At 44.8% G+C, this 144,179-nt stretch overlaps 1 protein-coding gene, 1 non-coding gene and 1 pseudogene across 3 annotated transcripts; all 3 read right to left on the bottom strand.

The window, feature by feature from the left end:
• Window positions 1-91,298: 91,298 nt before the first annotated feature.
• PDP1 (pyruvate dehydrogenase phosphatase catalytic subunit 1) lies at window positions 91,299-104,249 on the bottom strand. Of its 2 annotated transcripts, none has more exons than XM_077270955.1 (2): window positions 103,507-104,249; window positions 91,299-98,221 (listed from the first exon to the last, which is right to left on the bottom strand). In XM_077270955.1, the coding sequence occupies exons 1-2, from the start codon at window positions 103,559-103,561 to the stop codon at window positions 96,576-96,578; spliced, it is 1,701 nt and encodes a 566-aa protein (XP_077127070.1). In that variant the 5' UTR covers window positions 103,562-104,249; the 3' UTR covers window positions 91,299-96,575. The 2 variants fall into 2 exon arrangements, with proteins under 2 accessions (XP_077127070.1, XP_077127071.1); XM_077270956.1 differs by having other exon boundaries at window positions 103,701-104,249.
• A 17,004-nt stretch (window positions 104,250-121,253) lies between these two features.
• LOC143783825 (5S ribosomal RNA) lies at window positions 121,254-121,373 on the bottom strand. The gene has a single exon (XR_013217491.1). It is a non-coding gene; the product is annotated as a 5S ribosomal RNA (ribosomal RNA).
• Window positions 121,374-122,014: 641 nt separating this feature from the next.
• On the bottom strand, window positions 122,015-122,143 carry LOC143784039 (5S ribosomal RNA; annotated as a pseudogene).
• Window positions 122,144-144,179: the final 22,036 nt, after the last annotated feature.

The following is a 144,179-nucleotide window of genomic DNA, read 5'->3' as shown; positions in this document are numbered from 1 at the left end:
CAGCCTAAGAACTAACTACCCCTGAAGATGGAAACTGAAAACTATCTCGCCTCAGAGAAAACCCCCAAAGGAAAGATAGCCCCCCACAAGTAATGACGGCAAGTGGAGAGGGAAATGACAAACTCAGAAATGAAACTAGATTTTAGCAAAGGAGGCCATTACTATCTAAATAGACAGGGATAGAAAAGGCTACTGTGCGGTCAGTATAAAACTAAATGTCCACGCAGAGTTTACAAAAAATAACCTCCACACCGACTCACGGTGTGGAGGGGCACATCTGCTACCCCAGAGCTTCCAACTAGCCGGAATAATTCATAATGGCAAGCTGGACAAAAGAGACATAACATAAACTTGAACAGAAGGTCATAAGCAGGGAAACACCCAAAAAACTAGCAGAACTTATATTAAGCTGAAATGAACTGGCCAACAGAGAACTTCCAGGAAAGGACGGAGTCCACAGGAAACACATTGACAGCTGGCACTGACTAACGACTAGAGCTGTTATGGACCTGGTGGTTAGGAGCACCCGGAATGACCTGATGGTTAAACTAGAAATCTGGGACAAGCTCTGGGGAAGTGGGAACTCTACTGACCGCAAACCCTACTCCTATCACACACACTAGAAATAGCCGTGGAGCGTTCCTAACTCTCCCTAGACACCTCTTCACAGCCTAAGAGCTAACTACCCCTAAAGATAGAAATAGAAGCCTTACCTTGCCTCAGAGAAATTCCCCAAAGGAAAAGGCAGCCCCCCACAAATATTGACGGTGAGTTAAGAGGAAAGTACAAACATAGGAATGAAACAGGTTTTAGCAAAGGAGGCCCAATCTTCAAAGGAAATATCATGATAGCAAGCTGGACTAGAACATAGCATGTACAGAGAAATATTTTCAAAAAGCAATGATCAACAAATGCACTAGCATGGACTTAGCTTCTGCTGGAGCACACAGGTCATCAGAGAAATCCAAGAGAGATCTGAACCAGTACTGAGACATTGACAGCTGGCATGAAGTAACGATCTGAGTGGAGTTAAATAGGGAAGCCAGGAGAGCAATAAACGAGGGCAGCTGGGAAAGCCAACCTCAAGGACCAGCAGTTCCACTCAAAGCCATCAGAGGGAGTCCAAGGACAGAACTCACCAAAGTACCATTCATGACCACAGGAGGGAGCCCGAGAACGGAATTCACAACAGTGCCCCCCCCTGAGGAGGGGTCACCGAACCCTCACCAGAGCCCCCAGGCCGATCAGGATGAGCCAAATGAAAGGCACGAACTAAATCGGCAGCATGGACATCGGAGGTAACAACCCAGGAATTATCCTCCTGACCATAGCCCTTCCATTTAACCAGGTACTGAAGCTTCCGTCTCGAAATACGAGAATCCAAAATCTTCTCCACCACGTACTCCAACTCCCCCTCGACCAACACCGGAGCAGGAGGATCAACGGAAGAAACCATAGGCGCCACATATCTCCGCAACAACGACCTATGGAACACATTATGGATGGCAAAAGAAGCTGGAAGGACCAAACGAAATGACACAGGATTGAGAATTTCAGAAATCTTATAAGGACCAATGAAATGAGGCTTAAACTTAGGAGAAGAAACCTTCATAGGAACATGACGAGAAGACAACCAAACCAAATCCCCAACACGAAGTCGGGGACCAACACAGCGACGGCGGTTAGCGAAATGTTGCACCTTCTCCTGGGACAACGTCAAATTGTCCACCACGTGGGTCCAAATTTGCTGCAACCTGTCCATCACAGAATCCACACCAGGACAGTCAGAAGGCTCAACCTGCCCTGAAGAAAAACGAGGATGAAAACCAGAATTACAAAAAAAAGGCAAAACCAAAGTAGCCGAACTAGCCCGATTATTAAGGGCGAACTCAGCCAATGGCAAGAAGGTCACCCAATCATCCTGATCAGCAGAAACAAAGCATCTCAGATAGGTCTCCAAGGTCTGATTGGTTCGTTCGGTTTGGCCATTTGTCTGAGGATGGAAAGCCGAAGAAAAAGACAAATCAATGCCCATCTTAGCACAAAAGGACCGCCAAAAGCTAGAAACAAACTGGGAACCTCTGTCCGACACAATGTTCTCCGGAATGCCATGCAAACGAACCACATGCTGAAAAAATAATGAAACCAAATCAGAGGAGGAAGGCAACTTAGGCAAGGGCACCAAATGGACCATTTTAGAAAAACGATCACAAACTACCCAGATGACAGACATTCTCTGAGAGACAAGAAGATCCGAATTAAAATCCATGGAAATATGCATCCAAGGCCTCTTCGGAACAGGCAACGGCAAAAGCAATCCACTGGCACGAGAACAGCAAGGCTTAGCCTGAGCACAAATCCCACAGGACTGCACAAAGGAACGCACATCCCGCGACAAAGAAGGCCACCAGAAGGACCTAGCCACCAAATCTCTGGTACCAAAAATCCCTGGATGACCCGCCAACACCGAAGAATGAACCTCGGAAATAACTCTGCTGGTCCATCTATCCGGGACAAACAGTCTCTCTGGTGGACAACGGTCAGGTCTATCCGCCTGAAACTCCTGTAGCACCCGTCGCAAATCTGGGGAAATGGCAGACAAAATCACCCCCTCTCTGAGGATACCAGTCGGTTCTGAAACTCCAGGAGAGTCAGGCACAAAACTCCTAGAAAGAGCATCAGCCTTCACGTTCTTCGAACCAGGAAGGTACGAGACCACAAAATCGAAGCGGGAGAAAAACAGCGACCAACGAGCCTGTCTAGGATTCAACTGTTTGGCAGACTCGAGATAAATCAAATTTTTGTGATCAGTCAAGACCACCACACGATGCTTGGCTCCCTCAAGCCAATGTCGCCACTCCTCAAATGCCCACTTTATTGCCAACAACTCCCGATTACCAACATCATAATTCCGCTCGGCAGGCGAAAATTTCCTTGAAAAGAAGGCACATGGCTTCATCACAGAACCATCAGAGCTTCTCTGCGACAAGACAGCCCCTGCTCCAATCTCAGAAGCATCAACCTCAACCTGGAAGGGAAGAGAGACATCTGGCTGACACAAGACCGGAGCCGAAGAAAACCGGCGCTTAAGCTCCCGAAAGGTCTCCACGGCCGCAGGAGACCAATTAGTAACATCAGAACCCTTCTTGGTCAAATCCGTCAAAGGCTTTACCACACCAGAAAAATTAGCGATGAAACGACGGTAAAAATTAGCAAAACCCAAGAACTTCTGAAGACTCTTAACCAATGTAGGTTGAGTCCATTCATGAATAGCCTGGACCTTGACTGGATCCATCTCAATAGTAGAAGGAGAAAAAATAAAGCCCAAAAAGGAAACTTTCTGGACTCCAAAGAGACACTTTGAGCCCTTCACAAATAAAGCATTGGCACGCAGGACTTGAAATACCATCCTGACCTGCTTCACATGGGACTCCCAATCATCAGAGAAGACCAAAATATCATCTAGATACACAATCATAAATTTATCCAGATATTCTCGGAAGATGTCGTGCATGAAGGACTGAAACACAGAAGGGGCATTAGAAAGTCCAAAAGGCATCACCAAGTACTCAAAATGGCCTTCGGGCGTATTAAATGCTGTTTTCCATTCATCGCCCTGCTTTATACGCACAAGATTATACGCACCACGAAGATCTATCTTGGTGAACCAACTGGACCCCCTAATCCGAGCAAACAGATCGGATAACAATGGCAAAGGATACTGAAATTTGACCGTGATTTTATTTAGAAGGCGATAATCAATACAGGGTCTCAAAGAACCATCCTTCTTGGCCACAAAAAAGAATCCCGCACCCAGAGGTGACGAGGACGGGCGAATATGCCCCTTCTCCAAAGACTCCTTGATATAACTCCGCATAGCGGCATGTTCTGGTACAGACAAATTAAACAGTCGTCCCTTAGGGAACTTACTACCAGGAATCAAATTTATAGCACAGTCACAATCCCTATGAGGAGGTAGGGTACTGGATTTGGGCTCATCAAATACATCCTGGTAGTCCGACAAAAACTCAGGGACTTCAGAAGGAGTAGAGGAAGCAATCGACACCAAAGGAGCATCGCCGTGAATTCCCTGGCAACCCCAACTTAACACAGACATTGCTTTCCAATCCAAGACTGGATTATGAGCCTGCAACCATGGCAGACCTAACACGACAACGTCATGCAAATTATATAGTACCAGAAAGCGAATCACCTCCTGATGTGTAGGAGTCATACACATGGTCACTTTAGTCCAGTACTGAGGTTTATTCTTGGCCAATGGCGTAGCATCAATTCCCTTCAATGGAATAGGGAACTGCAAAGGCTCTAAGACAAAACCACAGCGCCTGGCAAATGACAAATCCATAAGATTCAGGGCAGCACCTGAATCTACAAAAGCCATAACCGAGTAGGATGACAGAGAGCAAATCAAAGTGACAGACAAAATGAATTTAGGCTGTACAGTACCAATGGTGACAGATTTAGCTAACTTTTTTGTGTGCTTAGAACAATCTGAGATGACATGAGCAGAATCACCACAGTAAAAGCACAACCCATTCTGACGTCTATGATTTTGCCGTTCAATTCTGGTCAGAATCCTGTCACATTGCATAGATTCAGGTTTCTGTTCAGAAAATACCGCCAGATGGTGCACAGGTTTGCACTCCCGCAAACGCCGATCAATCTGAATGGCCAAAGCCATTGACTCATTCAGACTCGCAGGCGTGGGGAATCCCACCATAACATTCTTAAGGGCTTCAGAAAGACCTTTTCTGAAAATAGCTGCCAGGGCACACTCATTCCATTGAGTAAGCACCGACCACTTTCTAAATCTCTGACAATAAATCTCTGCTTCATCCTGGCCCTGAGAGAGGGCCAGCAAAGCTTTTTCTGCCTGGTCCACAAGATTAGGTTCCTCATAAAGCAATCCAAGCGCCAGAAAAAACGCATCCACATTCAGCAATGCAGGATCTCCTGGCACCAGGGAGAATGCCCAATCTTGAGGGTCACCACGTAACAAGGAAATAATAATTTTAACTTGTTAAGCAGGGTCACCTGAGGAACGAGGTCTCAAAGAAAGGAACAACTTGCAATTATTCTTAAAATTCAAAAACCTAGATCTATCTCCAGAAAACAACTCAGGAATAGGTATTTTAGGTTCTGACATAGGACTGTGAAGGACATAATCCTGAATGCTTTGTACCCTTGCAGTAAGATGATCCATACTAGAAGTCAAACTCTGAATATCCATGTCTGCAGCTGAACTCAGAGCCACCCAGAGATTAAGGGGAGGAGAGAAACTAGACAAACTGCAGCAAAGAAAAAAAAATGCACTCAGGACTTCTCTTATCCCGCTTCTGCGATGCATTTAACACTTTATGGCCTGCTGTACTGTTATGATCCTTAGTGGCTTAGGATCACAAATCTGACCAACTAAGTAGGAGAACAGGACGAGCTCTGGGGATGTGGGAACTGGACTGACCGCAAACCTGATCCTAACCGCACACACTATAGGTAGCCGTGGAACGTTCCTAACTCTCCCTAGACGCCTCTTCACAGCCTAAGAGCTAACTACCCCTAAAGATAGAAATAGAAGCCTTACCTTGCCTCAGAGAAATTCCCCAAAAGAAAAGGCAGCCCCCCACAAATATTGACGGTGAGTTAAGAGGAAAGTACAAACATAGGAATGAAACAGGTTTTAGCAAAGGAGGCCCAATCTTCACTAAATAGTCAGAGGATAGGAAAGGGAACTGTGCGGTCAGTACAAAAAACTACAAAAACCACGCAGAGTGTGCAAAAAGACCTCCACACCGACTCACGGAAAGGAAATATCATGATAGCAAGCTGGACTAGAACATAGCATGTACAGAGAAATATTTTCAAAAAGCAATGATCAACAAATGAACTAGCATGGACTTAGCTTCTGCTGGAGCAGACAGGTCATCAGAGAAATCCAAGAGAGATCTGAACCAGTACTGAGACATTGACAGCTGGCATGAAGTAATGATCTGAGTGGAGTTAAATAGGGAAGCCAGGAGAGCAATAAACGAGGGCAGCTGGGAAAGCCAACCTCAAGGACCAGCAGTTCCACTCAAAGCCACCAGAGGGAGTCCAAGGACAGAACTCACCAAAGTACCATTCATGACCACAGGAGGGAGCCCGAGAACGGAATTCACAACATAGAGCCCAGTTAAATAACAAGACCAGGGAACCGATTAGTAAATGCAGCTGCTAAGTTCCACTCGAAACCACCAGAGGGAGCCCAAGAGCAGAACTCCCAAAAATACCATTAATAACCACAGGATGGAGCCCAAGAACGGAATTCACAACAGTACCCCCCCCCTTGAGGAGGGGTCACCGAACCCTCACCAGAGCCCCCAGGCTGATCGGGACGAGCCAAATGAAAAGCACGTACCAAATCGGCAGCATGGACATCGGAGGCAAAAACCCAAGAATTATCCTCCTGGCCATAACCCTTCCACTTGACCAGATACTGAAGTTTCCGCCTCGAAAGACGAGAATCCAAAATCTTCTCCACCACATATTCCAATTCCCCCTCAACCAACACCGGAGCAGGAGGGTCAACGGAGGGGACCATGGGCACCACATATCTCTGCACAAAGATCTATGGAACACATTATGAATGGCAAAAGAAGCTGGAAGGGCCAAACGAAAAGACACGGAATTGATCATTTCCTAATAAGGAAATCCTATAAGGACCAATAAAATGAGGCTTGAACTTAGGAGAAGAGACCTTCATAGGAACATGACGAGAAGACAACCAGACCAAATCCCCAACCCGAAGCCGGGGACCAACGCACCGACGGCGGTTTGCAAAACGTTGAGCCTTTTCCTGAGACAATGTTAAATTGTCCACCACATGAGTCCAAATCCGCTGCAACCTGTCTACCACAGAATCTACCCCAGGACAGTCCGAAGGCTCAACCTGCCCTGAGGAAAAACGAGGATGAAAACCGAAGTTACAAAAAAAAGGCGAAACCAAAGTAGCCGAACTAGCCCGATTATTAAGGGCAAACTCGGCCAACGGCAAAAAGGTAACCCAATCATCCTGATCAGCAGACACAAAGCATCTCAAATAGGTTTCTAAGGTCTGATTGGTTCGCTCCGTCTGTCCATTTGTCTAAGGGTGAAATGCAGAAGAAAAAGACAAATGAATGCCCATTCTAACACAAAAGGACCGCCAAAACCTAGAAACAAACTGAGTACCTCTGTCAGACACAATATTCTCCAGAATACCATGCAAACGAACCACATGCTGAAAAAATAAAGGAACCAAATCAGAGGAGGAAGGCAACTTAGGCAAAGGTACCAGGTGGACCATTTTAGAAAACCGGTCACAAACCACCCAGATGACAGACATCTTCTGAGAGACAGGAAGATCAAAAATAAAATCCATGGAAATATGCGTCCAGGGCCTCTCAGGGATAGGCAAAGGCAAACGCAACCCACTGGCACGAGAACAGCAGGGCTTAGCCCGGGCACAGATCCCACAGGACTGCACGAAGGAACGCACATCCCGTGACAAAGAAGGCCACCAAAAGGACCTGGCAACCAAATCTCTGGTACCAAAGATCCCAGGATGACCAGCCAATACAGAACAATGAATCTCAGAAATCACCTTACTAGTCCATCTATCAGGAACAAACAATTTCCCCACAGGACAGCGGTCGGGTCTATCAGCCTGAAACTCCTGAAGCACCCGCCGCAAATCAGGGGAGATGGCAGAAAGAATCACCCCCTCCTTGAGAATACCAGCCGGCTCAAGGACTCCCGGAGAATCAGGCAAAAAACTCCTAGACAGGGCATCAGCCTTCACATTCTTAGATCCTGGAAGATACGAGACCACAAAATCGAAACGGGAGAAAAACAAAGACCACCGAGCCTGTCTAGGATTCAACCGCTTGGCAGACTCAAGGTAAATCAGATTCTTGTGATCGGTCAAGACCACAACACGATGCTTCGCTCCCTCAAGCCAATGTTGCCACTCCTCGAATGCCCACTTCATAGCCAACAACTCCCGATTGCCAACATCAAAATTACGCTCAGCAGGCGAAAACTTTCTAGAGAAGAAAGCACACGGTTTCAATACAGAGCCATCAGAACTTCTCTGAGACAGAACAGCTTCTGCCCCAATCTCAGAGGCGTCAACCTCAACCTGAAAAGGGAGAGAAACATCTGGCTGACGCAACACAGGGGCAGAAGTAAAACGACGCTTAAGCTCCTGAAAGGCATCCACAGCTGCAGAGGACCAATTCACCACATCAGCACCTTTCTTGGTCAAATCGGTCAGAGGTTTAACCACAGTAGAAAAATTAGCAATGAAGCGGCGATAAAAATTAGCAAAGCCCAAAAACTTCTGAAGGCTCTTCACAGATGTGGGTTGAGTCCAATCATAAATAGCCTGGACCTTAACAGGGTCCATCTCAATAGCTGAAGGGGAAAAAATGAACCCCAGAAAAGAAACCTTCTGAACTCCAAAAAGGCACTTAGACCCCTTCACAAACAGTGCATTAGCACGAAGAATCTGAAATACCATCCTGACCTGCTTCACATGAGACTCCCAATCATCGGAAAAAAACAAAATATCCAAATATACAATCATGAATTTATCCAGATACTCCCGGAAAATATCATGCATAAAGGACTGAAACACAGATGGAGCATTAGATAGCCCGAAAGGCATCACCAGATATTCAAAATGGCCTTCGGGCGTATTAAATGCTGTTTTCCATTCATCACCCTGTTTGATGCGGACAAGATTATATGCCCCTCGAAGGTCAATCTTGGTAAACCAGCTAGCCCCTTTAATCCGAGCAAACAAATCAGAGAGCAAAGGCAAAGGGTACTGGAATTTGACCGTGATCTTATTGAGAAGGCGATAATCTATACAGGGCCTCAAGGAGCCATCCTTCTTGGCAACAAAAAAGAACCCCGCTCCCAACGGTGACGAAGACGGGCGAATATGCCCCTTCTCCAAGGACTCCTTTACATAACTCTGCATAGCGGCATGCTCTGGCACAGACAGATTGAAAAGTCGGCCCTTAGGGAACTTACAGCCAGGAATCAAATTAATAGCGCAATCGCAGTCCCTATGAGGAGGCAGGGGACTGGATTTGGGCTCCTCAAATATATCCTGGAAATCCGACAAAAACTCAGGAACTTCAAAAGAAGGGGACGATGAAATTGACATCAGTGGTATATCACTATGTATCCCCTGACAACACCAACTAGTCACAGACATTGATTTCCAATCCAGCACTGGATTATGTACCTGTAACCATGGAAACCCCAGCACAACCACATCATGCAAATTATGCAACACCAAAAAGCGAATGTTTTCCTGATGTGCCGGAGCCATGTTCATGGCTAACTGTGTCCAGTACTGAGGTTTATTCCTGGCCAATGGCGTAGCATCAATCCCCCTCAAGGGAATAGGGCTCTGCAAAGGCTCCAAGAAAAAAACACAGCGCTTGGCAAATTCTAGGTCCATTAAGTTCAGGGCAGCGCCAGAATCCACAAATGCCATTACAGAAAAGGACGACAATGAGCAAATCAGGGTAATAGACAAGAGAAATTTAGGCTGTACAGTACTGATGGTAACCGACCCAGCGACCTTCTTAGTGCGCTTCGGGCAGTCAGAGATAGCATGAGTAGCGTCACCACAGTAAAAACACAGCCCCTTCTGACGTCTGAACTCCTGCCGTTCTGCTCTCGTCAAAATCCTATCACATTGCATAGGCTCAGAACTCTGCCCAGAGGACACCGCCAAATGGTGCACCACCTTACGTTCACGTAGGCGCCGATCAATCTGAATGGCCAGAGACGTTGATTCGTTCAAACCAGCAGGCGTGGGGAACCCCACCATAACATCTTTAAGGGCATCAGAAAGACCCTTTCTGAAAATAGCTGCCAGGGCATCCTCATTCCATTTTGTAAGCACAGACCACTTTCTAAATTTCTGACAATATATTTCTGCTGCTTCCTGCCCCTGACACAGGGCCAGCAAGATTTTTTCTGCCTGATCCACAGAATTAGGTTCATCATAAAGCAGTCCGAGTGCTTGAAAAAATGCATCTACATTAAGCAATGCAGGATTCCCTGGCTCAAGGGAGAATGCCCAGTCTTGCGGGTCTCCACGGAGCAGAGAAATAATAATCTTCACCTGCTGAACGGAGTCACCAGAGGAACGGGGGTCTCAGAGCAAAAAACAATCTGCAATTATTTTTGAAGTTCAAAAATTTAGATCTATCCCCAGAAAACAAATCAGGAATAGGAATTCTAGGCTCAGAAACCGGAGTCTGGACAACATAATCTTGGATACTCTGTACCCTTGCAGCGAGATGATCAACACGCGCAGACAGACCCTGAACCTCCATCTCAGTACCCAAATTCTGAACCATTCAAAGATCAAGGGGAAAAAAAAAAGACAAAAGAAGCAACAAGAAAAAAAAACACTGACTCAGAACTTTCTTTTCCCTCTTTTGAGATGCAGTTAACACATTGTGGGCCAGCTGTACTGTTATGACCTGGTGGTTACGGAGCAGTACTGAGATGACCTGGTGGGTAAAACCAAGCATGGACAAGCTCAGAGGAGGTGGCAGCTCCACCGATAGTAATCACTATGATGACCTGGTAATTACGGAGCAGCACTGAAATGACCTAGTGGGTAAAACAAATAATGTAAAAGCTCTGAGGAGGTGGTAGCTTTACTGACCGCAATCCCTACACCTAACACCAACACTAGAAATAGCCGTGGAGCGTTCCTATCTCTGCCTAGATGCCTCTTCACAGCCTAAGAACTAACTACCCCTGAAGATGGAAACGGAAAACTATCTCGCCTCAGAGAAAACCCCCAAAGGAAAGATAGCCCCCCACAAGTATTGACGGTGAGTGGAGAGGGAAATGACAAACTCAGAAATGAAACTAGGTTTTAGCAAAGGAGGCCATTACTATCTAAATAGACAGGGATAGAAAAGGCTACTGTGCGGTCAGTATAAAAACTAAATGTCCACGCAGAGTTTCCAAAAAATAACCTCCACACCGACTCACGGTGTGGAGGGGCAAATCTGCTACCCCAGAGCTTCCAACTAGCCGGAATAATTCATAATGGCAAGCTGGACAAAATAGACATAACATAAACTTGAACAGAAGGTCATAAGCAGGGAAACACCCAAAAAAACTAGCAGAACTTATATTAGGCTGAAATGAACTGGCCAACAGAGAACTTCCAGGAAAGGACTGAGTCCACAGGAAACACATTGACAGCTGGCATTGACTAACGACTAGAGCCCAGTTAAATAACAAGACCAGGGAACCGATTAGTAAATGCAGCTGCTAAGTTCCTCTCGAAACCACCAGAGGGAGCCCAAGAGCAGAACTCCCAAAAATACCATTAATAACCACAGGATGGAGCCCAAGAACGGAATTCACAACAGTCGCCCTTTTTTCTCAGCGATCTCCTCATCCTGACTAGTTTTCGGAGCTAGCCGCTCCGTTCTTTCAGACTTTTTTCCCTTATTATCATCAAGGCAAGGTTGCCCTCAGGTCAGGCCATCCCCGTCCCTTGTTACCAAGGTGGTATTGTATTCCCACAGTTATGAGGGCATCGTTCTTCCCTCATCTCTTTCGGCACCAGTCCACAAAACGTAATGGGTTCCCCATGTTCTGGACGAGGTGAGTGCTCTGAGTAGGTACGTCTCGAGGACAGCGTCCTTCCAAAGGTTGGACACTTTATTTGGATAACTTCACGGTAAGAGGACGGCTTCCTGACGGTTACAGGAAGGGTTTAGACGTTTCATCGGCCATGTTAGCCTGATGGATTCGTTACACCATCCAGGAGTCCATCCGTGTTAGATGTCAGCTTATCTCCCTGTCTATCGAGGTTTCTTGGGTTCTAGGCACCAGGCGTCGGCAAAGCACACCTGCAAGCTTGCAAGTTCGTCTAGGCCGCAAGCATTCTTGAAGCACTATTATTCCCAGACTTTCACAGATGTGAGTCTGCAGGACGCGGTGACGCACTTGTAAGTAGAAGTTTCACAAGGCCTGATCTGATGTTGTCTCCACCCAGGGACTGCTTTGGGACGTCCCACGGTCTGTGTCCCCCCAATGAGGCGTAGGAGAAATAGGGATTTTTGTGTACTCACCGTAAAATCCTTTTCTCCGAGCCATTCATTGGGGGACACAGCTCCCACCCTATTATTAGCTTGTGCTTGTTTTATAATTTGATGTGCTATACTCTCATATATAATGTGACATGCTATACGCTCATATATTGTTATTGATCTCCTACTACTTTTGCACCGAACTGGTTAGCTGAGAGCCAGCGGAGGGTGTATACTGCAGGGGAGGAGAGAACTTTCTTTGCATCACTTAGTGTCAGCCTCCTAGTGGCAGCAGCATACACCCACGGTCTGTCCCCCAATGAATGGCTCGGAGAAAAGGATTTTACGGTGAGTACACAAAAATCCCTATTTTCTAGGTCTCCTTTATCTTTTGGAATCATGATAATGGTAGTTTCAGGCATTTCTTTTGGAAAGGAGCCTTGCAAGGAAGCAAGATTATATATCTGTTTTAGATGAATGGCAAGAATTTTAGAAAAAGATTTAAAATATTCGTTAGTGAACCCATCAGGACCGGGCGATTTTTTTGAGGTTTTAATTTGTTAATTGCATTGATTATTTCTTCTTCAGAAAAGGGTTTATTAACAAAATCTAGATCCAATTGATCTATTTGAGGATGATTTAAACTTGCTAAAAAAGTCTATTGATTTGTCATCTGGAATAGAAATTGTGGGATCTTGTTTTATGTCATAGAGGTTCTGGAAGAAGTCTGCAAAGGTATTTGCAATATCTAAAGGATGAATTTTAATATCTCCTGATGCTGATTTAATTTTAACTATTGTTTTGTTCATACGTTCTCATTTTAGTCTCATCATATATCTAGTTGACTTGTTGATCGAGAAGTATAGTTTGAATTGTGAAGATCTGATAAGTGAATCATATTCAGAGATAATTTCCGTTTTAAGCTCTTGTCTTAATTTTAATATTTCTAGGTGAATATCAAAGGAAGGAGTAGATAAATTATTTTGGTAATCTTCTTTTCATTTTATTTAGGATTATAACTTAGTAATTTTTTCTCTTTTTTTCCTTTTGTATCTGGATGAAAGTTGGATAAGACACCCTCTTAGAAATGCTTTGTGTGCGTTCCATAAAATAAAAGGGTTTGTTTTGTCCAAGGCGTTTTCTTTAAAAAAAAAATTTCAATGGAGTTTACTATTATTGAATTAAATTCAGGGATTTTAAATAACGTAGAGTTAGATTTCCATAGAAATGTATTTTCTAAGTAAGGCCCCAATAAAGTAAGCAAGTAACCCATGTGTTCCTGTTTACATAATTGTTCTCTTGTGTCTACAAGACTAGGGAGTTACCCACCACTCCTTGTGGGCTATCTGCACAAAAGCTGTTCCACTCAGCGTGTCCACATGGACATTTCCTCTCTGAACCCTGTTCACACAGATAATATACAGATGATCAGGTTTTTAAATACATCAGATTGCATACATCAGTTAGGACTGCTCTATATGGGTATAACTTGATGTTTGGTGGAGCAGCTTAGTATACATTTTTTGCAAAAAACGTATCAACCAAATACCCTGTTATTTACATCTTTTTACTAGCACTTGCGGATTACTGTGATATTTTTAAACTGAGTGTTTTTGGTTTTACTATGCTCTTTTATGTCTTCTTAGTGTAATTTTGCATAATAGAAGAATTCAGCTGGAAAATAAACCTTCTTCTGGAATTTTCATATGTACTTCTGCAGTTGAGTCAAGCTATCTGATGAAATTTCTTCGTGTGAGTACTAGTACATAGAAACAGCCAAGAAACTATCTCAAGAGCCCACACTCGCAGTCTAGTTACAGAGTTAGAATACACATCAAACATCTGATCTATGTTTGTCTTGATATCCTTTATCGGGAGAGAGAAATGAGGCTCCCATACACATTAGATCGTCAGCTAGGTACAAGGCACAGCCAACTTTAATGTGTATGGGAACCTTTATTATAATTCTGTATGTCAGCGTTCACCAACTCTGGTCCTCAAGAGCCAATAACACATCATGTTTTCAGGATTTGCTTAGTATGACACAGGTGAAAGAATTATCACATGGACAATACTAAGGAGAACCTAAAAACATGATCTGTTGGTGGCTCTAGAGGAAAGGAGTTGACGAACACTGTTTTAGGTTATTGTCTCTAGAGTTTAGTCACTGGAAATTTGCCATCATAGGAGGACCTGACTCTTCTCACTTCCAGCCATTGCTGACTTCTGAAATATAGTAGTTTTTGCATTATGCATAGAAACTTATATCTTTACGTTTCATGTAGTGTAGAGTTACTCTTCATGCCAACAATGCCATCTTAGAAGAGTTTTTTTACTCGCTTTTTAGCACTATTAATTCCACAGCATTTTAAAAACATTATTATATCTTAATATAGACCAAAAACATATTTTTGGTGGAGGTGTGACTCTGCCTGACAGCGACCCAATTTCCAGTTAGTGAATCAGTCCTCTCTAGCACCACCCCTGTGTGCTTGATTGACATCTATTTAGCCCTGCTGATGACAATGGCATAACAGCACTGAACAGATATCAATCAAGTACATGGGGGTGGCACTAGTTGGGAAAAAAATTAAAATGGATAGATGTACTAGATGGGAATCGCCCCACCCTTGGTGAAATTGGAGAGTAATTTACACCAAGATTCAAAGTTAATTTTATCTGTGATGAAAACTTCATTTGCGAACATGAAGGTTTGCTTGATCTTCTGTTTTACTGCTCCAGCCAGCAGTGTAATCTATTTGTTGCCTTAAAGATTCTGGTCAGTTTCCTTTAGTTGCATATTTTATACCAAGGCAATCAACATTTCACTGACAGAAAAGCCCTTTGAAGTGAAGCTCTAGTAAGACTCCAAGTCTTCGGGGAATCAGCCAAGTATAGAAAAAAGTCTTCTCCTCTTCTGCTCGTCTTCTAAAAGGACAACAAAGAAAATGTAAATTACATAAACCTACAATGATATATGAGACTTCGGCTGGATAGTATTGGCCATCCATTCCCACATCAGTAGAGTGTCGCTTACTTTATGAAGGCATGCCGCATAATTTCCTTTATTCTACAAAGGGGCAAGTGGGTCATCCTGACGGCATGACGTATATTTTCCATCCCCATTTATTCTTTGATCTGAGGCCAAATTGCTCTTCGAACATCACTTTAATAGCCCGTTTCATCTCCAGTGGTGCATCTTATGCATTTTTCCATGCATTCTGTAACCACATAAAAGTATGTAACCCCTTTAATACAGAGGAAGTCTTCTACAATCTGTAAGTGTTCTGGAAGTAAATATTGAGTCTTGACTTGTCTTTTTACAGCTTTTCTCTGGCATATTTGTAATAATTGAATATTCCATAACAACCCTGTGACCTCTGGCCACCTTCAGGCCTGAGCCCACTGCATGTCACAAGGTTGCGTCATCATTGCAAAAAATATAATCACCAGTAAGCTCTGGCCTGGTTTTCCTAACCTACAGTGAAGAAGTCAGAGATACAGTGCGTCAGAAATAAAAAGGACCGGACAGTGAGCAGCGGGGGTGGCTGAAGAGGTGAGAAGAATAGTCAGACCAAGGTCAGAATGAGAATCACAGATGCTAGACAGGAGCAGAACAAAAGGAGTAAACCAGAAATAGTTTTACCTGTAACTGGCATCTCCCAGAAGTATGTTGAGAGTTTTAGTAGGGTGTGTCTCATCGGACACAGGAGACATCTGAATACTCCAGCAAAACAGCACACACACCCGTACTGCCAGACTGGACTTTCCATGCTACCCTTTGTGGCTGGACAGATTTTGCACCTCTAAGTGATTCCAAACTTGTGAAGTCTCATAACTCGTGTGCTGTGAGGATTCACTTGCTGTGACCGCAAGTATGTAATGCATATAGTAAATCCAGATGGTACTGGTAGAAAAAGAAAAAGTGCTCAGTGGATATGAAACGGTAAATATATGTGTTAATAAGTACCACAAAGTGCCAGAGTGCAAATAATGACCTATAATTTTCTCCATGAAAGGTAAAGATGAAGTAAATATACTAACCAGGATTCATCCTATACGTGGTGCCGCTGCTACCACCCGCTCCAACGCGCGTTTCGCACGTTGCTTCATCAGGGAGTGGTTAGTATATTTACTTCACTTTTTTCTACCAGTACCATCTGGATTAACTATATGCATAGCATTTTATTAATTAATGGCTTATTTTTGGCTGTGATATTCTCCTTCTTTACTATAGATCATGTTTGGATTGTATGTGGTGCCCTGCTCCCCTTGTTTTTTCGTTATCATTTGGTATAAGGTTTAGTTATCTACTTGAACTAAATTTGTATATTTATTAGGTTATTTATACTCCTACCTTTTGGTTTAAAGTGCATGGTCAAGTTGCCAGAAGAAAGCCCTTACTGCGCAAATGCCAGAAAGTATCTCGCCTACAATACACAAAACACCCCAGAGACAAGCCTCAAAACTTCAGGAACAATGTAATTTGGAAAGATGAGACCAAAATTGAACTTTTTGGCTACAACCATAAAGGTTACATTTGGAGAGAGGTCAACAAAGCCTATGATGAAAGGAACACCATTCCTACTGTAAAGCACGGAGGTGGATTGCTGATGTTTTGGGAATGTGTGAGCTACAAAGGGCACAGGAAACTTGGTCAAAGTTGAAGGAAAGATGAATGCAGCACGCTATCAGCAAATACTGGAGGCAGATCTGCACTCATCTGCCCGGAGGCTGCACATGGCACGTACTTAGAAGTTCCAAAGTGTTAACGATCTAACGATCCAAAATACTAGGCCAAGTTGACCTGTCATTGGCTACAGCAGAACAAAGTGAAGGTTCTGGAGTGTCCATCTCAGTCTCTAGACCTCAATATCATTGAGCCACTCTGGGGAGATCTCCAGCACGCAGTTCATGCTAGAGAGCCCAGGAATTTACAGAAACTGGAGGCTTTTTGGCCAAGAAGAGTGGGTAGCTTTACCATCTGAGAAAATCAAGAACCTCATCTACACCTATCACAAAATGCTTCATGCTGTCATTGATGTTAGAGGGGGCAATACACGGTATTAAGAAAAGGGGTATGTGAACTTTTGATCAGGGTCATTTGGATGTTTTAGTTGTCATTATGATTTAAAAAGAGAAAACACAGTAGTTTGACAATAAATGGCTTCACCCAACCACTAACCATGAGTGGAGAAAAAGTTTTGGTGTTATTCATATTCTCTGAAAAAAGGCCAAGAAAGCAAAAATCCTGCCAGGGTATGTAAACTTTTAAGCACTACTGTATACTGTATTTTTAAAATTACACCAAAAATTACAACATAAAACAGATTGTATATGTATATAATAGGCAAAGATAATAAATTACAAAAATGTGTGCTTTCTGTAAAAGTTCAAGGGATTTTCTCACGATTTAATGTCACATTGCCTGGTTAGAACTCACAAAACAATGACACATTTTCATTTCGAACCATCCATAATAAATGCTAATTTGTCTGTGCATTCATATACTGTTTATGGTGCCTTCTGGTGTTTCTGTGATTCTCTCTCAGAACTTCCAGTGCTGGTGACACAAAGTCACTTTTGGTTCCTATAGGGTGGTCTGTACAGAGGGAACCAAAAGAACACCAGTGGGCATTACAACAAAACACTTACCGTATATCCTTATCTAAACACAGAAGCATTGTTTTTTAAATGATTCCAAGAAAAATATGTTTTGCTTGTGGTATAACAGAGAAATCGAATGCCTAATAATAGGACAGCCCCTTTAAGAAAAATAAATGATAACATTTCAGTTACAGGTAAAAAATACAACAGCGCCAATTGTCTTTCTCCTGAAGGCACACCACTGAGACCCAACCTACCTCCTCCATACATCTGTGACATGATCTCCCGGTACCTACCAACACGCAACCTCCGATCCTCTCAAGACCTCCTTCTCTACTCCCCTCTCATCTCTTCTTCCCACAACCGCATCCAAGACTTCTCCGGTGCTTCCCCCATACTCTGGAACTCTCTACCCCAGCACATCAGACTCTCGCCTACCATAGAAACTTTCAAAAAGAACCTGAAGACTCACCTCTTCCGACAAGCCTACAGCCTGCCGTGATCCTGAACCTACTGAACCGCCACACAACCAGCTCTGCCCTCTCCTAGTGTATCATCACCCATCCCCTGCAGACTGTGAGCCCTCGCGGGCAGGGTCCTCCCTCCTTATGTACCCGTGTGCCTTGTTTTTGCTCATGTTTAATGTATTTGTCTATATTTTCCCCGTATTTTCACATGTAAAGCGCCATGGAATAAATGGCGCTATAAAAATGAATAATAATAATAATAACATAAACAATTAATGTGAAAGACCTTTTTTTTTTACTGGACATCTGCTTTTAATAATTTGTGAATTTTTCACAAGAAATACTAAAATACTTATTTTATATCCATCAATATAATGATATTATTTACTGTAGATGGAGAAATCCAAAGTCTTTGCAATTTTATCTTGAGGGACATTTTTCTGAAGTTGTTCCACAATTTTTAGACTAAGTTGTTCAAGGATTGTTGAACCTCTGACTATCTTTGCTTCTGAGAAACTCTGCCTTTCTAGCATACTCGAAAATTGACTATGAAGCTGTTTTTCATTAGTACCAATAACTTTTGTTAACCCTATCCCTACTTTTTTAGATTTGTTGCTGCCATCAAATTCGAAATGACTTAATTTTTTAAAATGTCCAACATTCATCTTCTGTTTTGTATTCTAGTTCTGTTGTGAATAAGATATGGCAATAAGAGATTTCAAAATCATTGCATTCTCATTTTCTTTACATTTTACCCAGTGTCCCTTTTTTTGGAATACAGGGTTATACCAACAACACCATCATTAACTTGACATTTTTTTGAACCCAAATTATTCAAGCTTTGCCAAAAAAGGCATAATAAAAAATGCTAGGATGGTAGATATGCATACAGTAAGAGTAATGTGGCAGCAGGTATCAGTAAAGATATGACATGAATGGTTGTCAAATTGGACATGTAAAAGAGGTGTGCAAAAACAGACATGCTCCTATCTTTCTCTTTGCCTATCAATTGAAACTCTTTAGTGTTCTCTCTCTTTCTATCTCTATTGCTGAGCTTTGATGCTGATCTTTGACTATTCTAAAAGAAAGCTGCTGCATTCCCTGCCTTGACTTTTATACAGGCTATCATAGTCCCTCTTGATTGGCTGTGGTTGTGTCTGAGGTCATGTCAATCCTTCTATGGCTTATGCAATGTGTAAAAAAATCAGTGGGCATTTCTTTATCGAATCATAAATTGTTGAAATTCATCAGGACCTACAAAACCATGAGATTCGATTCACATAAAATCGATTTGCTCATTTCTACTTTGCACTACTAAAGTCCTGATCAAATGTATAGCATTCTTCGTGTATTTGACATACTTTCCATAGTGCGTGGTTTGACTATTTTCAATGACATTTTTTACAAATGACCCCACTGTGCTTGTTGTCTGGGAAATTCACATTTTAAATTTCCCAACTCAAGTGGGAATTATTGTTGTAAATTTATTATTTATTCTCAAATTACCAATTGATTATTGTATAAGAGAACGGACTATCCAGACATATGAACATCCCTAGCTCTTGACACTTGCCCTGAGATAATTAAAAACAGCAATGTTCTATATGTCAGAATTGTCATCGGTCATTTATGGAAAAAGGCTATTTCTGTAAACATTTTCCTGCTTTTTTGGACACAGTTGGAAATTGAAAGCATACTCCCTGCAATGTGAGGTCAGATACAACTGCACATTTATCATTAAATGTTGTTCTTAACTCGTCCATAACTTTTGCATTTTTACATCGACATAGCCGTTTGACGACTTCTTTTTATGCTGGATGAGTTGTGGTTTTGAATGGCACCATTGACGTTGCCATAAAATTTAGTAAAAGACAGGAAAAAATTCCAAGAGGGGTGAAATTGTGAAAAAAGTGCAATTCCCCTATTGTTTTTTGGGGTAATGTTTTACAGCATTGTGCGGTAAAGATGACAATACGTCACTACCATATTTGTTTTTACTTGACTTTTTTTTTTTTTTAAGTTAAAAACAATCTGACCATTGTAAAAAAAAATTGTTTTGTTGAGACCTGTAATGTTTTCACTTTTCAGTCAATGGAGCTGTAGGAGGGATTGTTTTTTTTTTTGCATGGCGATACATATAACATATACATAAAACTGCATGTTTTAGAGGAGTGCAGGGACCGAAAATCTCTGGTGTTGCTTTTTTTTTATTTTTGGAATTTATTGTATGCATCAATTAATTTTACATATTCAAAAACTGTACTTTTTATGGCTGTGACAAATATGATTTTTTTTATTTTAAATTGGGAAAAATTAATGATTTAAACTTTTATCCTTTTTTAAAAAAAAATGGAATGTGTTTTTTTGTTTCAGTTCACTGAGCCTGTGAGCATTTGGTTGTATCCTTCAGTAATCGCTCAGAGCATAGAGCGCATAGGCTGTAACTTCATCCCTGGCACTGACTAACAGCTGGCTTAGCATTAGAGGTGGCTGTCAGTCAGTGCCAGGCCATGGTTACAGCCACTGCTCACTATGCACTGAGCAGTGACTGAAGCCGCTCCAGCCGCACCTCTATGACCTCCCGCCAGTGGGACTTTTTTGTACGGTGGCCGCACGGCTTCAGAACTCTATTAACCTGCAGATTTACCCTTATACCTGTAGGCCAATAGCGTTTTTTGCATGTCAGGTTCCCTTCAAGTCAGAATTGTCCTTTACACAAACAATTTCTAGTCAAACCTATGAAAGTTTATGTAATTTGGAGTAGTTCGGATCTGTAAGCTCCAGTGGTGAGCAAAATTTACATTTATATAATTGCCATGTTATAGGGTTTAGGGTGCTGGGGTCTGACAAGCAACAAGAAAACTAATGGCATCACCAATCCCCACAATATTATCACTGCTACGTCTTTGCAGGCCGCATGTAACCGATGATTTTCGTTGGCCAGGACCAGATTTGACAGCTCAATGAGGGAGGCCACCAGTCAGAAATAATCTTTTTACTCAACAATAACTTGCTGGGGATTATATACAGTAGATAGCAGGTACACAACTTTATGAATGTATCCTTCACAATACGAGGTGCATTTTCCACACACAGTTTCAATCTCTTACTCTTTACTCGCTTGTTACCTTTCTTCGTTCCTCTTAACTTCACCACAACCCAGCTCAGTAATACAGTCCAGTTAGCAAGAGTCCTATTCACAACCCACGGTTCTGCATCTTCTTTACCCACTAGGGAACTATATTTCCAGTATGGCTGGTACTTATCTTCTCTGTCCCAAATGCTCTGGAACTCCCACCTGAGGCATTCTCTTCCTCGTGTATTCTGTCTCTTCTTGGCCCGTTACCTCTCGGAGTTATAAACTCTGGGTCGTACTGCTAGGCTTCTTCTCCTGTGATCCATCTCCAATTGATGAGTCTGTCTGTCGGTCACTTCTCTCTTTCCTGCCACTAGGATCTCACTATCTTCTGTCACGGCCTCCTCTCACTTTAGGTTCACCCAATTCATGCGGCACTGCTAACTGATCAGACCTTAGGTCTGATTTCTATGCACACATCTATCTGACTTTCTGACAGGAAACTGTCTTTGTCCCTTCACCTTAGCCTCTTCCACTCTGGGCTAGTCCCAATCTTTAACTCTAACACTCTTCAAGCAACACACTATGCCAACATCATTAACGCATGTCACAATTCACATTACACAATTTAATATTACACTTAATCTTCAAGGGAGAACACGGACAGTGAGTCCATCTCTTTACACAACCTCACAATGGCCAACTCTTCCTTTTTCCGACTGATTGCTATAGACAACTGTTTTAACTGTTTTCTGAGCTAGTTTTAGTAAATGTCATCTCCCCCACTTCCAATGTTTGCATTCATGGAAATTTAGAAATCTCCTGCAGTGAAAAAAAAGTTTCCTTCTGTGTTTGTTTGGGACAGATCTCTTTATACACCAGATTAACAATGTTTTTACTGGGACGATTGAGTTTCAGTTTCCATGGAAAAGTAAATAAACACAAAGTTTTTACCGGATATTTTAAGTCTGTGATGCAGAATTACTCAATGAATTTAGATTTTTATAAAGCTGAGGATTTTACAAGAACATGAAAACATTAATAGACTATAGTATCAAAGATCATTCTGTATAGGAAATAAGTATTTTAACATGCGGACATTGCTGCAGATTTCACCAATTTCGATGTAATGGTAAAAATCCATGGTGTCCCCGTAGGACATTGTTTCCCAAACTTCAATCCTCACGGCCTCCAACATGTCTTGTTTTTTTCAGGATTTCCTTAGTATTGTACAGGTTGGAGAACAGATGGCAGCTTCTGATGCCTTAATGATAATTTCATCACCTGTGCAACATCAAGGAAATCCCGAAAACATGACGTGTTGGGGGCCGTGAGGACTGGAGTTTGGGAAACACTGCCATAGGGCATACACAACAGATCGTCCTTTTTGTAGCAAGGTGGCCTTCAGATTTATATGGGGAGTTTGGTCAAAAGAGTTGGTGTGGGCCAACCGTCTCAGCTTAACAAGGATCGACCAAGTTTTTCCAGAATGCCGCAGTTGGCTTTATTGACTGCCTATGTTTACCTATTGTTGACAGAATTTTTATACATCATGTAAAAAGGTTTTCGAGAAACTTGCATTGAACTCAAAATTCACAAGGCATAAATCACATGTAAACATGGCATTATTTAGTGTCCAAAGATCACCAAAGCTGGAAATCTGGAAGTCTTGTTCATAGCAACCAATCAGAGTTCAGCTTACATTTCTGAAACTGCCCTAAAAAAATGAAAGCTGCACTGTGATTGGTTGCTATGGGTGATAAGGTCAGTATTGTTGTTAAAGAAGTTCTGACGAGTGTGGCCCAATGTTTCCACCAATGGTTATTATCATGATGTCCTTGACATATAGCAAGGGGAAATGAATATTAATACACTGTACATAAAAGCCCCCAAAGATAGGTCATCGATATTAAAATCCTGGAAAACCCTTTCAGAAATTTTTATACGGAATTATGACATCGGGGGTTAATTGTTATATTAAAAATAAAAAAGGTGTTTTGTGTGATTTTATTTCATTTTTGTTAGTCTCTAACTAATCATATTTCTCCGAGTTAAATTTAGCGTTAAACTAAGTGTATCACAATCTTATCAGGCAGATTTCAAGGCCCTTGGAGAAGACTCCCCACTGAAAAAGAAGATTCTTAATTGGAGATGTCAACTGGAAAGAGCCCACCCTGCCGCCCAAGAATCTATTTTTGCTTAATTGACGCCTACTTTTTAGTCAACCAGATTAAGGCCAGGGCCATTGTTACATCGCAGAGCAATGTGAGTAAATGGGGTTCGCATTGTGACTTCTAAGGTAACAGCAGATCACGAAAAAAATTCAACTATGTCGGATTTTTGCAACTTGCTTAGGGTATGTGTCCACGGGCCGGATTAGCTGTGGATTGAACGCTGCGTACAACCGCAGCGTCCAGATGTTACAGCATAGTGGAGGGGATTTTATGAAATCCCATCTCCGCTATGCGTGCGAACATGCACCCGGCGGCCCTGCGTTTCCGGACATGCGGCGCGTCTTTTTAGAATGCAGCATGTCTGTTTACCTTGCGGCGATGCGCCGTCGCCGCAAGGTAAATAACAGGGTCCTATGTATGGGGTGCGGCGATTCCGGATGTGTGCAATGAACACATCTGGAATCATGGCGTGTACAGAAGGGGGCGGCGCTTTGGGCGGAGCGAGTTTTCCGCTCCGTCCAAAGCGCTGTCAATCTGGACAGTGGACACGCTCCCTTAGAGGTTATAATGCGACCCCATTCACTTGCATTGTGCTACACATTGCCATCTTTGGTGGTCAAAGTCACCGTGTAGCTCAAATCAAAATGACTGAGCCATTTACTGATTATTTATTAACTTATGGCATCCCTTAATAAACCACGGTGGCCAATTTCTTCAATCTTGATATCTTGTATTTGTTTAAAGGGGTTGGTCACTTCTAGACAACCCTTTGTTAACGAACCCAAGGAGGTGAAGAAAACAAACAAAAAAAAAAACTTTTCACCTTCCGGGCTGGGCTTCTCTGGGCTGGGTAGGTGCGTTTCATATGCGCTGTATCCAATCAGCGGCCACTGATCGGTGCAGCATTCACATTTCATCCAAGCGGAGTAAACAGACTCGGATAAAAAGTGAGCGCTGCCGCTGATCAGTAACCGGTGAGGGATGCAACACTGAGTACAGAAGAGCCTTGTTGGTCTGGGAGATAAGTAGGTTTTTTTTTCACTTCCCCCAACCAATTAATCAGGGGTTGTCCAGTTGCAGACAACCCCTTTAATTTGAATTAAGATAATTGTCATAACATGGCACAGATTTTCCCAAGATTTTTTTTTCATATAAGCGGTTGTCTAGGATTATAATTTGTTTAATGATACCTTTTAGGCCTGAGCATAGCCCCCACTGTACCCCTATATTGCTCAGGTTCCAAATAATCCTAACAGAAATAAAACTTCACCACTCTCTGCGTGTATGGAGATATTCTTTTATAGAAAATACTTCAGGATGTCGCATGCAGTGGATTTAACAGACCCACGGCACTGGTTATTTTCCCTGTGCTAGGACCCGTGGTTCCCTAAACAAGCAGTATACAGTTTCTGATGAAGGTCTGTATCCAGACCGAAAACGTTTAATTGATCACTGTATGCAAAATACATTGGAACCCTTTTCTTCAACACGATACATTTTGAGTGCCGAGTTTTTTACTCATATTTCCTAGAACTGGTTCTTTAAGACGCAAGAATGCAACAAAATAGCTATAAAACCACATAAAATAATATTATATTATCTCCTTAGTGGCGGAGCCAATTTTAACTTTCCCGACAAGGCCAATTTTTTTTTTTAAATCTGACCACTGTCACTTCATGTTGTAATAACCCTGGAATACTTCAATGTATCCAAGTGATTCTGAGATTATTTTTTCATGACACTTTCTACATTACGTTACTGGAAAATTTAGGTCGATATTTTTTGCGTTTATTTGTGAAATTATTGACATTTTTGCTAAAATTTTAAAATGTCGCAATTTTCAAACTTTCAATTTTTCTATCCTTAAACGAGTTAGTCATACGGTACAAAATAATTAATAAACAACATTTCCCAGCTATCTACTTTACATCTACATCATTTTTCAAACAACATTTTATTTTGTTAGGATGTTAGAAGGGTTAAAGGTTTAGCAGTAATTTCTATTTTTTTCCAAGAAATTTTCAAAACGTGTTTTTTTAGGGACCTATTCAGCTTTCAATGGACCTTGAGGGGCCTGTATATTGGAAACGCCCATAAAAAGTGATAGCATTTTACAAATCGCACCCCTCAAATACTTCAAAACTGCTGTCATTAAATTTTTTAACCCTTCAGGTGCTACACAGGAATTAATGCACAGTGGAATGAAAAAAAAATTTAATTTTTCCTCTAAAATGTTGCTGTGGCCCCAATTTCTTTAACTTTGTAGGAATAGCATGACAAAAGGGACCCCACAATTTGTTATCCAGTTTCTTCTGAGCGCGTTGGTAGCCCACCATGTGGCCAGAAACTTTTGTTTGTACAAACTGTTGGATCATTATTTGAATTTTGCAACACAGATTTGGCTGAAATAAATTGTGATCACCGTGTCACATTTGAAGGGCCCCTAAGGTGCCAAAACAGCGGAAACCCAAAAAAAGTGACACCATTTTCAAAGTTAGACCCCTCAAGGAGTTAGTCTGTTGGTGTACTGAGCATTTTTAACCTACACGTGATTCACAAAACGTTATATTTAGATGTGAAAACAAAACAATATTTTTTTTCCACTAAAATACTGTTTTAGCACCACATTTATAATTTTGACAAGGGGGCATAGGAGAAGATTGACCCCATAATTTGTTATTCAATTTTTATTGAATGTGGTAATACCCCATATGTGGTTGTACACTACTGTTTGAGCACATTGCAGGGATCGGATGGGAAGGAGCACTACTTGGCTTTTAGAATGGAGATGCTGTTTGATTAGAATGTGGGCTCCATTACCTGAGCCCCTGAGGTGCCAGAATAGAAGAACTTCCCCCAGGTGACCCCATATTGGAAACTTCACTGCTTAAGATTTCATCTGGGGGTGTTGTGAGTATTTGTGATGAATATATTGCATAAGTGTACAGGTGCGTCTCACAAAATTAGAATATCATCAAAAGTTCATTTATTTCAGTTCTTCAATACAAAAAGTGAAACTCATATATTATATTGTGTCATTACAAACAGAGCGATCTATTTCAAGTGTTTATTTCTGTTAATGTTGATGATTATGGCCTACAGCCAATGAAAACCCAAAAGTCATTATCTCAGTAAATTAGAATAATTAACAAAAAAACACCTATAAAGGCTTCCTAAGCTTTTAAAACGGTCCCTTATTCTATTTCAGTAGGCTCCACAATCATGCTGACTTGACAGATGTCCAGAAGGCAGTCATTGACACACTCCACAAGGAGGGTAAGCTACAAAAGGTCATTGCTAAAGAAGATGGCTGTTGGATCCAAGCGTATTAATGGGAAGTTGAGTGGAAGAAACAAATGTGGTAGAAAAAGGTGCACAAGCAACTGAGATAACCTTGAAAGGATAGCTAAGAAAAGGCCATTCAAACATTTGATGGCGATTCACAAGGAGTGGACTGCTGCTGGAGTCATTGCTTCAAGAGCCACCACACACAGACGTATCCAGGACATGGGCTACAAGTGTCGCATTCCTTGTGGTAGGCCACTCATAACCAATAGACAACGCCAGAAGCGTCTTACCTGGCCAAGGAGAAAAAGAACTGGACTGTTGCTCAATGGTCCAAGGTGTTGTTTTCAGATGAAAGTACATTTTTCATTTCATTTGGAAATCAAGGTCCCAGAGTCTGGAGGAAGAGTGGAGAGGCCACAATCCAAGCTGCTTCAGGTCTAGTGTGAAGTTTCCACAATCAGTGATGGTTTGGGGAGCCATGTCATCTGCTGGTGTAGGTCCACTGTGTTTTAACAAGACCAAAGTCAGCCCAGCCGTCTACCAGGACATTTTTTAGCACTTCATGTTTCCCTCTACCGACAAGCTTTATGGAGATGGAAATGTAATTCTCCAGCAGGACTTGGCACTTGTCCACACTGCCAAAAGTACCAAAACCTGGTTTACAAACAACAGTATCACTGTGCTTGATTGGCCAGCAGAGAATCTTTGGGGTATTGTCAAGAGGAAGATGAGAAATACCAGACCCAACAATGCAGAGGAGCTGAAGACTGCTATCAAAGCAACCTGGGCTTCCATATCATCTCAGCAGTGCCACATGCTGATCGTGTCCATGTCACACAGCACTGATGCAGTAATTGATGCAAAAGGAGCCCCGACCATGTATTGAGTGCATTTACTGAACATACATTTCAGTAGGCCAACATTTCGGATTGTAAAATCATTTTTCAAGCTGGTGTTATAAAGTATTCTAATTTACTGAGATAATGACTTTTGGGTTTTCATTGGCTGTAAGCCATAATCATCAACATTAACAGAAATAAACACGTGAAATAGATCACTCTGTCTGTAATGACTCTATATAATATATCAGTTTCACTTTTTGTATTGAAGAACTGAAAAAAATTAACTTTTTGATGATATTCTAATATTGTGAGAAGCACCTGTACACTTCTGCAATATATTTTTCACAAATTTCCTACTTGTGAAGACAAAAGCATAGGAAATTGTAAAACAAATCGGTGATGATTCCAGGGTCTGATCAGTTTTAATAATGCATTCAAATCTCAAAAGTGAAGTATTATGGCCTCACCTAGTGGACACGTTCTTAATAGCTCCAGAGCTTTATGTTGGAACTCAGAAATATTACCAGTTCTTGAATTGATCGTATCTGTCAAGGAATTTGAAAATTAATTTCATTATTAGATTTGTTAAAGCAAATGGCAACAGAGAAATCCCACAACTATGTTAAGGAACATTCAGAAGGCCGGGTTCATTTTTCAGAACACCAAGAACAGATCCTTCAATATAAAATGAAACCGTCTGTTCTTAGATGGAGCTTCATACACCGAATGATTCCGATCAGCAAAATTGGATCCGTTTAACAGAAAGGAGGCAAAAAACTAATTTAAAAAAAGCAAGTGTGACTAGCTCCATAGAAATCAATGGGTTATAAAAATGGACGGCACGTGGATGACAAATAGGTCCCAATGATTAGAATGCTGTTTGTGATGGTCAGTCGCTTTACCTAATGCAGACTGATGTGTACAAATGTAAAGTTTATGGCGCAGATATATTTCCCACAAAGGAGAAGAAGCCAAAGTTCAGCTGCTGCAGCCAATCCTCTGTCTTCATTTCAGGCACTTTTCACCTACTGTCCGCCTGTTAAAGAAACAGATCGTAAACTAGAAGAAAAATGGTGTACGGAATCACTATGAACTTAAACCTGTCTATGTTGAAAAACTTGTAATCCTGCAGTCAACAATTGTCACAAATCCACAACAGATTTGTATGTGCACAAGGACACCGGCAGATGTTTTCCTAGCCAAATCGCCAAAACTGCATTTATCCCCACCACTGATTGGCAGCTTTCTGTGTACACTGTGCATAGGCAGAAAGTTGACAGTGGTGTGGCAGGTGTATAAATGTGTATAAAGAGCTCAGCATTAGGACTCGCGCACATGACCAAATATGATCTGAAGAAACATCGGATCACCCCCGGTTATGCTTATGGGGTTGTGCACATGTAAGATTTTTTTTTTTCAGACTGAGCTGCTCCAAGGAAAAAAAAATAACATGCACAAGTTTGATCTGATGTTTGGATTGCACTTAGCCATACAAGTTAATGAGCGCATAGAAAACATGTACTCCGAGTGCAATCAGATTTCCACGGACTGACACAATGGAGAAGATGGAAACTTTTTTTTCTCCACCTTCTCAATTCTAGAGAATCTGAGCACACTGTGATCCCACTCTGATTAGAACTTGATCAGTGATTTGCATAATCGACCCGATTCCCTTGGATGAGAGGATTTAGGCTATGTGCACAAGTTGCGGATTTCCTGCGGATCCACAGCGTTTTTTTACTGTGCAGAAACGCTGCAGATCCGCAAGTGATTTACAGTAATATGTAAATCAATGGGAAAAAAAATGCTGTGCTAATGGTGCGGAAAACTCCGCACTAAAAACGCTGCAGGTTAAAAGAAGGAGCATGTCATTTATTTGTGTGGATCTGCAGTGTTTCTGCACCCATTGACTTGCATTGAGTCGGGCACATCCGCAGCAAAACCGCAGATCTAAAAAGATCTGCGGTTTTGCTGTGAGAAACGCTGCAGATCGGGAGCGGGGAAGAGTGTGTGGGCGGAGACTGTGTGCCGGGACGATGTGCGTGTCTGTGTGTAGGTGTTTGTGTGGGTCTGTGGGGTGATCGCGGGGCTGTCGGGTGTCTGTCGGGGGTTTGCGCGCGGCTGTCGGGGGTCTGCTGGGCTGTGGGGGGTCTGTGCCAGGCTGTGGGGGTCTGTGCCAGGCTCTGGGGGGGTCTGTGCCGGGCTGTGGGGGTCTGTGCCGGGCTCTGGGGGGGTCTGTGCCGGGCTCTGGGGGGTCTGTGCCAGGCTGCGGGAGGGTCTGTGCCAGGCTGCCGGAGGGTCTGTGCCGGGCTGTGGGGGGTCTGTGCCGAGCTGCGGGGGGTCTGTGCCGGGCTGCGGGGGGTCTGTGCCGGGCTGCGGGAGGGTCTGTGCTGGGCTGCGGGGGGTCTGTGCCGGGCTGCGGGAGGGTCTGTGCTGGGCTGTGCCAGGCTGCGGGGGGTCTGTGCCGGGCTTTCGGGGGTCCTTGGGGGTGTGTGCGCGTGTAGGCATCGTCTGATGGGACTACAAGTCCCATCGGGCGATGCCTGCTACAGTGACAGTGATTGACACATTAGCCAATGATGGGACAGTAGTAGTCCCATCATCCGGCTAATGTGTTGAATGTAAAAAAAAAAACAACAACATACATACAACATACTACATACATACATACTACATTCATACTACATACATACTACATACATACAACATACTACATGCATTCAACATACATACATACTACATACAATACATTCATACATTACATACAATACATACATATAGACATACAGTACATATAACATAGATTACATACTCACCATCACTTGTCACTTTGTACCCCGAAGCCAGTGTCATCTGTAAAAAATATTAAAATAACAACAAACAATATACTCCCTGATCCGCAGAAATCATTGAGTGTCCCACGACAATCTCCCGTGGAGATCAGCAGCATCAGCTGATGCGACTGCTCTCTAGGGGCTCCTGGAATACAATGACGGGAGGGAGGTATCCTTCCGCACTGTATTCCTCCGCCACTGTAAAAAAAATAGTCCCTAGTCTCACTTTTAGCATTGCTGTGTGAGAAAGTTCCCATGCAGCTTTTGCCATAAAGTGAGACCAGTGAACTAAGGTAACCTCAGTGATACACTGCAGGAGCCATTGTCTCCTGTCAGTGTGTCAATGAAGGTCCTATTGAGTAGTGACATCACCCGATGTCACTGTTCTATAGGGGAGATCGTCGTGGGACACTCGTTATTAATTGGACTGCGTCGGACAGGGAGTATTTTATTATTATTTATTTATAATAGGGTTTATTATTTTACATTTTTTGCAGGCGCTGAAGTATGGTAAGTATGGTGAAATTAAGAATAATAAAATAATTTTTTCTGGCTGTGTCTTTTTTTTAATGGTGAATGGTGCGGTGTGTGTTTGTGTGTAGGTGGAGGACAGGGCAATGATGGGGCAAAAGGCAATGATTGGGTTGACTGAGAGGGCAATGATGAGGTGATGGGGCAGAAGGCAATGATTGGGTTGACAGAGAGGGCATTGATGTGGGCGATGGGGCAGAAGGCAATGATTGGGTTGACGGAGAGGGCAATGGTAGGGGTGGTGGGGGAGAAAGCAATGGGGTGGAGGAGAGGGCAATAATGGGGGGGGTGGGGAGGAAATGGAGGTGGTGAATGGGCCATAATGGTGGTGCGGAGGAGGAAATGATGGAAGCGGTGTATTGGGCAATGATGGGGTGGTGGGGAAAAAGACAGTGATGGTGGCGGTGGAAAGGGCAATGATGGGGATGGTGGGGGAGGAGGAAATTATGGAGGTCTTGGAATGGGTAATGATGGGGTGGTGGAGAAGACAATGATGGCAGTAGAAAGGACAATGATGTGGTGGGGAGGAGGCAATGATGGAAGTGGTGGAATGGGTAATGATGGGGTGGTGGGGGAAAAGACAATGGTGATGGTGGAAAGAGCAATGATGGGGATGGTGGGGGAGGTTGTGGAATGGGTAATGATGGGGTGGGGGAGAAGACAATGATGATGGCGGTAGAAAGGACAATGATGGGGGTGGTGGGGGAGGAGGAAATGATGGAGGTGGTGGAATGGGTAATGATGGGGTAGTGGGGAGAAGGCAATGATGGTGGCAGTGGAAAGGACAATAATGGGGTGGTGGGGAGGAGATAATGATGGAGGTGGTAGAATGGGCAATAATGGGGTGGTGGGGAGAAAGCAATGATGGAGGTGGTAAAGAGGGGAATCATGGGGGTGGGGAAGAGGGCAATAATGGGATGTGGGGGAGGAGGACAATGAGGGGTGTGGGGGATTGGGATGGGAGGAAGGGGGATTTATAATGGATTTAGGAACAGGGAGGTGGAGGAAGACGTTATTGTTTATTATGTCTAACACAGTCCCTTATAATAAAGTGCTAATTACCTCGGTAACACACCTTCCTCAGGGGGCACACCCTGAGGAAGGTGCGTTTCCCTGAGGAAGGCGTGTTACCGAAACGCGCGTCGGGGTGAGCGCACGGACCCTAGAAGTCTCACATCCTACCAAGAGGTAATTAGCACTCTTTACATGTTATCACCATTTTTGAGATAGTGCATCCATCTTATATACAGTGGGGCAAAAAAGTATTTAGTCAGCAATAGTGCGCAAGTTCCACCACTTAAAAGGATGAGAGGCGTCTGTAATTTACATCATAGGTAGACCTCAACTATGGGAGACAAACTGAGAAAAAAAAATACAGAAAATCGCATTGTCTGTTTTTTTATCATTTTATTTGCATTTTATGGTGGAAAATAAGTATTTGGTCAGAAACAAAATTTCATCTCAATACTTTGTAATACATCCTTTGTTGGCAATGACAGAGGTCAAACGTTTTCTGTAAGTCTTCACAAGGTTGCCACACACTGTTGTTGGTATGTTGGCCCATTCCTCCATGCAGATCTCCTCTAGAGCAGTGATGTTTTTGGCTTTTCGCTTGGCAACACGGACTTTCAACTCCCTCCAAAGGTTTTCTATAGGGTTGAGATCTGGAGACTGGCTAGGCCACTCCAGGACCTTGAAATGCTTCTTACGAAGCCACTCCTTCGTTGCCCTGGCGGTGTGCTTTGGATCATTGTCATGTTGAAAGACCCAGCCACGTTTCATCTTCAGTGCCCTTGCTGATGGAAGGAGGTTTGCACTCAAAATCTCACGATACATGGCCCCATTCATTCTTTCATGTACCCGGATCAGTCGTCCTGGCCCCTTTGCAGAGAAACAGCCCCAAAGCATGATGTTTCCACCACCATGCTTTACAGTAGGTATGGTGTTGGATGGATGCAACTCAGTATTCTTTTTCCTCCAAACACGACAAGTTGTGTTTCTACCAAACAGTTCCAGTTTGGTTTCATCAGACCATAGGACATTCTCCCAAAACTCCTCTGGATCATCCAAATGCTCTCTAGCAAACTTCAGACGGGCCCGGACATGTACTGGCTTAAGCAGTGGGACACGTCTGGCACTGCAGGATCTGAGTCCATGGTGGCCTAGTGTGTTACTTATGGTAGGCCTTGTTACATTGGTCCCAGCTCTCTGCAGTTCATTCACTAGGTCCCCCCGCGTGGTTCTGGGATTTTTGCTCACCGTTCTTGTGATCATTCTGACCCCACGGGGTGGGATTTTGCGTGGAGCCCCAGATCGAGGGAGATTATCAGTGGTCTTGTATGTCTTCCATTTTCTAATTATTGCTCCCACTGTTGATTTCTTCACTCCAAGCTGGTTGGCTATTGCAGATTCAGTCTTCCCAGCCTGGTGCAGGGCTACAATTTTGTTTCTGGTGTCCTTTGACAGCTCTTTGGTCTTCACCATAGTGGAGTTTGGAGTCAGACTGTTTGAGGGTGTGCACAGGTGTCTTTTTATACTGATAACAAGTTTAAACAGGTGCCATTACTACAGGTAATGAGGGGAGGAAAGAGGAGACTCTTAAAGAAGAAGTTACAGGTCTGTGAGAGCCAGAAATCTTGATTGTTTGTTTCTGACCAAATACTTATTTTCCACCAGAATATGCAAATAAAATGATAAAGAAACAGACAATGTGATTTTTTGGATTTTTTTTTCTCAGTTTGTCTCCCATAGTTGAGGTCTACCTATGATGTAAATTACAGACGCCTCTCATCTTTTTAAGTGGTGGAACTTGCACTATTGCTGACTGACTAAATACTTTTTTGCCCCACTGTATATTTTATTGTATTTTACCCCCTATGTGGGGAATGTATGGTTCTCTGTTGATTTTTGTATTGGTTATGGGTGTTTGATTTCCTGGCTCCGTGCTCCCCTGGTATTTATACACGACTGTGCGGTGTCTCTGTGCGCCATGTGGCGCCATGCCCTTACCTGTTTGCTATTTTTCTACTGATAAAGATTATTTATATATTGCTATTTGTGAATCTTGGGTCGTCTTTGGGTCTTTTGACCCACTCCTCTTTGATAATAAAGGAGACTGTGTAATATATACATGTATGTGTGTGGCTATATGTATATATACATATATATATATATATATATATATATATATATATATATATATACAGTGGGGCAAAAAAGTATTTAGTCAGTCAGCAATAGTGCAAGTTCCACCACTTAAAAAGATGAGAGGCGTCTGTAATTTACATCATAGGTAGACCTCAACTATGGGAGACAAACTGAGAAAAAAAAATCCAGAAAATCACATTGTCTGTTTTTTTATCATTTTATTTGCATTTTATGGTGGAAAATAAGTATTTGGTCAGAAACAAACAATCAAGATTTCCGGCTCTCACAGACCTGTAACTTCTTCTTTAAGAGTCTCCTCTTTCCTCCACTCATTACCTGTAGTAATGGCACCTGTTTAAACTTGTTATCAGTATAAAAAGACACCTGTGCACACCCTCAAACAGTCTGACTCCAAACTCCACTATGGTGAAGACCAAAGAGCTGTCAAAGGACACCAGAAACAAAATTGTAGCCCTGCACCAGGCTGGGAAGACTGAATCTGCAATAGCCAACCAGCTTGGAGTGAAGAAATCAACAGTGGGAGCAATAATTAGAAAATGGAAGACATACAAGACCACTGATAATCTCCCTCGATCTGGGGCTCCACGCAAAATCCCACCCCGTGGGGTCAGAATGATCACAAGAACGGTGAGCAAAAATCCCAGAACCACGCGGGGGGACCTAGTGAATGAACTGCAGAGAGCTGGGACCAATGTAACAAGGCCTACCATAAGTAACACACTACGCCACCATGGACTCAGATCCTGCAGTGCCAGACGTGTCCCACTGCTTAAGCCAGTACATGTCCGGGCCCGTCTGAAGTTTGCTAGAGAGCATTTGGATGATCCAGAGGAGTTTTGGGAGAATGTCCTATGGTCTGATGAAACCAAACTGGAACTGTTTGGTAGAAACACAACTTGTCGTGTTTGGAGGAAAAAGAATACTGAGTTGCATCCATCAAACACCATACCTACTGTAAAGCATGGTGGTGGAAACATCATGCTTTGGGGCTGTTTCTCTGCAAAGGGGCCAGGACGACTGATCCGGGTACATGAAAGAATGAATGGGGCCATGTATCGTGAGATTTTGAGTGCAAACCTCCTTCCATCAGCAAGGGCATTGAAGTTGAAATGTGGCTGGGTCTTTCAACATGACAATGATCCAAAGCACACCTCCAGGGCAATGAAGGAGTGGCTTCGTAAGAAGCATTTAAAGGTCCTCGAGTGGCCTAGGCAGTCTCCAGATCTCAACCCTATAGAAAACCTTTGGAGGGAGTTGAAAGTCCGTGTTGCCAAGCGAAAAGCCAAAAACATTACTGCTCCAGAGGAGATCTGCATGGAGGAATGGGCCAAAATACCAACAACAGTGTGTGGCAACCTTGTGAAGACTTACAGAAAACGTTTGACCTCTGTCATTGCCAACAAAGGATATTTTACAAAGTATTGAGATGAAATTTTGTTTCTGACCAAATACTTATTTTCCACCATAAAATGCAAATAAAATGATAAAAAAACAGACAATGTGATTTTCTGGATTTTTTTTTCTCAGTTTGTCTCCCATAGTTGAGGTCTACCTATGATGTAAATTACAGACGCCTCTCATCTTTTTAAGTGGTGGAACTTGCACTATTGCTGACTGACTAAATACTTTTTTGCCCCACTGTATATACATATACTAAATGGTGGCCCGAATCTAAATCTAACGCGTCGGGTATTCTAGAATATGTATGTAGTATATTGCACAGCCCACGTACTATATTGCACAGCCACGTAGTACACTGTGTGCAGAATTATTAGGCAAGTTGTATTTTGATCACATGATACTTTTTATACGTGTTGTCCTACTCCAAGCTGTTCAGGCTTGAGAGCCAACTACCAATTATATAAATCAGGTGAGGTGCATCTCTGTAATGAGGAGCAGTGTTGTCTAATGAGATCAACACCCTATATAAGATGTGCTTAGTTATTAGGCAACTTCCTTTCCTTTGGCAAAATGGGTCAGAAGAGAGATTTGACGGGCTCTGAAAAGTCCAAAATTGTGAGATGTCTTGCAGAGGGATGCAGCAGTCTTGAAATTGCCAAACTTTTGAAGCGTGATCACCGAACAATCAAGCATTTCATGGCAAATAGCCAACAGGGTCGCAAAAAGCGTGTTGGGCAAAAAAGGCACAAAATAGCTGCTCACGAATTGAGGAAAATCAAGCGTGAAGCTGCCAAGATGCCATTTGCCACCAGTTTTGCCATATTTCAGAGCTGCAACGTTAGTGGAGTATCAAAAAGCACAAGGTGTGCGATGCTCAGGGACATGGCCAAGGTAAGGAAGGCTGAAAAACGACCACCTTTGAACAAGAAACATAAGATAAAACGTCAAGACTGGGCCAAGAAATATCTCAGATGCCAGCAAGGTGGAGGTGGGGTACTGGTATGGGCTGGTATCATCAAAGATGAACTTGTGTGACTTTTTCGGGTTGAGGATGGAGTGAGGCTCAACTCCCAGACCTACTGCCAGTTTCTGGAAGACAACTTATTCAAGCAGTGGTACAGGAAGAAGTCGGTATCGTTCAAGAAAAACATGATTTTCATGCAGGACAATGCTCCATCACATGCCTCCAACTACTCCACAGTGTGGCTGGCCAGTAAAGGTCTCAAAGAAGAAAAAATGACACCTGATCCGAACCCCATAGAGAGCCAGTGGTCCCTCATAAAATGTGAGATCTACAGGGAGGGAAAACAGTCCACCTCTCGTAACAATGTCTGGGAGGCTGTGGTGGCTGCTGTATACAATATTGATCGTAAACAGATCAAGCAACTGACAGAATCTATGGATGGAAGACTGCTGAGTGTCATCATAAAGAAAGGTGGCTATATTGGTCACTAATTTTGGGGAGTTTGGTTTTTGCATGTCAGAAATGTTTATTTCTAAATTTTGTGCAGTTAGGCTATGTGCACACGTAGGAAATGTGGTGCAGAATTTTCTGCACTGAATCTGCATCTCCTGGCAGAAAACGCAGGTGCAGATTTGATGCAGTTTTTGTGCGTTTTTGTTGCAGATTTTGTGCAGTTTCTGTGCAGTTTTTGTGCAGATTTTACCAGTGCGGATTTTTATCATGGAGGGGTGCAGAAACGCTGCAGAACTTCACAAAAGAAGCGACATGCACTTCTTTGAAATCTGCAGCGTTTCTGCGCATATTTTTCTGCACCATGTGCACAGTTTTTTTTTTTTCACATTGATTTACATTGTACTGTAAATCACAGTGCAGATCTGCAGAGTTTGTGCAGCAGAAAAAAACGCTGCATCTGCATTGTGTGCACAGGCCCTTATATTGGTTTACCTGGTGAAAATAAACAAGTGAGATGGGAATATATTTTGTTTTTATTAAGTTGCCTAATAATTCTGCACAGTAATAGTTACCTGCACAAACAGATATCCTACTAAGATAGCCAAATCTAAAAAAAAAACCACTCCAACTTCCAAAAATATTAAGCTTTGATACAGTTATATGAAAAAGTTTGGGCACCCCTATTAATCTTAAGCTTAATGTTTTATAAAAAAAAATTTTTTTTTTGCAACAGCTATTTCAGTTTCATATATCTAATAACTGTTCGACACAGTAATGTTTCTGCCTTGAAATGAGGTTTATTGTACTAACAGAAAATGTGCAATCTGCATTCAAACAAAATTTGACAGGTGCATAAGTATGGGCACCCTTATCATTTTCTTGTTTTAAATACTCCTACCTACTTTTTTCTGACTTACTAAAGCACTTTTTTTGGTTCTGTAACCTCATTGAGCTTTGAACTTCATAGCCAGGTGTATGCAATCATGAGAAAAGCTACTTAAAGTGGCCACTTGCAAGTTGTTCTCCTGTTTGAATCTCCTCTGAAGAGTGGCATCATGGGCTCCTCAAAACAACTGTCAAATGATCTGAAAACAAAGATTATTCAACATAGTTGTTCAGGGGAAGGATACAAAAAGCTGTCTCAGAGATTTAACCTGTCAATTTCCACTGTGAGGAACATAGTAAGGAAATGGAAGAACACAGGTACAGTTCTTGTTAAGGCCAGAAGTGGCAGGCCAAGAAAAACATCAGAAAGGCAGAGAAGAAGAATGGTGAGATCAGTCAAGGACAATCCTCAGACCACCTCCAGAGAGCTGCAGCATCAACTTGCTGCAGATGGTGTCACTGTGCATCGGTCAACTATACAACGCACTTTGCACAAGGAGAAGCTGTATGGGAGAGTGATGCGAAAGAAGCCGTTTCTGCAAGCACGCCACAAACAGAGTCAGCTGAGGTATGCAAAAGCACATTTGGAGAAGCCAATTTCTTTTTGGAAGAAGGTCCTGTGGACTCATGAAACCAAGATTGAGTTGTTTGGTCATACAAAAAGGCGTTATGCATGGCGGCAAAAAAAACACAGCATTCCAAGAAAAACACTTGCTACCCACAGTAAAATTTGGTGGAGGTTCCATCATGCTTTGGGGCTGTGTGGTCAATGCCGGCATCGGGAATCTTGTTAAAGTTGAGGGACACATGGATTCCTCTCAGTATCAGCAGATTCTTGACAATAATGTTCATGAATCAGTGACAAAGTTGAAGTTACGCAGGGGATGGATCTTTCAGCAAGACAATGATCCAAAACACTGCTCCAAATCTACTCAGGCATTCATGCAGAGGAACAATTACACTGTTCTGGAATGGCCATCCCAGTCCCCAGACCTGAATATCATTGAACATCTGTGGGATCATTTGAAGAGGGCTGTCCATGCTCGGCGACCATCAAACTTAACTGAACTGGAATTGTTTTGTAAAGAGGAATGGTCAAAAATACCTTCATCCAGGATCCAGGAACTCATTAAAAGCTACAGGAAGCGACTAGAGGCTGTTATTTTTGCAAAAGGAGGATCTACTAAATATTAATGTCACTTTTCTGGTGAGGTGCCCATACTTATGCACCTGTCAAATTTTGTTTGAATGCAGATTGCACATTTTCTGTTAGTACAATAAACCTCATTTCAAGGCAGAAACATTACTGTGTCCAACAGTTATTAGATATATGAAACTGAAATAGCTGTTGCAAAAAAAACAATTTTTATAAAACATTAAGCTTAAGATTAATAGGGGTGCCCAAACTTTTTCATATAAATGTATTTATGAGTCTTTTGGGTTGATTGAGAATATAGTTGTTGATCAATAATAAAAATAATCCTCTAAAACACAACTTGCCTAATAATTCTGCACACAGTGTATATAGCACAGCCCACGCAGTATATAACACAGCCCACGTAGTATATAACACAGCTCACGTAGTATATAGTACAGCCACGTAGTATATAGCACAGCGACGAAGTATATAGCACAGCGACGTAGTATATAACAGCCCACGTAGTATATAACACAGCTCACTTAGTATATAGCACTGCCACGTAGTATATAGCACAGCAACGTAGTAAATAACACAGCCCACATAGTATATAACACAGCCACATAGTATATAACATAGCCCACGTAGTATCTAACACAGCCCACGTAGTATATTACAATGTGGGCACCATATCCCTGTATAACAATTAAAATAAAAAATAGTTATATACTCACCTTCCGGCGGCCCCCGGATCCAGCCCAGGCCTTGAGCGATGCTCCTCGCGACGCTCCGTTCCCAGTAATGCCTTGCAGCAAAAACACGTGATGATGTAGAGGTCTTGCTAGACCGCTACATCATGTCCGGTCATTGCCGCAATGCATTCTTGGGACTGGAGCGTCGCGAGGACCGGGAAAGGCTGGCATGGATGGCGGAAGGTGAGAATATAATTTTTTATTATTATTATTTTTAACATATGTATTTACTATTGATGCTGCACAGGCAGCATCAATAGTAAAAAGTTGGTCACACAGGGTTAATGGCAGCGTCAACGGACTGCGTTACACCGTGTTATGCTGCAGTGTAACGCAGTCCTAAAACGCTATGTGGGCGCTGACTGGAGGGGAGTATGGAGGGGGCACTGACTGGACGGAAGTAGAGAGGGGCAATTCGCGGCCGGACTGTGCCTGTCGCTAATCAGCGGACCCGGGATTTCCATTAGGCTAAGTTCACACTGCGTTAACAGCAGCCCGCTCAACACATACGTTACCGGGCTGCTGTTAACGAAAGTGCCGACTTGTCACATCGCTAGCGCAGATAGAGCATCTGCTAGCTCTATCTGCGCTAGCAGTGATGGACCCGGAAACGCTGCCTGCCTGAGCCTGTGAGCATTTGGTTGTATCCTTCAGTAATCGCTCAGAGCATAGAGCGCATAGGCTGTAACTTCATCCCTGGCACTGACTAACAGCTGGCTCAGCATTAGAGGTGGCTGTCAGTCAGTGCCAGGCCATGGTTACAGCCACCGCTCACTATGCACTGAGCAGTGACTGAAGCCGCTCCAGCCGCACCTCTATGACCTCCCACCAGTGGGACTTTTTTGTACCGTGGCCGCACGGCTTCAGATCTCTATTAACCTGCAGATTTACCCTTATACCTGTAGGCCAATAGCAATTTTTGCATGTCAGGTTCCCTTCAAGTCAGAATTGTCCTTTACACAAACAATTTCTAGTCAAGCCTATGAAAGTTCATGTAATTTGGAGTAGTTCGGATCTGTAAGCTCCAGTGGTGAGAAAAATTTACATTTATATAATTGCCATGTTTTAGGGTTTAGGGTGCTGGGGTCTGACAAGCAACAAGAAAACTAATGGCATCACCAATCTCCAAAATATTATCACTGCTACGTCTTTGCAGGCCTCATGTAACCGATGATTTTGGTTGGCCAGGACCAGATTTGACAGCTCAATAAGGGAGGCCACCAGTCAGAAATAATCTTTTTACACAACAATAACTTGCTGGGGATTATATACAGTAGATAGAGGGTACACAACTTTATGAATGAATCCTTCACAATACGAGGTGCATTTTCCACACAGTTTCAATCTCTTACTCTTTACTCGCTTGTTACCTTTCTTCGTTCCTCTTAACTTCACCACAACCCAGCTCAGTATTACTGTCCAGTTAGCAAGAGTCCTTTTCACAACCCACGGTTCTGCATCTTCTTTACCCACTAGGGAACTATATTTCCAGTATGGCTGGTACTTATCTTCTCTGTCCCAAACGCTCTGGAATCCCTCCTGAGGCATTCTCTTCCTCTCATGTATTCTGTCTCCTCTTGGTCCGTTACCTCTCGGGAGTTATAAACTCTGGGTCGTGCTGCTAGGCTTCTTCTCCTGTGATCCATCTCCAATTGATGAGTCTGTCGGTCACTTCTCTCTTTCCTGCCACTAGGATCTCACTATCTTCTGTCACGGCCTCTTCTCACTTTAGGTTCACCCAAGTCATGCGGCACTGCTAACTGGTCAGACCTTAGGTCTGATTTCTATGCACACATCTATCTGACTTTCCGACAGGAAACTGTCTTTGTCCCTTCACCTTAGCCTCTTCCACTCTGGGCTAGTCCCAATCTTTAACTCTAACACTCGTCAGGTAACACACTGTACCAACATCATTAACGCATGTCACAATTCACATTACACAATATAATATTACACTTAATCTTCAAGGAAGAACATGGACAGTGAGTCCATCCCTTTACACAACCTCGCAATGGCCAACTCTTCCTTTTTCCGACTGATTGCTATAGACAACTGTTTTAACTGTTTTCTGAGCTAGTTTTAGTAAATGTCATCTCCTCCACTTCCAATGTTTGCATTCATGGAAATTTAGAAATCTCCTGCAGTGAAAAAAAAAGTTTCCTTCTGTGTTTGTTTGGGACAGATCTCTTTATACATCAGATTAACAATGTTTTTACTGGGACGATTGAGTTTCAGTTTCCATGGAAAAGTAAATAAACACAAAGTTTTCACCGGATATTTTAAGTCTGTGATGCAGAATTACTCAATGAATTTAGATTTTTATAAAGCTGAGGATTTTACAAGAACATGAAAACATTAATAGACTATAGTATCAAAGATCATTCTGTATAGGAAATAAGTATTTTAACATGCGGACATTGCTGGCGATTTCACCAATTTCGATGTAATGGTAAAAATCCATGGTGTCCCCGTAGGACATTGTTTCCCAAACTTCAATCCTCACGGCCTCCAACATGTCTTGTTTTTTTCAGGATTTCCTTAGTATTGTACAGGTTGGAGAACAGATGGCAGCTTCTGATGCCTTTATGATAATTTCCTCACCTGTGCAACATCAAGGAAATCCCGAAAACATGACGTGTTGGGGGCCGTGAGGACTGGAGTTTGGGAAACACTGCCATAGGGCATACACAACAGATCGTCCTTTTTGTAGCAAGGTGGCCTTTAGATTTATATGGGGAGTTTGGTCAAAAGAGTTGGTGTGGGCCAACCGTCTTAGTTTGATAAGGATCGACCAAGTTTTTCCAGAATGCGCCAGTTGGCTTTATTGACTGCCCATGTTTACCTATTGTTGACAGAATTTTTATACATCATGTAAAAAGGTTTTCGAGAAACTTGCATTGAACTCAAAATTCACAAGGCATAAATCACATGTAAACATGGCGTTATTTAGTGTCCAAAGATCACCAAAGCTGGAAATCTGGAAGTCTTGTTGTTCATAGCAACCAATTAGAGTTCAGCTTACATTTCTGAAACTGCCCTAAAAAAATGAAAGCTGCACTGTGATTGGTTGCTATGGGTGATAAGGTCAGTATTGTTGTTAAAGAAGTTCTGACGAGTGTGGCCCAATGTTTCCACCAATGGTTATTATCATGATGTCCTTGACATATAGCAAGGGGAAATTAATATTAATACACTGTACATAAAAGCCCCCAAAGATAGGTCATCGATATTAAAATCCTGGAAAACCCTTTCAGAAATTTTTATACGGAATTATGACATCGGGGGTTAGTTGTTATATTAAAAATAAAAAAGGTGTTTTGTGTGATTTTATTTTGTTTTTGTTAGTCTCTAACTAAACATATTTCTCCAAGTTAAATTAAGGGCTAAACTAAGTGTATCACAATGTTATCAGTCAGATTTCAAGGCCCTTGGAGAAGACTTCCCACTGTAAAAGAAGATTCTTAATTGGAGATGTCAACTGGAAAGAGCCCACCCTGCCGCCCAAGAATCTATTTTTGCTTAATTGACGCCTACTTTTTAGTCAACCAGATTAAGGCTAGGGCCATTGTTACATCGCAGAGCAATGTGAGTAAATGGGGTTCGCATTGTGACTTCTAAGGTAACAGCAGATCACGAAAAAAATTCAACTATGTCGGATTCTTGCAACTTGCTTAGGGTATGTGTCCACGGGCCGGATTAGCTGTGGATTGAACACTGCGTACAACTGCAGCGTCCAGATGTTACAGCATAGTGGAGGGGATTTTATGAAATCCCATCTCCGCTATGCGTGCGAACACGCACCCGGCGGCCCTGCGTTTCCGGACATGCTGTGCGTCTTTTTAGAATGCAGCATGTCTGTTTACCTTGCGGCGATGCGCCGTCGCCGCAAGGTAAATAACAGGGTCCTATGCATGGGGTGCGGCGATTCACCGCGCGTACAGAAGGGCAGCGCTTTGGGCGGAGCGGGTTTTCCGCTCCGTCCAAAGCGCTGTCAATCTGGACAGTGGACACGCTCCCTTAGAGGTTATAATGCGACCCCATTCACTTGCATTGTGCTACACATTGCCATCTTTGGTGGTCAAAGTCACCGTGTAGCTCAAATCAAAATGACTGAGCCATTTACTGATTATTTATTAACTTATGGCATCCCTTAATAAACCACGGTGGCCAATTTCTTCAATTTTGATATCTTGAGTTTGTTTAAAGGGGTTGTTCACTTCTAGACAACCCTTTGTTAACGAACCCAAGGAGGTGAAGAAAACAAACAAAAAAAAAAACTTTTCACCTTCCGGGCTGGGCTTCTCCTCCATACTCAGCGCTGCACCCCTCACAAGTCACTAGTAGGTGCGTTTCATATGCGCTGTATCCAATCAGCGGCCACTGATCGGTGCAGCATTCACATTTCATCCAAGCGAAGTAAACAGACTCGGATAAAAAGTGAGCGCTGCAGCTGATCAGTAAGCGGTGAGGGATGCAACACTGAGTACAGAAGAGCCTTGTTGGTCTGGGAGATAAGTAGGTTTTTTTTTCACTTCCCCCAACCAATTAATAAGGGGTTGTCCAGTTGCAGACAACCCCTTTAATTTGAATTAAGATAATTGTCATAACATGGCACAGATTTTCCCAAGATTTTTTTTTCATATAAGCGGTTGTCTAGGATTATAATTTGTTTAATGATACCTTTTAGGCCTGAGCATAGCCCCCACTGTACCCCCATATTGCTCAGGTTCCAAATAATCCTAACAGAAATAAAACTTCACCACTCTCTGCGTGTATGGAGATATTCTTTTACAGAAAATACTTCAGGATGTCGCATGCAGTGGATTTAACAGACCCACGGCACTGGTTATTTTCCCTGTGCTAGGACCCGTGGTTCCCTAAACAAGCAGTATACAGTTTCTGATGAAGGTCTGTATCCAGACCGAAAACGTTTAATTGATCACTGTATGCAAAATACATTGGAACCCTTTTCTTCAACACGATACATTTTGAGTGCTGAGTTTTTTACTCATATTTCCTAGAACTGGTTCTTTAAGACGCAAGAATGCAACAAAATAGCTATAAAACCACATAAAATAATATTATATTATCTCCTTAGTGGCGGAGCCAATTTTAACTTTCCCGACAAGGCCAATTTTTTTTTTTAAATCTGACCACTGTCACTTCATGTTGTAATAACCCTGGAATACTTCAATGTATCCAAGTGATTCTGAGATTATTTTTTCATGACACTTTCTACATTACGTTACTGGAAAATTTAGGTCGATATTTTTTGCATTTATTTGTGAAATTATTGACATTTTTGCTAAAATTTTAAAATGTCGCAATTTTCAAACTTTCAATTTTTCTATCCTTAAACGAGTTAGTCATACGGTACAAAATAATTAATAAACAACATTTCCCAGCTATCTACTTTACATCTACATCATTTTTCAAACAAAATTTTATTTTGTTAGGATGTTAGAAGGGTTAAAGGTTTAGCAGTAATTTCTAATTTTTTCCAAGAAATTTTCAAAACGTGTTTTTTTAGGGACCTATTCAGCTTTCAATGGACTTTGAGGGGCCTGTATATTGGAAACGCCCATAAAAAGTGATAGCATTTTACAAATCGCACCCCTCAAATACTTCAAAACTGCTGTCATTAAATTTTTTAACCCTTCAGGTGCTACACAGGAATTAATGCACAGTGGAATGAAAAAAAAATTTAATTTTTCCTCTAAAATGTTGCTGTGGCCCCAATTTCTTTAACTTTGTAGGAATAGCATGACAAAAGGGACCCCACAATTTGTTATCCAGTTTCTTCTGAGCGCGTTGGTAGCCCACCATGTGGCCAGAAACTTTTGTTTGTACAAACTGTTGGATCATTATTTGAATTTTGCAACACAGATTTGGCTGAAATAAATTGTGATCACCGTGTCACATTTGAAGGGCCCCTAAGGTGCCAAAACAGCGGAAACCCAAAAAAAGTGACACCATTTTCAAAGTTAGACCCCTCAAGGAGTTAGTCTGTTGGTGTACTGAGCATTTTTAACCTACACGTGATTCACAAAATGTTATATTTAGATGTGAAAACAAAACAATATTTTTTTTCCACTAAAATACTGTTTTAGCACCACATTTATAATTTTGACAAGGGGTCATAGGAGAAGATTGACCCCATAATTTGTTATTCAATTTTTATTGAATGTGGTAATACCCCATATGTGGTTGTACACTACTGTTTGAGCACATTGCAGGGATCGGATGGGAAGGAGCACTACTTGGCTTTTAATAATAATAATAATAATAATAATTTTATTTATATAGCGCCAACATATTCCGCAGCGCTTTACAACTTATAGAGGGGACTTATACAGACAATAGACATTACAGCATAACAGAAATCACAGTTCAAAACAGATACCAGTAGGAATGAGGGCCCTGCTCACAAGCTTACAATCTATGAGGAAAAGGGGAGACACGAGAGGTGGATGGTAACAATTGCTTTAGTTGTTTGGACCAGCCATAGTGTAAGGCTCGGGTGTTCATGTAAAGCTGCATGAACCAGTTAACTGCCTAAGTATGTAACAGTACAGACACAGAGGCTATTAACTGCATAAAGTGTATGAGAACATGATGGAGGAACGTGATTATGTTGTTGTTTTTTTATTAATAGGCCACACAGGGATAGTTAGGTTAATGCGTTGAGGCGGTAGGCCAATCTGAACAAATGAGTTTTTAGGGCACGCTTAAAACTGTGGGGATTGGGGATTAATTGTATTAACCTAGGTAGTGCATTCCAAAGAATCGGCGCCGCACGTGTAAAGTCTTGGAGACGGGAGTGGGAGGTTCTGATTATTGAGGATGCTAACCTGAGGTCATTAGCAGAGCGGAGGGCACGGGTAGGTTGGTAGACTGAGACCAGAGAGGAGATGTAGGGTGGTGCTGAGCCATGGAGTGCTTTGTGGATGAGGGTAGTAGTTTTGTACTGGATTCTGGATTGGATGGGTAGCCAGTGTAATGACTGGCACAAGGTAGAGGCATCGGTGTAACGGTTGGCGAGGAGTATGATTCTGGCAGCAGCATTCAGGACAGATTGGAGTGGGGAGAGTTTGGTAAGAGGGAGGCCAATTAGTAGAGAGTTACAATAGTCCAGACGAGAATGAATAAGTGAGACAGTAAGAGTTTTTGCAGAGTTGAAAGTAAGAAAAGGGCGAATTCTGGAAATGTTTTTGAGATGCAGATAAGAAGAGCGAGCCAGTGATCGGATGTGGGGGGTGAATGAAAGCTCGGAATCAAGGATGACTCCAAGGCAGCGGGCATGTTGCTTTGGAGTAATGGTGGAACCGCACACAGAGATGGCAATGTCAGGCAAAGGTAGGTTTGTAGAGGGAGAGAACACGAGGAGTTCAGTTTTTGACAGGTTCAGTTTCAGATAGAGGGAGGACATGATGTTAGAGACAGCGGTAAGACAATCACTGGTGTTTTCTAAAAAGGTCGGCGTGATAACAGGAGAAGAGGTATATAATTGGGTGTCGTCAGCATAGAGATGGTACTGGAAACCAAATCTACTGATTGTTTGTCCAATAGGGGCAGTATACAAAGAGAAGAGGAGGGGGCCTAGGACTGATCCTTGAGGAACCCCAACAGTAAGGGGAAGGTGAGAGGAGGAGGAACCAGCAAAACAAACAGTGAAGGATCGGCCAGAGAGATAGGAGGAGAACCAAGAGAGAACGGTGTCCTTGAGGCCGATGGAGCGGAGCATAGTGAGGAGGAGCTGATGATCCACAGTGTCGAATGCTGCGGAGAGATCCAAGAGAATTAGCATGGAATAGTGACCATTAGATTTAGCTGTTAGTAGGTCATTAGAGACTTTAGTGAGGGCAGTTTCAGTAGAGTGTAAAGAGCGGAGCTTTTAGAATGGAGATGCTGTTTGATTAGAATGTGGGCTCCATTACCTGAGCCCCTGAGGTGCCAGAATAGAAGAACTTCCCCCAGGTGACCCCATATTGGAAACTTCACTGCTTAAGATTTCATCTGGGGGTGTTGTGAGTATTTGTGATGAATATATTGCATAAGTGTACAGGTGCGTCTCACAAAATTAGAATATCATCAAAAGTTCATTTATTTCAGTTCTTCAATACAAAAAGTGAAACTCATATATTATATTGTGTCATTACAAACAGAGCGATCTATTTCAAGTGTTTATTTCTGTTAATGTTGATGATTATGGCCTACAGCCAATGAAAACCCAAAAGTCATTATCTCAGTAAATTAGAATATCTAACAAAAAAACACCTATAAAGGCTTCCTAAGCTTTTAAAACGGTCCCTTATTCTATTTCAGTAGGCTCCACAATCATGCTGACTTGACAGATGTCCAGAAGGCAGTCATTGACACACTCCACAAGGAGGGTAAGCTACAAAAGGTCATTGCTAAAGAAGATGGCTGTTGGATCCAAGCGTATTAATGGGAAGTTGAGTGGAAGAAACAAATGTGGTAGAAAAAGGTGCACAAGCAACTGAGATAACCTTGAAAGGATAGCTAAGAAAAGGCCATTCAAACATTTGATGGCGATTCACAAGGAGTGGACTGCTGCTGGAGTCATTGCTTCAAGAGCCACCACACACAGACGTATCCAGGTGTCACAAGTGTCATCTACTGGCTAACACGGTACCAAGATACATTCCTTGTGGTAGGCCACTCATGACCAATAGACAACGCCAGAAGCGTCTTACCTGGGCCAAGGAGAAAAAGAACTGGACTGTTGCTCAATGGTCCAAGGTGTTGTTTTCAGATGAAAGTACATTTTTCATTTCATTTGGAAATCAAGGTCCCAGAGTCTGGAGGAAGAGTGGAGAGGCCACAATCCAAGCTGCTTCAGGTCTAGTGTGAAGTTTCCACAATCAGTGATGGTTTGGGGAGCCATGTCATCTGCTGGTGTAGGTCCACTGTGTTTTATCAAGACCAAAGTCAGCCCAGCCGTCTACCAGGACATTTTTTAGCACTTCATGCTTCCCTCTACCGACAAGCTTTATGGAGATGGAAATGTAATTCTCCAGCAGGACTTGGCACTTGTCCACACTGCCAAAAGTACCAAAACCTGGTTTACAAACAACAGTATCACTGTGCTTGATTGGCCAGCAGAGAATCTTTGGGGTATTGTCAAGAGGAAGATGAGAAATACCAGACCCAACAATGCAGAGGAGCTGAAGACTGCTATCAAAGCAACCTGGGCTTCCATATCATCTCAGCAGTGCCACATGCTGATCGTGTCCATGTCACACAGCACTGATGCAGTAATTGATGCAAAAGGAGCCCCGACCATGTATTGAGTGCATTTACTGAACATACATTTCAGTAGGCCAACATTTCGGATTCTAAAATCATTTTTCAAGCTGGTGCTATAAAGTATTCTAATTTACTGAGATAATGACTTTTGGGTTTTCATTGGCTGTAAGCCATAATCATCAACATTAACAGAAATAAACACGTGAAATAGATCACTCTGTCTGTAATGACTCTATATAATATATCAGTTTCACTTTTTGTATTGAAGAACTGAAAAAAATTAACTTTTTGATGATATTCTAATATTGTGAGAAGCACCTGTACACTTCTGCAATATATTTTTCACAAATTTCCTACTTGTGAAGACAAAAGCATAGGAAATTGTAAAACAAATCGGTGATGATTCCAGGGTCTGATCAGTTTTAATAATGCATTCAAATCTCAAAAGTGAAGTATTATGGCCTCACCTAGTGGACACGTTCTTAATAGCTCCAGAGCTTTATGTTGGAACTCAGAAATATTACCAGTTCTTGAATTGATCGTATCTGTCAAGGAATTTGAAAATTAATTTCATTATTAGATTTGTTAAAGCAAATGGCAACAGAGAAATCCCACAACTATGTTAAGGAACATTCAGAAGGCCGGGTTCATTTTTCAGAACACCAAGAACAGATCCTTCAATATAAAATGAAACCGTCTGTTCTTAGATGGAGCTTCATACACCGAATGATTCCGATCAGCAAAATTGGATCCGTTTAACAGAAAGGAGGCAAAAAACTAATTTAAAAAAAGCAAGTGTGACTAGCTCCATAGAAATCAATGGGTTATAAAAATGGACGGCACGTGGATGACAAATAGGTCCCAATGATTAGAATGCTGTTTGTATCACAAAGGTGGTCAGTCGCTTTACCTAATGCAGACTGATGTGTACAAATGTAAAGTTTATGGCGCAGATATATTTCCCACAAAGGAGAAGAAGCCAAAGTTCAGCTGCTGCAGCCAATCCTCTGTCTTCATTTCAGGCACTTTTCACCTACTGTCCGCCTGTTAAAGAAACAGATCGTAAACTAGAAGAAAAATGGTGTACGGAATCACTATGAACTTAAACCTGTCTATGTTGAAAAACTTGTAATCCTGCAGTCAACAATTGTCACAAATCCACAACAGATTTGTATGTGCACAAGGACACCGGCAGATGTTTTCCTAGCCAAATCGCCAAAACTGCATTTGTCCCCACCACTGATTGGCAGCTTTCTGTGTACACTGTGCATAGGCAGAAAGTTGACAGTGGTGTGGCAGGTGTATAAATGTGTATAAAGAGCTCAGCATTAGGACTCGCGCACATGACCAAATATGATCTGAAGAAACATCGGATCACCCCCGGTTATACTTATGGGGTTGTGCACATGTAAGATTTTTTTTTTTCAGACTGAGCTGCTCCAAGGAAAAAAAAATAACATGCACAAGTTTGATCTGATGTTTGGATTGCACTTAGCCATACAAGTTAATGAGCGCATAGAAAACATGTACTCCGAGTGCAATCAGATTTCCACGGACTGACACAATGGAGAAGATGGAAACTTTTTTTTCTCCACCTTCTCAATTCTAGAGAATCTGAGCACACTGTGATCCCACTCTGATTAGAACTTGATCAGTGATTTGCATAATCGACCCGATTCCCTTGGATGAGAGGATTTAGGCTATGTGCACAAGTTGCGGATTTCCTGCGGATCCACAGCGTTTTTTTACTGTGCAGAAACGCTGCAGATCCGCAAGTGATTTACAGTAATATGTAAATCAATGGGAAAAAAAATGCTGTGCTAATGGTGCGGAAAACTCCGCACTGAAAACGCTGCAGGTTAAAAGAAGGAGCATGTCATTTATTTGTGTGGATCTGCAGCGTTTCTGCACCCATTGACTTGCATTGAGTCGGGCACATCCGCAGCAAAACCGCAGATCTAAAAAGATCTGCGGTTTTGCTGTGAGAAACGCTGCAGATCGGGAGCGGGGAAGAGTGTGTGGGCGGAGACTGTGTGCCGGGACGATGTGCGTGTCTGTGTGTAGGTGTTTGTGTGGGTCTGTGGGGTGATCGTGGGGCTGTCGGGTCTCTGTGGGGGGTCTGCGCCAGGCTGTGGGGGGACTGCGCTGGGCTATCGGGGGTTTGCGCGCGGCTGTCGGGGGTCTGCTGGGCTGTGGGGGGTCTGTGCCAGGCTGTGGGGGTCTGTGCCGGGCTCTGGGGGGGTCTGTGCCGGGCTCTGGGGGGGGTCTGTGCCGGGCTGTGGGGGTCTGTGCCGGGCTGTGGGGGTCTGTGCCGGGCTCTGGGGGGGTCTGTGCCGGGCTCCGGGGGGTCTGTGCCAGGCTGCGGGAGGGTCTGTGCCAGGCTGCAGGAGGGTCTGTGCCGGGCTGTGGGGGGTCTGTGCCGAGCTGCGGGGGGTCTGTGCCGGGCTGCGGGGGGTCTGTGCCGGGCTGCGGGGGGTCTGTGCCGGGCTGCGGGAGGGTCTGTGCTGGGCTGCGGGGGGTCTGTGCCGGGCTGCGGGAGGGTCTGTGCTGGGCTGTGCCAGGCTGCGGGGGGTCTGAGCTGGGCTGCAGGGGGTCTGTGCCGGGCTTTCGGGGGTCCTTGGGGGTGTGTGCACGTGCAGGCATCGTCTGATGGGACTACAAGTCCCATCGGGCGATGCCTGCTACAGTGACAGTGATTGACACATTAGCCAATGATGGGACAGTAGTAGTCCCATCATCCGGCTAATGTGTTGAATGTAAAAAAAAAACCAACAACATACATACAACATACTACATACATACATACTACATTCATACTACATACATACTACATACATACAACATACTACATGCATTCAACATACATACATACTACATACAATACATTCATACATTACATACAATACATACATATAGACATACAGTACATATAACATAGATTACATACCATCACTTGTCACTTTGTTCCCCGAAGCCAGTGTCATCTGTAAAAAATATTAAAATAACAACAAACAATATACTCCCTGATCCGCAGAAATCATTGAGTGTCCCACGACAATCTCCCGTGGAGATCAGCAGCATCAGCTGATGCGACTGCTCTCTAGGGGCTCCTGGAATACAATGACGGGAGGGAGGTATCCTTCCGCACTGTATTCCTCCGCCACTGTAAAAAAAAATAGTCCCTAGTCTCACTTTTGGCATTGCTGTGTGAGAAAGTTCCCATGCAGCTTTTGCCATAAAGTGAGACCAGTGAACTAAGGTAACCTCAGTGATACACTGCAGGAGCCATTGTCTCCTGTCAGTGTGTCAATGAAGGTCCTATTGAGTAGTGACATCACCCGATGTCACTGTTCTATAGGGGAGATCGTCGTGGGACACTCGTTATTAATTGGACTGCGTCGGACAGGGAGTATTTTATTATTATTTATTTATAATAGGGTTTATTATTTTACATTTTTTGCAGGCGCTGAAGTATGGTAAGTATGGTGAAATTAAGAATAATAAAATAATTTTTTCTGGCTCTGTCTTTTTTTTAATGGTGAATGGTGCGGTGTGTGTTTGTGTGTAGGTGGAGGACAGGGCAATGATGGGGCAAAAGGCAATGATTGGGTTGACTGAGAGGGCAATGATGAGGTGATGGGGCAGAAGGCAATGATTGGGTTGACAGAGAGGGCAATGATGTGGGCGATGGGGCAGAAGGCAATGATTGGGTTGACGGAGAGGGCAATGGTAGGGGTGGTGGGGGAGAAAGCAATGGGGTGGAGGAGAGGGCAATAATGGGGGTGGTGGGGAGGAAATGGAGGTGGTGAATGGGCCATAATGGTGGTGCGGAGGAGGAAATGATGGAAGCGGTGTATTGGGCAATGATGGGGTGGTGGGGAAAAAGACAGTGATGGTGGCGGTGGAAAGGGCAATGATGGGGATGGTGGGGGAGGAGGAAATTATGGAGGTCTTGGAATGGGTAATGATGGGGGTGGTGGAGGAGAAGACAATGATGGCAGTAGAAAGGACAATGATGTGGTGGGGAGGAGGCAATGATGGAGGTGGTGGAATGGGTAATGATGGGGTGGTGGGGGAAAAGACAATGGTGATGGTGGAAAGAGCAATGATGGGGATGGTGGGGGAGGTTGTGGAATGGGTAATGATGGGGTGGGGGAGAAGACAATGATGATGGCAGTAGAAAGGACAATGATGGGGGTGGTGGGGGAGGAGGAAATGATGGAGGTGGTGGAATGGGTAATGATGGGGTAGTGGGGAGAAGGCAATGATGGTGGCAGTGGAAAGGACAATAATGGGGTGGTGGGGAGGAGATAATGATGGAGGTGGTAGAATGGGCAATAATGGGGTGGTGGGGAGAAAGCAATGATGGAGGTGGTAAAGAGGGGAATCATGGGGGTGGGGAAGAGGGCAATAATGGGATGTGGGGGAGGAGGACAATGAGGGGTGTGGGGGATTGGGATGGGAGGAAGGGGGATTTATAATGGATTTAGGAACAGGGAGGTGGAGGAAGACGTTATTGATTATTATGTCTAACACAGTCCCTTATAATAAAGTGCTAATTACCTCGGTAACACACCTTCCTCAGGGGGCACACCCTGAGGAAGGTGCGTTTCCCTGAGGAAGGCGTGTTACCGAAACGCGCGTCGGGGTGAGCGCACGGACCCTGGAAGTCTCACATCCTACCAAGAGGTAATTAGCACTCTTTACAAGTTATCACCATTTTTGAGATAGTGCATCCATCTTATATACAGTGGGGCAAAAAAGTATTTAGTCAGCAATAGTGCAAGTTCCACCACTTAAAAAGATGAGAGGCGTCTGTAATTTATATCATAGGTAGACCTCAACTATGGGAGACAAACTGAGAAAAAAAATACAGAAAATCACATTGTCTGTTTTTTTATCATTTTATTTGCATATTCTGGTGGAAAATAAGTTTTTGGTCAGAAACAAAATTTCATCTCAATACTTTGTAATACATCCTTTGTTGGCAATGACAGAGGTCAAACGTTTTCTGTAAGTCTTCACAAGGTTGCCACACACTGTTGTTGGTATGTTGGCCCATTCCTCCATGCAGATCTTCTCTAGAGCAGTGATGTTTTTGGCTTTTCGCTTGGCAACACGGACTTTCAACTCCCTCCAAATGTTTTCTATAGGGTTGAGATCTGGAGACTGGCTAGGCCACTCCAGGACCTTGAAATGCTTCTTACGAAGCCACTCCTTCGTTGCCCTGGCGGTGTGCTTTGGATCATTGTCATGTTGAAAGACCCAGCCACGTTTCATCTTCAATGCCCTTGCTGATGGAAGGAGGTTTGCACTCAAAATCTCACGATACATGGCCCCATTCATTCTTTCATGTACCCGGATCAGTCGTCCTGGCCCCTTTGCAGAGAAACAGCCCCAAAGCATGATGTTTCCACCACCATGCTTTACAGTAGGTATGGTGTTTGATGGATGCAACTCAGTATTCTTTTTCCTCCAAACACGACAAGTTGTGTTTCAACCAAACAGTTCCAGTTTGGTTTCATCAGACCGTAGGACATTCTCCCAAAACTCCTCTGGATCATCCAAATGCTCTCTAGCAAACTTCAGATGGGCCCGGACATGTACTGGCTTAAGCAGTGGGACACGTCTGGCACTGCAGGATCTGAGTCCATGGTGGCGTACTGTGTTACTTATGGTAGGCCTTGTTACATTGGTCCCAGCTCTCTGCAGTTCATTCACTAGGTCCCCCCGCGTGGTTCTGGGATTTTTGCTCACCGTTCTTGTGATCATTCTGACCCCACGGGGTGGGATTTTGCGTGGAGCCCCAGATCGAGGGAGATTATCAGTGGTCTTGAATGTCTTCCATTTTCTAATTATTGCTCCCACTGTTGATTTCTTCACTCCAAGCTGGTTGGCTATTGCAGATTCAGTCTTCCCAGCCTGGTGCAGGGCTACAATTTTGTTTCTGGTGTCCTTTGACAGCTCTTTGGTCTTCACCATAGTGGAGTTTGGAGTCAGACTGTTTGAGGGTGTGCACAGGTGTCTTTTTATACTTTTAACAAGTTTAAACAGGTGCCATTACTACAGGTAATGAGGGGAGGAAAGAGGAGACTCTTAAAGAAGAAGTTACAGGTCTGTGAGAGCCAGAAATCTTGATTGTTTGTTTCTGACCAAATACTTATTTTCCACCAGAATATGCAAATAAAATGATAAAGAAACAGACAATGTGATTTTTTGGATTTTTTTTTCTCAGTTTGTCTCCCATAGTTGAGGTCTACCTATGATGTAAATTACAGACGCCTCTCATCTTTTTAAGTGGTGGAACTTGCACTATTGCTGACTGACTAAATACTTTTTTGCCCCACTGTATATTATATTGTATTTTACCCCCTATGTGGGGAATGTATGGTTCTCTGTTGATTTTTGTATTGGTTATGGGTGTTTGATTTCCTGGCTCCGTGCTCCCCTGGTATTTATACACGACTGTGCGGTGTCTCTGTGCGCCATGTGGCGCCATGCCCTTACCTGTTTGCTATTTTTCTACTGATAAAGATTATTTATATATTGCTATTTGTGAATCTTGGGTCGTCTTTGGGTCTTTTGACCCACTCCTCTTTGATAATAAAGGAGACTGTGTAATATATACATGTATGTGTGTGGCTATATGTATATATACATATATATATATATATATATATATATATATACACTAAATGGTGGCCCGAATCTAAATCTAACGCGTCGGGTATTCTAGAATATGTATGTAGTATATTGCACAGCCCACGTACTATATTGCACAGCCACGTAGTACACTGTGTGCAGAATTATTAGGCAAGTTGTATTTTGATCACATGATACTTTTTATACATGTTGTCCTACTCCAAGCTGTTTAGGCTTGAGAGCCAACTACCAATTAAGTAAATCAGGTGATGTGCATATCTGTAATGAGGAGAGGTGTTGTCTAATGAGATCAACACCCTATATAAGATGTGCTTAGTTATTAGGCAACTTCCTTTCCTTTGGCAAAATGGGTCAGAAGAGAGTTTTGACGGGCTCTGAAAAGTCCAAAATTGTGAGATGTCTTGCAGAGGGATGCAGCAGTCTTGAAATTGCCAAACTTTTGAAGCGTGATCACCAAACAATCACGCATTTCATGGCAAATAGCCAACAGGGTCGCAAAAAGCGTGTTGGGCAAAAAAGGCACAAAATAGCTGCTCATGAATTGAGGAAAATCAAGCGTGAAGCTGCCAAGATGCCATTTGCCACCAGTTTTGCCATATTTCAGAGCTGCAACGTTAGTGGAGTATCAAAAAGCACAAGGTGTGCGATGCTCAGGGACATGGCCAAGGTAAGGAAGGCTGAAAAACGACCACCTTTGAACAAGAAACATAAGATAAAACGTCAAGACTGGGCCAAGAAATATCTTAAGACTGACTTTTCAAAGGTTTTATGGAGTGATGAAATGAGAGCGACTCTTGATGGGCCAGATGGATGAGCCAGAGGCTGGATCAGTAAAGGGCAGACTGATCCAGTCATTCCGACTCATCCAGTCATTCCGACTCAGATGCCAGCAAGGTGGAGGTGCGGTACTGGTATGGGCTGGTATCATCAAAGATGAACTTGTGTGACTTTTTCGGGTTGAGGATGGAGTGAGGCTCAACTCCCAGACCTACTGCCAGTTTCTGGAAGACAACTTATTCAAGCAGTGGTACAGGAAGAAGTCGGTATTGTTCAAGAAAAACATGATTTTCATGCAGGACAATGCTCCATCACTTGCCTCCAACTACTCCACAGCGTGGCTGGCCAGTAAAGGTCTCAAAGAAGAAAAAATGACACCTGATCCGAACCCCATAGAGATCCTGTGGTTCCTCATAAAATGTGAGATCTACAGGGAGGGAAAACAGTCCACCTCTCGTAACAATGTCTGGGAGGCTGTGGTGGCTGCTGTATACAATGTTGATCGTAAACAGATGAAGCAACTAACAGAATCTATGGATGGAAGACTGCTGAGTGTCATCATAAAGAAAGGTGGCTATATTGGTCACTAATTTTGGGGAGTTTGGTTTTTGCATGTCAGAAATGTTTATTTCTAAATTTTGTGCAGTTAGGCTATGTGCACACGTAGGAAATGTGGTGCAGAATTTTCTGCACTGAATCTGCATCTCCTGGCAGAAAACGCAGGTGCAGATTTGATGCAGTTTTTGTGCGTTTTTGTTGCAGATTTTGTGCAGTTTTTGTGCAGATTTTACCCGTGCGGATTTTTATCATGGAGGGGTGCAGAAACGCTGCAGAACTTCATAAAAGAAGCGACATGCACTTCTTTGAAATCTGCAGCGTTTCTGCGCAGATTTTTCTGCACCATGTGCACAGTTTGTTTTTTTTCACATTGATTTACATTGTACTGTAAATCACAGTGCAGATCTGCAGAGTTTGTGCAGCAGAAAAAAACGCTGCATCTGCATTGTGTGCACAGGCCCTTATATTGGTTTACCTGGTGAAAATAAACAAGTGAGATGGGAATATATTTTGTTTTTATTAAGTTGCCTAATAATTCTGCACAGTAATAGTTACCTGCACAAACAGATATCCTACTAAGATAGCCAAATCTAAAAAAAAAACCACTCCAACTTCCAAAAATATTAAGCTTTGATACAGTTATATGAAAAAGTTTGGGCACCCCAATTAATCTTAAGCTTAATGTTTTATAAAAAAAAAAATTTTTTTTGCAACAGCTATTTCAGTTTCAGATATCTAATAACTGTTGGACACAGTAATGTTTCTGCCTTGAAATGAGGTTTATTGTACTAACAGAAAATGTGCAATCTGCATTCAAACAAAATTTGACAGGTGCATAAGTATGGGCACCCTTATCATTTTCTTGTTTTAAATACCCCTACTTACTTTTTACTGACTTACTAAAGCACTTTTTTTGGTTCTGTAACCTCATTGAGCTTTGAACTTCATAGCCAGGTGTATGCAATCATGAGAAAAGCTACTTAAAGTGACCACTTGCAAGTTGTTCTCCTGTTTGAATCTCCTCTGAAGAGTGGCATCATGGGCTCCTCAAAACAACTGTCAAATGATCTGAAAACAAAGATTATTCAACATAGTTGTTCAGGGGAAGGATACAAAAAGATGTCTCAGAGATTTAACCTGTCAATTTCCACTATGAGGAACACAGTAAGGAAATGGAAGAACACAGGTACAGTTCTTGTTAAGGCCAGAAGTGGCAGGCCAAGAAAAACATCAGAAAGGCAGAGAAGAAGAATGGTGAGATCAGTCAAGGACAATCCTCAGACCACCTCCAGAGAGCTGCAGCATCAACTTGCTGCAGATGGTGTCACTGTGCATCGGTCAACTATACAACGCACTTTGCACAAGGAGAAGCTGTATGGGAGAGTGATGCGAAAGAAGCCGTTTCTGCAAGCACGCCACAAACAGAGTCAGCTGAGGTATGCAAAAGCACATTTGGAGAAGCCAATTTCTTTTTGGAAGAAGGTCCTGTGGACTGATGAAACCAAGATTGAGTTGTTTGGTCATACAAAAAGGCGTTATGCATGGCGGCAAAAAAAACAGCATTCCAAGAAAAACACTTGCTACCCACAGTAAAATTTGGTGGAGGTTCCATCATGCTTTGGGGCTGTGTGGTCAATGCCGGCATCGGGAATCTTGTTAAAGTTGAGGGACACATGGATTCCTCTCAGTATCAGCAGATTCTTGACAATAATGTTCATGAATCAGTGACAAAGTTGAAGTTACGCAGGGGATGGATCTTTCAGCAAGACAATGATCCAAAACACTGCTCCAAATCTACTCAGGCATTCATGCAGAGGAACAATTACACTGTTCTGGAATGGCCATCCCAGTCCCCAGACCTGAATATCATTGAACATCTGTGGCATCATTTGAAGAGGGCTGTCCATGCTCGGCGACCATCAAACTTAACTGAACTGGAATTGTTTTGTAAAGAGGAATGGTCAAAAATACCTTCATCCAGGATCCAGGAACTCATTAAAAGCTACAGGAAGCGACTAGAGGCTGTTATTTTTGCAAAAGGAGGATCTACTAAATATTAATGTCACTTTTCTGGTGAGGTGCCCATACTTATGCACCTGTCAAATTTTGTTTGAATGCAGATTGCACATTTTCTGTTAGTACAATAATCCTCATTTCAAGGCAGAAACACTACTGTGTCCAACAGTTATTAGATATATGAAACTGAAATAGCTGTTGCAAAAAAAACAATTTTTATAAAACATTAAGCTTAAGATTAATAGGGGTGCCCAAACTTTTTCATATAAATGTATTTATGAGTCTTTTGGGTTGATTGAGGATATAGTTGTTGATCAATAATAAAAATAATCCTCTAAAACACAACTTGCCTAATAATTCTGCACACAGTGTATATAGCACAGCCCACGCAGTATATAACACAGCCCACGTAGTATATAACACAGCTCACGTAGTATGTAGTACAGCCACATAGTATATAGCACAGCGACGAAGTATATAGCACAGCGACGTAGTATATAACAGCCCACATAGTATATAACACAGCTCACGTAGTATATAGTACAGCCACGTAGTATATAGCACAGCGACAAAGTATATAGCACAGCGACGTAGTATATAACAGCCCACGTAGTATATAACACAGCTCACGTAGTATATAGCACTGCCACTTAGTATATAGCACAGCAACGTAGTAAATAACACAGCCCACATAGTATATAACACAGCCACATAGTATATAACATAGCCCACGTAGTATCTAACACAGCCCACGTAGTATATAACAATGTGGGCACCATATCCCTGTATAACAATTAAAATAAAAAATAGTTATATACTCACCTTCCGGCGGCCCCCGGATCCAGCCCAGGCCTTGAGCGATGCTCCTCGCGACGCTCCGTTCCCAGTAATGCCTTGCAGCAAGAACACGTGATGATGTAGAGGTCTTGCTAGACCGCTACATCATGTCCGGTCATTGCCGCAATGCATTCTTGGGACTGGAGCGTCGCGAGGACCGGGAAAGGCTGGCATGGATGGCGGAAGGTGAGAATATAATTTTTTATTATTATTATTTTTAACATATGTATTTACTATTGATGCTGCACAGGCAGCATCAATAGTAAAAAGTTGGTCACACAGGGTTAATGGCAGCGTCAACGGACTGCGTTACACCGTGTTATGCTGCAGTGTAACGCAGTCCTAAAACGCTATGTGGGCGCTGACTGGAGGGGAGTATGGAGGGGGCACTGACTGGACGGAAGTAGAGAGGGGCAATTCGCGGCCGGACTGTGCCTGTCGCTAATCAGCGGACCCGGGATTTCCATTAGGCTAAGTTCACACTGCGTTAACAGCAGCCCGCTCAACACATACGTTACCGGGCTGCTGTTAACGAAAGTGCCGACTTGTCACATCGCTAGCGCAGATAGAGCATCTGCTAGCTCTATCTGCGCTAGCAGTGATGGACCCGGAAACGCTGCAGCCCTCGTCCCAGGGTCCGTCACTCAATGACGGCACATGGCTAGCGCACGCCCATTGTGGGCTTGCGCTAGTGATGCGCCCGACATAGAACTTAATGGCGGCGTTAACAGGCTACTTACACTGCGTTATGCCGCGGTGTAACGTAGTCCGTCTAACGGACGCCACAGACGCAGTGTGAACCCAGCCTTACAGACAGACAAACAGACGGAAGTACCCCTTAGACCAGACCTGGGCAAGATGCGGCCCGCCACCGCTCGGCCAGCCGCCAGAGACAGTGCAGCGGCTGCGCGTCGCTACGGCGCTACCAGCCAGGTTCCCCTTCCCTGCTGTTTGCCACTCCAGCGCCTGCGCGCTCTGCCCTGAAACCCTTATCTGCTGATAGGCGCTGACCGCCGCTGGCACTTCCGCATCAGGGAAGCGCCAGCAGCGGGTGACGTCACTGAGCTCCTTCGTCCGTTGTGCCGGTGTTCTGTGCGGCTGTAGCGTACTTAGAGTCGGACAGTGACGTCGGTCGGGCGGGTGCCGGTGGTCGGTGGTAAGTGCTCCATACCGCGGCCGCGCAGACCGGGTAATGGAGCTGCCTGGCGCCTGCATGCATGATGGGGGGGGGGAAGCAGCAGCCAGCCCTGGGGGGGATGCGGATGGGGGCAGCACAAACAGGACATTATGGGGCAGAATTATCAGGATTCAGGACAGTATGATGGGGGCACAAGTGACAAATCAGGGCAGTATGGGCCATACTGTCCTGATTTGTCACTTGTGCCACCATAATGTCCTGATTTGTCACTTGTGCCACCATACTATGGGGGCACAAGTGACAAATCAGGACAGTATGGTGGCACAAGTGACAGATCAGGACAGTATGGTCACCATACTGTCCTGATTTGTCACTTGTGCCACCATACCGTCCAGATTTGTCACTTGTGCCACCATACCGTCCAGATTTGTCACTTGTGCCACCATTGTGTCCAGATTTGTCACTTGTGCCACCATACTGTCCAGATTTGTCACTTGTGCCACCGTAATGTCCTGATTTGTCACTTGTGCCACCATAGTGTCCAGATTTGTCGCTTGTGCCACCATACTGTCCAGATTTGTCGCTTGTGCCACCATACTGTCCAGATTTGTCACTTGTGCCACCATACTGTCCAGATTTGTCACTTGTGCCACCGTAATGTCCTGATTTGTCACTTGTGCCACCATACCGTCCAGATTTGTCACTTGTGCCACCATAGTGTCCAGATTTGTCACTTGTGCCACCATACTGTCCTGATTTGTCACTTGTGTCACCATACTGTCCTGATTTGTCACTTGTGCCACCATACTATGGGGGCACAAGTGACAAATCAGGACAGTATGGTGGCATAAGTGACAAATCTGGACAGTATGGGGGCACAAATGAAATCTGGACATTATGGGGGCACCAAAATGAATTCTTGCCCGCGTATTACTACTACAGTATTGGGTAAAAATGAGTTAATTATATTAGTCCGGCCCTCTAAAACCATCTGAATTTCTCATGGGGCCCCATGGCAAAATTAATTGCCCACCCCTGCCTTAGACAATTATATATATATAGATTATGTAGCTTTGTCGCCTTAAAAGGAGGGGGGCCCAAACACACTTCCTGCACAGGGGCTCCAAGCTGTCTGTGTCCGCCCCTGCTGCCTAGTAAGAAGTAACAATAAAAGAAAGTTTGTGTCTGAACAGGACAGCGCTACATACACACTGCAGAAAGAAGGAAAGAAAACGCATATGCAGAGTACACAATGTATAGTAAACACATTGGAACAGCATAAACATACAGTGTAGATTAACTATATAATGAAAACATTTTTTAAGAAACATGTATATAAAGTGCCAGAAATGAACAATTTATTCATAAAACTAGGTATACTGACAAAGTGCAATCTAGATCTAGGTCCTCCTCCCCTTCAGGGTATGTGCACACGTTGCGGATTTTGCTGCGGATTTTTCCGCAGCGGATTTTGAAAATCCGCAGTGCAAAACGGATTTTCACGCGGTTTCTTCTGCGGATTCCTCTGCGGGTTTTCAACTGCACTTTCCTATTGGTGCAGATTGAAAACCGCTGCGGAATCCGCAGAAAGAAGTGACATGCTAATTTTCCGCAGCATGTGCACGGCGGTTTTTGTTTTCCATTGGTTAATATTGTACTGTACACCGCATGGAAAACTGCTGCGGATCCGCAGCGTCAAATCCACTGCGGATCCGCATCAAAATCCGCAACGTGTGCACATAGCCTTATTCTTACAGTGATAAATTCCAGTTTACAACAGAAAACAAAAAAACACAAATAATTATCTTACTACTTTTATCAGTCTTGAATGCTTCTTATCGCTGACATTGCTGCCTAGTGACTCTAGAGGGCAGCATTTCTCCATTGCCTTACATTAGAGCAACTGTACAGAATCATTTTTCCCTTGCAGTACTACATGGGCACACCAGAGGGCAGCATTTTCTTATTCCCTTATACTGGAGGTACTAAGATGCATTTGACTTAGTCAGAACCATTATAGTCCACAGTGCTAAAAGGTTTCTTGCGGTTGATAAGAGCTGACTTCGTAGACCCCGAACCCCATTTATTATGTATTTCAATTTCCTAAATGACATGTTCTGTGCTCTGGTGCATACTATAGACCTCATGGACATGACAAAGCCATATTAACCTATTGTAGATGCAGCTATTTGGGGCCTTAAAGGGGTTAGTTGGGCATAATTTACATTTTTACTAGTTACTTGATATATTAAAAAAATAATAAACAAGGCTATATTCACCTACTGACGCCACTCCATGGTCTGTGTTCTCAGCGGAAGGTAAGCGGCAGCAGAACTATTGGGACCTGTGATTGGCTGCCATCAGGCGCTGCTGACATATGCGATGGATCCCAGTAAGTGCTGGAAGGTGAATTCTGCTTCATTTGTTATTTTTTATTATAATAAGCTGCTTGTAAAATTTTTATTTTGCCCTGACAACCCCTTTAAGGACAAAGCTTATTTTTTCCAAATTTGCCTCTCTGCTTTTCACGAGCCATACCTGTTTATTTCATTGCTCCCCTTGCTACATGAGGCTTTGGAGTTTTAGTTTTTTTTTAATTTTTGTATAACATTTGTATAGCATTTTTTCTATAGAACGTAGAAAAAAATTCCTTCACCATTGTTTTATGTATCTTAAATTCCGGTTTGGTTTAAATTTATTTCTCGAGTTCTAAACAATGGATTTATGTATTTCTCATACTTTCAGACATTTGTTTAATGAAAAGTTGGTTTTATTAAAAATAAACGCATTTTTTTATATTTTTTGTCTCTGTGTTTTTGCTTCTTAATTGATTATTTCATTAAACCTTTTTTTTCTTTTTTGAGGAAGGTCGCTGAGTACGTGTGTGGGTAGCTGTTCCCGCACTATGTAATGTCTCATTGAAGAGACCGCGCACATTCCTGACATGATGCATTTGTTGCGCTCCCGAGCCAGTATGTTATCAGCGCTTGCTATTTACTAATGGCCGCACATTCCAGGTATAAAGGGACAGACTGTTTCTCCAGTATATTCATGAAGTCGTGACACCAAATAAAAATACTGTACCTGTCCCGGCTCCAGCACCAGGCGTTGCTCCTCTCCTCCCACCAGCGCTTTTTCTTTTTGTGGCAACCTAACGCGCTCCAATGACGCTCCCAATCTGTGCTTGAGCAGCCAGCTGCGCCACTTTGCGGCAGACCGCCGGAGGTTTATCGGAGCATGGGCACTGGGCAGCCAGCTGCGTCATTTTGCTGCAGACCACAGAAGGTCGATCTGAGCATGCACAGCCTCTGCCGCCATTTTGCTTGGAGAATGGCGGGTCATGAATGTGCAGAAGCAACAAGGGTGTCGCTTCCACGAAATTTAAAAAAGGAGGCTCATACAAATACGGTAGGGCCACAGCAGAGTCAAAGACCCTACACAGCCCCAAAACTTTTAAGATTAATTAAACAAGAACCAAAGTACGGATTTTTTCACCACAGGTATCCATTAAATCAGTATAATAGGGCCATTATGGCCAGTGGCGGATTATAATGAGGTCAATCTGGGAGGTAGCCCAGGGTCCAGTGGTGTGGGGGGCCACCACAGGGCCGCCATCAGGGCATTACTGCCCTGACTGGCGTATGGGGCCCGGTGGACAGAAGGAGCCCGCATCAGGCCCCATCTCATCTGCTCACCGAGCCCCTACCAGCAGGCTAAACTGGGCCCTTAGCGGCGCTGCGGCAGTTTAACCCTATCGACATGCGGGTGCGCGCCCGCACGTCAATAGTTAACAGCCGCCAGCCAATCGGAGGCTGGCAGCTAACGTCAAGTCGCAGCACGCACGTCGACGGCGTGTGCGCGCTTCAGCTGTGTGGAGGGAGCTTCACCGCAGAAGTGCGGCCAGGTAAGAAAGACTTGTTTTTGTCTTTTTTTTTTTCATTGAGAGCGGCGATCCGGGGGGCCCATGGGGACAGAATGCTGGACACGAGGGGCAGAAAGCTTGGCACGGGGGCAGAAAGCTGGACATGGGGGGCAGAGTGCTAGACATGGGGAGCAGAATGCTGGACATGGGGGGCAGAATGCTGGACACACTGGGGGCAGAATGCTGGACACGGGAGGAAGAATGTTCGACATGGGGACAGAATGTTGGACACGGGGGGCAGAATGCTGGACAACGAGGCAGAATGCTGGACACGGGGGCAGAAGGTGGACACGAGGGGCAGAATGCCGGACATGGGGACAGAATGCTGGACACACTGGGGGCAGAATGCTGGACACGGGGGCAGAATGCTGGACACGGGGGGCAGAATGCTGGACAAGGGGGCAGAATGCTGGACATGGGTGCAGAATGCTGGAAATGGGGTAAAATGCTGAACATTGGGGCAGAATGCTGGACATGGGGGGCAGAATGGAGACACGGGGCAGGATTGGAGACAGATGGGGCAGAATGGAGACACAAGGGGCATGATTGGAGACACGGGGCAGGATTGCAGACATGGGGCATGATTGGAGACATAGGGGGCAGAATGGAGATACGGGCATGATTGGAGACACGGGGCAGAATGGAGATACGGGCATGATTGGAGACACTGGGGGCAGGATTGGAGACAGATCGTGCAGGATCATGGGGCAGGATGGATATGATGGAGACAGATGGGGCAGGATGGGGAGATCATATAGGGGCAGAATGGATACTCATGAGGGCAGGATTGGAGAACATATGGCTGAAGCCAGGAATGAGACAAAATTATTACCATAGAGGCTAATTAAGGGATATTATTACTGCAGTGATGTATTAATTTTATTTTTTTAGTATACTGTTTTAAATGGGGGAGCGGTCCTGTTACTGTGTAGAGTGACACTATGTCGCCTTTTTTTCTTCATGTGGTGTAATGTAGAAGTTGGGAAAAATTAAGTAATGTGTTCTGCAAGCGGAGCTCGAGATAACTGTGTTATTTCCTGCAGAGACAAGTCCTGGCTGGAAGAAGTGATAGCGGTCTGTGCTGGATGAAAGATGAAGGACTTCACCTAGAGACGTCACGGGTGAGTCAGTGTGTTACCTATACACTGACACTATACACTGTATACTATATACAGAGCTCCTGTGTATAATGTCACCAGTGATCACTGTATTACCTCTACACAGACACTGCATGCTAAGTACAGATCTCCTGAGTATAATGGCACTTATGGTGATAGTATTGTGTTTTTTTATTACTGATCAGTATTGTAGTATTCAGTCACTATGTGGTGGTAATATGTGGTCTGGAAGTGGTGTTGCGGTATTTGTCCCTTGTATGTGCTATTTGGTCACTTTGTGGTGGTAATATGGTGTCTGGTCATGGTGCGGTGGTATTTGTTCCTTGTATGTGATATTATTCAGTCACTGTGGTGATAATATGTGGTCTGATCATGGTGTAGCGGTATTTGTTCCTTGTATGTGATATTATTGGTCATTTTAAAAATTGAAAAAAAAGGTTATAGTTTCACTCAGCAACTATTTTTCTGGAATAATCCGGTTCAGGTATGGATGAACCCGTCGCATGACCCCTTCACATGACCGGGGGGCCCACAGAGTCTGAACAGCCCGGGCCCTGGCTACCCTTAATCCACCCCTGATTATGGCCATACCTTTACTTTAACTAGTTAAGTCATGATGACAGGTTCTCTTTGAGCTCAATGGATTCGGAATAGGGACAGCAGGCTACAATGGCAATAATCAGTCTCTAAATACCCAGTAACAGGTGATGGACCCTGGGGCTCCGGATCGCGCTGCTATGGCCTTGGAGGGTGCTGTGCTGGTGTCCTGTTCAGCTTGCACATGTGCTCCTTATGGCGCAGGCCCAGGTGTCAATTCCTTCTGTGCTGCACATGGTCTCTTTCCGCACCTGTCATGTTTTAGGAGCAGTCAGTCTGTCTCCAGTCTCTGACACCGCTGGGGTGGCTGGTGTCTTCACCAGTTGATGTGATTCTTCCAGCTCTTCTCTTTCTCCCTCTCTGTTCCCCAGGACACACACTTTGACCTGGACACCTTACAAAAACTTACCTGACTAAAACCAGATGGAAAGTTCCTGGCTTCATTACTGGGTGTTACAGGGAGGTTTGGGCTCCATCTACCACTCAGTGCAGCTACATCTTTCTTGCATATTCTCCAGTAATCTCTAGACGTTGCAGCACCTTTGCAATGTATTACATTAGTATTCAGGTAGGTGCTGTCCTTGATGCTGTTATACTCTGCAAGTTTCAGCTCTGCTACATTTGGCCCCACTATAATAACTTCTCTTTCAGCTCTGCTAGATTTGGGCTCTATTACAACAGCTCTGCTGCAACTAGTCTTCACTAATCCAAGTCCATTGTTCATCTCTGCTACACTTTAGGAGCATCTACGCTATCTTTTTAAGAGACAGGCAGCGCGCCCTATGTGCACTGCCAGATTTGCCAGACGCTCACAGACCCTGGGGAGCGGAGGTAGGAGGCGCGGCCGGAGGATCGGAGCAGTGAGTACATTTGCATTTTGACGGGTGGAGGGAACGGAGGCACGCCAGAGCTATAGTACAACCCCCTTTACTCACCCTTATCTTCAAGCTAGCAAAGAATTTCTCCAGCAGAAGTGGACATTAATAATCTCCTTGGGTTCCGACGATGTCTCCTTGGGACCGAACCCCTTCCAATCCACTGGAAAAACAGGTTAGGTGAGACAGCTGGTTTGAGGAGAGATACATGGAAGGTTTTAGGCACGCATAATGAAGCTGGGAGCCTCAACTTGTAGGATACCATGTTGATCTGTTTAAAGGGAACCGAGTTCGCATCTCGGCTTCAGGAAAATGGCCGCCGCGATCTCCATCTGCGCACGCGCGGCATCCCGCGGCCATTTTCCTGAAGCCCCGGGAAGCCGAGCACTACCATCTGCGCACGCGTGGCCTCAGGAAGATGGCCGCTCCCACCGATAAACCGCTGAATAGCGCAGATCGCGCTGTTTTCCTTCAGCTGCGCAGTGGATTCGCCTGTTGGGCATGCGCACACCACTACGCCACCAACGGAAAGATGAGCAGAATCTGGGGGAGAAACAGCGATGTCACCACGCCCATATGACCAGACCAGCGTGAGTGACAGCCCAAAACGGCGACTTTACAAAGGTATTTCGACAGCATAGGTGGGGTATAAAGACACAAAAAATACACTAATGTAAAGCCCAGCTCTGCCCCTATGTAACGCTATTTTTATCTCATCTTGAAAAAACGGGGTGACAGGTTCCCTTTAAGGACCTTTAACTGACTGATGAAGGAGGGACCCAACTTATAAGATGGTACCTTCAGGCAGATGTACTTAGAAGAGAGCCATACCTTTCTTCTAGGCGGTTGGTGGATCCAGGCCTCTCTCGTCTTCATGTCTTTTTATCCGAAAAGTTGTGTTGTGTAGTCTTTTTCTGCCTAGCATAGCTAGCCACTTAGAGGAGTGCCCATCTGCAGAACTCGCTTACTATCTGTCACTAATGTCTTTCCAGGAGGAATCAGAGACAAGTCTACAGTCACCATTCTGGAGGGTTCAATAATATGCTGGGGTTCATCCTCTTGATCAGAGGGTTGAGAGGACCTAGAGAATGTGTCTACCTTGATGTTTTTGTCAGCCGAGCGAAGATGTAAAACAAAGTCAAAGAGAGCAAAGAACAGCGGTCACCTATCTTGGCGTGGATTCTGCCTTTGCACAGACTGTATGTAGGCCAGGTTCTTATGGGCAGTATGATGGCTCAGTGGTTAGCACTGCAGCCTTGCAGCACTCAAGTCCTGGGTTCAAATCTCACCAAGGACAACATCTGCAAGAAGTTTGTATGTTCTCCCCATGTTTCCTCTGGGTTCTCTGGCTTTCTCCCACATTCCAAAGACATACTGTTAGGGAATTTAGATTGTGAGCCCCATCGTGGACAGTGATGATAATGTGTGCAAACTGTAAAGCGCTGCAGAATTTGTTGGCGCTATATAAAAATAAAGATTATTATTATGGTCTGCGTATATGACGACAGAATGATCTGCTGCAAGTAAATAACGACATTCCTCCAGAGCCATCTTGATCACCAGCAACTCTCAGTCTCCAATCGAGTAGTTTCTTTCAGGGGTGGAGAAGATCTTGGAGAAGAAACCACAGGTTGCAATACAACCAAAGATTTTTTATGAGACCTGCCCCTGCTCCAGATGAAGATGCATACACCTCCAGGAAGATGTGCTTGCTGATTTTGGGTCTGTGAAGCACAGGAGAAGAAGAGAAGGCTTGTTGCAGGGAAATAAATGCCTTGTCACGCTCACGCCCTGACTGGTAGGCGTGAGCTCGGGGGGTATGTGGCCCCACTGTGCCACAAACCAGACTACCCTGGAAGGGGCGTGACTATGACAGCTGCCTGGGTTTTCACTGGAGCCTCTGATGGTGAGGTCAGGCTTGTGCAGCAGGCAGCTGCCAGGTGCTACTCCAGGGTGGTGTCTGGCTGTGGCTGCTGATCCCACTTGGGAGACAAGAACACCAGGATTGGTGCGGGCATCAGGCAGGACTGGCAGGAGAGCTGACAGTAGGCTGGCACAGCTGAGACACAGGGCTGGCAGAGACACGGCAGAGGACACAGGGCTGGCAGAGACATGGCAGTGAACACAGGGCTGGCAGGAACACAGGACTGGCAGGGACAGCAGGAACACATGACTGGAAGGTACTGCAGGACTGGCAGGAACACAGGATTGGAAGGCATGGCAGAGAACACAGGACTGGTTGATGTGGTGTATGAAGGAACAGGTAGGGACCTGTTCACACTGGAGGTGCAGGTACGGATATGAAATATGAAGGAACAGGTAGGGACCTGTTCACACAGGAGGTGCAGGAAAGGAAACAAGCTGAAAGGAATGAGGAAAGGAGCTGCAGAAAGGGATAACTGCAGCAGCAGAGCAGAACCGCAAGGAATGCGGAGAGGAGCTGCAGCAAGAGATTACAGCAGCTGCAGAAGCTAAGCAGAGTAGAAAGGAGCAGAACCGCAGGAGTGCGGAGCAGAGGTAAAGCCACAAAGGTACAGAGCAGGCAGAGCCACAAGAGTGCGGAGTGTAACCAGACTGAGAACAGGAGGAAAGACACAGCAGGGAAGGAAGCCACAGACAAGGAAACCGAGATAAGACTAAGTTCAGACAAGGAAATGGAACAAGACAAGAAACAAGGACAAAGACACAGGGACCAGGATATTCTGCCTCCTGGAGGGTGGACAACAAGATCAAGGCAATAAGACAGGGAAAAGCCTCCACAAAAGGGAGTAACACAGAGCAAAGCCTGGCAAACTCAGAAGCTAAACACTAACTGAGCTAACACATTGCACAGGCCCAGACCACTGGGTGGAGCTGCACTATATACTGGAGGCCTCTTGGTAATTGGTCAGGAACAGATTAGACAGATGCACCTGATTCCTATAAGAACCAGAGAGTTCAGGCGCCGGCCCCCTATGCACACAGCCAGGAAGCATGCAGAGAGCAGAGACACAGAACATGGAGCTGGCATGAAACAGAAACCACATCATGACCTGGAGCAGTGGGTAAGATAGTGTGAGAAATGAGATGCCATGCCGTGATGCCAGCAGAGTTTTTACAGTTCCCCCCCTTTACGGCCCCTCTTCTTCAAGCCCGCCAGAATAAATTAAGAAGAAGAAGAAGGATAGGAGCACACATAGTCAGAGCCATCACAAAATTTCTCTGGTGGAATGAGGTAGATGAGAGATTAGAGATCTCAGGTTGCCCAGTCTCTTTGAGTCCAGTAAGATCAGCTTCCCACACAGAAGATGCAAGGGACAGGACGTCTTTCACCTGGTTAACTGAAAGCAGGGACTTGGAAGCTTGTGATTTGACCACAACATAATCTGATTCTTTGGACACTGAAGACACCTTCACTGGATCCAACTTAAGCCCATCATCACAAGAAAATTGAACCTCCTCCTTTAGACTGGTGGAAAGCAGAGATGAGAACACTTCAGTCTTGGGATCTTCACCCGATAGCCCGATGGAAACTGGAGGCATACATATAGGAAACATCTTCAGCCTGGTACCCTGAAAAAACTGGACCTCCTCTTGTAGATTAGAGGATGAGTAAGTTTCTGTCTTAGTATTATCAGCAAGTAGGCACTTGGAAGCAGAAGACATACATTTAGCAAGCCCCATCAGCCAGTTACTCTGACAAAATTGGACCATTTCTTCCTCCGGATTGGTGAAGAACAGAGATGCAAGAGCTTCAGCTTCAACTTCTTCATCCACCTGCCACATGGAATCCGAAGGCATCATTACAGGAAGCAACTTCTTCCCAAAGTTCAGAGAAAATTTTTTAAGTGACAGGGATGTTCCTGGGAACTGGTCACTGGAGGTGTGTGGAGAGGACGCCACTGCTTTCTTTACTTCAGTGAGGTCAGCACACCGTGACTCAATAGCCAGCTGATTAGGCGGCGAAGATATCAACACTGTAGATTGACCTTGCAGTTTAGGAACAAGAAACTTCTGGAGACTTGATAGTTCCAAACGCAGAACCACGCTGGGTCTTCGGACCGGAACAGGCAGCAGAGTATCCAGTACAGAACGACCGACGGGCAGATTGGTCAACAAGTGGAAAACAAATTTCTTCGCATATAATGCTCCGATTTGGAGCTGTAGTTGTCCCTTCGACACTGGACTGTTCATAAGTAGGACTCGGCCATCACCAAACACCTTCACAGGATTCAGGAGCAGTGGAACAGGAACCACACTTAGACTCCGTCTGGTTTGCAGCTTGAACACATCTGCAGGACCGAAGCTCCCACAAGGCACCGGAACAGACACAGACTTTAGCGGAAGGGAGTTATTCTCACCAAGGGCAGTCTCTCCTACTGGCCCGAGGTTTTGGAGCTTTAGATCCCCTGGACAGAGGCTATCCAGGTGTTCCTCACAACAGCAGCGACATAGTAAGCCCTTCTTACGACTGGTCTTAGACTGGTGCTTTGCCAGTCCACTCTTGACAGTCTTTTTGGGTTCTATTTGAGTAGCTGCTTTAACAGGTAGAAAAACTGAAGGGTCACAGACGGTCATGGCTTGACGTGGAGGTTTCTTCACGGGTTTTGCCCGTCTGGAGCGCCTCTTGGATCTAGATGGGGAAGACTTCACAGGAGCAGCAGGATGAGGCTTGTCAAAGTCTTTACGGAAGGCCACCAGGAAAGCCCCAAGACTCATGATGATAGGATCCCCTGCTTCCCAGAGGGGACAAATCCATAATAAGCATCTCCTGCTAGGTAGGACATGATGTAGCCCACCTTAATCCGGTCAGAGGGAAAACAAGCTGCATTCTGCAGGATGTAGCGCAAGCACTGTTCCAGGAAGCTTTGGCATTCTTCTGGATTCCCATAGAACATAGGCGGGTCTGCTGGGTTGTGCTCTTCCTCATAGGCCAGAAGTTGATTGTAGAGAGCGTTTGAAATTATGATTGGGCCCGAGGTCTCCTCAATTGGAACGACACAGGGCGGAACAAATTCTTCAGCTTGCTCATACGGGTAGAAAGTTCATCATGCTCTGCGAGCGGTAGGACATGGGATACAGCAGAGGCCATGGCCTGTGCAAACGGTCACGCTCACGCCCTGACTGGTAGGCGTGAGCTCGGGGGGGTTTGTGGCCCCACTGTGCCACAAACTAGACTACCCTGGAAGGGGCGTGACTATGACAGCTGCCTGGGTTTTCACTGGAGCCCCTGATGGTGAGGTCAGGCTTGTGCAGCAGGCAGCTGCCAGGTGCTACTCCAGGGTGGTGTCTGGCTGTGGCTGCTGATCCCACTTGGGAGACAGGAACACCAGGATTGGTGCGGGCATCAGGCAGGACTGGCAGAAGAGCACGGCAGAAACTCAGACAAGTAGGCTGGCACGGCTGAGAAACAGGGCTGGCAGAGGCACAGCAGAGGACACAGGGCTGGCAGAGACACGGCAAAGAACACAGGGCTGGCAGAGAGACGGCAGAGAACACAGGGCTGGCAGGAACACAGGACTGGCAGGGACGGCAGGAAACACAGGACTGGTTAGGATGGCAGGAACACAGGACTGGAAGGCACGGCAGGACTGGCAGAGAACACAGGACTGGTTGATGTGGTGTATGAAGGAACAGGTAGGGACCTGTTCACACTGGAGGTGCAGGTACGGATATGTAGTTTGGAGAAACAGGTAGGGACCTGTTCACACTGGAGGTGCAGGAACGGATATGAAATATGAAGGAACAGGTAGGGACCTGTTCACACAGGAGGTGCAGGAAAGGAATGAGGAAAGGAGCTGCAGAAAGGGATAACTGCAGCAGCAGAGCAGAGCATAACCGCAAGGAATGCGGAGAGGAGCTGCAGCAAGAGATTACGGCAGCTGCAGAAGCTAAGCAGAGTAGAAAGGAGCAGAACCGCAGGAGTGTGGAGCAGAGGTAAAGCCACAAAGGTACAGAGCAGGCAGAGCCGCAAGAGTGCGGAGTGTAAGCAGACTGAGAACAGGAGGAAAGACACAGCAGGGAAGGAAGCCACAGACAAGGAGACCGAGATAAGACTAAGTTCAGACAAGGAAATGGAACAAGACAAGAAACAAGGACAAAGACACAGGGACCAGGATATTCTGCCTCCTGGAGGGCGGACAACAAGATCAAGGCAATAAGACAGGGAAAAGCCTCCAGAGAGGGAGTAACACAGAGCAAGGCCTAGCAAACTCAGAAGCTAAACACTAATTGAGCTAACACATTGCACAGGCCCAGACCACTGGGTGGAGCTGCACTATATACTGGAGGCCTCTTGGTAATTGGTCAGGAACAGATTAGACAGATGCACCTGATTCCTATAAGAACCAGAGAGTTCAGGCGCCGGCCCCCTATGCACACAGCCAGGAAGCTTGCAGAGAGCAGAGACACAGAATATGCAGCTGGCATGAAACAGAAACCACATCATGGCCTGGAGAAGTGGGTAAGATAGTGTGAGAAATGAGATGCCATGCCGTGATGCCAGCAGAGTTGTTACATGCCTCCTCAGCCTCTGGAATCCAAGCCTTGGAATTGGCACTCTTGCGAATCATAGCAGTGATGGAAACCGTCTGGGACAAGAAATGAGGAATAAACTGGCAGCAGTAGTTAGCAAATCCCAAGAACCGCTGGATTGCCTTAACACCAGTAGGACGTACCCAGTTAAGGATGGAAGTCAAATTCTCAGGATCCATCTTCAGGCCTGTGGCAAAAATTATGCACGCAAGGACTCCGACACCACACCAAGCATGTTTGTTTGGTGTAATGGGAAGGATTTGGCTTGACAACTGACAGTACCATACATAGACAAGAGGAAACCCCATAGGAACAATAAACATGGAAATCCTTAATGATGTAAGTATGTAAAGGCTGAGTCATTTTTTTTCCTATATACACAGTGCCTTGCGAAAGTATTCGGCCCCCTGGAACTTTTCAACCTTTTCCCACATATCATGCTTCAAACATAAAGATACCAAATGTAAATTTTGGGGGAAGAATCAACAAGTGGAACAGAATTGTGAAGTTGAACAAAATGTATTGGTTATTTTAAATTTTTGTGGAAATTCAAAAACTGAAAAGTGGGGCATGCAATATTATTCAGCCCCTTTAACTTAATACTTTGTTGCGCCACCTTTTGCTGTGATTACAGCTGCAAGTCGCTTGGGGTATGTCTCTATGAGTTTTGTACATCGAGAGACTGAAATTCTTGCCCATTCTTCCTTGGCAAACAGCTCGAGCTCAGTGAGGTTTGATGGAGATCGTTTGTGAACAGCAGTTTTCAGCTCTTTCCACAGATTCTCAATTGGATTGAGGTCTGGACTTTGACTTGGCCATTCTAACACCTGGATACGTTTATTTGTGAACCATTCCATTGTAGATTTTGCTTTATGTTTGGGATCATTGTCTTGTTGGAAGACAAATCTCCGTCCCAGTCTCAGGTCTTTTGCAGACTCCAACAGGTTTTCTTCAAGAATGGTCCTGTATTTGGCTCCATCCATCTTCCCATCAATTTTAACCATCTTCCCTGTCCCTGCTGAAGAAAAGCAGGCCCAAACCATGATGCTGCCACCACCATGTTTGACAGTGGGGATGGTGTGTTCAGGGTGATGAGCTGTGTTGCCTTTACGCCAAACATATCGTTTGGCATTGTTGCCAAAAAGTTCGATTTTGGTTTCGTCTGACCATAGCACCTTCTTCCACATGTTTGGTGTGTCTCCCAGGTGGTTTGTTGCAAACTTTAAAATACACTTTTTATGGATATCTATGAGAAATGGCTTTCTTCTTGCCACTCTTCCATAAAGGCCAGATTTGTGCAGTGTACGACTGATTGTTGTGCTATGGACAGACTGTCCCACCTCAGATCTCTGCAGTTCATCCAGAGTGATCATGGGCCTCTTGGCTGCATCTCTGATCAGTCTTCTCCTTGTTTGAGATGAAAGTTTAGAGGGACGGCCAGGTCTTGGTAGATTTGCAGTGGTATGATACTCCTTCCATTTCAATATGATTGGGATTTTTAAAGTTTTGGAAATCATTTTGTATCCAAATCTGGCTTTAAACTTCTCCACAACAGTATCACGGACCTGCCTGTTGTGTTTCTTGGTCTTCATGATGCTCTCTGTGCTTCAAACAGAACCCTGAGCTCACAGAGCAGGTGCATTTATGCGGAGACTTGATTACACACAGGTGGATTATATTTATCATCAATAGGCATTTAGGACAGTATTGGATCATTCAGAGATCCACAATGAACTTCTGGAGTGAGTTTGCTGCCCTGAAAGTAAAGGGGCCGAATAATATTGCACGCCCCACTTTTCAGTTTTTTTATTTTTACAAAAATTTAAAATAACCAATAAATTTCGTTCAACTTCACAATTGTGTTCCACTTGTTGTTGATTCTTCCCCAAAAATTTACATTTAGTATCTTTATGTTTGAAGCATGATATGTGGGAAAAGGTTGAAAAGTTCCAGGGGGCTGAATACTTTGGCAAGGCACTGTATACAGTCTTTCTGTGACCTGTATGCCAACAATGCAGCTCCTCTGGATTGGGGAATGCTAAAAAGGAATAGAACCAACTGGAGCAGGGAGATTTCTTACTAATGACCCCATGGTACCTCCACTGTCACAGGTTGGCATGTTTATGTTTTCCATTTTCAGGGAATATAGACAAGATTCCCCCTCATTAAGATGCCTATTTCTGCAGCTGACATTAATGGTAATGATCCACTAATCCACCGCATGTATAATCCACCACATGGGTTACACACATTTTGGATCATGAGCCTTTATTAGAATGGTGATGTGGTTATTATCAATGAAGGAGTTGTTACCTTCCAACTAACTTGCTCATAGAGTCAAACGATTGAACTTTACGTACCCTCTTCGGTTACAGCACTGCCTCTCCTCTACTGCCCCCTTCTCTCTTAATTAGCTACAGTGTTGTTGTCATGCAGAAAGCGCTGCAGCCAATGACTGTGGTCAGTGACTCGTGCCATCTAACTTAGTGCTGAACACAGTGATTGGCTGCAGCAAATCCACAGAGATCAGGGCAGCGGTGGAAACAGGGCTAGAACCGGGAATGGTAAAGTAAAGCTTAATTTGTTGTATCTTAACATAACTGAGCATATGGGCTAAAATGCATTTGTGTAAGTGCTGTAAATTTCTGTAAATTTGTTGCACTTTTTTGTATGCAATTCATTACAGAAAATGTCGATTTCCTTAGTAAATATGGCCTTAAATAACTATAGGTGGACAGGGTCTGTTCGTGCAGCCATCTGTCCCCGACATCTTCCTAACATACAGCAATTAGCCATAAACTAAAACCCACTGACCGGTGATGTGAAGAACATTACAATGGCCCTTGCCGAATGATACGATATATTAAGGAAGCTGCAGAACATTCCGTTCTTAAAATTCAAGTGTTGAAAGCAGAAACAATGTGCAAGCGTAAGAATCTGAGGCACTCTGACAAGGGCCAAATCGTGATGTGTTACTGTAGGGCATTGCTGATATGCAATACTTAGTATCTACCAAAAGTGAAAGATAACCAGTCAACTTGACAAGCCTCAAAGATGCATGCGGGGAAAAAAAAAAGGCTAGCTCATCTGGTTTTACCCAAAAGAAGAGTTACAGTAGTTCAACTTGCTGAAAATGTTATTGCTAGTTATGATAGAACAATGTCAGAAGACAGCAGGTAATGCTGTGTAGCCATAGAGCAGGTGGAAGGTCCAAGCTGACCACTGTCCACTGAGAAGACTGTCTACAATGAGTGTGGGAGCATCAGAACTGGCTCATGGAGCAATAGAAGAAAATGAAGTGTTCTGCTGAATTATGTGGATGACCTGGGAAATCGGTGACACCTGGATGCAGTATGGGAAGACGCAGACAGTGTGAAGCTCTCTTGATTCATCAAGAGTTACACACCTCTTAATTGGAAGTGTCTGACGAGTGGCAGATGTCGTGCCAGAAATCTTACTCCAGTAAGATTTCTGGCATAGGGAACAGCACAGTTCGTCATGAATTAGACGAGCTGTGACACTATGCCACCAACACACCCTGTCCAACCCCAGCTCACCTCATTTTTGATGGAGAAACTGACGTGAAAATGCCACAAGTTACAAAACATTGTACAAAGTTTTTGTGACCTGTCAAAGCAATTTATTGCAAAATTCTGGTGAAATTCCTTCAATGAATTAGGGCCAAAGAGTTTAAAATGGACTTAAAATGTCAAAGATCTTAATCTGTTAAATCATCTGTGCGTTGTGCTGGAAAAACGAGTCTGATCCACAAATACCCCATCACACAACATACTGTTAATATCTGGCATACTGCAGAGATGTTTTGTGGCTGGAAGTAGTCTTCTTGGTGGTTTGGGTGGGAGTTGGAAGAAAGGAGGGCCACCAAATCACTTTAAGTGACCCTCTTGATATAAACAAGCAAAAAAAAAAACCCTTCAAATGATGGATTGGCCTGAGATGATGCTTGGAGAGGCCGTGGAGATCCTTCTCCAATCTAGACAGCCCCTCGTAGGCATAAAACTAGGCTATTACGTTCTGGTCTGAAGACCCGCGACCAGTCCCTGCAGGCATCAGATGGTCATACACCGCGACAGCTGTTTCACGCATTTCTGGCTTCACACTACATAACGTTGTTAACAATTATATGAAGGACAGATAAGTAATCTTGCTGGCTCCTGGCAACCATCGTGAATGTGTTTTAATGTGGCATATCCATGATAAAGCTATTACTACGAGAGATAAGAGCATAAAATAACACATCAAGTGCTTGTTCCAAAAGAGTCTTTATTTTATTAATGAGCTCTCGTGAGCCATAAAACATGATGATATCTGTTCATTTATCCGAGCAGGTATACGTCGTCTAAAAGAACCGAGTCCCGTACGGCTTTCAATTATATTCCCCAATAAGACAAGATGGGGGTCACTGGTGAAACCTCCTGTCACAAAGCCAAACGATACATCCAGTGGAGCTGTTGGCTTCAGAGAATCGTCCAAAATAAACCTTTACGATACCCAAGGGTCCATTTAGGTTAGCCGATTTGCAAGAATTAGAGCGACCACTGATTTTTTAATAACCTGTTTAGACAGGCAGACCGAACTTAATATGTATTGAATGAGGAGTAATAGGTTGGTCAGTGTCATAGGATGCTACTGTTCTCAGAAGCACAACTCCAGTTTACACAGGATAATGTCGTGTTGAGAACAATGATCGATAATTGAGAATGATCAAGCTATCTATACAAGCTTGCAATCATCGCGCTTTTTAAAAATCATCATTAGTGACAGCACATTGTCCTGTGTAAACAGGTCATGTGCTGCTGAGATCAATAAAGGTACCGTCACATTAAGCGACGCTGCAGCGATAGCGACAGCGATGCCGATCGCTGCAGCGTCGCTGTTTGGTCGCTGGAGAGCTGTCACACAGACCGCTCTCCAGCGACCAACGATGCCGAGTTCCCCGGGTAACCAGGGTAAGCATCGGGTTGCTAAGCGCAGGGCCGCGCTTAGTAACCCGATGTTTACCCTGGTTACCAGCGTAAAAGTTAAAAAAACAAACAGCACATACTCACCAGCGTGTCCCCCAGCCTCTGCTTCCTGACACTGACTGAGCTCCGGCCCTAACAGCACAGCGGTGACGTCACCGCTGTGCTTTCACTTTCACTTTAGGGCCGGCGCTCAGTCAGTGTCAGGAAGCAGAGGCTGGGGGACACGCTGGTGAGTATGTGCTGTTTGTTTTTTTAACTTTTACGCTGGTAACCAGGGTAAACATCGGGTTACTAAGCGCGGCCCTGCGCTTAGTAACCCGATGTTTACCCTGGTTACCAGTGTAAAATATCGCTGGTATCCTTGCTTTTGCTGTCAAACACGGCGATACACGGCGACCTAGCGACCAAATAAAGTGCAGACCTTCTAGCAGCGACCAGCAATTTCACAGCGGGATCCAGATCGCTGCTGCGTGTCAAATACAGCGATATCGCTATCCAGGACGCTGCAACGTCACGGATTGCTGGCGATATCGCCTAGTGTGACGGTACCTTAAGATTCGACACACAGAATGATCTGATGAGCAATCTTTCTGTGCAGATAGAATTTTGCTTAGCCTGTCTAAGCAGGTCATTAAACAACTGCAGATTGGATTTGCATGCAGCTGGTTGGCGTTTATTTAATGGATGCAGACGAAAGGTCTAATACTATGTTCACGCCACTCCAAATCCTCCTCTAACTCTCTTCTTATTAACTTCTATGGGATATCTACTTTGTTGTGGATATGAGGCTTTTATCTTCCCACTGAAGAGGTTTTGAATAACAGTGATTTTTTTCAAACCTAATACAGGTCACTTCTTTGGAGCCAATTCCATTAAGATCAGCTTCAAACTAGGCACAGGGACAAAAAAAAAAAATGCTGTAAAAAAGCGCTCCAAGAAAAAAAAAAAAAAACACAAAACTTTAAAGCTGCATAAGGAAAAGAAAAAGTCCTCCAAACACGAGCATTTCCTGAGGCAGTTTCCATGTGAAAAACTCTTTAAAAAATTCCATATGATTATAGCCTCATATTGCTTCTATAGACTATATGCAATGCCCAAAATAATACAGCCAAAGCTCAAAGGGGTTTTCTAAGGTCAGACAAAACTGTGGCATTGGCTGCCAATGCTGTATAATTGAAAAAAAAAAAAAAATTAACTGTTAAAGGGAATCTGTCAGTAGAATCCACCCTCCTGAGCCGTTTAGTTCTACATGTAGGTCATATAAAGTTGAATAAAACGATACCTTGATATCTGCAATCTAATGTCTTATTCCATAGAAATCCACGTTTTTCTTAATATGCAAATGCACTGTTAAGATCTGTGGGCCAGACATCTGCGCTCTGGAGGCAGATTCTTGGGGAGATCTTCTAAATGAGAGGTAGCGTTACCAATGTGAGATATGTAAATCAGGGAATGTCAGTCGTTACATGTCTTATACTGGTAACTTTTTTTTTTCATTTAAAATAATCTCTGGAGGCAGATTCTGAGGGAGATCTATGTCCCACGCATAGATCTTAACAGCTTATTTAAATATTAAAGAAAAATGTGGATTTCTTTGAAATTAGACAATAGATTGCAGATATCCAGGTATCACTTCATTCAACTTCCTATGATCTACATGCCCACATACATGGCTTTGAAGGGTTGATCCTACTGACATATTACCTTTAAACGACTGCTGACCCAGTGGAGCCATTCCATTTTTTTTCGGTCTACAGTGGTACAGCAGTCACATTGGGCACATCTACAACACACAACTTCTGCCGTCTGCCTTGTTATCGGCTATATATCTACCTAAGGATTTACGGAGACATAAGCTCCCCCCAGATGACTCCCTATAATGAGGCAGATGCAGACACTGTGGACACTGTCTGGCCTATAATCCAGTGGTGTCCATCTTTTTAGGTGCTTAAAAGTGTGGTTGGCCACAATTTTGTGCACTTTTGAAAAGATGGACACCACTGAACAGAAGCCAAGCAGAGTGCAGTAATTCTGCTGCCTCATTACATTGAATGGACCCTCAGGTGTTGCATCTGAATCACATGATTTTGAGATTTATATGGAAACCCCAATGTAAGTGCTCAACATCGCGCGCAGGATAAATGTGATATGTAACATGTTCCCAATAAAAGTTTCAACTCGATCCAACAAAAAGCAAGTCCCCACTCAGATCCATCATCTGTCATTGCAAATAAAATCCAGAAAATCACATTGTATAAATTATATACATTTGCATTTTGCAGTGAGAAATTAGTACTTGATCCCTCTGGCAAACAAGACTTAATACTTGGTGGCAAAACCCTTGTTGGCAAGCACAGCAGTCAGACTTTTTTGTACTTGATGAGGTTTGCGCACATGTCAGGAGGTCCACTCCTCTTTGCAGATCATCTCTAAATCATTAAGATTTTGAGGTTGTCGCTTGGCAACTCAGAGCTTCAACTCCTGTCATAAGATTTCTATGGGATTAAGGTCTGGAGACTGGCTAGGCCACTCCATGACCTTGATGTTCTTCTTTTTGAGCCACTCCTTTGTTGCCTTGGCTGCATGTTTAGGGTCATTGTCTTGCTGGAAGACCCAGTCACGACCCATTTTTAATGTCCTGGCAGATTGAAGAAGGTTGTCACTCAGGATTTTACTGTACATGGCTCCATCCATTCTCCCATTGATTAGGTGAAGTAGTCCTGTGCCCTTAGGACAGAAATACCCCCAAAACATGTTTCCACTTCCATGCTTGACAGTGGGGACGGTGTCCTTTGGGTCATAGGCAGCATTTCTTTCTCCAAACATGGCGAGTTGAGTTAATGCCAAAGACCTCAATTTTTGTGTCATCTGACCACAGCACCTTCTCCCAATCACTCACAGAATCATCCAGGTGTTCATTGGCAAACTTCAGATCGGGATGCACATGTGCCTTCTTGAGCAGGGGGACCTTGTGAGCACTGCAAGATTTTAAACCTTTACAGTGTAATGTGTTACCAATGGTTTTCTTGGTGACTGTGGTCCCAGCTGCCTTGAGATCATTAACAACTCCCCCCCGTGTAGTTTTAGGCTGATCTCTCACCTTCCTCTTGATCAAGGATACCCCACGAGGTGAGATTTTGCATGGTACCCGAGATCGATGTAGATTGACAGTCATTTTGTATTTCTTCCATTTTCTTACTATTGCACCAATAGTTGTCTCTTTCTCACCCAGCATCTTACTTATGGTTTTGTAGCCCAATTCAGCTTCGTGCAGGTCTATAATCTTGTCCCTGACATCCTTCTAAAGCGGTTTGGCCTTGCCCATGTTGTAGAAGTTAGAGTCTGACTGATTGGAGTCTTTTATAAAGGCGACTATGTAAGACATCTGTCTTTAATGCAGGTAACGAGTTGATTAGGAACGTCTAACTGGTCTGTAGGAGCCAGAACTCTAAATGGTTGGTAAGGGATCAAATACTTATTTCTCACTGCAAAATGCAAATAAATTTATACAATGTGATTTTCTGGATTTTATTTTTGGTATTCTCTCAATGTTAAATTAACCTACCCTTAAAATTATAGATTGTTCATGTGCTATAGCTCCTCACCCCCCTAAAGAAATCCAGCAACTTCTGTACTCCCAAATCCAAATGCTCCCTCCCTTCTGAGCATCACAGTGAACCTAAACCACATTTAGGCTACGTTCACACGATCCTTTTTTTGCTGCGGATCCGCAGCGGATTTTGCACTGCGGATCCGCAGCCGTTTTCCATGCAGGGTACAGTACAATGTAACCCTATGGAAAACTCCAACTGCTGTGCCCACTATCCTTTTTTCCGCTGGAAAATCCGCGCGGATTTTCTGCGGGAAAAAAAGAAGTACCATGTCAATTCTTGCTGCGGATTCCGCTCCTGTTTTCAACATGCACCAATAGGAAAGTGCTGTTGAAAACCCGCAGAGGAATCCGCAGAAGAAACAGTCGGAAAATCAGCAGTGCAGTTTTGCACTGCGGATTTTCCAAAACAGGACCTGAAAAAAAAAAGGACCAAAAAAAGGATCGTGTGAACGTAGCCTTAGGGTATGTGCACACGTTGTGGATTTGGCTGCAGATCTGCAGCTGTTTTCCATGCGGTTTACCGTAGCATGTAAAGCTATGGAAAACCAGAATCGCTGTGCACATCTTGCTTTTCTTTATTTTATACAGCGCTAACATATTCCGCAGCGCTTTAGAGTTTGTACACATTATCATCGCTGTCCCAAATGGGGCTCACAATCTAAATTCCCTATCAGGATGTCTTTGGAATGTGGGAGGAAACCAGAGAACCAGGAGGAAAACCCACGCAAACACGGGGAGAACATACAAACTCCTTGCAGATGTTGTCCTTGATGGGGTTTGAACCCAGGACTCCAGCACTTGCTGCGGAAAATTCCACGCAGAATTGCTGCGCTTTATTTTCTGCAGCTTGTCAATTCTTTTGCTGATGCTGCAGCGTTTTACACCTATTCCTTAATAGGAATCCACAGGTGTAAAGACGCAGGTGAAATCTGCACAAAAACTGCATTAAATCCACGGTGAATCCGCAACGTGTGCACATAGCCTTAGGGTCCACATGTTTAGCATTGTTGTAGCGATAAGAAGCATGATCTGGGCATAATGTACTGGGCACTACAATGGCAGATTTGCGATTTTCTCTCAAAAATCCAGTGCTGCTTGTTTTTGGAAAACACCTATTGAGTAAAAATCATCACTATAAGTGTATATAAATTCCTAGAGTTGTGTAAGCCACTAAGCTGTACTGTACAGCCACATACGGGGTATTTCCACGTTCAGCAGAACTTGTGTTACAAATTTTGGTGCCATTTTTACCCATTTCCCTGAGTGAAAATATAAAATTTGGGGCCAAAAGAAAATGGTTTGGTAAAAATGTAATGTTTTCTTCACTGCCCGATGGCATAAAATTCTATGATACACTGATGGTATCAATATGATCACTGCAACCCTAGATGAATTCATTAAGGCTGGTTTCACACTTGCGTTTTGATCTGCAGCGTTTTTTTAAAAAACGCAGGTGGTGAAAAAACGCATGTAAACGCATGCAAACGCTGCGTTTTTTAGACGCATGCGTTTTTGCATGCAGAAAAAAAACGCGGTGTTTTGACGCGTTTACATACGTTTTTTCCTGCGTTTGCGTTTTTGAAACGCATGCTGATTAGTGTGTGACAGCTGCCAATCATCAAAATCAACTAGAAAACCCACTATTAGGGTATGTGTCCACGTTCAGGTTTGCTTCAGGATTTGGTCAGGATTTTATGCAGGTAAAATCCTGACCAAATCTGCACCTGAGGTCACTGGCAGGTCACCTGCGTTGTCCTTGAGTTTTTTCTGCAATGTAAGGACATGCTGCGTTCTTAAAAGACGCGCCGCATGCGAGTTTTCTCGGGTCTGCCGCATGCATCTTTTACTGCATAGTGGAGACGGGATTTCATGAAATCCCCTCCACTATGCTGTAACATCTGGACGCTGCGTTTTTTATGCATGCTGCTCAACACTGCGTCAAAAACTCAGCGTTTCCTGAACGTGGACACATACCCTTAATAGAATTACATAGGGTTAGGGTTAGGATCCCTAGGGTTAGGGGTAGCTTTTTATTAGAAGAATGTCCTGGTCACCAGGTCACTGATAAGCCACCCCCCACCATCAAGGTGATGAAGGGATCCAAACCCTAACCCTACCCCTAACCATAACCCTAGGGATCCTAACCCTAAGGGTTAGGATCCCAAGGGTTAGGGTTAGGGTCCCTAGGGATCCTAACCTTAGGGTTAGGGTTAGGATCCCTAGTAACCCAAGGGTTAGGGTTTTCTTGTTTTTTTTGTGTTTTCTTGTGTTTTTCTATAGAAACTAAATGCTTAAAAACGCATGCGTTTACATAGACAGCAATACTTTTTTTGCCGCGAATAAACGCATGCGTTTTTTTGCGGCAAAAAAACGCCGCTAGAAACTACTACAGGTTGCATTTCTGCAACTAAACGCACGCGTCAAAAAACGCATGCATTGCTGAAAACGCATCAAAACGCATGCTAAAAACGCATGCGTTTTTAATGTTAAGTATAGAAAAAAACGCGTGCGTTTTTTAGCGCTAAAACGCTGCAGATCAAAACGCAAGTGTGAAACCAGCCTAAGAGGTGTAGTTTATAAAATGGGGTCACTTATGTGGCTTGTGTTGCGCTGGCACCTCATGGGCTCTGCCAATAAAACATGGCACGCACAAACTATAACAAAATCTTCACTATAATAATAGAGCTTCTTCCCTTCTGAGCTTTCCACTTTGCCTGAAAAGTATTTCCCAATTACATGTAGGGTATTGGTGCATTCAGGAGAAATTGCACATCAAACTGAGGTCCATTTTTTTCCTACTATACTTAAACGGACTGCGTTAATGCAAGTGCCGTTAAAGATTGCATTATGCGATCGCGCTAGCGCAGATGCTCCATCTGCGCTAGCGGTGACGGACCCCGAAACGCTGCAGCCCGGGTCTGAGGGTCCGTCACAGAATAATGGCACATCGCTAACGCATGCCGATTATGACATGCGTCAGCAATGCGCTATATAATTGCAGTCAATGGGTGCGCTAACGCATCCGTTACATAGCGGTAGTGCCGCTATGTAAAGGATGCCATCAGCGCATTGCCATTAACGCAATGTGAACCTAGCCTTAGATGAATTCCTCGAGAGTTGTAGTTTCTAAAATGGTGTCAATTGTGGGCGTTTCTGCTGTTTTGGCATGTCAAGGGATCTTCAAATGTGACAAGGCATCTACAATCTATTCCAGCCAAAATTGAGCTCTAGGAATTCAGTTGACACTCCTTCCCTTCCGTACACTCAAACAGTGCCAACAAATTGTATGGTCTATTTTCTCCTGATACCCTTGTGAAAAAGAAAATTTGGGTAAAAAAAAACACAAAACATTTTTACTGGAAAAAAAAATTTTCTTCATTGGCACAGCTCAATGTTATAAAATTCTGTGAAGCACCTGTGGATTCAAGGTGGTCAACACATTATAGATAAGTTGCTTGAGGGGTGAAGCTTTCAAAATGGGGTCAACTGTGGGGGGTTTCCACTGTTTGGGCACATCAACGGCTCTTCAAACACGATGAGACAATTTTGCATTCCAAAAGTTAAATGGTGCTCCTTCGCTTCAGCACCCTGTCGTGTGCTCAACCAGTTTTTCCCCCAAATATGGCATATCAGTGTACTTAGGAGACATTGCTCCCCAAATTACACAGTCCGTTTTCACCTGCGACCCTTGTGAAATTCTAATATCAACCTTTTTGCAGGAAATAGGAAAACTATTTTTTCCCTTCCACATTGATTTAATTCATGTGTAGCACTTCAAGGGTTAATAGTGATGGGTGAACCCGTGGATGTTCGTGTTCAACCAGAACGGTACCCGAACTCGGACCCGATTCAGATGAATGGGGACACCGAACATCCGTTATTTGCCATGCTGTTATCTACATGACAACATAGCAAACACGAGCTCTGATTGGCAGCAAGATCATTACCGCTGGTCAGACAGCTGCGGTTCCCACGCTGTCAGATGAAGGTTATTTCCGGTCACAAGCTTCGACTGATAAGAGTACTAATCTCATAAGCCTATGCCTGCTGTCACTGATAGCAGTGAGAGCAGACACCATGGATGGGGTATTCATCAGCCGCTGCCTGTGCTATATATTTTTGATAACCAGTGCAGGCAAAACTAACAGGTGCAGGCTGCAATGCTCAGCTTTATAATGGCTGGCTATCAAGAATAGAGGAGTCCCAAAAGATTTTTATTTAAAAATAATTAGCATGGGGTCTCCATTTTTGACAACCAGTCAAGCCAAAGCAAACAGCTGGGACTGGTATTCTCAGACTGGCAAGGAGCCATGGATATTGCCACCCCCAGCCTAAAAATAGTAACCCACAGTTGCGACGAAAAAGGTACAGTACAGACCAAAAGTTTGGACACACCTTCTCATTTAAAGAATTTTCTGTATTTTCTGGATTATGAAAATTGTACATTCACACTGAAGGCATCAAAACTATGAATTAACACATGTGGAATTATATACTTAACAAAAAAGTGTGAAACAACTGAAATTATGTGTTATATTCTAGGTTCTTCAAAGTAGCCACCTTTTGCTTTGATGACTGCTTTGCACACTCTTGGCATTCTCTTGATGAGCTTCAAGAGGTAGTCACCGGGAATGGTTTTCAATTCACAGGTGTGCCCTGTCAGGTTTAATAAGTGGGATTTCTTGCCTTATAAATGGGGTTGGGACCATCGGTTGTGTTGTGCAGAAGTCTGGTGGATACACAGCTGATAGTCCTACTGAACAGACTGTTAGAATTTGTATTATGGCAAGAAAAAAGCAGCTACGTAAAGAAAAACGAGTGGCCATCATTACTTTAAGAAATTAAGGTCAGTCAGTCCGAAAAATTGGGAAAACTTTTAAAGTGTCCCCAAGTGCAGTTGCAAAACCATCAAGCGCTACAAAGAAACTGGCTCACATGAGGACCGCCACAGGAAAGGAAGACCAAGAGTCATCTCTGCTTCTGAGGATAAGTTTATCCGAGTCACCAGCTCAGAAATCGCAGATTAACAGCAGCTCAGATTAGAGACCAGGTCAATGTCACACAGAGTTCTAGCAACAGACACATCTCTACAACAACTGTTAAGAGGAGACTTTGTGCAGCAGGCCTTCATGGTAACATAGCTGCTAGGAAACCACTGCTAAGGACAGGCAACAAGCAGAAGAGACTTGTTTGAGCTAAAGAACACAAGGAATGGACATTAGACCAGTGGAAATCTGTGCTTTGGTCTAATGAGTCCAAATTTGAGATCTTTGATTCCAAGACCACCCTGTCTTTGTGCGATGCAGAAAAGGTGAACGGATGGATTCTACATGCCTGGTTCCCACCGTGAAGCATGGAGGAGGAGGTGTGATTGTGTGGGGGTGCTTTGCTGGTGACACTTTTGGGGATTTATTCAAAATTGAAGGCATACTGAACCAGCATGGCTACCACAGCATCTTGCAGCGGCATGCTATTCCATCCGGTTTGCGTTTAGTTGGACCATCATTTATTTTTCAACAAAACAATGACCCCCAAACACACCTCCAGGCTGTGTAAGGGCTATTTGACTAAGAAGGAGAGAGATGGGGTGCTACGCCAGATGACCTGGCCTCCACAGTCAACAGACCTGAACCCAATCGAGATGGTTTGGGGTGAGCTGGATCGCAGAATGAAGGCAAAAGGGCCAACAAGTGTTAGGGTATGTTTCCACGGTCAGGAAACGCTGCTTGTTTGACGCTGCGCAGAGCTGCAGCGTCAAACAAGCAGCGTCCAGATGTTCCAGCATAGTGGAGGGGATTTTATGAAATCCCGTCTCCACTATGCGTGGAAACCCGCACGCGGCGGCCCTGCGACTCCGGACATGCTGCGCGTCTTTTCAGATCGCAGCATGTCCGTACACCTTGCGGGGACACAGCGTCCCCGCAAGGTATATCACAGGGCCCTATGGGAGAGAGCGATCATCCCGGATGTGAAGAGTTAACACATCCGGCATGATCGCGTCCCAGAAAGGGGGCGGGGCTTAGCGCCGAGCGGCGATACCGCCGGCCATCCTGACAGTGGAAACATACCCTTAAGCATCTCTGGGAACTCCTTCAAGATTGTTGGAAGGCCATTCCTGGTGACTACCTCTTGAAGCTCATCAAGAGAATGCCAAGAGTGTGCAAGCAGTCATCAAACCAAAAGGTGGCTACTTTGAAGAACCTAGAATATAAGACATATTTTCAGTTGTTTCACACTTTTTTGTTAAGTATATAATTCCACACGTGTTAATTCATAGTTTTGATGCCTTCAGTGTGAATGTACAATTTTCATAGTCATGAAAATACAGAAAAATCTTTTAATGAGAAGCTGTGTCTAAACTTTTGGTTTGTACTGTACATTTATTAGTTGCGCTAATTCTGGCACTTTGCCCAGCTTTTCCCAGTTGCGCTGGTGGGGCTGCAGTTGGGGTAATAGTTGTGACATCAAGCTCACGTTAGAAACAGAGAGAGGTGCTTATAAGGCTACGTTCACATTTGCGTTGTGCGCCGCAGCGTCGGCGCCGCAACGCACAACGCAAACAAAAACGCAGTTGCGTTATGAACAAAAAACGCAGCGTTTTGCGCCGCATGCGCCCCCCCAAAGTCTAGACAATTTTTGCAATTTTTTTGGAAAACGCATGCGTCGTACAACGCACCACGACGCAAGTACTTGCGTCGTCTGCGTTGTCAATGCAAATCAATGGGAAAAAGGCGCATCGACGACGCAAAAGCGACGCAAACACGACGCATGCGTTTTTTAAAAAGTCGGCGCCGCAAAAAAAATGCAACATGTTGCGTTTGCCGCGCCCTGACAGGTGCGCCCTAACGCCGCATGCGGCGTACGACGCACCAAAACGCATGACAACGCATGTACATGCGGCGCCATGCGGCCCCAATGTTAAAGATAGGGCCGCACGACGCATGCGTTTTGGTGCGGCGACGACGCTGCGGCGCACAACGCAAATGTGAACGTAGCCTAAGACACCCGCATTACTATCCCCATAGTAATGTAAAATTCTTCCAGACATCAATAGATACGGAGATCGATGCGATTTGCAGGTGGTTCTTATTAGTACATTGTCAGTGACAGGATATCGGCTGCAGCCAACAGCCTAGGGTAGACAAGCAGCCAGATTCATGAAAAGCAACATAAGGGTGGAACGCGAGGTTCACAATGGAAAACTGTCAAAACCAGCAGTCTTCTAGTGTTCGAGCTGAAAACAAAACATGTCATTCAAACTCTGGGATCTCAAGAGCACAAGATTATATAATGCTAAGCTGATAAAGAAAAAGCAAATCTAGGACTCTAAGGGTATGTGCACACGTCCGGATTTCTTGCAGAAATTTCCTGAAGAAAACCGGAAATTTTCTGCAAGAAATCCGCATTTTTTTTTTTGCGTTTTTTTTCCGTTTTTTTCGCGTTTTTTTTAGCATTCTGCAAGCGTAATTAGCTTGCAGAATGCTAAAGTTTTCCAAGCGATCTGTAGCATCGCTTGGAAAACTGACTGACAGGTTGGTCACACTTGTCAAACATAGTGTTTGACAAGTGTGACCAACTTTTTACTATAGATGCAGCCTATGCAGCATCTATAGTAAAAGATAGAATGTTTAAAAATAATAAAAAAAATGGTTATACTCACCCAGACATCTCCTCAGCGGCGTCCGTTCCTCTTCCTATAGCTGGTGTGTGCGTGCAGGACCTTCCATGACGTCGCGGTCATGTGAGCGGTCACGTGACTGCTCACGACCAATCACAAGACAGTGACATCATCACAGGTCCTTCACCGCACATCAGCTACAGGAACCGAAGCGGCAGCATGCAGCAGTGAGGCGGGAAGACATCGAGGGTGAGTATAGGACTATTTTTTATTTTAATTCTTTTATTTTTGACCAATTATATGGTGCCCAGTCCATGGAGGAGGGTCTCCTCTCCCACCCTGGGTACCAACCGCACATAATCTGCTTACTTCCCGCATGGTGTGCACAGCCCCGTGCGGGAAGTAAGCAGATCAATGCATTCCTAGGTGTGCGGAATCCCCGCAATTCCGCATTTTTAATGAACATGTTGCTTTTTTTTCCGCGATGCGATTTTTTCGCGGAAAAAAATCGCAACATTTGCACAAAAAATGCGGAATACACTGTAAATAATAGGAGGCATATGTTAGCGTTTTTTTCACGTTTTTATAGCGAAAAAAACGCAAAAAAAAACGCAAAAAATCCTGAACGTGTGCACATGGCCTAAGTGCTGGAGATTCCCAGCTCCCATATACATTAGGTTCATGTAATCTAAAGCCACCGGAGAAGGCAATTCTCTGACAAATGATCTCAGGGAAGAGAAGGTTTGAGCATGTTGAATTTCAAAGCCCGAGGCTTTTGTCCTGGTAGATTAGCTGAAGCGAGAAGATGTCTGGTGGCGACTCTTTTCCCCCCATTGAGAGCAGATTCAGTCCGCAATCTGTGACGTGAAACCAAATGCAGATTAACGCATATGGACCCACAGCAGTCCAAACACCAAAAATGTGGCATAGACACGAGAGTCATCCTTGGATTTCTACTGCAAAGATAGGCTGGATTTTTCCAGCAGAAAATAAAATTGCCATGTGAACATACCCTTATGTCAGAGAGGGGTCCCATTCTGACAACTCACCCAATTTCAGAAAAGGTGACACTGAATAATAGTCAGAGCCTCAGATATTTCAGCGAGTATTTAATAATACAAGCGGTTATATACCAAACAGCACTCAATATTCTTCTTATGTCAGCATATACACTACACACATGGAGTACATAAAGTGTAATAAGGAACATATCAGGAGGGGACATACTGTAACAGCCCCGATAAGAAACATGAGAAATAAAAACAAGTGCTATTCAACCAACAGATCTAAACTTGTACTGTATACACTATCCTAAACGCCAGGGGTTAAAGGACCCCAATAAGAAGTAGTGTACTTTATGGGTATAGGGAGCAGAAAACTGATATCAGTGTCATTTCGGAAGAAACAGGGCAAGTTTATAAAACTTTGTCTCCAAGTTCTAAAGTCATATTTACAGAACTTGCCTATACATGGCAGGCAGTTTAATCTTACATTTCCAGGAGGCAAAAACAGAGGAACGGCCCAACAGAGGAAAGAAAATTGAGAATTGTTTTTGTAAATCCTTGCATTCCCTATAAATTAGTAGAATTGTGGATCCAGATCTTGGTGCCTCCTTCTAAAGGTTGGGGCTGCATGGTGACCCCGGTCACCCAACACTCAGTTATACGACAAAAAATAATAAGTAGCACAGCACATAACGTTGCATTAAAGTATTGGGGGAAATTCATGGATGATTTGCGACCAAAAATTCAACATTGGATTTTTTTTTTTACTGTTGTCCCAACGCTGCCATCTCTAATGTTGCAGTAAAACTCTTGATTTAGAAAAACTATTCCAAGCATATTTGTTCTGAAGAACTACCGAAATTAGCAGCTCATGGACTTTCTTGAACATTTCTACAATATACTGTCGTTAGTCTAATAAAGTTTTTTTCCTAGTAGGCTATATTGCATAAACTGGCCGCATTGATCCAAGTTTTTCAAACTGTTAATTAGTCTGGGACATCCCATTAGTCATAAATAATTTACTTAACCTTTCATACGTTTTATTACATCTATATGTAAAAGTTGTGCATTCTCGTAAACACTTTGCATTATTTATAGCCTGGAGCTGCATAATTCTGCTGTGTGACAATCTACGTTACAGTTTCCAACAGGAGACACATTCTTTTCATAGCCTAAAATGAGGAAACTGTTCGTTTTGCCCATGAAGGGGGTTGTCAGGCCACTCTTTTTTTTTTTTGTTACTCAGATTGGTGTAAAATTATTAATAAACACCACCTTACTTTTTTTTTTTTATTAACCATTAGATTAATGGGTAAAAATGGAAATACATGCAAGGTTTTAAATAGATCCAAAAATGTAATTTACAGAGGATAAATGGAGTGGATTGTCTATGCAACTAAAGCATAAAGGATTTTTTTTTCTGCCCTAAATAAAGTTGGATGGCATCCAACTGTTCTGCCATGACTGATCCTATGGTAGATGTCAGAACAGCCAAGGGCATCCACTAGTAGAAGATGCAATTAAAGACTTCAAGAGGAGAGAAGAAATCAAGGGTTCATCTCTACATCCCACCCATTGGGTGGGGAATACAACTTTAATAGTGCAGTAAAAAAGTTGTTTGTTTTTATTGCAGTATTAAAGTTGTCTTCCAGTCTAAGCAAGTTATCACTTCTCCCACCACTCGACAAAATACCAAGCCCTCAGTTCTCCTCTGGCTGTAAGGCCCCATTCACATAACACGTACTAGAGACATTGACGTGACAGTTGTAACATGTACTGAGACACTTGCGTAGACCCATTTCATAACTCTAGGGCTGCGCACATGTCCGTTTTTTTCCAGAAGCACAGACATCAATATGTCCCGCACACATATAACACAAAAGTGTGTCATCCGTGTGACACATAATGCAATAGAATGCAGAAAAGAATAGACAGATGTTTAGGTGTTAGATGTCTGCTTAGCCTTTACTGGTTATAATAACCAGTAAAGGCTAAGCAGACAGCTTTGGGATATTAATAGCAGGGTTGTGGAGTGGGTAAGCCAAACCACCGACTCCACAGCACTGGTCACTACTGAGCATGTACATAAAATGCAGCACAGATTCATCTCACCTAAAAGCCGAGATCTATTAGATCAGGAATAGAACATTTCATAGCTTTTCCAAATTCTTATGAAAAAAATTACAGCACATCCTGCATTGTACTACTGAACCCAATTTATTTTATGAGTCGGAGTCTGTCAATTTTATACCAACTCCACCAAAATGGACACAGACTCAGCCTGTACAACCCTGATTAATAGGCGGGAAGCGCCATGGATATTGGGCTCTTCCCAGACTAATAAGACTAGCTCTCAGCTTTCCCTTAGCTGGTTATTAAAAATAGGAGGATCCCACGCAATTTTTTAGCTAAATATATGTTCAGAAAACTACACATGCGCGGCCCTAATTCTATATCTCACAGACATCATTCTATTCTCGATCTTTGCACACCTAACACCTAAACATCTGTATTCTGCATTCTATTCCAGCACAGGCAACACTGACGGCGCACGAACAGCCTTGGTACTGGTTTTTCCAGTACTGGAAAAATCAGGACGTGGGAAGGAGTCCCAAGGCTGTGGCCAGAAATTTGAAACAATCAGAATGTCAGCCATGCGTCCAGCCAATCCATTCAATTTGGACACTGATGAAAGTCGTAGGCAGCACTCAGTTCTCCAGCGCCACAGACTTTGAATGGAGCTGGAGAGCCAAGGTGCGAACTACTGCTCCATTCAACGCCTCCTGGCCATGAAAGCATGGTAAACTTGTGGGAACCACAGTGGAAAGGTGTTGACTTGCTAGAGCAGATCCAGCAGCAATCAGTTCACCAAAATGATGTGCAGACCCCTTTTTGTGGCCTGCTAAAAAAACACAAAAAAAAAAAAAAAACACACGATTTAAACCTTTTTTTTTATTTTAAACACTGAAGTCAATATAAAACAGAGCCGTCAATTAGCCATTCGCCAGTAAGCAAAAAAACAGATCCTTTTCAAATTAAAGAAAACCGGATGGCTTTTTTTTTTTTTTTTTTTTTTTTTTTTTTAACGGGTCCGTTTTCCATGGACTTCAATGCAAAAAAAACGGATCCACTTTTTTTTTTTTTTTTAAAGCCAGACAAAAACGTTGTTTACACATTTTTGTCAATGTATTTCTGCTGGATCTGTTCTAACAGATTATTACTGTATACGTGAACATAAAATCCTAATGAATACAACATGACTGCGGTTAAAAAAAACCCAAAAACATCAGCCATGTGTGAACGTAGCCCAAGTGTTCATATTACACCTACGACACATGGACCCTGGTTGTGGGTACATTGGTGTAAGTGCATACTATCCAATCACCTGCGGTTCCATCGATTGGTGTTGGAAACACTTGAGGTGCGTTCACTGGTGAGACGGCGAGCTTGAGGAAAAGAGAAATGTCAAGATCCTGAAAGATCTGCAGCCCATATTAATAGAAACGAATACTAAAGCCAGCTCGGTACTGGGTGCACTGGTTACCAGTCTTCCCGTTGTACAAGTGATGCTGTTCTATTCCAGTTCTTCTGGTCTGAGCAGTTAAATCAGCACAATGGTAATACGGAGAGAAGAATATTTCTTCCATCGTCACCACTGAAGGATACATTTAGTTAATCACAGGTCAGCTATGGCACACTGGTCAATATCCTGGCACTTGCCAACTAGGACAGGGGCTCCACTGCGTCTAATTGTGTGGAAATGGCAGGGATGCAATGATAGCCAAAAAAACAAGCCCATCACTCCGTGTTACATCTGTAATATTCTGGAACTTGTAATGTGCATTTTTCTGTGCAAGTCCAGAAATGAAGCTTACTGAATGTGCCAAGTCAGTAAAAGGACCACCGTTACCCATCGACAATGCCATGGACTTATTAGGTTAATGAGATCTTTACGTGCAAGTCTTTCTACTAATACTGTAGCCATGGAAAACTTTTCTGGGATCGGAGAACAATTGGATAAGTGCTTACAATGCAGTGCCAACACTATGGTGGTCCTAGCCTCAGGCTACATTCACATATCAGGGTCCATTTTTATACTCACGAGAAACGGCCCATTATCTATCTTTCTCACGTGTCATCTGTATTGTATCCGTTTTTTCCCGTTTTTAAAAACTGAAGAATGTAGGTTGTCTGCATTTTATTTATCCGCTGACTCTTACTTTCCATCCATTCAATGATCCACTGACATGCAAAGTCTGTCTTCTGCGCTTTATCCATTTTATATGGATCACCAGACACTTAAATGGCAGAGTTTGCTCTACAAAACGGATGAGAATAGGATCTTCTCCGAGACTCATGGACGGGAGACACAAATCCAGTTATAAAACTGATGTGTGTATGGATCAATAACACTATAGGTCTGTGTGTTTAGGTTTTGGGTCTGTTTCCCTCTAAAAGTGCCAGTATGGTGATACAACCTATTAAAGTTAATCAGGATTTACCAACTAGATTGCAAACAAATCTGTATAACTGTAAAGACTTACTGTATAGGAAGACAACTTTATCCAATATTACCAGCATTGACATTGGGGACACAATATACAGTACATGAGGACAGACTACATAGTATGGAAATTCTCTCCTGCCTGCCGGTTTGCATGTAATCTAAGCTGGAGTTAGTGATGGTTCTCTCTAAGACAAGCAATAAACTCGCGAATGGTTGGCATCCCGATTAGTGATGAGTGAACGTGCTGGGATAAGGTGTTATCCGCCATGCTCGGGTGCTAACTGAGGGTCTTCGGCATACTCGAATAATATGTTCGAGACCCCGCGGCTGCATGTTTCATGGCTGTTAAGCAATCCCTGCATGTGTTGCGGCTGTCGAACAGTCAAGAGACTCGCAGGCGCGGGGACTTGAACATATTTTTCGAGCATTCCGAAGTCACTCGGTTAAATCTCTAGACCACAGCCGGTAAATGGGAGATATTGTATCATAAGCAATCAAACTTCATTAAACAGAATATTCCTAAAGCTTTAGCCTGGAAACTTATTTAAGAAACTGTTCAAAAGTAACTTCTGTAGTAAGAGGTGGAAGGAAGAACTCAATATTACATAAGTAACCATCTTTATGTAGTAGCCTCTGTAGACTCCTTAGGTAATGCGATGGTCCTTCGCTGTAAGATGAAATTGAGCAAGACTACTAAACTACTTTAAAATCATAAGCCATTATCCGCCATGCAATGCTCTCATACAAAAAAACAAACCGTTACTTGGCCAAGAAGCAAGTTTCATGCCAACCAGTGCAAATAACTGATGCCAAATGTCAAAGCCTCGATAACTTTGGTAAATTAGGAAAAAATAGTAGTGTATTACTGCTGTTGATTTTGATAAGCTCCAATAACATGAGAGTTAAACTGCACTACTATAATGGTAATATCATCTCTGTACATCCGTGCCAGTTCTTCTGGAAGACTGAGCATCTTTGAAAGTCGCTCATGGTCAACAGTGCCAAATTCATTGTTACCCACGGCATGCCTTATAAGATGGGTGGCCGCATTTTGATCTTCAAAAGCATTAGAAATCCTGGCTCTCCTTTCCATAAGAAGACCCTGCATCTGTCCCAAAGTAACTTTGTAACCTCCTACGGCTATGGGTTGTTGATGGTGAACACCAGTCAGATACTCTCCAACGAGTCTCACCACATCTTGTCTATGCATAGTCTCCCAAAGCCCATCTGTGGCCAATATGAGGAACTTATCTTTAGGTCTTAATCTGTGGTAGATCACTTCAGGTTCAGCACTTAAGTAAGGTGGGGAGTGGTAATTAGGAGGGATAAATTTAGTGTATTCATTGTCATTCAGTTGATCGGGTCCTGACTCAACAACACGTTTCTGAAGATCGATGCTCCACTTGAATTTAACGTCACCGAAAGCTCTGAAGGGCATTAGCAACCCAAGAAGTCGGTCTTGCTTTACCACGCTCTTGTCTTCCTTTGGATGCTCGGATCGGAGCCTTTGAATTTCAGACTCATTCTGAGCGTTATGATCATGGGACATGGTTACCGCAGACCAAGATCCATCTTCTTCCTGGACTCCAAGCAAGGCACGACTATCTCCTGTGTTAGCTACATGCAAGTCTACACCATCCACGTGAGCCACACATGCTGTGGCTCCCGAAAAGGCCACCCTTAAAACCCAGTAGTTCAGAAAAGAGTTTGGATCACCAACTTGAGCTTCCAAAGACAGGTCGTTGTCGAGTCGCTTAAATGAATTGATCAAAGCCTCCTTCACGTCGGTCGTCTCCCCTGTGTTCAGATCAATCAGCTCCTGCCAGTAGGTGCGTAAACTGTTGAAGTACAATTTGGATGCCTCCTTACTAAAGTAATCGTTTGGATGCTTGTGCCACTGCAAAATGGGCAACAGGGCTCGCCCGCTTTCTACGGCATGTTCAATCTCCAGTAGAGTTTCCTGTGGTAGCAATGAAACAGCAATATAATAGAAGAGTCTTTCACTAACCGCTTGAGCGCACGCGCAACCAGCGTGGCCATCAAACACGCCTAAGAGCATGCCTCTCGTCTGTAAACAAGTCGCCGCACTTCTTCGGTCTTCGATTGGAGCATTGGCCGGCAGCTGATTGCTGTCAAAACCAAGAATCGAACTGATATTCTTACCATCAAATTCGGGAACCTTAAAACTGTATTCATTGGCTTTTAAGATACTGTTAACCTGGGGAGGCGTTAGGTAAAACCTCTGCGGAGTAGTCACATATTGCCGCAGCTGAAGACATTGCTCTCTGGGTCTTCGGAATGCGGAAGCAAATTTCCCATCTGCTCCACAACGAAGGGGCTTCACAGATGGGTAACTGGACCTACAGCACAGAGATTTGTGGTGACAGTAACACACAGAGCTGCAGATCCTGCCAAGTTCACAATTCCTGATGAGAGGAAAGAGAAACTGTGTAGGAACAGACATTGCATCCAGCAGTAAAGATGGAGAGCAACTTCTTACTGGGAAACCTGCGGAGAGAAAAAGGAGGTTATTCTTCCTTGTCAAGTCCTCTATGTGTAGATCAGTAAAGGACTACTATCATTTTCCAAAAGACATTTTTACGGAAACATTTATTCTACAAGTCTTCAAAAGCTACTTACACAGAATTAGTTATAGTGCTCACTTGCTTCCTAAATGTAGTAGTTAAGCAACTTTCTCAATAGTCTTCATTAAACATCTATAAATTCTTTATCTAGCCGAGTGGTTTTTAAAGGGCCACTGTCACCCCCTCCAGCCGGTATAAACTAAAAGAGCCACCTTGTGCAGCAGTAATGCTGCATTCTAACAAGGTGGCTCTTTTAGTTTTTGGTGCAAGTATTCCCAAAATAAAGAGTTTTGAAACTTAGCCAAATTACCTGTCTCTAGCCAGGGAGGCGGGTCCTCACTCCCCAGCTTCAACCGCTACTCTGCCGTCACTCCAATCTTCAGGGGCTTTCGGCGCCGCCCCTTCAGCGCTGTTTACGCTTCAAAACCGGCGCCTGTGCTGCGCAGGTGCAGTAAGCTCTGGCCGTCTGACATCCCAGCCAGGCTTGCAGACTGCGCCTGTGCGGACAGTGCGGCCACCCACCTTTGGAATCCCAGCCCCGCACTGTTATGCATTAAGCACAGTAGTACAAAGCGCAGGCGCCGGTTTTGAAGCGCAAACAGCGCTGAGGGGGCGGCGCCGAAAGCCCATGAAGATTGGAGTGACCGCAGAGTAGCGGTTCAAGCTGGGGAGTGAGGACCCGCCTCCCTGGCTAGAGAAAGGTAATTTGGCCAAGTCTAAGTTTCAAAACGCTTTATTTTGGGAATACTTGCACCAAAAACTAAAAGAGCCACCTTGTTAGAATGCAGCATTACTGCTGCACAAGGTGGCTCTTTTAATTTATAACGGCTGGAGGGGGTGACAGTGGCCCTTTAAATAAAAATTAGTGATGAGCAAACGTGCTCGGATAAGGTGTTATCCGCCATGCTCAGGGGGTGCTAACCGAGTCTTCGGCGTGCTCGAAAAATATGTTTGAGTGCTTGCAGCTGCATGTCTCGCAGCTGATCGGCAGCCTCAACACATGGAGAGATTGTCTAACAAACAGGCAAGCCCTGCATGTGTTGCGGCTGTCGAACAGCAGCGTAACATGCAGCCGCAAGGACTCAACATATTTTTCGAGCATGCCGAAGACACCCGGTTAGTACGTTATCCAAGCACACTCGCTCATCACTAATGAAATTACAAATCTGTCACGTCCTAAGCTCCTTGTTCTGATAGCTCCCTAGTTCCCTTCTCTCAATGTTAGAGATCAGCAGCAGGGAGGAGGTTGTACAGAAATCTACAGAAAATAGGAAAGTTTTATGGAGAGCACAGAAAATATATGATACACACATGGAGAGGACATAGGTGCAGAATAGAAGCCTTGGAGATGTATAACTGATGAAGACAAAAGCACCCTGGATACACAGACCTCATATCCAGCCTTTATTACTGAGGGAGACATTACCACAAAAGAAGAATCTGAAACTTTGACCAAGCTGCAAACTGCATATCAGAGGGTCTGAAATAAATGAAGACCCCTGACTGAAATTTACTATTTACCAGTAGTTAATAAAATTGCGCTAACTAGAGACGAGCGAATACATTTACATGATCCTGGTCCAGAGGCCAGATCAGTATACCACGGCACTGGGCAAGAGGTCCTGTGAACCTTATTCTGCTTCTCAGTGTCCGTGGATCCTGTCTTGATTAGTCAGACTGGCACAACGTTGTGTGCGCATCACGCCGTGACCTTGATGTTGTACCAGGCCAGCTAATCAAAGAAAGAGGCAAGGATGCCGACAGTAGGGAGCAGTTTGCAGAGAATACTAACCCCACCGATGGACTAGGGTCCAGCAGATCAATTTGCTCATCTTTAGCACTAAAATAAGTAAAACAAAAAAGTTATATTCTCCAATTTCTGCCAAATATACAACCGTAAGAAGACGTTCACACGTTGTGGCCACAGTTTTACACCTTGAGCAACGTAAAGGTGTGGCTGACTATTTCCACCCAGATCCCTTAAGTCTGTGGCAATTCCACACGTGTTAGATGCAGATTGTGCTGCAGATTTCTCCAATATGCATTGATAGGAGTGAAATAAATCAACAGCATTTCCGTAACGCGCTCGTTGGAACGTCCTGTACATGTAATGTCCATCTACTGCGCCAGTCCCTACATATGTAGCTTTCGTTACGGCACGTACGTGGGATGAGGTCATAGGTCATGTCTTCCCCTGATGTCACCATTTGGTATGCATAGGTTAAGGATCACTGTGCACTTGAAAAAGGCTAAAATATAAGCCGAAACGTCACATATGGGATTATAGTATTCAATCCGTCGGGGGGAGTCGGGAGACCACTATATTTACCAGACTGCCTTCCAATCCCCCCAATAGAGGGTTGGGCTGAATCCAGTATAATGCAGTATAGGGGGATCTAGCTGGAAAAGATGACAACTCCCGTCCCACAAATCTAGTGGAAAGCAACCAAAGCTGCACATGAACAAGTCAAGCGCGTACAGATTACTGGAATAGCCTACTTTGCAAATCAAGAAGGAAAAAAAAAAAAATCCTGCAGAGCAGATCTCTGCACACAGCGGCAGACACAGAACAATTTGATGCTACATCATTACACTAGGAATGGACAGGCGACATGTGTCCTGCATACACCAGAAGTCACCTCCACATGCGCAGCCTTGGGCGAGTACGGTGTAACGCTACACTGACTGCTCAGCCCGGATGAAAGGCTCTGGGTATTTTTAGCGCCTGTGTAATCGGAGCTGGTGGGGCTCTACGGGAGGATGAGGGTATTATAGGACTATCAGCATTACATAATATATACCAGATAGGTACGGGCAGTGGCCCGACGCAGGCAGGAACTAGTCACAATGTCATCGATTGTCCCAGAATTAGATTTTCCATCAAACCCATTGCCATCCAGAGTGGCCACGCTACAATTTACTACAGTTATACAAGAAGGGGCTTACATGTCCCACACATTAATGCCATCTAGGACCCCCATTTACCCTAAAAATGGAGTGTACAGCACTGGCTCGGTGCAGCATCCTCGTTGCAGTATTTCTCTATACAGCAGTGCTAAGGCCACCAGGTTGTGCAGAGAACTGCCCTACAGAAGGCTTCCTGTAAATGGGTCTGGGTGCAGTTCCCTGCAGTACCAGGGGGGGCCTCAGTGAGCCACTGTGACTGGGAAAAACTAAAAATATTTTTTAAACAAATGACCAGAGCTACATCCTCCTCATTCTCAGGATTGGTGGTGTGTGTGTGTGGGGGTGGGTGGGGGGGGGGGGGTGTCAGATGTATCGCCCATACGGTAATGGAATAGCTTAAAATAAGGTATTTCATTGCAGATCAAAGGGACCAACTGGTTGGTGGCAGCTGCTTCAAAGCTCAGGGGGCAGTGCTCAGTATCTCCATCCACAACCTCTGACCAGATCACCATCAGAACGTCCAGTGTAATTCCTCGGATGTCTGATCCTGGGACCAGCTGATCCCAATAGTAATCCCCTCGTTGGAGGGAAGCGCCATTTCAGCCTTATCTGTATGAGGCCACAAGGCCGGTCACTGACTAGTGCATCGCACACAAGAGGTTTAAAGCAAAGATGCGCTGGCAGGGTATGGAGCAAAAAGGACAGTGGTCACAGGAGACGGCATCGATCAGACACCAACAGCAAAAGATGAAAGATGCAAGTACGGTCCATGCCGAAAAGTAGCACCAGTATGACCCTGTAAGGCTGCGATCACACATGGGGGTCTTTGCAGATAGGCCATCACTTTACGAGGAGTGGGAATCTGTGAAAATGCAGCGGTGAGCCCCCCAGTCACCTGAAAGTGCAGAAGCGAGGGTTGCACTTATGCAGTTTCAAAGTAAGCACACCACTATCATCAGGTCTAAGGGTATGCTCCTACAGGATGCATATGGAAAATCTGATGCGCATTACAGTCGCAGCTTTGGGGGGGGGGGGGGTTCTCTTTTTTTTGTCCATCTGACCCAGACCACTATGACGAAGAAGCATTATTGAGGGCAAAGTAACAAAACAAAAAACATAGAATGGTCAGCACAGTGGCTCAGTGGTTAGCACTGCAGTGCTGGAGTCCTGGGTTCAAATCCCACCAAGGACATCTGCAAGGAGTTTGTGTGTTCTCCCAGTGTTTGCGTGGGTTTCCTCTGGGTTCTCCGGTTTCCTCCCACATTCCAAAGACATCCTGATAGGGAATCTAGATTGTGAGCCCCATCGGGGAGAATGATTTTGTCTGTAAAGCGCTGCAGAATAGGATAGCGCTATATAAAAAAAAAAAAAAAAAAAAAATCAAGATTATTATTATAGAACTGGGAGTAAGAGCAGGATCGCAATTGGGGCTGGAAATGTGTCTGTCACAAAGTCTGCAGACCGATGGTGGCTGGGAGAAGTTGCTGTAGTGATCTGGGCCAGATGGGGGAGAAAAAAAAAAAAAGGAACCATTCCAATCAGAAGCAACATCAACTGTGAGGCACCATATACAACAGTCTGCGCACCACTACAGTCACTGGCGGTGATATTAGGCTTAGTATGTAGTTTTTCTCATTCTGTAAAACAAAAGCCGTTCACCAAGAAGCCCCCCCCCCCCCCCCCCCCCCGTCAAGGCGCTGTGGATCTGTAACTATGCACTGCCGGATTTGGGCGACCCACTCCGACGTGTCGTCCTCCCTCCTCTGTACGGACCCCCAGCTACGCCTCTACCCAAGAGACCCACTTCAGACCATATAGTCCACATGTGCCATCGGGGGGCGCTCACACGATCCGCAGTCATTACTACATTGGCACCTTTTATTTTCTAGATATTTTTACGCCCATTTTTCCTTTGTGACTTTTTACGGTTTTTCTATGGGAGCCTGATTTTTTACGGATGTTCTCCATTGTGAGCAGCTTTTCCATTCCCCGCCCCCCATTCGATTCATCATTTGCAACTTTCAAAAAGTCATAAAACTTGAAGCAAATGTGCCCCGGCCCCCACGATGAGGTCGCCATGTTGGGGGCCCAATAATGCTGCTGAAAATCCAACATTTGGTGGCTTTGTGGCCACAATTCGCATCTGTCACCATAGATCACCACAGATCACACTGGCAGGGCTGTGGGACGTGCTGGCGATCTAGCCCTAAATGTCGCAGACACATGTCGCATCTCCTCCCGTGCATTGTACCCTATGACATCACAGCTCGGTATATGTGAGTGCAGGAGAAGGATACGTACCGATCCGCCTGGGCCCGGGACACATACACATTCTCCGGTCACAAGCTGCGAACATCCACAACCTGCAACCGCCCGGCGGAAAGCACAGACCAGCGCAGGAAAAGGAGGGAGACAGTCCCACATAGAAGACAGACAGAAAACAGCAGCGGACGGAGCAGAGACGCACAGACAGTCACTACGGGGGAGAGCTGTACCTGCGGCCCCTAGTCAGCGCTCTCACAGCCCGCCATCCACGGCACTACTGGCGGATACACGGAGCTCCGGTACCGGCCGCCCTTCCGCCGAGCAGCGCTAATCTCCTCTGTGACGTCACAAGCAATGCACGTCCTTCAGCAGCGAAGACTTCTCGCCACACCCTCCTTCCGGCCAATCATTTACGAATAGAGCCGCCCCTCTCATTCCTGATTGGCCGAAATGACTGGAATGTTCCCGCCCTTCTTCAGGCGGCTCTTTGAAGTGAGGTTGCCAAGGGCGCGGATTATACTGGGCGCAAAGCGGTGAGGCGGCGGGCACTGAGGGGCGCTGAGGGGCACTGAGGGGGCGCTGAGGGGCCCGGATACAATGGCCGGGAGAGCAGAGACGCCTGGGGAATACTGATAGGCTCACTGCTGCTGCGCAAACCTCGTGTCTTCAATCCGTCATCCTAAATAGTCATTGTTAGAAAAATGCCGCTTTGTACGACGCCCCTGTAGATGATGGCGTCATATTATTAACCCATTCTGGCTGTAAAAAAAAAAAATTGTGCATTTAACCCTTTCTTGACTTTGTGATTCTCTGTTTTTGCGCTTTGGTATCTTCAGCAGTTACAGTGTATCCAATGTGATCACCACTCGGCGAACCGAAGCAAGTTCCGGGGCCAACTTGCCATCAGGGACACCGGCATTATATGGGGCCCATGAGGGGATGGGGGGTAGCGGTGTCATACTTACATTTCCTTGTTTCCGGCAGCTTTAGTGTTCTCTCCCTCTACTAACCTACCTTTGCCTGACATTGCCATCTCCATGTGCGGTTCCACCATTACTCCAAAGCAACATGCCCGCTGCCTTGGGGTCATCCTTGATTCCGAGCTTTCATTCACCCACCACATCCGATCACTGGCTCGCTCTTCTTATCTGCATCTCAAAAACATTTCTAGAATTCGCCCTTTTCTTACTTTCGACTCTGCAAAAACTCTTACTGTTTCTCTTATTCATTCTCGTCTGGACTATTGTAACTCTCTGCTAATTGGCCTCCTTCTTACCAAACTCTCCCAGCTGCTGCCAGCATTATATTCCTCACCAACCGTTACACCGATGCCTCGACCTTGTGCCAGTCATTACATTGGTTACCCATCCACTCCAGAATCCAGTACAAAACTACTACCCTCATCCACAAAGCACTCCATGGCTCAGCACCACCCTACATCTCCTCTCTGGTCTCAGACTACCACCCTACCCATGCCCTCCGCTCCGCTAATGACCTGAGATTAACATCATCCATAATCAGAACCTCCCACTCCCGTCTCCAAGACTTCTCACATGCTGCGCCAATTCTTTTGAATTCACTACCCAGGATAATTTGATTAATCCCCAATACCCAGTTTTAAGCGTGCCCTAAAAACGCATTTGTTCAGACTCTACCACCTCAACACATTTGCTTAACTATTCCTGTGTTGCCCATTCAAAATTTTCTTCAAAACCAGGTTCCTCGTATCATGTTCTCGTACGCTTTATGCGTTTAATAGCCCCCTGTGTCTGTACTGTTACATATTCTGGTTGATAACGTTTCATGCAGCATTACATGAACACACCGATCCTTACATTATGGCTGGTCCGAACAATGAAAGCGATTGTTACCATCCGCCTCTCGTGTCTCCCCTATTTCCTAATAGATTGTAAGCTTGCGAGCAGGGCCCTCATTCCTCTTGGTATATGTTGTTTATGTGATTATTGTTATTCTGTAATGTCTTTTATTGTTTGTACAAGTCCATTATTCTGTATGTAGCAATATATGGGGCTCATTATACTGTATGGAACAATATATGGGGCTCATTATTCTGTTTGGAGCATTATATGGGGTCCATTATTCTGTATGGAGCATTACATGGGGCCCATTATACTGTATGGAGCAATATATGGGGTTCATTCTGTATAGAGCATTATATGGGGCTCATTATTCTGTTTGGTGCATTATATGGGGTCCATTACTCTGTTTGGAGCATTATATGGGGTCCATTATTCTGTATGGATCATTATATGGCGCCCATTATTCCGTATGGAGCATTATGTGGGGTCCATTATACTGTATGAAGCACTATATGGGTTCCATTATGCTGTATGGAAAGACATGCGTTTCAGCTCCATAGGCCTTCCTCAGGTGTTAAAGTTCCATAGGCAATCATCAGGTTTTTCAGCTCCATACAACTGTTGAAGGCCTATGGAACAAAGGCATTGTGTAATGTCTTTGTATTTTTATTAGTTGTCCAAGTTTTTTAATACAAGTGATCCGGCAGTCTCATTGGTGATTGCAATCACAATTAATAAAATCCACTCTATCGTTTATGGTTATCTCCACGATCCTCGGATGAGCTGCATGCCGCAGACAGGATCCCAATCACCAGCAAACGATATCTAGTGTTGTGCATAATCTGCACAACCAGCTCAGGTGAGCCTGTTCATTTACACATTCACCTACTTTCATCACACTTACGACGCTCAGGTAACGCTCTCTTTCCCGTTTTTTTTTTTCTGCCCAGTATTCCTAAACTACACACATGCAATAGGCAAAGGGTGGGTATATCGGTACACGTAAATGTATCCTTGTATTTAGGCTAAACATTTCTGAGGGGCAACACCCTGAAACACCATGTCTGCAAATTGAGATTCTGGTTTGGCTTTTATCCTAAGTCATATGGCAAGGCTCGTTAAAGGGTAGATATTGACTTTTAGGATTGCTACTTCCAACAGGTGGCACCAGAATTCACGTCTTCTTCCTCTCTGAAGAGACCTTTTGCATATTTAATTTCCCAGAGCAGCATGCATGGCCTAGAAGTCTCCTCACTCTGATATGCCAGGCCTGGCTTGTCTCTTCACACGGCGAAACATTACTCTTTTTAGATATCCGAGGCTTTGGGGCAAAGATGTGATTGCAAACATGTATTCCTCATTGATGCTGCCCAATTATTCTTATACCTTCAAGGCCTTTCTACTATTGGCAACATCTGAGTAGGGTTCCAAGATTTTTTTTTTTCTCTATTCACTTTATATCCTAATGTTCTGTATTTTTGTTAGATACCTTATTATTTACTCCCACATCTGCCGCCCTCGCAACGGGTCATGCCTCATTCAGTTCCCTCTAACCTCATTGTGCCTGATGGTGTGCTGTACATCATGCCCGTGACTATCCACTGTACAAGCTGTCGAGAGTGACAACTTGGTTGGGCAGGTTGGAGAGGTCGTTCCCACACACGCGCTATGACCAGTTGCACTTCAGACCGCCAATGTACTGTACTTGACGCCACTAATGATGACTCATGCATTGGAGGAAGGTCCGAGTAGGGAATAATCACTGGCATGATGTACAGTGCAGCGCCCCAGAGTCCTGGTCGTTGCAGTACTGACGCTCCGCCACTAAGGGGAGTGATGGTACGTCTGATGGCACTAAAGGAGTTCACCTGACCAGGTATCACAGTCATACATTACACTTCACACTCCGGCCACCAGGGCGAGCAAAGGGTTCTATGTATTAGGCCACTCCTCACACTCTGGTAAAACTGGGGGCCGGACAGGAAGTTAGACAGAAAGCTGACTGGGTTGGATCCAGGCAACATCCTGTGGCAGGGGGTGTTGCGGGGGAAGATTCAGGGGGGTCCCTGTCAGGGGTGGGATCCTGACAGTGGCCTAGCTAACAGAACAGAACGTTACGGAGCCGCGCATGCACTCGAATGCGGTGGCATCCTAAGAAAGGAAATGAAGCGAGGTTTACTGTGGAGAAGTGAGAAACGAGATCGCAGCAAAAAGGAGATAAAGCCAGTAGGAGTCGTGCCTTAAGATAGAGGCAACATCCTACTGAGGCGCGTAGCCGGTGGCCGGAACGCCGAGGAAGTATTAGGCTCCAAGCATTACTTCAAACAGCGGCAGGACAGTTAATTATACGTTGGCTGTCTCACCTAAATCACCTAAGCAGACATAGGGGGCAATTGTGGGAGAGGGGTGACACTAGGGTCCCGGAAGAACTCCAGGCCTACCCGTCATACGGGTGCGTCCTAGCTATATCATCTGGGGGATGGAGAAAGAACATCAGAAACAGACACAACAGTTGTGAGGACTATCCCGTGGTGCTCAGCAGGGAGGTACTACAACACACAGGCGCTAGAAGGTAGGCACTGATTTCCACCTGCAAAGGGAACTCTGGATGTGCCTTCGGACCGGCCGGACTCAGACAGCCCTGTTAGCAGTGCTCTGGATTGCGGATCCTGAAGCCTTCAGTAAAGAGACTGCAACCCTGTGTCCTCGTTATTCATCGCGCCTTGCACCACGCACCACCATCACACCTTTCATTGGACGCCCCTTAGCAGGGTCACGGACCGGGTCTAGCCACCGTGACAACCCCAGGACCGAGACAGAGAGGCCCGGTACTGAGTACCCCGCGGCCCTGCGTCTGGGGGCACTCCATACAGCATCTAAGTTCACACAGTGGAAGGGGAAATAGAACATGACATGAATTGTAGTGAGTGCGAGTCATGTTTTGGGGGTATTTTCTCCCCTTCATCCTCAGGCAATTTTCCTTTTTTTTTTTTTTGTTTTCTTTTTCCCTCCCCTTCTTCCATGGGCCATAACTTCTTTGATTTTTTTTCATCCATGCAGGCATATGAAGGCATGTTTTGTTTTTGTTTAGTTTTTTGCAGGATGATTTGTACTTTTGAATGACTTCATTCATTTTATCATGTGATGCACTGGAAAGTGGGGAAAAAATTCCAAGTGGGTAGAAATTCCCCAAAAATTCAATTCACAATAGTTTTTTTTGTTTTTGTATTTATTATGTTCATTATGCAGTGAAACTAACCTGGCAATATGATTTTCCTGGTCAGTACGATTACGCTGATACCAAACATTCATAGATTTTTTTTGTTGTAAAAAAAAAAAAAAAAAAAAAATGTTTGTCTTTGTCGCCATTTTCTGAGACCCATAACGTTTTCAATTTTACAGAAATAGTGCTGTGTGATGGCTTATATTTTGTGCATTTTATTGCCATGTTGTGGCGACCAAAAATGTAATTCTGACATTGCAATTTCTTTTCTCGTTACGCCTTTTACTGATCAGTTTACTTTATATATAGATCGGACTTTTAGGAACGTAGTAATAGCAAATACATGTTTTTTTCGTTTTTTTCTTTTAAAGGGGCAAAAGGGGGTGATTTGAACTTTTGTGTTTTTTTTTTATTTTATTTTTGTCATATCTTGATAAACTTTACTGCTTATTGTATCTAGCAATCAACTTAGGTGACTTCATAGAATCATAGAATGTTAGAGTTGGAAGGGATCTCCAGGGTCGTCGTGTCCAACCCCCTGCTCAATGCAGGATTCACGAAACCATCCCAGACAGATGTCTGTCCAGCCTCTGTTTGAAGACTTCCATTGAAGGAGAACTCACCACCTCTCGTGGCAGCCTGTTCCACTCATTGATCACCCTCACTGTGAAAAAGTTTTTTCTAATATCTAATCTGTGTCTCCTCCCATTCAGTTTCATCCCATTGCTTCTAGTCTTTCCTTGTGCAAATGATAATAAAGATGATCCTTCTACAATGTGACAGCCCTTGAGATATTTGTAGACGGCTATTAAGTCTCCTTTTTTGCAAGCTAAACATTCCCAAATCCTGTAACCGTTCCTCATAGACTTGAAGCTCCGATCGCCTGATCACTTGTGCTATGTATAGAGAAAGTCACAATCTCCCATGAACGCCAGCTAAACTCTGGCTTTCGCAAGAGTACCGTCATGACAAGCATGGAGGTCTCCGCAGACCATTGACTGTCACAACATCCCGTCAGTGACCGGCAATCACGTCACTGGCACGCCGATGGGAGCGTGGAATGACGTGACACCTTACCGGCGGGTGATAAATGGCACTGTCAGAGATTGATAGCGGCATTTAATAGGCTAAAAGCCGTGAGTTGAGCTTAACTCTAGCCGTAGCTGTTAAAGGCACATGATGGCACATTAAATCAGTCATCATCTGCCTGGAAAGATATGGGCTCAGCGTGCAAGCCCACATCAGAGTCAGGGATCAGGCATATGATGTATCGTTACGTCATATGCCGGTAAGGTTTTAATGAAAACCCCAATGCATTTCTCAGCCTAAAGCACGGCCTATTTAAGAACCCAGCCATATAAGCTAGGGTCGTCATTGCACAATGCTTACAGTAATCATTAATCTGTGTATAAAACAGTCATTGTCAGAAAAGAAGGAGGAACAATGACTGCGCTCTGTACGTTATCAGCATTGCCATCAGCACTGGGAAGGTCATAAAGCACTGGTGGTGGGTAACCAGTTCTGTTCAGATCCAGCTGGAGGAGACCTTGACGCGGCTTACAATGTCTGGAGGTTCAGTTATTCTGGATCAGGCTTACTTGTCATTTTACTCCACCTGTAAGTCAGAGTAGGAATGTAAGGTGTGTGGTCAAAATAAGGAGCGCATTGTACGGTATGAGCCCTGAGGAAGGAAGCCGTGGCGGGTGAGGGGGATCTAATTAATCTGGTCGGCAGCAATGATCATTTTACATTTACAGACTGGATTCTTTATTTCCTTCATTGGCAGCCAGAGAGAAGAGCTAGTTCTCCTTAAAAAGAAAATGTCATAAAGATGTTCAAATCCAGAATCTGGCGTTGTTTTTCTTTTGTTCCCGTGTCACACTATTCTTGAAATATGTCCCTCTCTCTACTGTACATTAATCTAGTCTTGATAAACAAGTGGGCGTGACCCTTAACCCTTCTCTGTGGGTGTGTTATTGACAAACCTGCCTGGTTCACTAAGAAGGCTCGATTTGCATAAAGAGAACAAAGAGCCATATCTAAGGAACAGAGAGGAACTGGAACATCTCCAGATTCAGGAGAACGCCAGGAAAAAAGCGACGTATTAAAGAGACCAGCCGATTATAGAGTCTTACAGGCAATGCCTCATGGGAGAAAAGTAGGCAAATTAGCTCTCAAAAACTAAAGAAACCATCTTGCAAGCACCATTAAGGAGAGGTAGATACCCTATAAGTCAATGTACAACCCTTTAACAAGCCTTGCAATATAACCAGAAATAAATGTCAAGCCAAGAATTCATAAACAGCCTATTTTGGGTTGTTTTCCTCTCATTCTGGTAGAGAACCTATATGCTAGCTGCCTCTGCTGAGTGGTACTTGCAAGATATTTTATCTTGCTCTACAAGAGAGATCATTTGCATGCTTTTCTCCCTTTCGGCATTGCTCGTGAGACTCCATACGTATCTGGGACATGTACTTCCCCAACTTTGCCTCGAGGGCGTAATACTCTGCCAACCAGACTCTGCTTCACACTGACGAGGGTGAGACACCCCATAACAGCCTGTACACTCTACAAACATGGCCCCCTTTTACAGTTTGCATGGCCAACATCAAGACTGCGTTTCTCGTTGATTGGGGCTTCAAAATGAACAGTGTAACAAAGGTTAGAACAACATCCTCCTGCTTTTGTTTGTGCGGCTCTAAGAGTTAAGACAGGCTCTGCGGGTAGGTCTATGTCTTGTACCTTCCTCCTTTTCCTATGATTAGGGATGACGAACCCAAACAGGAAAGTTTGGGGATCGTACCGGACACCTAGTATCCATTACCATACCCCAAACACAGACTTTTTATTGTATGTTCGGGTTCACCAGTCTAATAAAGCTTGTTGAAAAGCAGCAGCGCAGTCAGGCAACAAGCTTTTAGAATGTGGGCACTTCTGGAGCCTTCACAGCCAAGTGTACAGGCTGGATAACTAGTGCCACCACCATTATGCTCTCATTAGTGTCGGGATAGGAACAGATTCTGACTGCACACTCTGCAAACACAATGCTGTGTGTACTCTGCATCCCCTATATGTGCTAGTACTGTGCTAAAAGCCAGCGTTAGCATCCAGCGCACCTGGAGAAGTGCAAGGGCCCTGAGCAGGCAGGGGGCCCACTCGCCGTCGGGGACAACGACGCGCTGTGGGCCCCCCTTGCTTGCTCTAGGGCACCGGCACTTGCGATATTTACTTCACCCTGTTCCACCGCTGCAGCATCTTCCGCGTCCTCTTACTGTGATGGTTCAGGTCAGAGGACGTGATAACGTCAGGTCTGTGCGCCCTCTACCTGAACAGTCACAGTGTAGAGAGCCGGAAGATGCAGATGCTGAGGAGTCCGGAGCAAAGCAGCAGCCAGCGAGGAGAGGTGAGTATTTCATTTTTTTTTTTTGGAGCAATATATGGTGCCCATCATACACTGAAGCACCAAATATGGGGCCCATTATATACTGGAACAACATTCAGGTGCTTCTCACAAAATTAGAATATCATCAAAACGTTAATTTATTTTGGTTCTTTAATACAAAAAGTGAAACTCATATATAGAGTCATTACAAAGAGAGTGATCTATTTCAAGTGTTTATTTCTGTTAATGTTGATGATTATGGCTTACAGACAATGAAACCAAAAAATCATTATCTCAGTAAATTAGAATATTTTATAACACCAGCTGGAAAAATGATTTTAAAATATGAAATGTTGGCCTACTGAAATGTAGGTTCAGTAAATGCACTCAATACTTGGTCGGGGCTCCTTTTGCATGAATTACTGCATCAATGCGGCGTGGCATGGAGGCGATCAGCCTGTGGCACTGCTGAGGTGTTATGGAAGCCCAGGTTTCTTTGATAGCAGCCTTCAGCTCTTCTGCATTGTTGGGTCTGATGTCTCTCATCTTCCTCTTGACAATACCCCAAAGATTCTCTATGGTGTTAAGGTCAGGCGAGTTTGCTGGCCAATCAAGCACAGTGATACTGTTGTTTGTAAACCAGGTATTGGTACTTTTGGCAGTGTGGACAGGTGCCAAGTCCTGCTGGAGAATGAAATTTCCATCTCCAAAAAGCTTGTCGGCAGAGGGGGTACTCTACAATTTCCTGGTAGACGGCTGCGCTGACTTTGGTCTTGATAAAACACAATGGACCTACACCAGCAGATGACATGGCTCCCCAAACCATCACTGATTGTGGAAACTTCACATTACACCTCCAGCAGCTTGGATTGTGGCCTCTCCACTCTTCCTCCAGACTCAGGGACCTTGATTTCCAAATTAAATGCAAAATTTACTCTCATCTGTAAACAACACCTTGGACCACTGAGTAACAGACCAGTTCTTTTTCTCCTTGAAAACCAATAAAGGAATAAAAGATCCTCCAAGAGTAAAATAAGCATAAATTAATTATTTTTATTTTAATTACAAAGTACACATTAAAAGCATGATAACAACATAAAAAACAAAGGAGATGGCAGCACATGCTGTACAGATTACGAAAGACACTGCAAGTGAATAGATGATTAATACATGCAGATACTGTTGACTATAAAGTGCACAGATAAATAGGTAAACACCTGTTACAAGCAAATCCTCATAAGGCAGCAGTTGTTATAGATGAGTAGACAATTATCTTACCAAACACCTTAGAAAGCAACAAAATGCATAGGATACAAGACAGTATTAGTAAAGTGCTTGAGATGCAGAGATAATGCAAGGTGATGCTGGAAGGTGCCCCAAACCTGTGTTGCAAGACAGAAGGGACTGATATCAAGGTAACGCTATAGTGGCATTAATCCGAACCTTAGGTCTGCAAACAGGTCAAGGTGAATATTGCTCACAATAAGGACATTTTTAAGCAGTATTTAGATCAGGGTTACCAATAAGTATAATTACCCAGAGTTGGACTTGCGACAGTGGACCCCTTTAAGAGCGTTTCGGCTGTTCTTCCTCAGAAGGGGTAATAATTATATTAATGTATATAATAATTATAATATAAATAATAATTATACTTATTTTATGAGGCCCATTATATATGGAGCATCTTATGCGGCCCATTTTATATGGAGCATCTTATAGGGTCCATTATATATGGAGCCCATTATATATGGAGCACTATATGGGGTCTATTCTGTTTGGAGCAATATATGGGGCCCATTATATACTCAAGGTGCTCAAAACAACATTCAAGAAGTTTATTAACCCTTCAGGTGCTTCACAGGAATTTTTGGAATGTGGAAAAAAAAATTAAGATTTTCATAAAATTTACTTCAGATTCAATTTTTTTAAATTTTGACAAGGATAACAGGAAAAAATGAACCCCAAAATTTGTTCTGTAAATACTCCTGAGCATGCCGATATCCCATATGAGGGAGAAAACCATGGTTTGGGCGCACGGCAGAGCTCGAAAGGGAAGGAGAGCCATTTGACTTTTTGAATGCAAAATTTGCTGGAACAATTGGCGGACGCCATGTCGCATTGGATAGCCTCTGATGTGCCTAAACAGTGAAAATCCCCCACAAGTGACACCATTTTGGAAACTAGACCCCTCAGGGAACTGATCTAGATGATGTGGTGAGCACATTGAACCCTCAGCTGCTTCACAGAAGTTTATAATGTTGACCCGTGCAAATAAAAAAAATCACAATTTCCCCACAAATATGTTCCAAATATTGCATTTTCATAAGAGTAACAGGAGAAATTGCATCAAACAATTTGTAGTGCAATTTCTCCTGAGTACGCCGATACCCCATATGAGGGAGTAAACTACTGTTGGGGCGCACAGCAGGGCTTGGAAGGGAAGGAGTGTCATTTGACTTTTTGAATGTAAAATGTCCTGTAATCATTAGTGGACGTTATGTCGCATTTGGAGAGCCCCTGATGTGCCTAAACAGTGAAAAAAAAACACAATTGACCCCATTTTGGACACTAGAGACCTCAAGGAATGTATTTAGATGTGTGTTGAGCACCTTGAACCCACATGTTCTTCAAAAAAGTTTATAAGGTTGAGCCGTGAAAATTAATAAATGTCCAGGCTGAAAACCATGGGAGAATGAAGTGCTGAGAGCATGTTTTCACCCTGGATGTTCACATCATGCCACTGTCCAGGTTGTAAATCGCATATAGCAGACATGGATTACGGCGTGGGACATCTTCACTTCACTTCAGACAGGCGAAAGACATGGTTATTCATTATTTTTCTCTTTTTACAGGGGACAAGGGCTTCAACGGAATGGTTATAAGGTGAGTATTTTTGTTGTTTTTATTTTCTGGGTTTTTTTTACAGGACAGAAGGGCTTCAATGGCATGGACATAAGTTCAGTATAACTGAGCTTTATTATTTTTATTTCAAATAAAGGGGTCAGTGTAATAATCTTACCGCCAAACCCAAAGAGTAACACGCACTTCCTGGAGAAGTCCTTGTGTTCGGTGTTCGGTACGGACCCTGAAATTTACTGTTTGGCTTCGCCCATCTCTAGTCATGATGATTGACAGCTGGATCCACGTTGCCTAACTGGTGCAGTCAGTTGTCGATCAGCATGATATTGGCAGTCATGCCCCATCGAGAGAGCACGGCAGAAAAGAAGCCACTGCTCTGTCAAAGTGACGTCAGAAGAGACAGCTGAACCGCCGGTAGGATCGCTCTGTGATGTTGAAAAATGGTGCCGGGCAAAACGAGCAGGTAAGTAGCAACTACCTGTCTGTTAGTGCTTAGGCACATTTTTTATTACAAAGTCCTGGATAACCCCTTTAAAAGACACTGAAAATCCTGAACACATGTATACAGCAAATAATTTTTTTATGTGTAAATAAATAGGAAGATTCTATTGAGCATTTTATGAGATTGGAGACACTCAAAAAATATCGGGAAAAAAGGTAGTATGAACATACAGCAATTTTCTTGCCTAATGCTTATAACTCAGTGTTTCTCAAATAGTGGATCAGGAGACATGCAACTTTCAGGCCCCTTGTACTTTGTACATCTTCACTAGTGTTGAGCGATACCTTCCGATATCGGAAAGTATCGGTATCGGATTGGATCGGCCGATATTCAAAAAATATCGGATATCGCCGATACCGATACCCGATACCAATGCAAGTCAATGGGACCAAAATATCGGAATGAAAATAAACCCTTTCTTTCCTTGTAGGTTCATTCTACATGAAGGAAAACAACTAAGAATAATGTAGGATGTATTGGGGGAGGTGGCGGAGACATTAAAGGCATAGAGGTTTAGCCCAATCAAATAGAATAGCAGGAATTTTATTTTATTTTTTTAAGACGTTCGGAGTTACAAAGATATTGACTATGTTAAGATTTTTTTTATTTTGTCAGATATTGATGTTTCACTACTTCCACGCCCTTCACCTTCTTTTTTACTTCTCCCACACTTTCTTCTTCATCATCCTCAGCAGCAGCATCTTTGACATCAACTTCTTCTTCACCTTATTCATCTTCTTCTTCATCTTCTACCTATTATTTTTTTTTGTTACATTCTTCATATTCTTTTTATTCAACTATTATTCTTCTTCATATTCTACTTCTTCATCATATTCTTATTTGTGACAGGCATTCCTGTAGTTGTTATCTATAAAAGTTTGAAGATTACACCTTCCGTTCTGCCTGTCACAAAAGAGTTACACAGGATTTGTCCGCGTTCAGTTTGGCCTGCAGCAGCAGGCTTTATCCAGGGGCACCACGAGGAGGAACGGACTCACCCCCATACACTGCTTAGTCTTCTTCTGCTTATAATTTAGATAATATCTTTTGCTCTGATGTTTAGTGTTATGCTTAATGTTCTTCTGCTCTTTGTTCTGCAGCCTCTTTTTCTTCTGCTTCTTGGTATTCCGGGTCGTCGTCTTTAGGGTCTTGAACTTGGAAATGTAGCAGAAGGTACAAAAAGGCTGAGAAAATGCCGATAACCAGCTGATGGAACTGGAACTCGGATGGCTACCCAAAGGTCCAAGAGCCAATGGAACTACCGAGGACCAGCTGACGTTACTGGAACCCGGTTACTAAGCAGGAGGTACCCGTGCCTGAAAGCACTACCAAGGACCACCTGACGTTGGTGGAACTCGGATACCCAGAAGGAGGCACCTAAGCCAAAGGCTCTGCCCGGAACCAGCTGACGGTACTGGAACCAGGATGGGAAGCAGAAGGTACAAGAGCAAAAGACACTGCCGAGAACCAGCTGACAGTACTGGAACCCGGATGGGTAGCCGAAGGTCCAAGAGCCAATGGAACTACCGAGGACCAGCTGACGTTACTGGAACCCGGTTACTAAGCAGGAGGTACCCGTGCCTGAAAGCACTACCAAGGACCACCTGACGTTGGTGGAACTCGGATACCCAGAAGGAGGCACCTAAGCCAAAGGCTCTGCCCAGGACCAGCTGATGGTACTGGAACCAGGATGGGGACCTATTCAAGATTGTCTTCCTAGAGCCCCAACTAGCGGTGTTGGAGCAAAGGGTCAGCAGGGGGAGCAGAGTGTAGGCCGAAGCCTGCACTGGAGGCAGCTTAGTGTCTGTTGTGTCTGCGTGGCGTTTGCAGGACACGTTGCTGGCTACACAGCAGGGGAACAGCTGGCGTTGCTGAACCCCACTGACACATTGGCGGGTGTTTTTCTCTGTGCAGCCAGCACTTCCGAGCACAAACTGGCGGTGTTAGAGCCCAGGGACAGCAGGAGGAGCAGAGTGTAGGCCGAAGCCTGCACTGGAGGCATTTGGAGGTCTGTTGTGTCTGCGTGGCGTTTGCAGGACACGATGCCGGCTACACAGCAGGGGAACAGCTGGCGTTACTGAACCCCACTGACACAGTGGCTAGTGTTTTTCTCTGTGCAGCCAGCACTTCCAAGCACCAACTGGCGATGTTAGAGCCCAGGGACAGCAGGAGGAGCCGAGTGTAGGCCGAATCCTGCACTGGAGGCATTTGGAGGTCTGTTGTGTCTGCGTGGCGTTTGCAGGACACGATGCCGGCTACACAGCAGGGGAACAGCTGGCGTTGCTGAACCCCACTGACACATTGGCGGGTGTTTTTCTCTGTGAAGCCAGCACTACCGGGCACCAACTGGCGGTGTTAGAGCCCAGGGAATCCAGGAGGAGGAGAGGAGCAGAGTGTAGGCCGAAGCCTGTACTGGAGGCAGCTTTGTGTCTGCGTGGCGTTTGCAGGACACGTTGCCAGCTACACAGCAGGTGAACAGCTGGCGTTACTGAACCCCACTGACACATTGGCGGGTGTTTTTCTCTGTGCAGCCAGCACTTCCGAGCACCAACTGGTGGTGTTAGAGCCCAGGGACAGCAGGAGGAGCAGAGTGTAGGCCGAAGCCTGCACTGGAGGCATTTGGAGGTGCTTTGTGTCTGCGTGGCTTTTGCAGGACACGTTGCCAGCTACACAGCAGGGGAACAGCTGGCGTTACTGAACCCCACTGCCACATTGGCGGGTGTTTTTCTCTGTGCAGCCAGCACTACCGGGCACCAACTGGCGGTGTTAGAGCCCAGGGAATCCAGGAGGAGGAGAGGAGCAGAGTGTAGGCCGAGGCCTGCACTGGAGGCAGCTTTGTGTCTGCGTGCCGTTTGCAGGACACGTTGCTGGCTACACAGCAGGGGAACAGCTGGCGTTGCTGAACCCCACTGACACATTGGCTGGTGTTTTTCTCTGTGCAGCCAGCACTACCGGGCACCAACTGGCGGTGTTAGAGCCCAGGGAATCCAGGAGGAGGAGAGGAGCAGAGTGTAGGCCGAAGCCTGCACTGGAGGGAGGCAGCTTATTGTCTGTTGTGTCTGCGTGGAATTTGCAGGACACGTTGCCAGCTACACAGCAGTGGAACAGCTGGCATTACTGAACCCCACTGACACATTGGCGGGTGTTTTTCTCTGTGCAGCCAGCACTACCGGGCACCAACTGGCGGTGTTAGAGCCCAGGGAATCCAGGAGGAGGAGAGGAGCAGAGTGTAGGCCGAAGCCTGCACTGGAGGCAGCTTTGTGTGTGCGTGGCGTTTGCAGGACACATTGCCAGCTACACAGCAGGGGAACAGCTGGCGTTACTGAACCCCACTGACACATTGGCGGGTGTTTTTCTCTGTGAAGCCAGCACTACCGGGCACCAACTGGCGGTGTTAGAGCCCAGGGAATCCAGGAGGAGGAGAGGAGCAGAGTGTAGGCCGAAGCCTGCACTGGAAGCAGCTTTGTGTCTGCATGGCGTTTGCAGGACACGTTGCCAGCTACACAGCAGGGGAACAGCTGGCGTTACTGAACCCCACTGACACAGTGGCTAGTGTTTTTCTCTGTGCAGCCAGCATTTCCGAGCACCAACTGGCGGTGTTAGAGCCCAGGGACAGCAGGAGGAGCAGAGTGTAGGCCGAAGCCTGCACTGGAGGCAGTTTTAGGTCTGTTGTATCTGCGTGGCGTTTGCAGGACACGATGCCGGCTACACAGCAGTTGAACAGCTGGCGTTACTGAACCCCACTGACACAGTGGCTAGTGTTTTTCTCTGTGCAGCCAGTACTTCCAAGCACCAACTGGCGGTGTTAGAGGCCAGGGACAGCAGGAGGAGCAGAGTGTAGGCCGAAGCCTGCACTGGAGGCAGTTTTAGGTCTGTTGTGTCTGCGTGGCGTTTGCAGGACACGATGCCGGCTACACAGCAGGGGAACAGCTGGCGTTACTGAACCCCACTGACACAGTGGCTAGTGTTTTTCTCTGTGCAGCCAGCACTTCCGAGCACCAACTGGCGGTGCTAGAGCCCAGGGACAGCAGGAGGAGCAGAGTGTAGGCCGAAGCCTGCACTGGAGGCAGTTTTAGGTCTGTTGTGTCTGCGTGGCATTTGCAGGACACGATGCCGGCTACACAGCAGGGGAACAGCTGGCGTTACTGAACCCCACTGACACAGTGGCTAGTGTTTTTCTCTGTGCAGCCAGCACTTCCAAGCACCAACTGGCGATGTTAGAGCCCAGGGACAGCAGGAGGAGCAGGAGGAGCCGAGTGTAGGCCGAAGCCTGCACTGGAGGCAGTTTTAGATCTGTTGTGTCTGCGTGGCGTTTGCAGGACACGATGCCGGCTACACAGCAGGGGAACAGCTGGCGTTACTGAACCCCACTGACACACTGCAGCCAGCACTTCCGAGCACCAACTGGCGGTGTTAGAGCCCAGGGTAAGTAGGAGGAGCCGAGTGTAGGCTGAGGCCTACTTGGAGCAAGTTGAAAGGGAACCTTTAACCCCCCCCCCCCCAGGCGTTTGTAGCTGAAAGAGCCAACTTGTGCATCACAAATGCTGCAAAAGGAAAAGGTGGCTCTTTTAATTATGCTCCTTGCAAACGCCGAACTAAACACTTATAAAATGTGTCCCCTGATACCGTGAAATCGTCCGGGAGGTGGGACTTTCCTTCGTGGTGGGACGCAGCACTGACATTATTCCTACACCCTTGGCGGTGTGCGCCGCATCCTCAGCGTTGTTGGAATCTGTCACCATGCCTGCGCTGTTATGTTCAACCTCGGTCATGCGCAGTTAGCGCTGCTCGTCTTCTGACATCACTTGGTGTCAGGCGGGCTGTGCCTGTGCGGTCGCGCTGCCCGGGATCCCACCTCGCTGTGTCGTCTAATGTAATCACACCGCGGGCCTGGGATCCATGGGCATGCGCAGTGCATATCTTTGCCTCTCACTCACCTCCTTTTGCACCTCCAGTTTTACCAGAGTGTGAGGAGTGGCCTAATACATAGAAACCTTTGCTCCCCCTGGTGTGAAGTGTAATGTGTTACTGTGATACCTGGTCAGGTGAACTCCTTTAGTGCAATCAGACGTAGCATCGCTCCCCTTAGTGGCGGAGCGACAGTACTGCAACGACCAGGACTCTGGGGCGCTGCATGTCCAATGCCCAGCAAGAGGCCCTTTTGTGCTTTCCTTTCTCTTCACTTTTTTGCTGTCTCCCTTAAAGGGTTTGTAGGCAGAACGCCCCGCTCAGAGCCGCTGAGCTCACTGATCGGCTCCCGACGTGACGTCAGCGTCGCAGCCAATGCCACAGACCTAGAGCAGCGCTGAGACTCTCCGGTGGACCCGGGTAGAGTGAGTACATAGCGGGTTGTTGCTTTCTAATAGCCTGCAAGCTGGGATGAACTTTTATTGAAAGGAACAACCCCTTTCACTGTCTGCAGCGTGCCACACCTAGGAAGCGCACACTCACACGCAAGCGAGCACGCACATATGCTTGCACGTGGCCACACCTATTTGCCCCTGCAGCCTCAGCGCCACCATGCGTCAGACTCTCCTGTTTGTCTTATTATTATGATTATTTCTGTGTCTTAGCAGGAAAACACCCCCAATTCCCTCCCGCTCCTTCCCAGCCCTGAATTGGGGTCCTGGGCAGCCATCTGATTGGGTTAGTTACACAAGCTTCTTTGCAGAAAAAGACGTTACTTCTGCCGGCCGGCCTCTAAAAATCATCCCCGGGGCGCCTGCTGAAAATCTGCCCCCTTCATGGTCCTGGATGCTTATAACGCCATCATTTCCAGAAGGCGGGCTGCGGAGTCAATAAGCACTCCTAGCCACGGCAGGGATCTCACTGTGAGGCATGCGAGGAGGCGGCAGGGTAGCGTCCTTAGCTGTAAACAGTCTCAGAGGCCTTGTGGGGCTTGGGGCTTCCAGCCTTTAGGTCACGTAAGGTCGGTGTCTGGCAAGGCGCCGCTCTATACTAAACGAGCTGGGCAAGGGGGCAAAATGTCATCAAAACTGTCTACAGCACCTGGTGTTCCCAGGAGGTCTCCCATCCAAGTACTGTCCAAGCCCAGCCCTGCTTTGCTTCCGAGATCAGATGAGATCGGGCGTATCCAGGGTGGTGTGGCCAGTAGACGCTGCTTGGCCAGCCTTCCTCAGGCTCGCGTGGTGGCGAGAACTCGGACCATGTGGAGGCGGGCTCCGAAGGGCCCATGCAAAGGCTGGGCTGCCCCTATAGGCGTTGTTTGTTTTGCAGTGAAACACCTGCCGCAGCAGGGCCTGAGCATCAGGTGTCTTTAAAAATGGCTCGACGCAGGGTCTCCTGCAGGCTAAACCATTCATCTGGGGGGGGGACGTGACAGAAAGAGCAAGCTGGAGCCGCAACTTGAGGCGGATCGAGACGTCCAGGAGCGAATGAAGGAAGAGGGTGAGATGGTTGCGAGTGACTATGAGCTGCTCTTCAGGGGGGTCGTGTTGCCTGCAAAGGTGTTCTGCTTGCTTTGGCCTGTAAACTGGCCACCAGGTTGTCGGCGATTGCTTCCAAGCCCGCAGGAGGTGCTGGTCCTGTTGAAAAGAAGCCTAGTATTAAAAGTAAATAAGCAACAATGCTGGAGGCCCACGGTGATGAGAAGGATGCTGGCATTTTGCAAGGATGGAATAGCGCAAGAGTGAAAGCAAATGACAAGAAGAAAGAAGCATGTGTGCCCTTGTGAAAGGAAATGGAAAAAAGGCATAGAGGAGAGTGACCCCTGCTGGTGGAAGGAAGGAAAAAGCAAAAGCCTACAGCACCTGGTATTCCCAGGCGGTCTCCCATCCAAGTACTAACCAGGCCCAACCCTGCTTAGCTTCTGAGATCAGGCGTGTTCAGGGTGGTGTGGCCGTGTTCAGGGTGGTGTGGCTGTAGGCAGAGACAGGCCTCTCACTTGCTGCTTTTCTACTTTGCAGTCTGGCTGCCCTGTCCTGTCCTGTCCTGTCCTGTCCAGTGCTCAGCAAGAGGCCCTTTTGTGCTTTTCTTTCTCTTCACTTTTTTGCTGTCTCCCTTAAAGGGTTTGTAGCCAGAACGCCCCGCTCAGAGCCGCTGAGCTCACTGATCGGCTGACGACGTGACGTCAGCGTCGCAACCAATGCCACAGACCTAGAGCAGCGCTGAGACTCTCCGGTGTACCCGGGTAGGGTGAGTACAGGGCGGTTTGTTGCTTTCTAATAGCCTGCAAGCTGGGATGAACTTTTATTGAAAGGAACAACCCCTTTCACTGTCTACAGCGTGCCACACCTAGGAAGCGCACACTCACACGCAAGCGAGCACACACATATGCTTGCAAGTGGCCACACCTATTTGGCCCTGCAGCCTCAGCGCCACCATGCATCAGACTCTCCTGTTTGTCTTATTATTATGATTATTTCTGTGTCTTAGCAGGAAAACACCCCCAATTCCCTCCCGCTCCTTCCCAGTCCTGAATTGGGGTCCTGGGCAGCCATCTGATTGGGTTAGTTACACAAGCTTCTTTGCCGAAAAAGATGTTACTTCTGCCGGCCGGCCTCTAAAAATCATCCCCGGGGCGCCTGCTGAAAATCTGCCCCCTTCACGGTCCGGGATGCTTATAACGCCATCATTTCCAGAAGGCGGGCTGCAGGGTCAATAAGCACTCCTAGCCACGGCAGACTGTGCGGCGTCATGGCCGTGGCATGCTATTAGGGATCAGCTGACGGCGCACAGTCTGAAGAAGGCGGAGGGAGATGAGTGAGAGCCTGAGGTGAAGATATGCACTGCGCATGCCCATGGGTCCCAGGCCCGCAGTATGACGAAATCAGAAGACACTGCGAGGCGGGATCTCGGGCAGCGCGGCCGCACAGGCCCAGTCCACCTGACACCAAATGATGTCAGAAGACGGGCAGCGCAAACAGCGCATGGCCAAGGTTGAACATAGCAGCGCAGGCTACGGGACAGATTAAAACAACGCTAAGGAGGCGACGCAAGGCGCCAAGGGGGTAGGGATGACGGCTGTGCTGCGTTACATTACGAAGGAAAGTCCCACCTCCGGGACGGTTTTACGGTATCAGTGGACACATTTTATAAGTGTTAAGTTCAGCGTGTGCAAGGAGCACAACTAAAAGAACTACCTTTTCCTTGTGCAGCATAACTGATGCACAAGGTGGCTCTTTCAGTAACAAACGCTGACGGGGGGGGAAAGGTTCCCTTAAATTTCAGTTTTTGTGTCAGCGTGGCGGTCGCAGGACACGTTGCCGGCTACACAGCTGGGGAGCAGCTGGCGTTACTGAAACCCAATAACACTGGGTCGTGTGTTTTGACTGTGCAGACGGCACTTCTGAGCATCAACAGGCATTGTTGGAGCCCAGGGATTACAGTTCAGGTGGTAGAAAGATGAACACAATGGGAGACCTGGATACTGTAGACACCCAATTATTTATTCAGGAAGAGGAGTGGCGAATTCCTGCGAGATCCAGGCCTGGTTCATTTTCAGAAAAGTAAGACGGTCAACGTTATCGGAGGATAGTCGCATGCGACGGTCTGTTAGTACACCACCCGCAGCACTAAAGACGCGTTCCGATAATACACTAGCCGCAGGGCAAGCCAGCACCTCCAATGCATACTGGCTTATCTCTGGCCATGTATCCAGCTTAGAGACCCAAAACTTGAAAGGGGAAGAGCCGTCTGGGAGTACAGTAAGAGGGCCAGACATGTAGTCTGTCACCATCTGACAGAACCGTTGCCTCCTGCTGACTGGAGCCGCCTGTGATGGTGTAGACATTTGTGGCGGGCACACAAAACTGTGCCACAGTTGGGCCATACTGGTCTTGCCTTGGGCAGAGGCACTGCTTCTGCTCCCTCTTTGTGCAGAGCCTCCTCCACTGCCTTGACGCACTGAGCTGCTTTGTAAAGCACTAGCAGCACTGCTCTCAGTTGGACTGGAGAAGATGATGGAATTCACCAGTGTGTCTTGGTACTCCCGCATTTTACGCTCCCGATTCAACGGTGCGATGAGGCTTTGTAAGTTGTCCCGGTAGCGAGGATCGAGGAGGGTGTACATCCAATAATCAGCCATGTTGAGAATGTGGGCGATGCGGCGGTCGTTTCTCAGGCACTGCAGCATGTAATCAACCATGTGCTGCAGACTGCCAACTGGCCAAGAAATGCTGTCCCCTGCTTGAGGCGTGATCTCTGCCCGCTCTTCATCACCCCACCTTCGCTGTACACACTGACTACTGGACAATTGTGTAACTCCCTCCTCTGGACGGATGTCTTCCTCCTCCATTGACTCCTCCTCATCCTCCTCACAAAGTGTCCCCTGCCTACGCCTTTGTGAGGAACCACGTAGCGCTGACTGTCCAGAAGCTGATGGAAATGGTGACTCCTCATCCTCCACCTCTTCCACAACATCATGCCTTAGCGCTTGCAGTGTTTGTTGAAGCAGGCAGATAAGGGGGACAGTCATGCTGACTAGTGCACCATCTGCACTCGCCATCCACGTGGAATAATCGAAGGGACGCAAAACCTGGCAGACGTCCTTCATAGTGGCCCACAATGTGGTTGTGAAGTCTGAACGGCGCGGAGTGCGACTTCTTTGCGCCTGATGCAGCTGGTACTCCATTACTGCTTGCTGCTGCGCACACAACTGCTCCAACATATGTAACGTGGAATTCCACCTGGTGGGTAGGTCACATATGATGCGATGTTCCGGAAGGTGGAATCGGCGCTGCAGAGCTGCAATGCTCGATCTTGCCATGCTGGAACGCCGCAAGTGAGCACACTCTAGGCGGACCTTGTGCAGCAGTGCATCAAGATCCGGATAGTCCCTCAAAAAACTCTGCACGACCAAGTTGAGCACATGTGCCAGACATGGGATGTGAGTGAGGTTGCCTAGGCCCAGAGCTGCCACCAGATTTTGGCCATTGTCACACACTACCATGCCTGGCTGGAGATTCGCTGGCACAAACCACACGTCGCTCTCCTGCTTGATGGCATTCCAAAGCTCCTGCTCTGTGTGGCTTCGATTCCCCAAAGAAATTAATTTCAAGATGGCCTGTTGACGTTTGGCCACGGCTGTGGTCATATCGGTCATAACAGGTAAACGTTCACGGGTCCATGTGGAGGTGGACTGTGACGGCTCCTGCAGCGATGATTCTGAGGTACTTGTGTATGAGGAGGAGTCAATGCGTACAGACTGGATTCCTGCAATCCTTGGAGTTGGCAGAACACGTCCTGCGCCACTCGCACGATCTGTACCCGGTTCAACAACATTAACCCAATGGGCAGTGAGGGAAAGGTATTGCCCCTGTCCATGGTGACTGGTCCACGCATCGGTGGTGAGGTGGACCTTGCTACTGACGGCGTTCAGTAGCGCGTGTTTTATGTGTCCCTCCACATGCTTGTGCAGGGCACGGACGGCTTGCCTGCTGAAATAAACGCGGCTGGGCACGTTGTATTGTGGGACTGCCAATGCCATCAAGTTACGGAAGCTGTCAGTCTCCACCAGCCTGAATGAGAGCATTTCAAGGGACAGTAGTTTTGCAATGCCAGCATTCAGAGCCTGTGCTCGGGGGTGGTTTGCCGAGAATGGCTGCTTTTTCTCCCATGCCTGTGCTACCGATGGCTGTAGACTGGGCTGGGACTGTGAGGATGACTGGGAACGTGGTGCTGTGGGTGGAATTATAGTGGGTCTCTGGACAACAGTGCCAGAGGTTCTTCCATGGCGTTCCTGTGAGGAAGCCGAACCAGCTGTGTGTGAGCTGGAGGAAGAGGCAACAACACGAGCTGAAGAGGTGGTAGGTGCCGCTGTTGGTTGGCCTAGGTTTTCAGTGTGTTTTTGTAACACCACCGCGTGCCTGCTCCGCACATGTTTCCACATATTTGTGGCATTGAGGTTGCTGACATTTTTCCCTCGTTTGACTTTCTGATGACACACCTTGCATTTGACAAAGCAAATGTCATCTGCAACTGTGTCAAAAAAGGACCAGGCACTGCAAGTCTTGGGAGCACCCGTTTTGGCTTTTGGAAGAGACATGCTTCTAACGGGTGCCAAAGTGGAGGCTACAGGCTCCGCAGTCTTCCCCCTCCCTCTTTGGGCCGTTCGGGGATTCTCTTCCTCAGAGCTGCTCCCACCACCTTCCTGTACCTCACGCCATGATGGGTCCAGGACCTCATCATCTACACTCCCCTCTTCCACCAACTGCTTCTCCTGGGTAGTCTCGGCAGCACAGTACGCACCAGAAAGTGGCACCTGAGTCTCATCATCAGCTGCGTACTGAGGTGTGCTGACCGGAGGCACTGGCCCACCCGCCTCTTCAGAGTCAGAGAGACAAAGCTGTTGGGCATCACTGCATACTGCCTCTTCTTCCATTTCTCCAATGCTGCTTGGCTGGCCCCCAGTTTCCAAGCCAAGAGATTCAGAGAACAGAAGTAGAGACGGCTCCTGTCCTGGGCTCTCTGACTGCCTGGGCAATTTGGCAGGTGGTGAAGAGACAGATGGGTGCTCTCCAGTGCTCTGTGCCTGAGAGGATGTGGTACTAATTGAAGTCGATGCATTAGCTTCCATCCATCCGACAACGGCTTCAATTTGGTCTTCATGCAGCAGCGGTGTACGGCGCTCTCCGACAAAGCTGCGCATGAAGGACTGTTCCCTGCTGAAACTGGGTGATGATGAGTCACCGGTGCCCGCAGCAGGCACAGAATCCCCACGTCCTCTCCCTGCTCTGCGCCCACGCCCACGTGCCTTACTCCCTGCCTTCTTCATCTTGGTTGACTGATAAAGATAAGCAGAAAAGTACTACTAAGGGCTTAGTGCGCTTATTCCTGAACAGCTCCTAACAGGTATAAGAAACACTGATTTTCTAGAGTGTGGACTAGACTTTAATATGAGCCAATGTGGCCTACATAACTGTAAAGTGGTGTGTTTGGTGAACGTTTTTTTTTTTAGTTGCAGAACTGACTACTGAGTGAGCTTCAGTCAGACAAAGACCGTGCAGACAGCCGTAAACGGCGATGCAAGGCCCAAAAAACCTCCTCTCTGTTATCCTATATAGTGTTTTTCCAAAATTTTGCTGGATACGGATGGAAAGCCACTAATAGGAAATATTTGAAAATATGTGCAGCAGGCTGCACTATTTGGCAAAAAAGGACAATGGATTTAACTGTATGAGGCTGTGACGTACCCTGAGCTGACTCCAACTGGCTGTGGCTGCAGACAGACTACAGAGCGATGTGCACTCACACAGCGACCGTGCAGACAGCCGTAAACGGCGCTGGAAGGCCCAAAAAAGCTCCTCTCTGTTATCCTATATAGTGTTTTTCCAAAATTTTGCTGGATACGGATGGAAAGCCACTAATAGGAAATATTTGAAAAAATGTGCAGCAGGCTGCACTATTTGGCAACAAAGGACAATGGATTCAACTGTATGAGGCTGTGACGCACCCTTAAGTGACTACAACCGACTGTGGCTGCAGACAGACTACAGAGCGATGTGCACTCACACAGCGACCGTGCAGACAGCCGTAAACGGCGCTGCAAGGCCCAAAAAACCTCCTCTATGTTATCCTATGTAGTGTTTTTCCAATATTTTGCTGGATACGGATGGAAAGCCACTAATAGGAAATATTTGAAAAAATGTGCAGAAGGCTGCACTATTTGGCAAAAAGGACAATGGATAGAACAGTATGAGGCATGACGCACCCTGAAGTTACTACAACCAGCTATGGCTGCAGACAGACTACAGAGCGATGTGCACTCACACACACAGAGACCTTGCAGACAGCTGTGAACAGCGCTGCAAGGCAAAAGCAAGGTTCTCACACAGCGGTTGCTAAATTAGCCTGGGTAAAGCACAATGAAGCAAATCGCTATCTCTAAACTGGCCCTCAGTCAGAACATAGCGTCCTGTCCCTAACTGAATTCACAGCAGAGTGAGCCCGAAATGGCGGCAGCGATTTTTATAGTGCATCATGACATCATTTCAGCAGCCAATCACAACCTTGCCAGTAGTTACATGCCCACCATGCAGAACAGGATGTGCCCACACTTGTAATCATTCCTCATTGGCTGAATTAGGCAGTTTGAATTATGGGAACTTCCGTTTCCGGTATCCGATGTGCAGAAAATATCGGAACTCGGTATCGGAATTCCGATACCGCAAATATCGGCCGATACCCGATACTTGCGGTATCGGAATGCTCAACACTAATCTTCACTTTGATACCAAATTGAACGGTAGACCTTAAGAAATGCGATGCTTCCTTACCAGCAGGGTATTCGCTGCATCTATGTGGTCACCTCCTTTGAAGTCTTTTAGAGGCACAGAAACAGCCAAGTCTAGTCAACTTATTAATTTCCTTACTTTGCTTTGATATCTAGGAAAAGGGACAGAGAGGCTTTTATGTTCTGTAAAGCTTCTGTCAGATATGACAGATGTTGTTAATGTTCTTTTCAAACCCTGACGTTTTATAATCCCACTTCTTGTAGCTGCATCTGGCAAGACTCAGCCATTTGGTGACTGCTGATGATGATCTAATAGCTGCAGCCTAATTGACAAAATCTTCTAATTTATAGAATCTAAATCTACTTCTGGCAAATTGACACTGAGCAGTCCTCAAATCCAAAATGTCATGCAATCCACCAAAAATGGAAAAATATAGGATGTCTGCAATTTAGAGTACTGAATATTCACTGGTAACTCTTGATGTAGGTGAAGCTCGTGGGATGCAAAAACTTGGACAACCCCTTTAATCGTTTTATAGCATCTTTGGAACAAGGTAAAACTGTATTTTCAAAGTGCATCAGTGCTTCATAACACAGAGGCCAATATTTCTACTAAACAATTTCAAAGAAGGTCCAACTCACTACTCAATGTGGAAATCTGAGGACCACAAGCCAAGTATTGAAGGGGTCCCCGACTGCAGAGTGAATTTGTTTGAAGAGCAAGGGGGTAAAAGTTCCTCCCTCGTGGCTCGCTCTGTCCCTTACTTTGTTAGCTGGTGTAATTGAAGTTAAATTTGCTCCTGCACATTGCTGGTTCTAACAAGTGGTGGTCAGCTTCTCCTTTTGACTCTCCCACTAGGTGTTGCCTATCTGGCTGTTGGTGTGAATACACTTTCCTGTAGACACCCCCCCTCCCCCTCGGTTTATGTGATTGTTTGCACTATCCCATAATAAATACACACGTTTTGCGCTCAATTTGCCTCTTCACCAGTACCAGTGCAGCGCCCCAGAGTCCTGGTCGTTGCAGTACTGATGCTCCGCCGCTAAGGGGGGCTATGGTACGTCTGATGGCACTGAAGGAGTTCACCTGACCAGGTATCACAGACACCAATACACTTCACAGTCTGGCCTCCAGGGGGAGCTAAGGGTGCTATGTATTAGGCCACTCCTCACAATCTGGTAAAACTGGGGGTTAGATAGAAAGTTAGTTAGAAAGCTGACTGGGTTGGAACCAGGCAACATCCTGTGGCAGAGGGTGTTGTAGGGGAAGATGCAGAGGGTCCCTGTCAGGGGTGGGATCCTGACAGAGGCCTAGCGAACAGAAAGAACGTTACGGGACCACGCCTGCCCTTCACTGCGGCGGTACCCCAAGAAAGGACAAGAAGCGAGGTTTATTGTGCTGAGTGAGAAACGAGATCAACGCAACAAGGAGAAACACCAGTAGGAGTCGTGCTGTAAGTCGAGGCAACATCCTACTGAGGCGCGCAGCCGGTGGCCGGAACACCGAGGAAGTATTGAGCTCCAGGCCTTACTTCAAACCTACGGCAGGACAGTCAGTTATAGGTGGGCTGTCTCACTCAAATCACCTAAGAAGACATAGGGGGCAACAACTGGAGAGGGGCGACTCTAGGGTCCCGGAAGACCTCCGAGCCTACCCGTCATACGGGTGCGTCCTAGCCATATCATCTGGGGGACAAAGCAGAACATCATAATCGAGTTGTGAGGGAACTTCAGAAACAGACACAACAGTTGTGGGGACTATCCCGTAAGCACAGCAGGGGAGGACCACAACACACAAGCGCTAGAAGGTAGGCACAGATTTCCACCTGCAAAGGGAACCCTGGAGGTGCCATCGGACCGGCCGGACTTACGCAGCCCGGTTAACCGTATTCCGGATTGAGGATCCTGAAGCCTTCAGTAAAGAGGTAAAGAGACTGCAACCTGGTGTCCTTGTTATTTACTGCGACCTGCACCGCACCACCACAACATCATCACCATCTACACCTTTCATTGGACGCCCCTCAGCAGGGTCACGGACCGGGTCTAGCCACCGTGACAACCCCAGAACAGAGACTCCGAGGCCCGGTACCGGGTACCCCTTCGGCCCTGCGGCAGTGGGGGAGCTCCACCAGCAGACTTGGCCAATGAGGAGCTCAACCCTGAGGGAACATATACAAGAGAAGGTTTTTCCACCAACATAGAAGAGGATTCTTTACTGTTAGGGCAGTGAGAATCTGGAATTTCTTGCCTGAGGAGGTGGTGATGGCGAACTCAGTCGAGGGGTTCAAGAGAGGCCTGGATGTCTTCCGGGATCATAATATTGTATCTTACAGTTATTAGGTTCTTTAGAAGGACGTAGATCTGGGGATTCTGATGGAATATAGGCTGAACTGGATGGACACATGTCTTTTTTCAGCCTTGCAAACTATGTCACTATGTTACTGTGGCTGCTGGAAAGTCAGAGTGTTTTGCGGGTTATATCTGCACGGAGCTGTTGAACTGTTGTTTTAATTTTTCAGGTTCTCGGCGTCCAACATTGTAGTTACTGGGGCATTCATACATTTTTGGGGTGGCACAGACAGCTGCTTGCAGATCCTGTGGAAATAACTTGGGCTTCTGGGATATTGAGGTGATGTGCAGAGGGATTCGCAGCATTACACGGTCACAAATGTCAGAGGTGATGGAATTCAGCAGGATTGCTTGCTCCCTATTATTTTGGTAAAACATACAGGAGGGAACAATTTATGCTTCCTGAAAATGGCAGAAGTGTTGATGCTTATGTGTGAGGATTTGGACCATATCGTTTTTTTTCTCTGAAGTTATATTGGTAAGGTGTGAAACAATCCCGTGGGTTACGTGGCAGAGTGCCAGTGACGCCTTCGCTGTGAAGAAAGCCCATAGAACGGTAAATTGCTACATTTCCTATTTTGTCTGATCCAAATCTGGGGTGGTGGTACGCCATAGGTAATTGGAAGGGGATTAAAGCCATGTGATGAGGCAGGACGGCGTTCATTTGAACGACATTGGCCTGGACATATTCCTATCGGGCCTTCAGGATGGGGTTGAGAGCCTTCATTGTTGTTGAGTGGGGGTCAGGGCTCGGAGTGGGTTTACACGAGCCCCTTCCTGGCGGTAAAATTTATCAGTTTGGAGATTATGCAGCTGAAGACGAACTTGCCCTCCGGGTGCTGCACACCATTTCAGATTCTGGATGTTACAAATGTTTTATGGTTTAATTAAAAAAAATTTTTAAAGAATAAAAGAGTCACGTATCCAGTGCTTTATTGGAGCTTCTGTTACCAGGAGGGAGGCATTGTGGTTATTTAAGGGGTTTAATGTCATAATCGCTACAGTCCTAATGAAAAAGTGGCCACTCTGTGTTAGTCTGTAGAAGAGAAATAATTAATGATTTTCTAAATAAAACGTGCCAGAATTCTGTCTCCAATTATCAGGGTAGTGACACTGCACACATAGGTACGGCTGTGTGCTGCCTCTGTGCTACTGTCTGGTTTTACGAGGAGAGGGCTGTGCTCCATCACTTTCCCAGGGGCAATAATAGCCTGTGACAGTTCTCTGTCAATTAGCTCCCATTCATTACACTATGCAGCACTGTCGACACACAATGCAGAGGTGAAGTGTGAGCGTCCATTATGGCTGCCGCAGAGACGTTTTAAGGCTGCGTTCTCTCAATGAACTTTTGGAGCGTTTTTGACTCTGTGTATTTTTGCTGCGCCAAAAACGCAGCTTCTTACAGTTCTAGTGAAGTGGATGGGATTTATAGAAATCTCCTGCCCACATCAAACAGAGAGAAAAACATAGCGTCAAACGTAATAACAACGAAATCAAAATTTACTGTAATTTAATTGTGATTCCAAAGTGCGTGCTAAGCCCCCACCACCGTTTACCAGGTTTCTGCATATGCACAGTGTACACAGAAAGCTGCCAATCAGTGGTGTGGGCGGGGTTATACAGGGCTCAGCATTCTGAGCTCTGCTAGATCTGCAGCAGATAAAGCAGTTTTTATTCAAGACTACAGCAAGCAGCACAGTATGTGACACATAACTGGAATCAGTGTGTTTGCCCCTATATCATGCTGCTCTCAAATGCGGTAGCAAAAACTTGCTGTCAGAGTCCGTTTAAGTTTTGAAACTGTGTAGCCTAGGGAGAACACCAGAAGAATAACCAGGTATCAGGCTTTGCTGCTTTTTTTGTGCCAAAACCTGATTTTATGGAATATGTCTTTTTTTCCAACACTAAACTTTATCAGCATTCACAAGAGAGCAATCTAGCATGCCAAAACACAGCAAAAAGCACACAAAAAAGGCAAGAAAAAACAATGAAAACATGCTTTTTTTTCTGCAGCTTCTTTCCTGCCAAGAGATCAGGTTTTGCTGCAGAAAAAAAAAATGACGAAAAAACTCTTAGCGTGAACTTACCCTAAGGCCGGCGTCACACACAACGTATAAAAATATGGTCCATTTTTTACGGATCAAATACACAGAAATGTTCCCTGAACAGTGTTCCGTACGTCATCCGTAGGCAAGGTGTGGCTGCGTATTTTATGCATGTCATCCTCCGTATGTAATCCGTATGGCATCCGTACTATGTTTTTTTTCTCACAACCTTACAATATGGACACATAATGGATCCATGGGCTCAAATATTCGTGAAAACATATATACAGTCTATTTACATACATATATATATATATATATATATATATATATATACACTCACCGGCCACTTTATTAGGTACACCATGCTAGTAACGGGTTGGACCCCCTTTTGCCTTCAGAACTGCCTCAATTCTTCGTGGCATAGATTCAACAAGGTGCTGGAAGCATTCCTCAGAGATTTTGGTCCATATTGACATGATGGCATCACACAGTTGCCGCAGATTTGTCGGCTGCACATCCCAAAGATGCTCCATACAAGGCAGGATGGATCCATGCTTTCATGTTGTTTACGCCAAATTCTGACCCTACCATCCGAATGTCGCAGCAGAAATCGAGACTCATCAGACCAAGCAACGTTTTTCCAATCTTCTACTGTCCAATTTCGATGAGCTTGTACAAATTGTAGCCTCAGTTTCCTGTTCTTAGCTGAAAGGAGTGGTACCCGGTGTGGTCTTCTGCTGCTGTAGCCCATCTGCCTCAAAGTTCGACGCACTGTGCGTTCAGAGATGCTCTTAGGCCTACCTTGGTTGTAACGGGTGGCGATTTGAGTCACTGTTGCCTTTCTATCAGCTCGAACCAGTCTGCCCATTCTCCTCTGACCTCTGGCATCAACAAGGCATTTCCGCCCACAGAACTGCCGCTCACTGGATTTTTTTTCTTTTTCGGACCATTCTCTGTAAACCCTAGAGATGGTTGTGCGTGAAAATCCCAGTAGATCAGCAGTTTCTGAAATACTCAGACCAGCCCTTCTGGCACCAACAACCATGCCACGTTCAAAGGCACTCAAATCACCTTTCTTCCCCATACTGATGCTCGGTTTGAACTGCAGGAGATTGTCTTGACCATGTCTACATGCCTAAATGCACTGAGTTGCCGCCATGTGATTGGCTGATTAGAAATTAAGTGTTAACAAGAAGTTGGACAGGTGTACCTAATAAAGTGGCCGGTGAGTGTATATATATATACAGTACAGACCAAAAGTTTGGACACACCTCATTTAAAGATTTTTCTGTATTTTCATGACTATGAAAATTGTACATTCACACTGAAGGTATCAAAACTATGAATTAACACATGTGGAATTATATACTTAACAAAAAAGTGTGAAACAACTGAAATTATGTCTTATATTCTAGGTTCTTCAAAGTATATGAGATCCATAAACCATTTCATATCCCTTATATTTTTACATATTCCTCAATAATAATGTTAGTAGCTTGTGTGTGCAAAATTTGGGAGCTCTAGGTGTTAAAATAAAGGGTTAAATCATGGAAAAAACTGGGGTGGGCTCCTGCGCAATTTTCTCCGCCAGAGTGGGAAAGCCAGTGACTGAGGGCAGATATTAATAGCCTAGAAAGGGACCATGGTTATTGGCCCCCCCCTGGTTAAAAACATCTGCCCCCAGCCACCCCAGAAAAGGCACATCTGTAAGATGCGCCTATTCCGGCACTTGGCTTCTCTCTTTTCACTCCCAAGTAGCGGTGGGATATGGGGTAATAAGGGGTAACTATCACCTTGCTATTGTAAGGTGATATTAAGCCTGGTTAATAATGGAGAGATGTCAATAAGACACCTATCCACTATTAATCCAATAGTAATAAAGGGTTAAAAATACACACACATTATGAATAAAGTATTTTAATGAAATAAATAAACACATGGGGTTTTAATATCTTTGTTGTACGCTCAATCCAACTGGCGACCCTCGTCTTCTGAAAAAAAAAGGAAAATAAAAAAGCAACAATATCCCATACTTGTCCGCCGTACCGTCATGTCCCACGATATAAATCCATCTCAAGCGGTTAAATACAGTTACAACCAGGAGCGGTGCTAATGCGGCTGCTTCTGGCTGCAAAAGACTGGGGAATGAATGAAATGATGGTAACGTAGCTTCTGGGACTTGTGGTGCCGTCACCGAAGCTGCGCCCCCTGGTGGCATAAACTCATATGAACTGTAGCGTGGGAATTTTTCTGAATATTTTCTCACGCTACAGTTCATATGAGTTTATGCCACCAGGAGGCGCAGCTTCTATGATGGCACCGCAAGTAAATAAAGCTACATTCCATTCATTCCCCAGTTTTTATAGCCAGGGGCGACTGCATTAGCAGGCTCCTGGTTGTAAATGTATTTAACATCTTGAGATGGATTTACATTGTGGGACATGACTGTACGGCGGACAGGTATGGAATATTGTTGCTTTTTTATTTTCCTTTTTTTCAGAAGATGAGGGTCGCCAGTTGGATTGAGTATACAATAAAGATATTAAAACCCCATGTGTTTATTTATTTCATTAAAATACTTTATTCATAATGTGTGTGTGTGTATTTTTAACCCTTTATTACTATTGGATTAATAATGGATATGTGTCTTATTGACACCTCTCCATTATTAACCACGCTTAATGTCACCTTACATTAGCAAGGTGACATTAACCTCTTATTATCCCATATCCCACCGTTACTTGGGACTGGGAAGAGAATGGCTAAGTGCCAGAATAGGCACATCTTACAGATGCTCCTTTCTGGGGTGGCTGGGGCCAGATGTTTTCAGCCGGGGGGGGGGGGGGGGCAATAACCATAGTCCCTCTCTAGGCTATTAATATCTGCCCTCAGTCACTGGCATTCCCACTCTGGCGGAGAAAATTGTGCAGGAGCCCACCCTATTTTTTTCCGTGATTTAACCATTTATTTTAACACCTAGAGCTCCCAAATTTTGCACACACAAACTACTAACATTATTAGTGGGGAATATGTAAAAATATAATGGATATGAAATGGTTTACTGTATGTAAACCATGTCTCATATCCTTTCGGGTTTGATAAGGAGATAGCAAAAGCCGGCAATTGAATTCCTGGCTTTTATGCTATCTAGCTCTGTATTAAATATAAATATATATATATATATATATATATATATATATATATATATATATATATATATATATATATATATGTGTGTGTGTGTGTCAATGACATACATATAGATATATATATATATATATATATATATATATATATATATATATATATATATATATATATATATATATATATATATATATATATATATATATCTCCCTATCCTATGTGTAGACATTAATTTTATCTGTTCTATTCTAACCTGTCAGTGTGATTTTACTGTACACCGCACTGAATTGCCGGCTTTTCTATAGAACACCGATGCGTATTTCTCACAAGTCACACGTGTGGTCCGTGTGTAATCCGAATTTTTCTCGTACCCATAGACTTTCATTGGCGGATTTTTTACACAATACGCTGACAAACGCAGCATGCTGCGTTTTTCTCAGCCCGTAAAATACGGCCGAGAAATATACGGCTGATGGGAGCTGCCCCATAGAGAAACATTGATCCGTGTGCAATGCGTAGTTTTTGCGTCTCTCATACGTCCGTATTTCTCTCTAGTGTCACGCCGGCCTAAAAGTGATTCAGACGTAGACGTATGGGGCACACAGTCAGTAACAGAACACTAAGGCATTTGTAGTGGAAATAGGAAGAGAATGTGCAGTAAGAGTACTAAAAAGGACCATCCATCACATAGACAACTATTTCTTTTATATACTACAAAAAGTGATATGGAGAATAAAATTAAAAAGAAAAATAAATATTTCAAATAATACAATAAGACATGTTTCCTTTAGAGTGGCTGTGCAGGTTTTTAGAAAAATATGGATGCTTTCTTCCCAAAACAGTGCCACACTTGTCCAAAGGTTGTGTGTGGTACTGCAGCTGTCTATTCTCTTTGACAGAGCTGACTGCTGAGCTGTAATACCAAACCCAAACTATGAATAGGTGTGGTGCTGTTTATGGAATTAAGCAACCATGGTTTATCCACACTATATGGCAGTGTTTTTTATCCCCTATTTCCACCCAGGAAATTTTTTCATGTTTACCTTCCAAGCTGAAAGTGCTTTGTTCCTGCTCATAGGCTGTACTGGCATCTAGTGACCGATGTGAAATCTGCAGTTGTGATCACGAGTCTGCCATTGGTTTGCATGATAATCTGTACACAATCAATAAAATACCTCCTGAATTTAAAGAAAAAACAGAGAATTATCTGATAATAACGCATTTCCTTTTGTTTTATTTGTGTGTTTTCTGCAATTCTATTTTACACAGTATTGCAAAGTGCAAAATATTGCATGACATTTTTGGCTGTTTTGGCGCTAAAGTGTCACAAGTCCCGGTCACTTAAAAGCCACAAAGCTAATCAAATAGTTAAAAACTCAGGTTAGACGTCCATGGCGCTCTGAGAAAGCTCCCAGGCCGCAGCACCGACATGTGCGCTGCAGCGCACAGCACTTTTGTGCACGATGGGGTCCGTGAGCAGAAACACAAGTACCGCTTCTCACTGAGCCCTATACAGCAGTAAGAGCAATAATACCCTGATGGTGGCCCTGCATTCATGCCACTAATGATATGAGGGCGATACAAAGGAAACATGAGTTCTTGTTGGAATCTTAGGGAAACCTTTCTCAGAGCTACCATTAATTATAATTCTTCAACGTAGAGGAGAGGTAACGGTTTACAGGCACACAGATATGTCACAGTTCTAAGATGAAGTTGATCACAGGGGTTTTATTCAAACTTCTTTTTATCACACAGAATCACTTCATGCAATGCTTTATCAACATATATGAAAGTCTCTTCAGGGATAACTTCTCTTCATAGATAATGTCTCTTCACAGATAACTTCTCTTCACACACAGTGTCTTAACCTAAGCAGAACTGTACCTTTCTCATGCAGTGAGGTGGTGGGAAGGGAATGAGTCCAGTGCTGTAGCTCTCTCACATCTATCTTGAGGTAATAAAGATGTGTAATGCAACTGCAAGGCAGTTGCACACAATCCCCACCAGGGGCGCAGGTAAGGGGAAAAAGGTAGCACTCACCATGTAGCACCACAGTGCAAAGCGAGGAGTGCCGCCAGAAGGCGTCAGAGTAGTCAGACAGGCCGGTCAGCAACAAGCAGGAAGACGAAGTACCAGAGGTCACAGCAATGCACGAGGTCAGAGACAAGCCGGAAATCGGAACCAGATGGGAGCGCAGGATCCAAAACGTGAGACACAAGACGTAGTCGGGGTATGAGCCAGAGAGTCAAAGCCAGATGGGAAATGTAGTAACAGAGACGGAAAGCAGGAGGCAGGGTTCAGAATACAATCCGAGTCATACACTGTAGGAAACCACCAAACACACACTAAGTCAGGGACAGGGAACGGGTCAGGCCCAAATACTGGTAATCAGAGGCAGAAGGATCACTAGGGTATATGGGTCAGCTGCTCAAGCCAGGGACTGGAACTATCACAGACAAATGCTACCAGGAGTGGCACCAATAAATAGCCAACCACAAATCAAAGTGAGGCAGGAAAGGTTAACCCCACCATTACCAGGCCGGGGAAGGAAAAGCAAGAAGCAAACCCCGACCTGGTCCATGACAGATGCTCCTGGCTGTCCTGACTGCTTCTTTGATTACAGCAATTGCTTCCCAGGAAGAACTGGTCTATACAGCTTGTCTGATTTCATTCTGACAGGAGACTCTCCAGCACACACATTACTCTTGGATGTCCAGGAGACAATAATTACTTTCCCCAATATCCCCTGGGGCTGAGCTAACCACTCCTTGTGGATGATTCTAAATCAACATTGCAGCTTCTATGTGTCATGGCTTTATATCACATGGTTAGGGCTTTGAACTGGAGTCTCTGGGCAATGGGGAGCCAGTGAAGGGATTGACAGAGGAGAGGTCGGGGAATATCAGGGGGACAGGTGGATTAGTTGGGCAGAGGAGCTTAGGATAGATTGGAGGGGTACGAGAGTGTTAGAGGGAAGGCCACAAAGCAGGACGCGCATTCAGTTTAAACCCATTGCCATGTGACTGGCTTCCCACACGGCAACAATTAACAGCCGCCAACCAATCACAGATCCGGCAGCTGACATCGGCGAGCTCGTCACCGGCATTTCACGTCTCTGTCACGTACCAGTGTGTCTGTGTGGCACCCCAGGGTCCTGGTTGTCACAGTAGCATTGCTTTCATTATGAGGAGAGTGATGTTACGCTTGAAGGCAAGAAGGGATAACTGCAACCAGGTACCACAAACATGCAACACATTCACACTCCAGGCCACCAGGGGGAGCTTTTGATCCTACTTGCTAAGTGACTCCCCATATATATATAACTGGTAGTCTTTAGGGAGAGGAAGAACAGTCTTGCCAGGAAACAGACTGGATCAGTCTGTGCAGCAGAAGGTATTACGGAGCTGCGTAGCCTCAGTGCAGCAGTTCCTGGAAAGAGACATTGAGAAAGCCGAATTGATGCAGAGAGTGTGCAGGAAAGCAAAGCACAGGATAGGATATCAAAGGGAGACCAGCCCCGAGCAGGTTGCCTCCTTCGGAGGCGCAGAAACTGGTAGCCGGAACACCGAGGATCATAAGGCCCTCTACGACTTACATCAGAGACCGGCAGGAGAGTTGAACTCCACGTTACCTGTCCAACCTAACACCCAGGAGGCACGGTGGCACCCCTCAGAGGTCGGGGCATGCTAGAGTCCCTATAAACAGCCTCAAGCCACCAGTCATACGGGTTATGTCCTATCCTACCCGGGGGGGGACAGAGAGAGAGATAACATCTGTGAGGACCTTATGTGTTGCTTTAAGCAGTAAGGGACTACACCACCACGGCGCTAAAGGAAGGCTTTTGACTTCCACCTGGATAAAGGGACTCCTAACTTGCCTTCAAGCCAGCTGGACCCTGCCTGCCCTTTGATGTGGTGTTCTGGACTGTGTATGCTGAAGTCTTCAGTAAGCCAAGGCAAAGAGACTGCAACCTTTTGTCCTCGTTCTTTACTGCACTCCTCACCATCTTCCATCTACACCACGGGAGCACTGGGGATATTGTTATGGTCTGGTGATTTAGGAACGACATGCAACTAGCTCTGAGCAGGTGGTAACTATACGGACCGCAGTTCCTGATCTTAACACAACACTAGCAGTAGCTGTGGGATGTTCCTGTCACTCCCTGGACACCTCGTCACAGCCAGAGAACTAGCTACCCCTAAAGGTAGAAACAGGAAAGCTATCTTGCCTCAGAGAGAATCCCCAAAGGATAGACAGCCCCCCACAAATAATGACTGTGAGTGGAGAAGGAAATGACATACATAGAATGAAACAAGATTAAGCAAAGGAGGCCACTTCTAGCTAGATAGATAGTACAGGACAGAACACTGTGCGGTCCGTAATAAAAACTAGAAAAAGTCCACCGCAGAGAAATGCAAAAATCTCCACACCTGACTAAAGGTGTGGAGGGCAAAATCTGCTGCCCAGAGCTTCCAGCTTAGCTGAATAGATCCATACTGATAAGCTGGACAAATGAGCAAAACATAGAATATGCTGAACAATAAAGTCCACAATAAGAGGACTGCAAAAGGACAAGCAAGGACTTATCTTTGCTGAACAGGTCAGAGTGTCAGGGAAATCCAAAAGAGCCGTGACTCCAAGCAGGAACAATTGACAACTGGCATTGATTGAGGGATTAGGCCAGACTAAAATAGCCGAGCCAGAAAGACGATCAGTGGAAGCAGCTGCTGATGCTAAATCCAAGAAGCAGCCATACCACTCAAAACCACCGGAGGGAGCCCAAGAGCAGAACTCACAAAAGTGCTACTTACAACCACCGGAGGGAGCCCAAGAGCGGAATTCACAACAGTACCCCCCCCCCCTTGAGGAGGGGTCACCGAACCCTCACCAGAGCCCCCAGGCCGATCAGGATGAGCCAAGTGAAAAGCACGAACCAAATCGGCGGCATGAATATCAGAGGCAACCACCCAAGAATTATCCTCCTGGCCATAACCCTTCCACTTGACAAGATACTGAAGCCTCCGCCTCGAAAAACGAGAATCCAATATTTTCTCAACCACATATTCCAACTCCCCCTCAACCAACACCGGGGCAGGAGGATCAACAGAGGGAACAACGGGTACCACATATCTCCGCAACAAAGATCTATGGAAAACATTGTGGATGGCAAAAGAGGCTGGAAGGGCCAAACGAAAAGACACTGGATTGATAATCTCAGAAAACTTATAAGGACCAATAAACCGAGGCTTGAACTTAGGGGAAGAAACCTTCATAGGAACATGACGAGAAGATAACCAAACTAAATCCCCCACCCGAAGCCGAGGATCAACACACCGACGGTGGTTAGCAAAACGCTGAGCCTTTTCCTGAGACAACGTCAAATTGTTTACCACTTGAGTCCAAATCTGCTGTAACCTGTCCATCACAGAATCTACACCAGGACAATCAGAAGGCTCAACCTGCCCTGAAGAAAAACGAGGATGGAAACCAAAATTACAAAAAAAAGGCGAAATCAAAGTAGCCGAACTGGCCCGATTATTAAGGGCAAACTCGGCCAACGGCAAGAAAGCCACCCAATCATCCTGATCAGCAGACACAAAGCATCTCAAATAGGTTTCCAAGGTTTGATTAGTTTGCTCAGTTTGGCCATTTGTCTGAGGATGGAACGCCGAAGAAACAGACAAATTAATGCCCATCCTAGCACAAAAGGCCCGCCAAAACCTGGAAACAAACTGGGAACCTCTGTCAGACACAATATTTTCCGGAATGCCATGCAAACGAACCACATGCTGAAAGAACAATGGAACCAAATCAGAGGAGGAAGGCAATTTAGGCAAAGGTACCAAATGGACCATTTTAGAGAACCGGTCACAAACCACCCAGATAACAGACATCCTCTGGGACACAGGAAGATCCGAAATAAAATCCATGGAAATATGCGTCCAGGGCCTCTCAGGGACAGGCAAAGGCAAAAGCAACCCACTAGCGCGGGAACAGCAAGGCTTAGCCCGGGCACAAGTCCCACAGGACTGCACAAAAGAACGCACATCCCGCGACAAGGAAGGCCACCAAAAGGACCTAGCAACCAAATCTCTGGTACCAAAAATCCCAGGATGACCGGCCAACACCGAACAATGGACCTCAGAAATTACCTTACTTGTCCATCTATCAGGAACAAACAGCTTCCCCACAGGACAGCGGTCAGGTTTATCAGCCTGAAATTCCTGAAGCACCCGCCGTAAATCAGGGGAGATGGCAGAAAGAACCACCCCTTCCCTAAGAATGCCAACCGGCTCAAGAACTCCTGGAGAATCAGGCAAAAAACTCCTAGAGAGGGCATCCGCCTTAACATTCTTAGATCCTGGAAGATATGAGACCACAAAATCGAAACGGGAGAAAAACAGGGACCATCGAGCCTGTCTAGGGTTCAGCCGCTTGGCCGACTCGAGGTAAATCAGATTCTTATGATCGGTCAAGACCACAACGCGGTGCCTGGCTCCCTCAAGCCAATGTCACCACTCCTCAAATGCCCACTTCATAGCCAGCAACTCCCGATTACCGACATCATAATTGCGTTCCGCAGGCGAAAACTTTCGGGAAAAGAAGGCACATGGTTTCATCAAGGAACCATCAGAATTCCTCTGTGACAAAACGGCCCCTGCCCCAATCTCAGAAGCGTCAACCTCAACCTGAAAAGGAAGAGAAACATCCCGCTGACCCAACACAGGGGCAGAAGTAAATCGGCGTTTAAGCTCCTGAAAGGCCTCAACAGCCGCAGAGGACCAATTCGTCACATCAGCGCCTTTCTTCGTCAAATCAGTCAGGGGTTTAACCACACTGGAGAAGTTGGCAATGAAACGGCGATAAGAATTAGCAAAGCCCGGAAATTTCTGAAGTCTCTTCACAGATGTGGGCTGAATCCAGTCATGAATGGCTTGGACCTTAACAGGATCCATTTCTATAGACGAAGGAGAAAAAATAAACCCCAAAAAAGAGACCTTCTGAACTCCAAATAGGCACTTAGACCCCTTCACAAATAGGGCATTATCACGAAGGATCAGGAATACCATCCTGACCTGCTTCACATGAGACTCCCAATCATCAGAAAAAATCAAAATATCATCCAAATACACAATCAAGAATTTATCAAGATAATTGCGGAAAATATCATGCATGAAGGACTGAAATACAGAAGGAGCATTAGAAAGCCCGAAAGGCATCACAAGGTATTCAAAATGGCCTTCGGGCGTATTAAATGCAGTTTTCCATTCGTCACCCTGTTTAATACGAACAAGATTATATGCCCCTCGAAGGTCAATCTTGGTAAACCAACTAGCCCCCTTAATCCGAGCAAACAAATCAGAAAGCAAAGGTAAAGGGTATTCGAATTTGACCGTGATCTTATTAAGAAGGCGATAATCAATACAGGGTCTCATGGAGCCATCCTTCTTGGCAACAAAAAAGAATCCCGCTCCCAATGGTGATGAAGACGGCCGAATATGCCCCTTCTCCAAAGACTCCTTCACATAGCTCCGCATGGCAGCATGCTCTGGCACAGATAGATTGAAAAGTCGGCCCTTAGGGAACTTGCAGCCAGGAATCAATTCAATAGCACAATCACAGTCCCTATGTGGAGGAAGGGAACTGGACTTGGGCTCATCGAATACATCCTGGAAATCTGACAAAAATTCAGGAACATCAGAAGAGGGGGAAGACGAAATTGACATCAAAGGAACGTCACTATGTACCCCTTGACAACCCCAACTAGTCACAGACATAGATTTCCAATCCAGCACTGGATTGTGTACTTGTAACCATGGAAAACCCAATACAACAACATCATGTAAATTATGCAACACCAGAAAACGGCAATCTTCCTGATGTGCTGGAGCCAAGCACATAGTCAGCTGAGTCCAATACTGAGGTTTGTTCTTGGCCAACGGTGTAGCATCAATACCCCTCAAAGGAATAGGGCTCTGCAAAGGCTGCAAAGAAAAACCACAGCGCCTGGTGAATTCTAAGTCCATTAAGTTCAGGGCAGCACCTGAATCCACAAATGCCATGACAGAAAAGGATGACAATGAGCAAATCAGGGTCACAGACAGGAGAAATTTAGGCTGTACAGTACTGATGGTAACAGATCTAGCTACCCTCTTAATACGCTTAGGGCAAACAGAAATAGCATGA

Source organism: Ranitomeya variabilis, chromosome 6 (assembly GCF_051348905.1).
Source record: "Ranitomeya variabilis isolate aRanVar5 chromosome 6, aRanVar5.hap1, whole genome shotgun sequence".
NCBI classification, from domain to species: Eukaryota; Metazoa; Chordata; class Amphibia; order Anura; family Dendrobatidae; genus Ranitomeya; species Ranitomeya variabilis.
Note: the sequence above shows the minus strand (reverse complement) of the source record. Positions and strands in the feature narration are given on the sequence as shown.

What these genes read in the sequence shown, in the direction of transcription:
- PDP1 (XM_077270955.1), bottom strand. Translation starts at nt 103,561, where the DNA reads ATGTTCGCAGCTTGTGACCGGAGAATGTGTATGTGTCCCGGGCCCAGG. An exon ending in TCCCGGGCCCAGGCGGATCG is followed by an intron (nt 98,222 to 103,506) that starts GTACGTATCCTT and finishes TTCTCTCCGCAG; the next exon opens with GTTTCCCAGTAAGAAGTTGC.